Here is a 136728-nt window from a genome sequence, read left to right as displayed (position 1 = left end):
CACCGAAACAGCCAGTGAGGATGAATGGGGGGATCCGTCTTTCCTCCATTCATCCTCATCATCCAGTGACGTGTCTGGAGGTAGTGTAGCGTACGCTGCCCCCCAGACACGTCTTTTCCGCCAGTACCGTCCCAATAAGAGATGACGGTATGGCGTGAAATTCTCCAAACTCTGTGAGAGTACCTCAGGGTACACTTACAGATTTAGGGTACGTGCACACTGCGGAATGGCGAAGGATAACCCTTTGTGCATTCCGCAGCTGGCACCCACCGGCGGACTGATGCAGGCGTGCGTCTCCACCCGTGTCATAGACTCCATTTTATGCATGGGCGGATTCCGTTGTCCGTCCAAAGAATGAACACGTTCATTCTTTGGACAGAGGGCAGAATCGCCCATGCATAGAATGGAGTCTATGACACGGACGGAGACGCGCGCCCGCATCAGTCCGCCGGTGGGTGCCAGCTGCGGAATGAACAAAGGGTTATCCTTCGCCATTCCGCAGTGTGCACGTACCATTACAGTGTATGAAGGAAGGGACACCCAAATCCACCCCCAGATGAACCCCCCCCCCATCCTAGGAGTTAGTGGGGAGATCATTCAGGAACTGATCTTCCCACTGCTGGATAAAGGATACCACCTGTACGGGGATAACTTTTACCAGCACCCCCTCTTCCGGTCCCTCGCTGCCTGAGCTACTGTAGCTTGCGGCACGATCCGAACATATCAGAAGCAGTAATAGAGCCCTAATATTTAGCAGCCATGGAGCGGACCCAGCGCTTCTGGATATGAAGGACCCCGTATCGCACCAGGACAACATTTTCCAGGTGACATCCCCCACACTGGAAAACAGGAGACCCCAGAAGAAGTGCAGAGTGTGGCGTAACAGGGGGATCAGGAAGGACACCATTTTCCAGTGTGACGCCTGTCCTGATCACCCCGGCTCTGCATACTGGATCGCTTCAAGGCGCACCACACGTCATTGGGATTCTACATTATCTAAATTCTGTCCCTTATTACTATTTCAGGGGTCATGTTGATCCAGGGATTATTCTGATTGCCATTATGGAGTCAGGAAGGAATTTTTCCCCTGTGATAAAGCTACTGTTGTCTGCCTCACAAGGGTTTTTTGCCTTCCTCTGGATCAACACAGGTTGAATTTGATGGACACCTGTCATTTTCAACCTTATAAACTAATAATTGGCCTAATACCCCCAAATAAATTAGAATTGTCCCTTTTCCCCAGATAAATAGATATGGCCGCCATTTCCATTTGAGGATACCATAATGCAATTACAAAGCCTCTGTGCTGCCAGGGCAGTAGAAACCCCCCTCAAGTGACCCCATTATGGAAACTACACCCCATAAGGTATCTAACGAGGGGAGCAGTGGGGATATGGCCCCCTGGTGACGGCCACATTTGGGCCGTGAAAATGAAAATATTGTATTTTTTATTTTCACGGCACATGTTCCACATATGTGCCCGTCACCAGTGGGGTCCATATGCTCACTGCACCCCTTGTTAGATTCCTTATGCGGTGTAGTTTCCAGAATGGGGTCACTTGTGGGGGGTTTCTACTGCCCTGGCAGCACAGGAGCTTTTTAATTGCGACATGGTCTCCATCCTCCATTCCAGCCTCTAAATGGCGCTCTGTCCCTTTGGTGGCTTGCCCTGTGCCCATATGGCACATTATATCCACAAGTGGGGTATTTTCGTACTCAGTGGAAATTACCCTACACGTTTTGTGTTCACTTTCTTGTTTAACCCCTTGTGGAAAAGGAAAAAAATCAAGGCTAGACCAACATTTAGTGTAAAAAATGTTTAATTTTTACACTAAATCATTGATCTTTTCTTGATTTTTTCATTTTCACAAGGGGTTAAAAGATTTAAAAAAAACACTAAATGTGTAGAGCAATTTCCCCTGAGTATGGAAATACCCCACATGTGGACATAAAGCACCATGCGGGTGCAGTATAAGCCTCCAAAGGGAAGGAGCGCCATTTGGTTTTTGGAGGCTGGATTTGGCTGGAATGGATTTCGAGGGGCCATGTTGCATTTAAAAGGCCCCTGTGTTGCCAAGACAGTTGAACCCCCCCACAAGTGACCCCATTATGGAAACTACACCCCTGAGGGAATGTAACAAGGGGTGTAGTGAGCATATGGACCCCACTGGTGACAGGCACAAATGTGGAACAATATGGCGTGAAAATGAAATATTACATTTTTTACACTATGATGGTTTAGCCTTAAATTTTTCATTTTCACAAGAGGTTAAATGAGAAAAAAACATACAAAATGTGTTGAGCAATTTCCCCCGAGTCCGTAAATACCCCACAAGTGGACATAAAGCGCCATGTGGGCACAGGGCAAGCCTCCGAACGGAAGGAGCGCCATTTGGATTTTGGAGGCTGGATGTGGCCAGAATGGATGATGAACGCCATGTCGCATTTACAGAGCCCTTGTGCTGCCAAAACACTGGAAACCCCCCACAAGTGACCCCATTCTGGAAACTACACCCCTCAAGGAATCTAACAAGGGGTGCAGTGAGGATATGGACCCCATGATGACGGCCACATTTGTGCCGTGAAAGTGAAAAAATGAAAATTTTCCCTTTCACGTCACATTGTTCCACATTTGTGCCCGTCACCAGTGGGTCCATATGCTCACTGCACCCCTTGTTAGATTCCATGAGGGGTGTAGTTTCCAGAATGGGGTCACTTGTGGGGGGTTTCCAGTGTTTTGGCAGCACGAGGGCTCTGTAAATGCGACATGACCCTTGAAATCCATTCCAGTAAAATCCAGCTTCCAAAAGCCAATTGGCGCTCCTTCCCTTTGGAGGCTCGTCCTGCGCCCGCTTGGCACTTTATGTCCACATGTGGGGTGTTTCTGTACTCGGGAGAAACTGCGCTACACGCTTTGTGTTTTTTTTTTCCTTTTATCCCATTGTGAAAATGAAAAATTGAAGGCTAGAACAACGTTATAGTGTAAAAAATAAATTTTTCTTTTTTCCCGCCACATTGTTCTGAAAATCTGTGAAGCACCTGTGGGGTCCAGATGCTCACCGCACCCCTTGTTACATTCCTTGAGGGGTCTAGTTTTCTAAATGGTGTCCCTTTAGGGGTGTTTTTTAGGTTTTGGCACCCCAGAGCCTCTGCCAACCTGAAGTGGTACAGTCAGAAATGACCAAATATAACGGAGCCATTGAAATTCACTAGGCGCTCCTTTGTATCTGAGGCTTGTGGTTGCGTCAAATAGCGCAATAGGGTCACATATGGGGTATTTCTATAAACTGCAGAAACAGGGCAATCAATATTGGGGTGCATTTCTCTGGTAATAAGTTTATAAATATGAAAAATATTGGATTACAATAAAATCTCTGCACAGAAAATTAAAATTTTCAAATTTCTTACACACAACTTTTATTTCTATGACTCCCCTAAAGGGTTAAAACACTTTCTGGATGTGCTTTTGCAGAGTTTGGGGGGTGCAGTTTCTGAAATGGGGTGCTTTGTGGGGCTTTCTAACATACAGGCCCCTCAAATACACTTTAAACCTGCACAGGTCCCTAAAAATATCTGATTTAGAAATTTTACTGAAAATTTGGAGATTTGCTGCTTATGTTTTAAGCTTTCTATTGTCTAAAAAAAATGAAAGATCGTTTAATAAATGCCTCCAACATAAAGTAGACATGTTGCTAATGCTATTTAATATATAATTTATGTGGTATAACCACTTTCTGTATAAGCAAAAAAGTTTCAAAGTTGGAAAAATGCATTTTTTCACAATTTTTCACGTTATTTGGTTTTTTTTCATAAATACTCGTTATAAATATTGACTCCAATTTTACCAGAAATGCAAAGTACAATATGTCACGAGAAAACATTCTCAAAATCAGCCGGATAGGTAAAAGCATGCCGAAGTTATTAATGACTAAAGTGACACAGGTCATATTCATAAAATTTGTCTCTGTCATTAAGGCCATTTCAGGCTCTGTCCTTAAGGGGTTAAAGTGTCACTGTTTTTTTTGTTGTTGTTGTTGCAGAAATCAATAGTCCAGGCGATTTTAAGACACTTTGTAATCAGGTTTATTAGGCAAATATGCCATTATCTGCATTCAAAAAGACTTTTCTCAGGTCCCACCCTTCCTCCTCTCTCTCATTCACTGCTCGTTATCAGGAAATCTCGACTGGTTTACATCAGTCTTGTGTAAGCTATGGAGAGGGGAGGAGGGAGATTAGTCGCCAGCAGAGAACAAAGAATAACACAGTGGGAGATGTGTGATGTGAAAGCCGCTATTCAGAGGTCAGAGCTGACGTCAGTGGAAATAGCCCTGTGATGTAGCTGTAAATTAACTCTTTGTTGTCCTGTTTTGGTGCCTCGTCTCCCTCAACCCCTCCCCTCCTCATAGAGAACAATGAAGACAGGGGGAAGAGCTTTAAACTGCTTTTTCATGATAAAAATGCATGATTCGGCTAATAAACCCAATTACAAAGTTTCTTAAAATCACCTGTACTATTAATTTCTGCAAAAAAAAAAATGTAAACGACAGTGACACTTTAACATAAAATATGAATTGACAATGAGGCAATTTTGATATCAATTTGCTGGCACTGCATGCAAACTATTCCATAGAACAATACTGCAGTGTTCTAGATTTCAGATCTTTCAATACATGTGTGTGCCATAACTGCACTTGCTATAAACTTGAGATATTTCAATGTTTCTAAATCATGTTGCATGTGAAACTCTCCATCCCCGTCCACAGCTACTTTTTGCCTACATTAAAGGGGCTTTCCCGGCAGAACAGAGTGATGAGTTATCCTCAAGATAGGTTATCAGTCACTAATCTGTAGAGTGCCAACACCCGATACCACTGCCAGTGAGCTGCTCCGTATATACAGTGATTGGGGCTTGAAGCAGTTTGCTCTCTTCACTGTGTAGTGGTAATGATGTGTAACTGCAGCTTAGCTGAACTGCAGTAACCAGGTCCTACCACTACACAGTAATTGGAGCCAGTTGTTTCTGACCCTGTTCACTGCATAGTGCAGGCTGACCAGCTGATCCTGTGGATAACTGATCTGTCAATTTAGGCCAGAAAACCACTTTAATTCCATCCTACTGCAGAGATTTTTGGCGATGGCATTTATTTTTTCCTTCTAATCTTCCAAGGCCCATAACTTTTTTTTTTCAATTTTCCATCAACATAGATGTATGTGAGCTTGTCTGTTTGTAGGACAAGTTGTTTGTATTACCATATAATATAAATTAGTTATGGGGTAAAATGGAAAAAAAAACACTATTCTGCCAATTGTTAAGGGGGGAGGGTAGAAATAAATGACACTGTAAATGGGTCACCCAGGATGAGAAAATCTGTTTTCTTGCAAAAGCAATTCTGCACATGTCCTCAGTTTGTGTGTGTTATTACAGCTCAGCTCTATTCAGATCAATACAACACAAACGGATGATAGGAGTGAAACTGTTTCTGGAAATCTGCAACTATGTTTTTCTAATCCTGAATAGAGATAATCGAACATCGGAAAACCTAGGTAATAGGCTGTCTCCTAGGCTGTCTCCTCCTTCCCCACAGATCGGGAAGGCATCAGGAATCAAATGTGGAAGGTTCAACAAGGTTCGAGTTCTATAGAACCTAAGATTTTCCAATGTTCGATCATCTCTAATCCTGAATAATCTATTTTTCTCTCCATGAAGATGTGTGGGGGCTCATTTTGCAGGTTAAACTGTATGCTGAAATGGGACATCTTGAGATTCAGCTTTTTGATGACTTTTAAATCAATCTATTCTTTGGAGGCAGGGTGACAAGAAATTGTAATTCTAACTCTAGGTTTATGTGATTCTAATTTCATACTTTAGTACAGTGGTGCCTTGGATTATGAGCATAATTGGTTCCGGGACCGTGCTTGTAATCCAAATCCACTCTTAAACCAAAGAAATCATAGAAATGCAGACAATTGGTTCCACACCCTAAAAATAATGATTTATTATTCTGAACAACACATAGAACAGATGAAACAAATACTTAGAAATCGCAGAATATGTGATATTATAAGTTACTGTATAGTAATTGAGAAGATGGGAAACACAAGGGCTGACAGAGACTGCAGGGAGCATGAAGGAAGGAGCAGGGTAGATGTGGGCACAGTATAGCAGCACTCTCTGTCCGGAGAGAGGGGGGTTACAACTATGGAGAGATTACCTCCACAGTCCTGTCCTCTAAAGTAAGCCCCAGCCTGAAGTGGATCTGCTATGATTTGGAAGGTGAGGGAGACTTCCTGGGTCAGAGTACAATGCTGTAGACCCCACTATGCCGACCATGACCCTCCCCCACTCCCGCTCCCACCCAGTACAGGGAGCTCTTAAACCAAAGCAATGCTCTTAAACCAAGTCACAATTTTAAAAAACTGTAAAAAAGTACCACTGTACTTCCCACATCTCTGGATGCATCGATACCAGCTATGTGTATATGTATTTATATTTCATATTAGATGCCATTGGGAATTGATCAGGTGATCAGGTCCCCTCTATCTAAGTACCTAGTGGATATACAACAGTTGGCACCTGCCTTGAATTGAGTGGGCTTAGCTACTGGGTTCACTGCATACTCTCTAATCAACATTATAATTAGAGATGAGCAAGACAGCTGAGGTTTGGGTTTGTACGAACCTGAACTGTCTGTTTCTGATTCCTGCTGTCTACCTGCTCCGTGGAGAGAGTGGATACAGCCCAAAGACCGCCTGGAAACTGGAATACGGCCTATGACCTAAAGCTGTATGCCAGTTTTCCAGGTGGTTATCGGGCTGTATCCACCCTCTCCACAGAGCGGGCAGGCATATCAAATATCCGGAATTACAACAAACATTATATCACATATTTAACCATAGATAGACAAATATATATATATGGTCACATGGAATGCATACGCTGAGGGATCAGGTTACAGCTTCTATTTAGAGAATTGGAGAAAAGAAAGGGAGCAGCTCCAAAAAGTGAGAGACACACACATATACCTGTTGCTAAAGATTCTAGCAAGCATTTTATGATCCCTTAGTGCTGGGCTCACAGCAGCACTGCTCATTACTGCCGTATAATGTCCTCCATGCTGCTGATTCTAAAGTGATTCTGTTGGGGGCGTTAAGGTCCTATTACACAGGCCGATCTGGAGGAGCAAGCAAGTGATGACCTGTCAGATCAGCGCTAGCTTGCTCCTCATTAGAGATGAGCGAACCGTTGGACTTTTGGTCCGACGGCATCTTCGCTCCATTACTATGCCTGCGATCCCGGGTGCATAGTTGCGCTCCCGGGAATCTGCGGGCAGGAAATCCAGGGAATGTATCTTGAATTCCCTGGAAAATCCTGCCCGCAGATTCCCGGGAGTGCAACTACGCTCCCGGGATCGCAGGCATAGTAATGGAGTGAGCGGCTTTCGGACTGAAAGTCCGAAAGTTCAGCTTATCTCTACTCCTCATTCCCCGCTTGCTGCCGCTGCTATTACATGCCCCAACAGCCAGTGAGTAAGAGCTAGAGGGGCCCATAGGAGAAAGCAGCGGGGTGCTGCTGCCACCGCTCCTGTTGCTGTCGTTGAAAGACAAGGATCAGCCGACATCATACATGTTGGTTGATTGTTTGCCTTTTAACAGGAGCTATTACATCAAGCGATTATCGGCCGTAACAACCAATAATAGCTTGGTGTTATAGGGCCTTTAGATCTCTTTTTTTATTGTGTGTTGGTGCATTAAAGACATCATATCAGCTAGTCTCTGCCTACTATAGATCTGAGTTTAGAGAAAGACAATTAGAGATGAGGCCCACAGAATGGGAAAATTGCAGACACATGCAGAAGTCATGTAATGGTCAGATCTGTTGATGTTCCTCATACACATTCATATTACAGAACTTTATTCTGAAAGGCTGATATCAGTTACCACTACACTATGCAGTATGGTATACATAGGAAGCACAGGGGCATTTTTATGTAGCATATAGATAGATAGATAGATAGATAGATAGATAGATAGATAGATAGATAGATAGATAGTTCAAAGATGTTTATTAAGTAGGAACACACCTGCAAACAGAAAAGTTTGGACAGTAGAAGTTTCCAACTAAAGTTTACTTCCCCACTTTCCTTACTTAATGTAGTCATTCACATGAGGCTGCCAGTCTTTCACTCATACAACAGTCTCATTTATAAAGTATCTGACACAGACAGTTTCTGTCTTCATCATAGTAGAAGCGTCTACCTCTTCTTAACAGACAGCGCAGCATATCATAGCGATGCATATCACAGCAGGAGGAAAGCTGGTGAAGTGACAGCACATTAATCACCAGAGCTAAAAGCACATTAGGTATCGATAGAATCTAGAAAGTGTCAAAGGAGATATAGAATGAGTGAGGGGAAAAGACATCAAACTTTACAACATGTAACATAAGGACTAAATCATGATTTCACATCCAGGAGATATCAGATAGCTCCTAAAGTGACTGGTCAACTTCTTAGCAGGGGTTGGAGGCCAGTAAGAACATTTTTCACTATTTTGTATATTAGAAATTCACATACTAGTCCTATGGGTACCAGATGAATAGTGATCTATGAACTCATGCAAGCCAAGTTGAAGTATACAGTATGTCTATCATTAAACTTAATTTTACAGCCTATTTGTAATCTACATTACAAACTTTGTAAATATCTTGTACTACTTACTTTGTACTGATCATGAGTTACAGCCCGTACTTTGTTTTTGAGTTGCATTTATACTTGTTCTTATTAGAAATGCCCAACTTGCTTTTCTACATCCCTTACAGAATAGCTAAGTTTCTTTACTACAGTAAGACAGTTAGGGCTCTATTATACCAAACGATTATCGCCTGTATTTGGCCGATTATCGGCCGTTCTGGCCAATAATCATTTGGCGTAATAGATCACGTTGAAAGACAATGATCGTCTGACATGCACAATGTCGGCTAATCCTTGTATTAAAACATACTGTTGCTGCATGTAATAGGAGCAGAGGTGGCAGACCACCACTAACTTCTATGGGCCATCCATATGGGGTGCTGCAGGAGGGGTTGCCTGGATAATCTTCAGATCATCTGGGTGGCCCATAGAAGTTAGCGGTGGTCTGCCGCCTCTACTCCTATTACACGCAGCGACAGTATGTTTTAACACAACGATTAGCCGACATTGTGCATGTCAGCCAATCACAATGTCTGTGCATGTAATAGCAGACAGTGAGCAGGGAACGAGGAGCAAGCGAGCGCTTATCTGACAGGTTGTTGCTCGCTTGCTCTTTAATATTGGGCTGTGTAGTACGACCCTTACTTTTATTCAGTCCCCTTAAAAGTAGACCACTTGCAACCCACACAGTTCTCCCCGTTTCTGTTATCTCGGTAGTTCTTGGAATCCCCAGATCAGCATCTAATTCTTACACTGTCAGTAAGTAATCTTTATTGATTGCAGCCCATACACATTCTACATTCTTAGGTGACAATGACGTCGTCTTCGGGAGGCCGGCCGAACCGCTCCATCCGTCCCTTATGCCGGCCCCCCTCTGCCGCGTCACCAGCTTCTCAGCCGCGATTGGCTGAGCACAGTTATGCTCAGCCAATCGTGGATGAGCAGCTGATGACGCGGCATAGGGGGGCCGGCGTAAGGGACGGATGGAGCGGTTTGGCCGTCCTTCCGAAGACTACGCCATTGTCACAAGATGGCGGACAGGGGTTGACACAAATGCGGTAAGTATAATGCACCAACACTTCCGGGTCTAGCGTGGGTGGGGGGAAACACGGGGAAGGGGGCCTATCACATACATAACACACATTACAAAGTTGTATAACTTTGTAATGTGTGTTATTTTGTGAATGTATAGTGCCGCACTACCCCTTAAAAATTGCTATTAAAGAAATAGAAAAAAATGGTTCTTGGCATACCATTTGATCAATCTGAGAGACAAGTCAAATCTTTTTTTTTTTTTTTATCAATTAGGGTGTGAGTGTTCACACCCTGACCGATCAATAGAATGAGCAGGGAGAGCACTCCCTGCTTTGTGTCAGTGAGGGAAGCCGTGCCCCATAGACTTCTATGTCCGATATCGCAGAGACACAGTGCAACTATTAGACATGGCAAGTAGGTTGTGCTTCACCCAAACACAATGACCACAACTTAGCCCTGCCTCCTCCCCACAACTCAGAAGGGAGGGGGAAGAAAAAAGTTTCAGTGCCAGTGAGCAGAAGACTATAGCAATCTTCTGCTTGCCGGACAACCCTTTAATACATTTATCAATGATCTCGTAGAGGGATTGTATAGTAAAGTATGAATTTTTGCATGTGATGCTAAACTGTGTAAAGTGGTTAACGTACTAGAATAACACGTTATTTACAAATCCCATTATCCTCTACTTTTCCACAGTATTTGTTTTCTCACCTTTTTACATTTCTGAGCCCAGAAGCCATGTTTTCTCTATTAGGAAGTTAAAGTTTACATGCTCTGAGTATCAATAGGACAGACAGCCAAATTCACTCCAAAGACAGACAGGGGGACAATATTGTTCAGTAGTTATTTCAACTAAATATTTGCTTTAAAAAAAGAGGATTAATAGCAAGGATTTTTCTTTCCAGTCTTCTCGGAAAATGCCTGCTATTTCCAGTAAAAAGCTGTATCTAATTTGACTGTGCATTATATTGGCCATAAATCAGGGATAAATATTCATTCAATATGCTTAAATACAAGGCTTTAGTTGCCATATATAAGTTGGTATGTTTCATTACCCCTACAGTGGGCACTGCAACACTATTTGGTCCATAATTTCTGAAAGACTAATCAATGGTTTTATGACTTCTTAAAGTGTCACTGCCGTCATGACTTTCAAAATTTAAATCAACAGTAGATGTGAAATAAACCAAGTTTTCAATATACATTCATTATTTATTTTGTTTTTATCATGCTGTAAAACAAAGGTGAACTTACCAGAAATCCAGGTCTCCTGAAGCCAGATTTTCTGACTTGTGCTGGTTGAAAAAAACAGACTAAACACAGAAATTCCAGCCAGAACAGACAGCCCCGGTTTAATGTGTCCATCAATCACATAATTGCCTTCTCTGTGAGTGAAGATGATCAGGAAACACAGGACTTCCTGTTTTTACACTCTTTAAAGGAAAAAAAAAGAAAGAAAAAAAAAAAACACACAGGAAGTGCTGTTTTCCATGATAAAGAAAAATGAATGTAAATTACAAACTTGCTTTATATCACATCTAATGTTGATTTAGATTTTGAAAGTTATAACGACAGGGACACTTTAATTTCTGACCTTATTCTTAAGAGAAAAAAAAAAAACTAGTTTTCTTGAGGACTACATTGTAACAGGAATGTGTTCATTCCTGTCACTCGGGGAAAGTCCTACTGATGAGCACATTTTTACAAATCAAGGTTAATGCCATTCACATAGCAAAAGATTAGATTACGAGAACCCCTACCTCAGGGCTAACTAACACAGGAAACAAGAACCATACCTGCCCAGTCCTATAAAAAGAGGATGGGTCTGAAGGCCCCTCTACCAGATAAGGCGGCACCAGTATTACACATAGACCATTAGTGGCATATAGAATTGTGGGACCAAGGGGCTTAACATTACATCTCTATTATGAGGAGTATAACATATGCTGTATATGTATTAAAATATATTATGGTATTTTATAATAGAGAAGGACATATAGAGTATATAAACCACAGTGTACTTGCTAATTCTCCCAGATTATCTCAGAACCCAAAGGCAGAGCAGATTGTCGACTGCTCCTACACAGAATGTAAAAAAAAACTGGAGCCAGGATCAGGGTGTTACCAAATAAGAGACACCCCCCCCCCCCCAACTGGTAACACCACATTTCGAGTAAGAACAACAGAGAAACAGCACAACACAGAGCTATAAGAAAAGATGTTCCAGAATTGTTATTCTATGGGGAATACAAGAATTTATAACAACAGGTATGTCAGGAGAGGTCACAGGGTTTGGACATTATGTATATGATCCTTGCAGGGGATATTATTAAGGTAGGATTGTTTCTTTGCTTCGCCAAAGTACATTTGAACATAGCATAGTATCCTAAGCAGTGTATTGTGTGGATCTTTATGGGGACAGGGGGTCTTCAGTAGGCAGGATCTACAACAGAAGTAAATATTTATGGAGTAATAGATCACTTTGATTTACATAAACCGTTTTATGTAAAAGTGAATAATAGTAGCTGAGACTGAAGTACCCTGGTGCTGCCACTATACAGGGAGCAAAGCCAACTGCTTCTGGCTTCATTCTCAGTGCATTGTGGGTGCTGAGCAGCTGATCGGTGGGTAGGCTATCAATCATTCTCTCTCTTTTTACCCTTTCAATAAAAGTGTTTACTTTGAACCCATCGGGCCCCCTGTTATAAGCTGTGAGACCTATAGGCACATTTCATCCCAGTAATCAAATGCTGTCTTATGGTGTGTTTACACAGGCATATTTATCTGACAGATGTTTGAAGCCAAAGCCAGAAAAGAGACAAGTGGCTTTCTAGTTCTGTAAGCTCTTACTTTTTAAGCTTACTATTATTATTAGCATAATCCAATAAAATGAGCTATGCAGATTTAAAGGGGAACTCCAGCAATTCCATAAAAAAATGAAATGCACAAAAAGCATATAGTTGCACTCACAGAATCCACAATGATTGTTTGACACTTTTCCTACTTTCTATGCTGCTCCTAGCCCCAAATACAAATTTACATTTAAAAATTATCACAGATTTACATCATTGCAGCCAGCCAGGAAACTACATCTCTCAAAATGCATTGCATCTCATAACCAACTGCCGGGCACCCGCCCACCACTGGCTCCTTCTATTGGGTGATCACCCAGGTTAGACCCAGAAGACGTGTTACAGCTTGTCTGGCCCAGAGATAAGACAGAGATCACATGTCCTCTGTCTCAGAAGGGATGGGGGAGGGGTGGAGACAGAGTGGACCAGGTAGTGAGGATTTTTAGCAGCTTCAGTGTGTAAGTCTGGATGTGATACAAACATCCCAAGTCAAGAAATAGAAGCCCATTACAAACAAGCTTAGATTATGGGAGTTGGGGGTGGGAATTAAATGCAGTTAACTCTTTCCTAACCGGAGTACCCCTTTGACCCAGTAATAAAAGTTGTTTTCGAATACACGTTGGGATTTGTAATAGAACCTTTCTGTTTTGATTTAAATTCATTCCTTATGTTTTCTTAACCTATTATATCCTAAGCTTCCATTTCAGTCTAGGATAGAGTGGTAGACACTGAACTTTTAGATATTGTTTCATATGATTTTATATGCTTCCCCACCTGTCCATACTGCATATTCCCTTGCTTAGTGTCTCCATTCTATGGTGCTCTTGGATCTGTTAACTCAGAACCTCATAAGGCACAGTTTCTAAACCAGGACTTTAAAACATATCCCTTATAAGACCAACATAACTTCTTCATATGTGCAGTTAGAAAACAGTTGGATCACCAGGCACTCGTGCTTTGGATTGTGGACACTATTATTGCTCAATAATCTATACCGTTATAGCCTATACTCACTGAACATTACTCTATTCTTTTACGTTTGTTTACCATGAAAGGTATATATCTGCATTCCTTGCTAATATTTGCTTTTATTGCACTATGCCACCACAACGAACCTAGAAAATATAAATTACCCTAACACAGGTCTGAACTGGGCATCTGGCATTTTTGGCAATTGCCAGACAGACCAGCCCCGTCCGTGGGATAGTCTTGTTTGAGTCCTAGTAATGTGCCATTTCTCTGCACATCACCAGGCAAACACAGGCAAGTCCTGGCACTTATGCCTTTAAATTTGCTTCTTCTTTATACCAGTTTCAGTTGTGACATTTAGTTTGTACTTCACCTATTGAGTGGGGAGGACTTGCACATACATTTAGCGGTTTTGTAAAACATGGCACATAATAAATGTGTTTAAACACACGTTACAGTTAAACCACTCCCCATTCATACTGAAGCCGGGCCCCTTTCAGACATGGTATACAAATATCTAAAACACAGAAATGTTTTTAGAAAAATAAAGCTTGGGCAAAGATTTAATTTTTTTAGTCCTTTAAACTGGCATGGAAGCCTTGATATATTTTGAATTCCTCAAAACAAAGCATGCTTTGTAAAATGGATATATACAAACAAAAAATGGCATTAAAAAAAACATTTAAAATTTATTGTCAGTGCTGCGGAATCTGTTGCCGCTAGTCAAATAAATATTATTGTCATCCCTGGTGCTCTGCGGTGTGTGGACTTGCACTGCATTACAGACACACCTCTAATCTCTCCTTCATCTCTAAACTCCTGGAACGTCTTGTCTATTCTCGCCTAACCCGCTATCTCTCCGATAACTCTCTTCTTGACCCTCTACAGTCTGGCTTCCCATCCCTTTACTCCACTGAAACTGCTCTCACCAAGGTGTCAAACAATCTCCTGAAGGCCAAGTCACAAGGAAACTACTTGCTGATTCTCCTGGATCTCTCAGCAGCGTTTGACACTGTGGACCACCAGCTCCTCCTCTCCATGCTCAGCTCTCTTGGTCTTAAGGACTCTGTTCACTCCTGGTTTTCTTCCTACCTCACTGACCAAAAAGTTATTTAAACCTCAGACCACTGCCAAACACATGGAATCCCATATCCCCTTATGATACGACCCCTGCACCTCACCGCGTTTCGTAGACCTTTCTCAAGGAGTGGTGAGATGTGCAGAGTTGGGCACACTTATATATCTGGTGCAGTAGTGTGTGAGCCAATAACATGCCATGATTATAATTACCGGGCGCTCCGACGCCATGCCGCCCCCTTCCACCGAGACCACGCCTGCCACGAGGCCGCATCACCGAGGACGCACGTAGTGCGCCATCAGCGGTGCGAGCGTCGGACCGGAAGCCGTAACGGAGGAGGGGGCGCATGCGCACCGGAACGCTCAATCACGGCGGCCATATTAGATAAGGGAAAAAACTCCAGATATGCCCATGAAATGTCACTGTGGATTACCACAATCCTGTTCTGGATATATAATTAGACAATATCCAATTCTAAAGGTGCAATTGCCTAAATAGAATGACAAACAGCCATTGTTTTAAAACAAACCAAATAGAATCAGTGATAAATAATAAAATGTGAAGTGTGGGATAGGAATAAACATGATTATAAACTAAGAGTGATGTGAAGAGTGATACACATGAATATACAATTGACATGATTGGACATCTGAGTGACTACTAATACTGTAACAATTGAACTATAAATTGTGTAAATGATTAATAAGTATAATGAGTATATAATATATAACACAAAAAAGTATACAGTACTCAATACTCAACATACCGTATATAAATGATTCGTAAATATACCATACTAAAAAGCTCAATGTCATTTGAATTAAACTAATATCTATGTGCATACTTGTATCAATGTGAATTAATTTGTGCACTGAAAAGTAAAAAAATTTTATTTTCCAAACATGATAATAGTGGTCATGATATTAAAATATATGAAATAAATAAAATATGAGTAAAAAAATATTAATTAAAGTGAATAATTGTGTGCATGTAAGTGTATGGGTGCCATAAAGTGCATATGTGCATATGTGTGATGACATGGAAAAATGAAATCATGATGTAAAAAATGAATGATATGTAGAAACTATAATGAAATGGAATGAAGTGAAAGACACGGGGCCCCAAGTGGGGATCATTCCCTTGTGGTAGATACTCCGTTTGTCCACATGTGATCAGAACAGACCGGTTTCTTGATTCCACGAAAGAACGAGAATTTCACATAGTGCACCACATTGATTGCCGAACTACTGGTGTTATATACTATGCCACTTGTCCGTGTGATTTGATATATATTGGACTGACAACTAGAGATCTGAGAGTTAGAACACAAGAACATATCCGTGACATCAAGGCAGCTATGAACACCCCATTGGAGGATAGTTTTGCCATTCGACAACTCAAGCCACTGGCCCGTCACTTCCGTGTGAAACATAAAGGACAATGGAAAGAATTGAGAGTACGAGGAATAGACCATGTACGTCTCGGATCCAGAGGGGGAGATATGGCAAAACTGTTGGCACAGCGAGAATGTAAATGGATTACGAAGCTGAAAACAATTTCTCCGGATGGTCTGAATGAACAATGGACATTTTCAAGTTTTCTGTGAAGCTAACACGTATGGAGTTATACACTCAAATACATTTCAGGGTCTTTTTCTAGTATTGGTTTTTATCGGGTAGGTTTTATTTTACGGTGCAGGTGATATTGGTTGGGTACATAGGATCTTATGGAGGTTTATTAGGGCTACTTACCTCTATTAGTAGGTGGCTGTAATTGTGCAGCGAGTATAGGGAGACTCCGGCTATGTTCTCCCAATATTATACAACCTTTGTTGCTCTTTAATTTTTTTTTTTTTTTTTACTACATATTGTCATTTTGCACCTTGCACCTTGCTCTTGTGTATCCTTTTTTCACGGCACTTTTTTTGACTACATATTGTCATTTTGCACCTTGCTATGGTATTGTACACTCTTTCACTTCATTCCATTTCATTATAGTTTCTACATATCATCCATTTTTTACATCATGATTTCATTTTTCCACGTCATCACACATATGCACTTTATGGCACCCATACACTTACATGCACACAATTATTCACTTTAATATTTTTTTACTCATATTTTATTTCATATATTTTAATATCATGACCACTATTATCATGTTTGGAAAATAAAAATTTTTTACTTTTCAGTGCACAAATTAATTCACATTGATACAAGTATGCCCATAGATATTAGTTTAATTCAAATGACATTGAGCTTTTTAGTATGGTATATTTACCAATCATTTATACACAGTATGTTGAGTATTGAGTACTGTATACTTTTTTGTGTTATATATTATATACTCATTATACTTATTAATCATTTACACAATTTATAGTTCAATTGTTACAGTATTAGTAAGTAGTCACTCAGATGTCCAATCATGTCAATTGTATATTCATGTGTATCACTCTTCACATCACTCTTAGTTTATAATCATGTTTATTCCTATCCCACACTTCACATTTTATTATTTATCACTGATTCTATTTGGTTTGTTTTAAAACAATGGCTGTTTGTCATTCTATTTAGGCAATTGCACCTTTAGAATTGGATATTGTCTAATTATATATCCAGAACAGGATTGTGGTAATCCACAGTGACATTTCATGGGCATATCTGGAGTTTTTTCCCTTATCTAATATGGCCACCGTGATTGAGCGCTCCGGTGCGCATGCGCCCCCTCCTCCGTTACGGCTTCCGGTCCGACGCTCGCACCGCTGATGGCGCACTACGTGCGTCCTCGGTGATGCGGCCTCGTGGCAGGCGTGGTCTCGGCGGAAGGGGGCGGCATGGCGTCGGAGCGCCCGGTAATTATAATCATGGCATGTTATTGGCTCACACACTACTGCACCAGATATATAAGTGTGCCCAACTCTGCACATCTCACCACTCCTTGAGAAAGGTCTACGAAACGCGTTGAAGGGTGAGGTGCAGGGGTCGTATCATAAGGGGATATGGGATTCCATGTGTTTGGCAGTGGTCTGAGGTTTAAATAACTTTTTGGTGGCAATATCAGCCATAGGATGTATACTGTTTCTATACTCAGTACCAGTTAGTTCATATGGTTTGCACATTGCACTTTAAAGCATAGGAATTAAGCCATTTGGAATCCCATTATTTATGTAATCCAATATATTTTTTCCCCTTTTTTGTTGTGTAATGTAATGTGATGGATATTTGTATGGTCCCCTGCACCCTGTTTTTAAGTGTCTCATGTGTATATGTAGTTTTTATGGGATAGGTTTGGGATTTATACATTAATAAAGGATTGTAATTTTTGAACATAGTTTTGGTATGTGATTTATGTATTTTGACTTTTTAGGGTTTTTTTTTGGTTTTTGGTTGTATATGAAGTGAACCCTTATCAGTTACCATTGGTCAGAGACCCTAATATAGGTTTTTGTTTCAGCAGGTTTGGTCTGCAAACTCAGACTCTGTCGCCGTGATCCACTCCAGTCTTGACTACTGTAACTCCCTACTAATCGGTCTTCCTTTCTCTAAGCTCTCCCCCCCCTCCAGTCTATCCTGAACGCAGCAGCCAGACTATCTTCCTCTCCAGCAGTTATACTGACGTCTTCCCCCTGTGCCAGTCACTGCACTGGTTACCTCTTAAACACAGAATACAGTTCAAACTCCTCACCCATAAAGCTCTCCACAACTCTGCCCTTCCATACATCTCCTCCCCGTGCTCTACGTTCTGCTAATGATCTCACACTAACACGTTCCATAATCAGAACCTCTCACTTCCGTCTCCAAGACTTCTCTCGTGCTGCACCAGTTCGCTGGAACTCCCTACCTAAAGAGCTCAGACTAATTTCCAATACCCCCAGTTTTAAGCGTGCCCTGAAGACTCATCTCTTCAGGTGCGCTTATAACATTTGCTAATCTCCTAATCTCGTCTCCCTCTATCCCTTCTCCATCCTCTCTATAACCTCTTCGGTGCTATTTACACTGTCCTGGTTATCTGAGCTCAGAAAATGGCTAGTGACTGGCTTGCCTAATCACCTATAGGCACTTTGAGATTTTATGTACAATGACTGGAACATCGACAAATAAAGTACTTGTTGCCTCTCGTGTCACCCCCAGTCTGTACGTTCTCAAAAGCAGGCCTCTAATTCTGTCATTTTAACTTTATTTTAATTTAATCATTGTATAAATATAAATATAACCTGTAATGTATTTATATATTTAAATCTTAAGGTAAACAGCTGCAACTGAAAAAATGAAGCATACAGCATTATATATATATATATATATATATATATTTACTCTTTTGAACTATTTGTGATACATGTGAAAACTTCACCATGCATGAAAAAAAATTCTTACACAAAAAAACAAAACAAAAAACCTAGGCAAACATAGGACAATAGTGCCCTCTACTGGCTTAAACTATTAACAAATTTTCTAAATTTAATTCTAAATTACAGCCATGTTTTTTAAGGCTACCTTTACATATCATAGGCAGTTTGGCTCCCTTGATGCATCAGAAACTGATGACAACTGATGCCAGAAAAGTATCAGTTGTCATCAGGCATTCTATTCTTTTTTCATAAGCCATCAGTTTTTCAGGGCAGGAAAAAGTTTTACACAGTACCAAATAAATGACAGCTTAGGGTATGTTCACATCTCGTTTTTCTCCACGTCGGGCTACACGTCAGGAATCTGCGAAAAAAGGATGCGGACGTGCAGCCTGACGGCCACATTGACTTTAATGAGCAGGACGGAGTCATTAGGTGACTGTTCGGCTCATTTGCGGGACGTACACTGCTTTTGTGCAGGACTCAAAAGCGTGGTCGACTACGCTTTTGAGTCCTGCACAAAAGCAGTGTACGTCCCGCAAATGAGCAGAACACAGTCACATAATGACTCCGTCCTGCTCATTAAAGTCAATGTGGCCTTCGGCCGCACGTCGGGCTGCATGTCTGCATCCTTTTTTCTGATTCCTGACGTGTAGCCCGACGTGTGGAGAAAAATGAAATGTGAACATACCCTTACGCTACTTTTGAAAGTCAAACTGCCGGGAACAGCAAATTACACGAACAGGCTTTACTGGACCTTTATTTTATTCCCCCATAGTTTAAATCTACCAAGGTTATAAAAGCATTATGTACACATCCTGTAAGCTTGCACACGGCCCCATTTGGATGCAATTTGATGTCCCCTTGAGATACTGCATTTTGCTGTATAAAAAAGGGGTGTAACTATCACAGGAGCATTCATAGCTGCTACTAGGGGACCCAGGTTGCATTAAGCAGCTGACTCGCCTAGTGTGCCTTGTGACCTGGGAAAACGTTAGTGTCAACTGTATCTGCAGCCTCAGGATTTAGGATCAAAACACCCCAATGTGCTGGCTATCTTTCATGACATTTTAGAACCCCACACAGATAATGCCCATAATGCCTGAAATACACATTTAAACTTTTATTATATTGGGCGTTCTGGGAAAGTCTCCAGTTATATATTGTTTCTTTGTCACAAGATGATAAATATTATTTCATTATTGTAATAGGTGAAAAGGGGGGGGGGGGTTGCATAAGTTACTGGCTTGGCCTCCACTATAGGTTGAGCACTGGGGGTTAGGTGGGGTGGGGGGGTAATATATGTTTAGCATAAAAACTTTAAATTTAAACAGTAGCTCATTTTTTGAAGACACATTCCTTTAATTCCATATCATACTGCAAAATTACATAAAAAAGACAAACACACAAAGGAAGACGTTGAAGGAACAAAGACAGTTTAATTCATAGTTCATAATTTAGTACGGTTGACTTCTTCCAAAGACACTGCTGATAGCAAAATATTCTGAGCATTACATTTTATATACAACATTAAAGAGGATCACTATGAATCAAGGAACAGTCCAAAATTTTACAGCACCCCATGTAAGACTGATGCAATTTTGCACTAAATTTAAGCAAAATCCCCACATGGGACCCTAGGGATGATTACAAACCTTTAAACCAAATTGTGCATATGACAGTAGTCCTGAAATGGCAAAGAAATGGAAATACATAAATCATTACAATACATATTTATATTAGACAAAGTCCTCCATTGCTTTGTGAAATGGATTTTCCTTTAGGGTGTGAAAGTAAGACCAGATATTCCAGTCTTCGGTATAGTAGACCTGCCAGTTCGGTCATTCACAAGAAAGAATAAAGAAGCCACATGGATGAAACAGCCCGGGTTCAAGCAGCAATGCTTTCTTTTGCAGCACACATCTGAACTTGGTACGAGACAGCACAGAGACTTGTGGGTTCAGTTTTTTAAATCTCAACCAACATATAATTTACCTTTGTTACCTGACTGCATTTACACCGTCAAACAACTGCAGTTATTCAGTCTACACAAAATAAGTTGAGGCAAAATAATGGTCACATAAGCAACTAAATGTAACACTCCTGGCAGGAACAGGTGTGTAATACAGGTCATTCCTCAGACAATATATGGATGCCACCTTCATCTGGACCTGGACGAATACACCGAATCGCGGCCACCTAGATGGTTACTCGACCAACAGCTGTCCTCCTCCAGCCCTAAAAAGGCTCTAAAAGCGTGGCTAAAGAGACATGCTGTTTACAATAGGGGTAAAAATAAAAGTCTAAAAAATAGTTTTGTTAGAAAGGTCACAATGCTGCATAAAAAAAAGTTATTTTGATGGCTTCCTATGCTCTCTACTTCTTTCCGATTCCAATAATATGCCAACTCTATGTGAAATGCCTACTCGGCCAATCACCGTTCACAGCAGTGACTGACATTAGCCAGCAATGGCGGAGTGAGCATTTCCTACAGGATGAACATATCATCGGAAGCAGGAAGTATTAGGGAACACTACAAACCAGGAGCCCTCCGAAGAACTGTGGCAGGATATTGGAACAGGTGAATATGCTTGATTCTTTTTTCAGCACCCAGGGTCCCTTTTAGAAAACAAACCTTTATTATGCTGGGGAAAAAGAAGCATTAAATAAAAAATTAGACATTAGCACATATGTTTTTGACATTATTTTGTCAATGTTTTTTCAACACAAGATATCTAAGGAGTGAGGCCAACCTTTCAGCTATTGAAAGACTATAAAAGTCTGCCATTCACATCATTAGAGTTAGCAAATATCACCCCAGTCGGCCCTTGTAACAGGCTCGACCAACTTGGGACTAGTTATTATTAAAGGGGAGAGGGTGGTGAAAAGATATAATAGGCCCAAAAAAGATAACTTCACAAGGGAGGCAGGCTATAACATCCAATTATTTGTGCAAAAAATGGTAGCTTTATGTAGACCATTTTGAGACAAAAACAAAAAACTGTTAAAATACCTGCTGTCCAGGTACCTTGACAACTCTCTTTAAGCTATATAAAATGGGTTAAACAGATGTGTTGTTGCGTGGAGTGATTTTTTTGGTTACTGATGCCAACACTACTAACAGGAAAAAAAATACCTTTGACTATAGGGTGCTTACTTGATATAACAGGCAGACAAGAGTTGCTAAAGGTACAGCAGTACATTGTGAGGATCCACCAAACAAGTCCCCACTCTTAGCTTCCTAGTGCCTTGTGGAGGATAATAGGGTCAATGGCATACAGCTGAGTTTAGAAAGGCAATTTTGATTCATGCTGCAAATAAAACCAGTGATGAAACATAGCTCAGTCATAAGACAATTCAATATTTCTATGAATCCATACGTGGAACTGTGCATCAAGAATTATGTAAGGAGTCCTTATGCAACTCCCTAATCTTTTCCTACCAGACACTGACTTTGGAGATCAATTGGAAATACTTCATTAGCATTTTAAGTTTCCAATATCCCAAAACTACAAGACTAAATTATGAACAAAATTGTCAAAGAAATCACTGAATAAAATTATTCTGCAAATTGTGCATAAACAGGTAACTGTACAGCAGATTACTAAACCACCAGCTTTACTTTGAGGCAAAAATCAATTGAAAAGACGATAAAACAGAACAGATGCAGAACGAGGTATATTCAGGTTGATGTACTAGAACATCTGTGAGGGGGTGGGACAAAAAAAAAAAAAATGAAAAGTTGCGTAATAAATCTTCCGAACAAAAAAAAAAAATCAAATAATTGCTTACTCATTTGGAAGACTACTATGTGCATGCTTGCCAGGAAAGACAGCAGATTATAGATATTGCCAATACCAAAGTTGGTTACAGTAATATATAGATGTCTCTGTGGAAGGAGGAGGAGGAATATATATATAAAAAAAGTCCCAGAGCACAGATTAAAGTGAATGGACCAATCACATGGACCAATGGTTCACTGGGGAGTAGGCTATATAAAAGTGGTCAGTTTCCATCACAATCTATGGGAGGTATGGATGGCATCCCATTTTTCAACTGTCTGGTCCAGGCTGAGCAGTGCTTCCTGCTTTTGTCTTGACGCTGAAAAATGCGTCTGTGGATAGAAATCGGGAGCAGTATAACTTTGCCGACCTGAGCCCGTACATAAGAATTTTGTGGGGCTCAACAACGCCTGCCATATTACTGACACATTTGTATATGTTCTGTCACACAGAAGTTTTTGTGGGACACAGGGCACAGAAAGTTCAACAGGTCAGAAGAGTGCTACTACATAGCTAAACAATGAAAACCAGGGGCTGCATGTGTCCCCCAGGTGTGCCAGTTACCGGCTACTAGCCAAATATAAGACAATTATGTTACCAAGAATAGACTTGCCTAGCTGGATCTTAGCTCACCAGCATATTTATAACAGTCAAAAAGATATAGTAGGCAGACTCACAAATGTGAAGGACATCAAAGCAAAGTCTGAAATTCTGTATCAAACTTATTAAATAGCTGCAAACATTTAGATTTTTGTTCTGCTAAAGTACAATGCAGCAGCAGAAGACAGGATAATAGCATGAGGACCAGGTCAGCTGACAATGTAGCTGTCAAAAAAGCACAGCTAGCTAGGAGGTAACACCATCTACTGAAATGAGATGGTTCATAAGTAAATCTGCATGTAAAAAGGGGCAAAAATAAAAAAGCTCGACAGCTTGAAGCAATGTTCCCATTTGTGGATGACTCACTGCATTCCCCAGCAGACAGTTTTACTACACAATATTTCTAAATATGAAACACAAGGGTAAACAGCCGGACAAAAAGGGGGAAAGGCACATAACCCACACAATAATAGAATCCGGCCAGGTTATTTATCAATAAGAAGCAGAATGTATAGTGAGAAAAATGAAAATAAACACTGGATTAGACAGAGGTTAGAACAAGTTGTAGTGTTTCTATTCGGTGATGTCCTTATTCTTTCTTCATGTAACGTGTGCACTGATAACACATACAAAATCAGTGAGAACAGAACTATTCCACTGTACAAAAATATTGCAGCCATTTTCAGAATATAGAAAAAAAAAATTTAAACATCACACAATTTTGTTTAAAGTACATCTGATAAGATGGATGCTCAGCAGGGAGATTCTGAAAAAAATAGACCACGAAGTGTCTAGTGAAAGAGGTCTGTCCATTATTAAGTGCCAATGGAGGCTTCAGAAACTTTTTGTGCGCTATATGAATATTGTGTGTTGCCTCTCAGTCAGAATAACCATACATGTATCCCCTTTGGCATCTGAAACAAGTTCTACTCTATCGCAGGAAAGTGCTTATATACGGGCTGTCATGTTGCCTCAGACTGTGACAGTAAGAGAAGGGGGTCTAGTGTTTATCAAGGCAACCAAAGCTTAAAAGGAACCTGCCACCCCGGGAGAGCAGACCAAACCCACTCCACCCCTGGATAGGGCCCCTAATATTTTGGCCCACTCCCAGAATGACAGGTTCCCTTTAAAAAGATGTCCTATATCAAATGGGGTTTTCCACCATATCAAGAAGTCAATGCATGCTAGAACGATGGAGACACCCACCAATACTTATCCCATATTTGCCATAAGAAAATAGCTCTGCAAGCATATGGTAAGTCTGATATATTGTATGAGAGCTAAAGAAACTAAGCTTTCTGAGTGTAATGCAGAAAGTCTGTGCAGACAGTCCTCCTCTACAAAGATGGGACCCTATAATGATGATCAAGCACTTACGGCATATCATAGCCACGTGCCATTGTTTTGTTTTTAACAAACTAAAAGATGGGTGGCCCCTACAATCCATGTAACTATGCAAATAGCTGTTAGACCAAAACCATGTTTAATAGGTTCCTGTAGTGGCGTGTAAAGGGGTGGGAACAGCGTACCTTACTTAATACTGATCGGCTCTCTACAAGCTTTCATTGCACCTATAGAAGTGACTATCAGACACAAAGAAAACCAGTTGTTACAAGTACCACAATCAGCGCAATACACTGAAGAACGTTTTCTATTATACAGACATGTAAATGCTATCCAGCAGAAAAGGGATTTATCATTTCTGATGTTTTTATTCCGTTCAGTGAGTAAGATGGGAAATAATAGAGACAAAAAGAACTCTGCCTCACAGAATTTGAACAGCCATCACATATACATTGCAAAATAAAGGATTTAGCATTTACATTGAAAAACACACTATCCCAGGATACCTCGATCTTTTACCTGAATGAAATTAGCAATCTAAGGAAACCATGTTGCAAAAGTGAACAGATAAAATTTAAAACAATTAAAATAACATACAAAACTTATTAAAACCACAAAGATTGTTTGATTACAGTTTTCTTCCCCATAAAGGACTGAATGTGTGACAAGAGTCTCGATGCGGACATATGAACACACTTTTGTCCCATCGCCAGTTTCTCGTTTTGTTTTTAAATTTCTTTATTATTAATTTTTTTCCCATTTGAACTGTAAGACAGGCGATGCCCATATGCTGCTGTATGTAAACTGACATGGCAGCTTAAATAACTTTCTGGCTGGGAAGGGAGAAAAAGAAGAGAAAAAAAAGAAAAGAAAAAAAAACACTTCATGCCTTAATTTACAAGATAAATTTTCCTAAAAAGAAACCAATGAAAATTGCTGCAATAACGACAAGAAGTGATGGGATGGGGTTGCCTTGATCTTTCAGCATTCCTCTGCCCTTCCTCCTGTCCTCCTGAAAAAATAAAATAAAAAAAGATCAGTGAGGTCTATCAGTTTTCACTTTAATCCACTATTACACTATTGTGAACAGAGCAAAAAAAAAAAAAAAAGGCAACAAGACAGTGTCGGGCTGGGCGATATAAACGATATGCCAAAATATCGTCATCAATTCGGTTGACGATATAGATTTTTGGCATATCGTCATATCGCGATATACCACGGAGCGGTAGTGAATAAGCTTCTCACTTACCGCTCCGTGGTACCGCGCTGCAGGGCCTTCCGTTCACGCATCGTCAGCGCGCTAGCGCGCTGATGCGTGTGACGTCAGGTCTCCCAGTGCATGCTGGGAAGAAGACGCGGCCCGTCTCGCCTCGCGGACTCCATCAGCCAGCCCTGCAGGAAAGGTAAGTAGCAGAGGGGTCGGGGGGCGGCAGATGGCTTGGCATGGGGCTGATGATGGCCCTGGCTGGGGGGACATGATGGCTGGCACATGAAATGGCTGGAAAACTGAGAGGGGAGATGACTGGCACTGGGGGGGGGGGGGCTGATGACTGGCAAAGGGGGGCTGATGACTGGCAAAGGGGGGCTGATGACTGGCAAGGGGGGCTGATGACTGGCAAGGGGGGCTGATGACTGGCAAGGGGGGCTGATGACTGGCAAGGGGGGCTGATGACTGGCAAGGGGGGCTGATGACTGGCAAGGGGGGCTGATGACTGGCAAGGAGGATGATGACTGGCAAGGCGGGTGATAACTGGCACAAGGGAGGGCTGATGACTGGCACAGGGTGGGCTGATGGCACAGGGGAAGGCTGATGACTGGCAACGGGGGGCTGATGACTGGCAAGGGGGGCTGATGACTGGCAAGGGGGGCTGATGACTGGCGCAAGGGGGGCTGATGGCACAGGGCAGGGCTGATCACTGGCACAGGGTGGGCTGATGGCACAGGGGAAGGCTGATGACTGGCAAGGGGGGTGATAACTGGCACAAAGGGGGCTGAAGGCATAGGGGAGGGCTGATCACTGGCACAGGGGAAGGCTGATGACTGGCAAGGGGGGGGTGAGTATACACACAAAAAATTTTTTCTATATCGTGATATATCGTTATATCGTGCATGCATCAAATTATATCGTGATATAAATTTTAGGCCATATCGCCCAGCCCTACAAGACACCCTGAGGGACCTCATAGGTCAGTGGGGTCGGGAACACCATAGGCACTGCATCATAGTTTCCGTTATGAATATTGTTTAGAATTGGGACGTGCCCTTGATCAAGCCAGTTCCAGGTGGCAAAATGTGTCTGCACTATGCAATAATTTACCTGCCCCACTGTATCTACGGTAGTACATTAGCTGATACAGTCCAATAAATGTGAGCTACATAATCAGGCAGCGAACAGCAGACTGTAGAGAAGGGAGACACCTAGTGGCCAAGAACGTAGAGACTTTAAACTGGTGTAAGGGGTAATTTTTAGTAAATGGATTTACAAATGTGTTAGGAATCACACGAGGGAAGCCATGTACAATGACTGTGCCTATTTTGTATTTTGTGATAACTTCACACTGTGTTTTTGCTGTTAGTTTAATGTGTAAATTAAAAGGGGGAAAAAACTAATGCAAAAACACAGGGTAAAAATGGATGCTGTCGAACTGTCATACTGCAGAATCTGTTTCCCACTGACTTACATTATAAAAAAAAATGACAGATTGATTTTTCTTCTTTTTTTACACACACACAAAAAACATGACTGAGCCATGGTTCACACTTGATATTGTTATGCTATGCTACAAATCGGATGAGTGGAATTCAATGTCAGGCATAAGAGACAAAACGCGATCCTAACTTTAATGTTTCAGTGCTCCCAGACTCCAGATACTTCTGCTAATAGTAAATGGAATAAACCCCAGGCAGAACAATACAATGAAAGGTAAGGTAATGCTGTATGATTTATAATATTGTACAGATCTCTAACATTATAACAGAAGGTTCCAACTAAATCATGATGAACATTTTAAAAAGGTACTGCATGTTAAGGCCCTATTCCACGGAACGATTATCGTCCGTATTCGGACTATATCTGCCGCTACGGACGATAATGGTCCCGTGGAATAGAGTGCAACGATCAGCCGACATCGTTCATGTCGGCTGATCGTTGCAGTCGCTTGTTTTTCAACATGTTGAAAAACAAGAGACTGATACAGCGACGATCTGCTGCCGTCGCTCCGTTGAATAGGAGCATCGGCAGCAGATGCTGCTGTATCCTATGGGCTGTCCGGACGATCAGCGATCACCCGGGCAGCCTCCCCCACAGCTCCCTGCCGCACTTACCCGCTCGCTGCTGCCGCGTTGAATAGCGGCGGCACGAGGACCAAACGAGCGCTGAGAGTGCTCGTTTGCTCCTCTAAACGATCCGTGAAATAGGGCCATTACACAGAGAGATCTTTAGGGTTCAAACCCACTTGCTGGATCTGCAGCGAGTCTCCTCGCTGCGTTTTTGCAGCGAGACTCGCTGCAAATCCCGGCCCTATACTTTCATTAGCAGAGAAACTCGCAGCAGGGATGTACATCCCTGCTGCGATTTTGTCTGCAGCCCGCCCCATTAACCCCCCAGCCGCCGGACATTATACATTACCGGGTCCCCGCTCCTGCTTGCTTCGGGACCCGGTAATGTATAGTCTGGCCTCCCCCCTGCTGCCCCGATCACCCCCTCAGCAGCACTGATCGCCCCCCGCAAACCCCCGGCCGCACGATCGCCCCCCCGCACCCCCCGGCCGCAGACAAAAATCGCATCCCTGCTGCGAGTTTCTCTGCTAATGAAAGTATAGGGCCGGGATCTGCAGCGAGTCTCGCTGCAAGAACGCAGCAAGGAGACTCGCTGCAGATCCGGCAAGTGGGTTTGAACCCTAAAAGGGAATGTGCCAGCAGATTTTCTTTTCCTAATCTACCATTTTACTCTTTATCCTTTTGCTATCCTGAAATCTTGCAGTTTATATTCTCACCACTAAGCCTAAAACAAAGCTGAGACTTCCTGTACTGTGATGAGGAGGCTAACAGTTTTAAAGTAAAACCTGTATAGCATTACAGTGAAAGGTGACACTAATATATAAACAATAGTTGTTCACCGTTCAGCCTCCCCAACCTTTTCGATGGTCACAGTGAACACCAAAAACTTTTCCCATTCATGTGTATTGTTGTCTTTGTCCACTGGCTCGCAGTAAAGACTCCATAAGAAACGTAAAAAAAAAAAATTAGTCGGCAAACAGATTTAAAGGAAGAAAAAAAAAAAAAAAAAAAAAGGGTTTTTTTAGTATCTGTCTCTAACCAGTGAAAAAGAATTTAAGCGGTACATTCCTTTTAAGATGCCTAAAAGCTCATCAACTGTGTAGAGCAGTTCCTGGCAGTAGTTTAGGCATAATAATTCTGAAAGCTGAAGAGTCTAAGCCCTATCAATACCTTGCATGTGTTCTATAGCTGAATCAACTATGTGGAGCCAAAATGCTCAGTGAATATGTAACCATAAAATAGTTTTTTTTGCCCAGAGAAACCAATGATTATGCAGCTTTTAATTTTTCTAGAGCAATTAAATGAAAGTGTTTGCAGAAAAGAAAACTTTTCTGCTAGCTTTGATAAATGAAATGAGTATTCTATGAACAGGAATAGCTTTGCATTAGTTTCTTTGCTTTTAGTCACATTTTAAAATCTGCTGTTCTACATATGTTTCTTTCAGATTTTGGGTCTGGAGGTTTAAAGTTTTTTTTGTATTAACATTTTGCAGTGTGTTGGCATCTATTGTAGTCTGCTGTAGTATTCTATGGAGAAAAAAAGTATACTGATGGTATAAACATTTCCTTCTGACCTCTTTTGGTGAATGTGGGTCTATGGTTACTTTTACACGTATGCCAAGAGACTCACCAGTGCATAAAGGAACTGTACACTTCAAGCACACTGGAAAAGGATAGGATGACCAAAACATTCAACATTGTATCCCAAGATTACATTTTATTATTCTGCATACAAGTGATCTTACTTATCATACACCTCTTGGAATAATTTTGATTTAAAAAATACATACATAAAAACAAGCATGATGTGGTTGGTAAATCTACAATAAGAGAATTTAAACCTGCCTGGGATAAACATATCTATCCTAAGAAAATAAGGAGGGAAATACTAATAGGGCAGACTAGATGGACCCAGTGGTCTTTTTCTGCCGACAATCTTCTTTGTTTCTATTTTGCTGACATGTTTGGTTGACAGCTATCTCATTATACCCATTTGCTCATGCATGGGTAGGGCTGAACAAGATGGCTAACTGCATGTTTGTTGTCTAACAGTTAAGGGAGCAGGAGAATTATTTTAAAATGATGTATGAATATAGGTAAAGGCACATTAGACACAAGCAGAAACTCAGACTTTACACGTAAGTCCCCCCATAGAGAAGCACAGGCAGAATGATGACTAAGTTTAGAATAGTTTTCTCATTTGAGGTCAAATAACTTTCAGAAAAATCTAAACAGTATCTCACTTTCAGCAGCTGATTCTCATCTGATAGCTTTATCATCTCCGACTGAAGTCTCTTACACTCCTCCATGAGCTTTCGTGTTTCAGTGTCATCCATTGAAGCACTGCCTTTTGTAGGCAGACAAGTAAACAACTTTGTAGCTTCATGTGCCTAGAACACGAAAACACAAGAAAAGGATTTTGTACCGAACACTATGTAATGTCATACAAAACAAGGTAAAAGTACAATACAAGATACAAGTACTTGTGGTTGCAGGCATCTGCAAAAAGAGGTGCTGGGAGAGGGGATTTTAGGTATTCCCCTCAACTCTGCAAATTATTAAAGGAGAGTTGTGGCAGGGGAACTGTACAGAGCTCCCATTCTGCCCAATAAATCTCCAAAGAAGCCATTATTATTTTTAATTTACCAAAGCCAATAAAAAGCATCCTTTGAAGAGTCTGGTGGTTTGGCCACATTGCCAACGTTGGGACTTGGTGCTTTTCAGCACCAGAGACATAAATTCTTATGGCCACCAGCTCCAACTGCTGGTGAGGGTTAGTATACGCTTTAAGACAATCAAGAAGATAGTTTATTAAAATGCTTCTTACCGGCTTCTCATGTTCATGTGGCATATCAAATACACATTTTAATTTAGAATCCATTAGATCATCAGGTTTAGCTTCTTTCCACTGCAATCAAAGATCCGGATTAGAAAAAAAAAAAATGGACAAACATTTTCTTACACTAATAGACACAACAATATCCACCATATTTGATTTTGCTACAGATACTACTGCGGTGATCTTGCTGATCAGTGACTGTTTGCGGCCTCCTCTGCCAACAAGTCACGGCGTGTAAGTGAACCCTGAGGCCAGATTCACATGTCCCTTGAGATGTGGTCCATGCATGGACAATGTGCTACAGACTGAACCTTGGACTGCCTGGCATCTGCATTCATTATGAACACATGAGTTGTGAAACTATTAAATCTCTGCACTACCGTACTGACACAGCCGTTTCTAAGGAATGTATGAATCTGGCCTAACAATCGGCAATCAACTACCAGAAATATACTTGTTAAAGCTACACAAGCTTTATGGCTTCCATCATTGGCAGAGCCATAATGGATGTATTTCAGCTGAGATGATCATGCTTTCAAAAAAAAAAAAAAAAATAGAAATCTAAAAATAAGGAACCTAATTGAAATGCCTCAATTGTAGAAACACTAGATAAAGGTCAGCTGAACCCTTTGATCTCAGAAAGCTAAGCCAGAGTCGATACAATCTTGCGTGTATAGACGCAAGATTGTCCATTGTTCACAATGTGTGCAGCGTCTTTAGGGTATATGCACACGGAGTAATTCTGTCGGAAAACTCTGTGCTAAATCAGTCTCGTTCCGATGCGCTCCTGCTTTCCTCTCTGCCGGCTCCATTATATGCTCCAGCTGAATTTTTTTTTAACTACAGGTGCAGTTTAACCCAACACCTGCACAATTGTGTACCCATAGACACCACCAAGCAGCTGGAAATAAAAAGTGGTGCTCACCACAAATTGTGTCATGAAATTTTATTATTTCATTTTAGGAGAAAAAAAAAAGGTCAACTGTGTTTATGCCTCAGATAAAGTTCTCATTATATATATATATATATATATATATATATATATATATATATATATATATATATATATATATCTCAATGTGAAAATTGTGACTTTTCCCCAATGTCAGAATGGGATTAGGCATAGAAGGAGTTAATATTCCCAGTAAAGACAGGCTGGCCATACACGCCTCAATTTCCCATACATATTTCTTGACTTGTGAAGGGACTTGATTATATTTTAATAGCCAAAAAAAAAAACAACAAAAAAAAAAACAAACAAACAAACAGTATTTCACTTACCACTGTCTCCATGTCTGTTATATTTGAAGGGGCAAAAATGGTCTGCACCATGAACTTGTGCTTACTCTTTTCATTTGGATCATAGTCAAATGGCTGTAGCATTACTGTTTAGAAAAAACACAAAAGAGCACAATGTAACTATACCAAAATGATGACTATTTTTGGAGAAAATTAAAATGCGATAAAAGCCTCTTCTAACCAGTAATCAGGATGACTAATAAGGCTGGGTTCACACTGTTTTTGCAGTTCGCTTATTTCATCAGTTATGCAAAAAAGATGAAAAAACTGATGTACAGTTAGGGCCAGAAATATTTGGACAGTGACAATTTTCGCGAGTTGGGCTCTGCATGCCACCGCATTGGATTTGAAATTAAACCTCTAAAACAGAATTCAAGTGCAGATTGTAAGTTTAATTTGAAGGGTTGAACACAAATATCTGATAGAAAACATAGGAATTGTACACATTTCTTTACAAACACTCCACATTTCAGGAGCTCAAAAGTAAATGGACAAATAAACATAACCCAAACAAAAAAAAAATTTTTCAATATTTTGTTGCGAATCCTTTGGAGGCAATCACTGCCTTAAGTCTGGAACCCATGGACATCACCAAACGCTGGGTTTCCTCCTTCTTAATGCTTTGCCAGGCCTTTACAGCCGCAGCCTTTAGGTCTTGCTTGTTTGTGGGTCTTTCCGTCTTAAGTCTGGATTTGTCTTAAGTCTGGATTTTGGCTGTATGCTTGGGGTCATTGTCCATCTGTACTATGAAGTGCTGTCCGATCAACTTTGCAGCATTTGGCCCGAATCTGGGCTGAAAGTATATCCCGGTACACTTCAGAATTCATCCGGCTACTCTTGTCTGCTGTTATGTCATCAATAAACACAAGTGACCCAGTGCCATTGAAAGCCATGCATGCCCATGCCATCACGTTGCCTCCACCATGTTTTACAGAGGATGTGGTGTTCCTTGGATCATGTGCCGTTCCCTTCTCCAAACTTTTTTCTTTCCACCATTCTGGTACAGGTTGATCTTTGTCTCATCTGTCCATAGAATACTTTTCCAGAACTGAGCTGGCTCCTTGAGGTGTTTTTCGGCAAATTTAACTCTGGCCTGTCTATTTTTGGAATTGATGAATGGTTTGCATCTAGATGTGAACCCTTTGTATTTACTTTCATGGAGTCTTCTCTTTACTGTTGGCTTAGAGACAGATACACCTACTTCCCTGAGAGTGTTCTGGACTTCAGTTGATGTGAACGGGCTCTTCTTCACCAAAGAAAGTGTGCGGCGATCATCCACCACTGTTGTCTTCCGTGGACGCCCAGGCCTTTTTGAGTTCCCAAGCTCACCAGTCAATTCCTTTTTTCTCAGAATGTACCCGACTTTTGATTTTGCTACTCCAAGCATGTCTGCTATCTCTCTGATCAATTTTTTCTTTTTTTTTCAGCCTCAGGATGTTCTGCTTCACCTCAATTGAGAGTTCCTTTGACCGCATGTTGTCTGGTCACAGCAACAGCTTCCAAATGCAAAACCACACACCTGGAATCAACCCCAGACCTTTTAACTACTTCATTGATTACAGGTTAATGAGTGAGACACCTTCAGAGTTAATTGCAGCCCTTAGAGTCCATTGTCCAATTACTTTTGGTCCCTTGAAAAAGAGGAGGCTATGCATTACAGAGCTATGATTCCTAAACCCTTTCTCCGATTTGGATGTGGAAACTCTGATATTGCAGCTGGGAGTGTGCACTTTCAGCTATATATTATATATATATATATATATATATATATATTTGTATTTCTGAACATGTTTTTGTAAACAGCTAAAAGAACAAAACTTGTGTCACTGTCTAAATATTTCTGGCCCTAACTGTATGTGTGTGCATCCTTTTTGATCAGTTTTTCCAATGACTTCCATTATAAAAACGCTCACTTTTGTGAGCTTACTCCAAACCGTAAATGTAAAAAAGGGAATGAAAAAGAAAAAAAAAAAAAAAAAAAAAAGACTGCAAAATTGCAGCATGAGTCCAGAGTCAAAGTCAAAGGGGCACTGCAGCAGAAAATGGATATAAAATAAAGAATACCTTCTCTTTTTGGTTTCACGTCAAAAAAAAAAAAAAAAAAAAATTGAAATAGACCTGGACCGATTAAAACTTCTGACATGTCTTCTGAGAACAAGCAGGGAGAGGACTGTGCTACGGTGCGGCCCGCTAAACATGGACTTCTTGCCACTTGTTCTCACGATTGGTACAGGTCTGACATGTCAAGTTTTTTTGAAATGATAGTAGCACTCTAAATTGGAAATTGGTTCATCTTATGCAGGGATAAGGAACCTTTGGCCCTCCAGCCACTGCAAAACTACTATTCCTATTATGCCTAGACATAGTTTTGCAACTGCTGGAGGGTCAAAGGTTCCCCATCCTTGATCTAATTTTTAGAACATGAGTCTCTAAACTGTGGCCCTGCAGCTGTTTCAATTCCCATCATGCCTGGACAGCTAAAAACTTTCAATTTGGCTTTCCAGGCATGATGGGAAATGTAGTATTGCAACAGCTGGAGGGCCGCAGTTTGGAAACCCATGTTCTAGAAGGACCTTTTAAGAATTGTTTAGAAACAAAAGAATAGATGGCGACCAGTTGTACATCCAAGAGGCTGAATATCAGATCTGTTGTATTCAGAGACCATAAACCCCACAACTACAGGGAGGTAAAACAAGAAAATGTAGGTTAGACTAAAGGTTCCAATTGGACAGACCGATGGCGGCCCGATCAATAATATAAACGAGTACCAATCTGCTAGACTGGCACTCGTTTATGGTCCTTTTACACAGAGCGATAATTCGCCCGATCGATCGTTTAACGATTTTGAAGTAACAATGTGTTTTTTATAACGATTAGCGTTCAGACGAAACGATAGATCGTTTGAAAAAATTTTTTAGAGATTGTTTTAAGGTCGCTTAAGCCCATCTCACACATAGGGTAAATCATTGAAAGACTGCTTACACTAAGCGATCTGCGAATTTTTTGCCAACGACGATTTGAGAATTTGTTGAAAGATCAAAATGAACGATTTCTCGCTCGTCGCTTGATCGTTTCATGTGTTTACACGAGCCGATTATCGCTCAAATGCGATAGTTATCGCGAAAATTCGAACGATAATCGTTCCGTGTAAAAGCACCATTACTGAGCCTATTACACGGCTTGATTATCGTTTAGCAAGGGCTGCATAGACATCATTAGTGAGATCCATGCAAGCCTTGCCCTAAACTGTTCATACATTACCGCACCACGCTCCCGGCCGGTTATTGGCTGAGCGGCCTGTTAGCCCAAAAAAGCTGCAGTGTGCGTTGCTGGGAAGACTGCAGAAGGAGACCAGGAGCGTGGATAGGTAATGTATGAACAGTTTATTTATTAGTTAGCCATGGACCACAGCACATCAATATTACACGTAGCTATGCACAGCCGGCGTCCGATGATTTAAGGTCTGGACCTAAAGAAACGATCAGCCGATGATTTCATTGGCTGATCGCTATCCCTATTACACAGAGCGATGACCGGCCAAACTGGCCTGATTTGGCTAATTATCACGCTGTGTAATAGGGCCCTTAGAACATATGCAAGAAAGTTTAATATTTTGCTTTTCTCTGTAGCCACATTTCTAGGTTCACATATCAAGCACTATGAGCTCTTGATCCCTTTGTTGCATGGATTCTACAAGGTGTTAAAACAAGGCAACATTCCTTACTGCTTCCAGTCCATGTCAGCATGACAGCATTGTGTAGTTGCAATTATGCTGATGACACTTCACTCACACTGAAGATTCCCAAATTCCCTTTTCCACCACACCTCAAAAGGTCTGAGTATGTGCCCACTGTATCCTTGGTAGTCTGTTCTTGGCTACAGTCCCAGTTTGACTATATAGTCTTAGAAAACGTTCAGGGTGCATAACTAGGGTACAAAAAGGTTTTTGAGATGCTCATGCAATCCTTTGCATTTTATTTGCTCGGACCTTATTTTCTTTCCATTGTACTGGCTGCTATTTGTCCTGATTACCAACAGATATTTATACACCTAACACAGTCAGTGTAATTCCAGTAGGCATTACATTTCAAAGTATACATTTTTGCACATATTTGACATAGGTGGATTGTTTTATCAAACATCTTGACAAAAATAATGGGACTATGGATTCTTATAAACCCTAATCCTCTAAAAATCCTTGTATCCAGCTTTTAGAGGACAGACCCCATAAGACAGTTTCCATTGGATCACTTATTGTTGGCCATCAGATCACTAAAGGCAATTGTGTGTACCAAATAATAACCAGAAAATCCTGCTTTCTCCAAGCAAGACAATGATTGCAGCACTAGGAGCTAACCGCCTCATCTTAATGTCAAAAGCATGTCCATGTATGCAAAGTCTGCAATCTCTGGCAATAGCTAGTATAGCGAAACTGGCCTGCTACCTTAACAGGTTCCTGAACAACAGGGAATGACAACAGTGAAATCTAAAGCCTTTCGTCCAAGCTTTTTTTTTTTTTTTAAGAATGTATAAAGGCAGTCTTCTCATGCCGAGGGCTTGTTGTCACAACAAAATTAAGAGACTGGAAATATACCCTCAAAATCCATGTCTTTGATGCGAGTTTACATGTGTCATTATTTACAATGGGAATAAAATTGCAGTGCTTCAATGAGGAAACACGCAGAAAAGTGACACAGTTCTTTATTTTCAGTGCTGAAAATAAATCTAAAATCAAAGTAAACGTCCCCAAGATGATAATAGCTATTGGTGTGGCAGGGGAAGATTTTATTATAAGATGATCTGTTTCCCATGACATGCTCTTTAGTGCAGCATGTTATTATATTTCATGGCATTAATAAGGCTTCCTTCTTCCTCGTGAATTTCATGTGACTCAACAAGCCACATTAAAACAGCAAATAGTCTGAAGTTTAATATTTGCCTAGGAGACCTAAAACATTAAAGGGTGGCTGTCATCACAAAGGACATCTTTAACATGCTTTACAGGAAATACACATTGGTGTTTGCTCCTGCATCTGTTGTATAGAGCTCAAGGAGCTGCACACTCTGAGGCACATTATAAGATTTATCCAAGCAAAGGCCATCAGTATAAAATTGGTGGGGCTCTAGTCCTGGAACCCCTGACAACCAGCTATTTGCATGTGCAAGTGCTGCAGCTTACTCCTTGTTTACCGGTGTTCATACCTGCATCAACTTTTGGTAGCGGTGGGTAAGGTACTACAGCTAATAGTACAGGAATACTAATACAGGCACTGGTAAACACCTAGTGCAAGCACTGTGCACCTTCAAAATGTTGATCACCAAGGATACAGTGAGATGGACCCCTGCCAATTTAATATTGCTATAGTGTATATACTAAGAATAGGCTATATATTTTAAATAAGGCTGGATAAATCATTTTATCTACCTATAGCATGCACCTATAATTGACCACATAAATGAAAATACAAGGTGCCGTAGCATTTTTGGTGTTACTAGTACTTATATGGTCTACAGTTAACCAGCATTGTGAATTTTCTTGGGGACTCCTTAAAGGCTTAACCCCTTCACGTCAGTAACATGTATATATACATTCCTGACTTCAGGGGGCTTTGTGATGAGAGCGGGATCGCTGCAGAGATAGCCATCCCGCTCTCATCTGACTGCAGCACCGGCGGTAATGAGAGTCAGCTGCGATCCCGCAGCTGACCCCCATTAACCCCTTAGTGACCGCCTAAACGGGCCGGTGCCGCCGCTGTATTTCATCTCCCCCCACTGTGAATCCACGGTGGGGGAGATGAAATAAGTAAAATCAGACCCCAGATCAGCCCCCCTAGTGCCCTGGTAACTAACCCCCCCCCCCCCCGCAGCGGCCATCAGATCCAAGATGGCCGCCGCCATCACTGTGAACAGACTAATGTCTGTTCACAGTGATCAAACAGTAAAAATGAATGAAAGCCCCATGCTCTCCGCCACCGGAGGTAGCGGAGAGCATGGGGCAGTGACCGGGGGCCCCCCTGTGGGGCCCCGGTACAAGCGAACAGCGGTATATACTATATACCGCTGATCACTTGTGCCATGTGCTCACAGCACTTTTTATCCCCTGTCACCATGAATGATTGGTGACAGGGGATAAAAAGTGATGTGTCCCCACCCCCCAAGTCGCCCCCCACCTCCCCAGTCACCGCCAGTCCCCCAGTCACCCCCCCTTCCCCATATACTCACCTGATCCTGGGAGCTCCTTCCTCCTCGGCGTCCAGGTTGGTTATGAAGTGCGCATGCGCTCTACAACCAGCCAACTCTGAAAATTTTAAGTGACAAAGACCAATTTGGTCTCTGTCACTGAACTATGATTACTGTGATAGAAAATATCACAGTAATCATAGTAATATAGTGAAAATGAATGTATAAAGCACAAAAAGTGAAAAACATACAAAAAAAAATAACACTTTTTATTATAGTAATAATTGCAGTTTACTCCTAAATCACCCCTAACCCCCCCAGATTACCCGTAACCACCGCACTTTGCCAGTGACCCCCTCCAGATTGTCCTTAATCACCCCAGATTACCTGTAACCACCCCAAATTACATGTACCCACCCCAGATTACCTATAAGTACTTCAGTCTATCCGTAACAATTCTAGATTGTCTGTAACCCCTCCAGGTTGCCCGTAACCACCGCAGGGTGCACATAACCACCGCAGGTTGCCCGTAATCATGCCAGATTACATGTAACCCCCCAGATTGCGCGAAACCACCGCACGTCGCCTCTGACCACCCCAAATTGCCAATGACCCCCTCCAGATTGCCCGTAACCACGCCAAATTACAGGTACCCACCTCAGATTACCTATAAGCACTTCAGTTTATCCGTAACCACCCCAGATTGTCCGTAACCACAGCAGGTTGCCTGTCACCACTCTAGATTGTCTGTAACCACCTCCAGATTACCCGGAACCACCCCACATTACCTGTAATCTAATTTTTTTGTTTTATTTTAGTAACTGCGCTATTCTAATAACTATTACTAGCTGCGGTTTTGCTCCAGCAAATTGGCGCTCCTTCCCTTCTGAGCCCTGCTGTGTGCCCATACAGTGGTTTATGCCCACATATGGGGTACGGTTGTACTCAGGAGAACCTGCGTTACAGATTTTGGGGTACATTTTTTCTCCTGTTCCTTGTGAAATTTAGAATTTTCAAACTAAACCAACATATTTTTGGAAAAATTCAAGTTTTTCATTTTTACTGGCCAATTTTGAATACTTTCCTCTAATACCTGTGGGGCCAAAATGCTCATCCTTCCCCAAGATTAATTCTTTGAGGGGTGCACTTTCCAAAATGGGGTGACTTTTGGGGGGGTTCTATTCTGTAGACATTACAGGAGCGCTGCAAACGCACCTGGCGCTCAGAAACTTCTTCAGAAAAATCTGCACGGAAAATGCTAATTGGCGCTCCCTTCCTTCTGAGCCTGGCTGTGTGCCCATGCAGTGGTTTATGCCTACATATGGGGGTTCTACTGAGGAGAACCTGCGTTACAGATGTTGGGGTGAATTTTCTCTCCTGTTCCTCGTGAAATTGAGAAATTTCAAACTAAAGGAACATGTAACTGGGAAAATGCGAGTTTTTCATTTTTACCGTCTACTTTTAAATACTTTCCTGTAATACCTGTGGGGTCAAAATGCTCACCACACACCAAGATGTATTCTTTGAGGGGTGCACTTTCCAAAATAGGGTGACTTATGGCGAGATTTTACTCCGTTGGCACTACTGGGGCACTACAAACGCACCTGGCGCTCAGAAACTTCAGCAAAATCTGCATTAAAAAAGCTAATTGGCGCTCCTTTCCTTCTGAGCCCCGCTGTGTGCCCATGCAGTGGTTTATGCCCACATATGAGGTACCTTTTTACTCAGGAGAACCTGGGTTACAAATTTTAGGGTACTTTTTTCTCTTGTTCCTCGTGAAATTGAGAAATTTCAAACTAAACGAACATATTATTGGAAAAATTCAAGTTTTTCATTTTAACTGTCTAATTTTGAATACTTTCCTCTAACACCTGTGGGGTCAAAATGCTCATCCTACCCCAAGATGAATTCTTTGAGGGGTGACTTATGGGGGGGGGGGGGGGGTTCTCTCTGCTGACACTACAGGGGCTCTGCAAATGCACCTGGCGCTCGGAAACTTCATCAGCAAAATCTGCAATGGAAAAGCTAATTGGCGCTCCTTCCCTTCTGAGCCCTGCTGTGTGCCCATACAGTGGTTTACGCCCACATATGGGGTACCGTAGTACTCAAGAGAACCTGTGTTACAAATTTTGGGGTGCTTTTTATTCTCATGTTCCTTTTGAAAATGAGAAACTTTAATCTAAACGTATATATTATTGGAAAATTTTAATTTTTCATTTTTTTACGACCTAATGGTGAATATTTTCCTCCAGCCCCTGTAGGGTTAAAATGCTCATTATAGATTAATTCTTTAAGGTGTGTAGTTTTCAAAATGGGGTCACTTATGGGGGTTTCCAGTATACAAACCTCCTAAATCAACTTAAAAAAAAAAAAAAAAAACATTTTTGGAAACTTATGTGGTAATTTGCTGATAAATTTCTGTCCTGTAAGACCCTGAAAAAGTAAAATTTGTTTACGAAATGAAGCAAGAATAAAGAGGACATATCGGTAATGTGACTTAGTAACTAATTTATGTGATGCGACTTTTTTTAAGAAGCAGAGAATTTCAAAGTTCATAAAATGCAAATTTTTAAAATTTTTCATGATATTTTGATGTTTTTCACAAAAAAACACACAAAGTAGTGACCAAATTTTGCCACTTATATAAAGTGCCATATGTGCCGAAAAAATAATCTCAGAATCGCTAGCATACGTTAACCTGCAGCAGCCGGAAGTAAACGAGTGCCTATCTCATTGATCTCTGCAGCATATCTATGCTGCAGAGATCTCAATGAGAGTTCAAAGTATATATACTAGAAGTCCCCTAGGGGGGCTTCTAGTATATGTGTATTAAAAAAATAAGTGTTGTTTATAGTAAAAAGCCCCCTCCCCTAATAAAAGTCTGAATCACCCCCCTTTTCCCAGGTTTTAAATAAAAGTAAATAAATAAATAAACAAACAAACAAACATGTTTGGTATTGCCGCGTGCGTAATCGCCCGAACTATTAATCACATTCCTGATCTCGCACGGTAAACTGCGTCAGCGCAAAAAAATCCCAAAGTGCAAAATTGCGCATTTTTGGTCGCATCAAATCCAGAAAAAAAATGTAATAAAAAGCGATCAAAAAGTCATATATGCGCAATCAAGGTACCGATAGAAAGAACACATCATGGCGCAAAAAATGACACCTGACACAGCCCCATAGACCCAAGAATAAAAGCGCTATAAGCCTGGGAATGGAGCGATTTTAAGGAACGTATATTTGTTAACACTGGTTTGAATTTTTTATAGGCCATCAGATACAATATAAGTTATACATGTTATATATCGTTTTAATCGTAACGACTTGTGGAACATGCATAACAAGTCAGTTTTACCCCAGGGCGAATGGCGTAAAAACACATAGTTCCCCCAAATAAAAGAAATGCGTTTTTTTTCAGGTTTCGTAGTGTACCAAATGCAAAAATTCAGCCTGTCATTGCAAAGTACAATTAGTGACGCAAAAAATAAGGGCTCATATGGGTTTCTAGGTGAAAAATGCAAGTGCTATGGCCTTTTAAACAGGAAAAACAGGAAAAAACGAAAACGCAAAAACGAAAATGGGCCCCGTCCTTAAGGGGTTAAAGCATCACTGAGCTATAAGCGCATAAAGTGAGACAGGTCAGATTTTGAAAAATTAGCCAGTCTTTTAGGTGCAAATAGGCTTAGTCTTGAAGGGGTTAATGCCTATATGCCCTGTTTGGGAATATGAGCAGCGGCTTTCACCACGTGACAATCCTTTTAACTATTTTACATGACAATTAACCCCTTAAAGACCGGACAACTTTAGATTTTTGCTTTTCCCTCCTTGTGCTTAAAAGGCCCTAGCAGTTGCATTTTTTCACCTAGAAACCCACATGGGCACTTATTTATTGTGCCACTAATTGTACTTTGCAATGACAGGCTGAATTTTTGCATAAAGTACACTGCAAAACCCGAAAAAAATTAAATGTGTGGTGAAATTGAAAAAAAAACCCACTTTATTTGGTGGGGTATTTTTTACGCCTGGGGTAAAGCGGTCTTGTTTTATTTGAAATATGTTAAAATACACTCCTAAAAACATGGGGGAGGAAAAAACACAATGAGATGCTAGGGTATATATTACATAGTACTAAAGTATGAGAAAATTAATATTATGTTCAAAATATAAACATGATTATAGACAGTAATATAGGCTGAACACTAATACATAGTAGTAAAATAGAAGGTAGGTATGGGGTGCGGGATAGAAATATTACAATAGCAGTGCCTTAAGTAACAGGTTGCTGAAGTGCAAGTGCAGACAATAATACTATGTTATGATAATAAATATATTGCACAATAAATCAACTCAAGGTAGGTAAATAGCCCTGCGAGTCCAACACCACAACCCAAATCACCCGTGCATCAAAATAGAGTCTGCCTCCCCGTTACCATGTGCGCCTCCAAAATTTTAAATTTGATTTTATTTCATGGTGTGAGTTATAGGTGTTCTTTGATTAATTATTCAGCTCCCACTTGGCAATTATTTAGATAAATTGTCTCCTTTTGGAAGTTGTAGGTGTATTAATTGTCTTGTTTTATTTGTTCCTCAAGTCATTACGTTTAATAAAACGATATGTAACTTGTATAACTTATTTTATTTAACGGCTTTAAAAAAAATTAAAACCTTTTTTAAAAAATATATATTCCTTAAAATCGCTCTATTCCCAGGCTTATAGCGCTTTTATCTTTTGGTCTATGGGGCTGTGTGAGGTGTCATTTTTTGCGCCATGATGTGTTCTTTCTATCGGTACCTGGACTGCGCATATGCCAATTTTTCATTGCTTTTTATTACAATTTTTCTGAATTTGATACAAACAAAAATGCGCAATTTTGCACATTGGATTTTTTTGGCGGTTATGCCATTTACCATGCGAGATCAGGAATTAAATAAATTAGTAGTTTAGGCAATTACGCACGCGGCGATACAAAACATGTTTATTTATTTATATTTATAAAATGGGAAAAGGGGGGGGGGTGATTCAAACTTATTAGGGGAGGGGGCTTTTTACTAATAATTAAACATTTTCTTTCTTTTTTTTTCACACATATACTAGAAGCCCCCCTGGGGGACTTCTAGTAAAACTACACTGATCTCTCATTGAGATCTATGAAGTATAGTTATACTGCATAGATCAATGGATCAATGAGATCAATGAGGCACTCTATTGCTTTAGGCTGCTGCAGCCGAAAACAATAGAGTGCCGAGTCAGGATTAGCTCCATTACGGCACAGACCCCCGGCCCAGGTCAGATGCGGGGGATCGCTCCTTTGCGACCACGTCACATGACTGCGGCTGCCTCTCATTACCCTTGGCTCCCTTGCAGCGGTCCTGCACATCAAACCCCTTCAGCGTCATGAACGTATATATACATTCCTACTGCACTGGGTATATGCAGTAGGAACGTATATGTACGTATTACTGACGCTAAAGGGTTAAGCAATTCATTTACTACAGAAGCTTTCTTACTACAGGTCTTTTATTGAGACTGCTGGATATAGCTGTGGCTCTGAAATCTGCAATCTCCTTCTCCATTCCATGTAGCTTTCAGCCAGCCTGCAAAGAGCTGCCAGCAGAGGTGCTCCACTGGATCGGCTAGTCCATGATGCTTCTCTTATATACGGCTGTTTTGGCACTTACATCCAGACAATGTTAAAGAAAGACTTTTCTACTGACATTATCAAATGACAGCGGAGGAATCACAAGACTCTTTGCACTGCCTCCAACTTAAAGCAAGTAATTTCTAAAGTGCAGAAAGACTAAGAGCAAAAAGCACAACAAAAGGTTATTGTAGGGCACAGAATAAGAAAGAATGCCTTAAAAAACGCCTGGAGCCCGCATGTTGTTCTGCAATATCGTATATACTCAATATACATTTTACACGAATGTCACTGGCGGTGTTTCAGCCACCAGTCTAAAGGGTGCAGGGGCCTCAAGCCCCCACTGACAGAATGAGTGGGAGTAGCCCATTTTCCGAATTATAAATATCATGCTAAGGAGGGCTCTATTTTATTTGAAGCAGAGGAAAACAGTACAGGGCAGAGCACAGTGTGCAAGCAGGTCACCATACAGACACAGCTTCATACAGACACAGCTTGATGGATATACCCGATAGCACCCATAAATTTGATTCCATTTGAAGATATGCATACCTGGGGTATAGGGGTGAACAGAATCAGATCCCAACTAAGTGAAACTTTTGACATGACTCTTGCTAATGACAGGTACTCTTTAAAAAGCCTAATCAGATTCTATTGCACAAAATATTTTTGGTAGAAAAGAGAAATCACATCTAAGTTGCACAACCAAACACCTGCACATAATGCATATCTACACCCTCATTATAATGCATACCTGAAACAGTTACCGTGGATCCAGGATCAATAGTGCCACTATTTGGCCTTACACAGTAGCGTCGTGGTGCTGTAGTTTTAACTTTAAAACATACTTTCTTGTCAGATGGATTCCGCAGTTTGAGGTTTGTGGTGACAACATCTGTAAATGGACCTAAAAGTATAAAAACAGTGGTTAAATTCACATGCATGACATCCTCACATGTCATTTTTTTTTTAACATTTTTTCTTTTTTAAAGTGACTACCAATAATAGGCTACCGCATGACTTTGATCACAGTTAATTTAATCAGTCCGAAAAGAAAATAAAGGTTAAATATAGTTTCTGTTTAGTATTCTTGTGGCATAACCAAGTTACTGGGTAAGAGAACAGAGATGCACTTTTTCTTTTCTCCTAGTGATCCGATTGTGGTTATTTTAAGAGAATTCTAAAGGCAAATCTAGAAGTTCAATCTGTAGCATACTGCCCAGGCAAAGAATGTATTTATGGAACATGTGAATATAGCCTGAAAAATCAGACAAACTGAGGAACAGAAATGTGGTGAAAAATGGTCATAATTTATACCGCAGCCACATAAACCACAGGAAACCTATTGTAATCCTGCCTATGATAAGAGGAAGAGGAGAAAATCCTTTGGCAGCATACTCACCCTACGCTGATCCCCCGCCCCCCCCCCCCCCCCCCCCCCCTCCCTACTGCTCTCCTTTTCTTCCTGGATCAATTATTTATTTAAATCCACAGCAAAATTCGCACAAATTGCAGCAGATTTGATTGCCGTAGTAAAGCCACCCTTAGCAGCATCAAGCTTCTGGCCTCATTCAAACGTTCAGTGATTTTTCAGGTACACCATTTGCACTCCGTGATCCATGAAAAATGGTCGGTAATTGCATCGGTAGAGCATCCACAAAAATGTTGAACCAATTTGAAAAAAAAAAAAAACACCTAAATTTGATCCGTAGATCAAATATAACACCTGTGACTTCCGCAAAAAACACAGATCCCATAGACTTCTATTGGTAACGAATACCGCAATCATGATCCGCACTAGGACATGTCCTATTTTTTTGTGGTATGGCTTGTGGATCCACAATAAAACTAAGACTGTGTGAATAGCCCAATAGAAATCAATAGGCTATAAATTAATCCGTGATTGTGGATCCGCAAACATGGACAACTTTGTGGGACATGTAAATAAGGTCTGTCTACAGCAGCTCCTTCCCGATTCCCTTCCACAGCAGCAGCTTTAAATCGATGACAAAGCAGATTTGGCACTAAAGGATGTACTCAGAAAAGTCAGCAATACCAGTAATACCAATAATTGGGCTTCTTTTAAGGTGGTAATTAGGGAATAGAAAAACATGTACTCTCGCAGAAACAGCACTTCCTCCTAAGGTTGTGTATCATAATTCAGCTTCATTCACTTCACTAGAACTGAGCACACCCTAACTGACAACAAGAGTGCTGCTTTTCTGGAAGAAAGTGGCAATTTTTTTCTAAGGGTGCCTTGACACACATCGGATCCGCAGCAGATTTGATGCGGTGTTCAGTTATTTAGATATAATCTGCTGCGGATCTGCAGCAGAAAATATGCTGCGATACGGTGTGTGTGAAGCTACCCTAAGCCTGGATAACCCCTTTAATGGGTGCTGATCAATGCTCCGATCGTTTAAAAGAAACCAACAAAACACAGTAATCACTGAACTCAAGGAGAACAGTGAAAAAAACTCCAATGAAATACTCAAGAGTCTCCGCTAATGCCCCCCCAAAAAATTTAAATATGTAAAACAAGAGTCCGTGGAGTCTCGGTTGCGAGTCTCAAAACACGGGATAGCCAGATATCTCTAGCCTGTTACCACGGGGTGCCTCCATGATGGGGAGAGCACCACACCACCCTGATAAATAGCCCCTAAAGTCCCACTCGGTTGTGAGTATTGGAACACAAACAGGGAAATACCAGGGTGGGCCCTTTAAAAGAACTCTTAAATAGACACAAAGATAGTGAGGGGGAAAAAGCAGGAGTTTCTGCAAGACAATACAAGAAACAAATGGAATGGCAGCACAAATGTTCTGTTACAGTCACAGCAGGTAGTTCCTGCAACAACTTAAAAAGGAAACAAGTTAGTTTTCTTCATATTGTCTCTAAATATAACCTAGCATAACACACCTAGCTTCTTGGCAACCAGATCATAGCTACACTGCAGAAATGCCACATAGAAATCTGTGCTGGTCAGTGTAAGGGTCCTATTAGACAAAATCATTTTTAATTATAAACAGTCGCAAACGAGATCGTTTACTGGTAACCTGAAATCGTTCACCATATTACACAGAACGATAGTCGATATTTAGAATCGTTACTATGATAGTTTACTCCATCTGACCCCAGCAAATGTTTGAACGATGTGAAATTACACTGAACGATTTTGGTGTCAGCACCAAACGAACGATTTCTCCTTGGTTGTTTGATCGTTGCCTGTATTTAGACAATACAGATTATTGTTTATATTCGGATGATATAATGATAATTTGCATGATAATCGTCCCGTGTAATAGGGCCCTAACCTAGTATAACCTAGTATACATTGAAATATACAGGTAGTACTGCAGCAAAGAGCTAGTCTCATTGACTAGAGTGGATGGCTTCTAACACTTCTGTTATTTTGTCCATCCCTGATCCACATAACAGTAACAGAATCTGTCAATTTAATACACTCTACTGCATGTGAAACCCGGCTTCATGTTCAATACTCTGTACCTGTACGAATGGGATGAACACATACCTGAAGGAAGAGGATTCCTACCTAATGTAACAGAATATCCATCTGTGGCTTCAATGTTCTATGATTCAGCACATAGGGACAATGGAAGCTCTGACAGTCGCCTGGTTTTTCACTTTCTCTAATAACAGACATAGTTATTCTGTACACGCAGCATTTATACTAAACACTATTACAGAATGGCCGGTAAAAGTTGATACTTTATGATATAGAGAGAATGGCTTTTTACTCCATAAACATATTCCCCGTTTAATAACAGAGGATGGCTGTGGGTCATCACATGATGTTGTATCTCGCAGCCCTCAACCCATTCTATACTCACAGGATGCATTTATTTGCTATATACATGTGTTTAATCTAGCACATAAAACTGTAGTGCACATTAACCTGATTCAATGCATTAGCTATGGATGTGATGAAATTACAACAATTATCCTAGCATCCAAATATGCAGAAAATCAAAGTACACTTCTAAAAAGGTAGCCTTCACATTACACTCAGTTCTACATAGCGTAAGGACTTTCCTATATACTGCCAATTTGGCACCACCAACTGAGGCATATCCATAGACGAGGCTACACGAGAAAGCGGAAGCAAGCAAAACACTAGGAGGAGAGGCCAGGAGTAAAATCTACATTTTGTATGGGTAAGAAGTTGTTTTTTTATTTGGTAAAATGCTTTTTTGTGTAAAATACTTGTGTAAAGACCCCTTTAGGGTGGGTTCACAAGTACCAGATTGCAGCAGATTTCACGGTGCAAGTTCTGCAGCAATTCCCAGTATTGTCATTTTGTAACAGTTTACAATCTTGTAGCGGATCTTTCATCCCGCTGCGAGTATGTAAAGCCCTGGTTCCCCTTAACCCCCCGCTGCCTGTTTAATACTTTACCAGTCTGCGCTCCGGCCTGCTTCTGTGGCTCCTGGATCCCTGACATCCTGCTTAGGCAATCAGTGGCTGCAGAGGGACAGTGCACTGATTGGCTGAGCGGGACATTAGGAGCCGGGAGCCTCACATGCAGCCGCGTCACTGAGCAGGTAATGTATGCTCTCTGGAGCAAGCTGCAGGGGGGTTAACGCACATACAGCGGGATGTCAATCCCGCAGCGAGTATGTGCTCTCATAGGGATGAATGGCACTGAATCCGCAGCGGATTTCGCTGCAAATCTGCAGCGTGATTCGGTACGTGTGAAGGCACCCTTAACCCCTTAACGACATAGGGCGTATATTTACGCCCTGATGGCGTTAAGGACGTTCAGAGCAGGGCCGCGCGGCGCGGCTTATAGCCCGGGACCGCCGGTATTAGCGGGCACGGTCCGATCGCCGTGCCCGCTAATACAGTAATCAAACATGACAGCTGCATCCGATTACCGGACGCAGCACTTCCCTGGTGTCTAGTGGAGGAGATCGCTCCTCCGGGATGTTATCCCGGAGGAGCGATCTCCATTTCTGAAGCCGGCCGGGGACCGCTCCAAGATGGCGCCGTCCCCGGCTCGGCACTCGTTTACTTCCGGCTGCAGCAGCCAGAAGTAAACGAGTGCCTCTCTCATGGATCTCTGCAGCATATCTATGCTGCAGAGATCTCTATGAGAGATCAAAGCACTTATACTAGAAGTCCCCTAGGGGGGCTTCTAGTATAAGTGTAAAAGTTAAAAAAAAAATGTTGTTAATAGTAAAAAGCCCCCTCCCCTAATAAAAGTCTAAATCACCCCCCTTTTCCCAGGTTATAAATAAAAGTAAATAAATAAATAAACAAACATATTTGCTATCGCCACGTGCGTAATCGCCTGAACTATTAATCACATTCCTGATCTCGCACGGTAAATGGCGTCAGCGCAACAAAATCTCAAAGTGCAAAATTGCACATTTTTGGTCGCATCAAATCCAGAAAAATTAAAATAATAATAAAAAGTGATCAAAAAGTCGTATATGCGCAATCAAGGTACCGATAGAAAGAACACATCATGGCGCAAAAAATAACACTTCACACAGCCCCATTGACCAAAGGATAAAAGCGCTATAAGCCTGGGAAGGGAGCGGTTTTAAGTGACGTATATTTGTTGACAATGGTTTGAATTTTTTACAGGCCATCAGATACAATATAAGTTATACATGTTACATATCGTTTTAATCGTAACGACTTGAGGAACATATATAACAAGTCAGTTTTACCCCAGGGCAAATAGCGTAAAAACACATTTCCCCCAAATAAACAAAATACGTGTTTATTTTCAATTTCACCATACATTTATTTTTTTACTGGATTCACAGTGTATTTTATGCAAAAATTCAGCCTGTCATTGCAAAGTACAATTAGTGACGCAAAAAATAAGGGGTCATGTGGGTTTCTAGGTGGAAAAATGCAAGTGCTATGGCCTTTTAAGCACAAGGAGGAAAAAACGAAAATGCAAAAATCGAAATTGGCTCTGTCCTTAAGGGGTTAAGGAACAGACAGACTTAAGTAATGTCTGGTTTGTAGGTTTTTTTTATTCTGATTTCATTAAGGCAATTTCTGGAAGAACTTACACACAAACATAATACTGTTCAAGTTAAGCAGGATGTACATATTGATGTAGCTAGAAAGTGGAAAGTACATTTCTATGACAAGACTGCACCTGAAATCAAATAGATCAATAGACCCAGTGAAAGGGGGGTTCCGACAAGTTTGATACACCGTTTGATTTAAAGGGGTTATCCAGCGCTACAAAAACATGGCCACTTTTCCCCCTACTGTTGTCTCCAGTTCAGGTGCGGTTTGCAATTAAGCTCCATTTACTTCAATGGAACTGAGTTTCAAAACCCCACCCAATCTGGAGACAACAGTAGGGGGAAAGTGGCCATGTTTTTGTAGCGCTGGATAACCCTTTAAGGGATACGCCAGTGAAATGTTTTTTTTTTCTTTTTTCTTTTAAATGAAACTGGTGTCAGGACATTATATAGATTTGTAGACTACGTACTTCTTTTTGTAAACCTCATGTCTTCCTGTACTTATCAGCTGCTGTATGTCCTGTTAGAACTCATTCATTCCTCAGTGTGACCATACCCTGACACAGTGCTCTCTGCTGCCACATCAGTCTGTGACAGGAATTGTCCAGAGCAGAAAAGGGTTTTCTAAGGGGATTTGCTGCTCTGGACAGTTCCTGTCAGGGACAGAGGTGGAAGAAGAAAGTACTGTGTCAGGCTGGAATGAACACATCACTTCCTACGGGACATACAGCAGCTGATAAGTACTGGAAGGCTTGAGAAATGGCTGTAGTCTTCTCTTTTGTTCATCAGCTTGTATCCCATGTGATTGAAATATATTATATCCTGTGTGTGCCGCGGTGATTTCATCACTGGGGAGACAGTTTTCTGACATGTGTGACAGTCTGCACCGGTCGAGCACAACGTGGACCAGCCATTATAGTCCTTTGTGAATAAAAATGGAGAAGGAGATTATCTATGTGCCAAACTACGTGAGTAGTGCCAAGATACTGTTTCCTGTTACAGAGAATAAGAGCATTTTTCTAGGTTATGGAGGCACAGACAGATAAATGAAAAGGACCAAGTGCCTTTGTGCCCTAACAGTTATCTGAAGCCCCTTTTACACAGGGGGATGTTGAGAGCAAGCGAGCACCTATCAGGTCAGCGCTCCCTCGCTCCTCGTTTACCGCAGGTAAGAGCTGGCGGGGCTGCCTGTGTGATCTTCAAATAGTCCGGGCAGCCCATAGGAGACAGCGGCGGTCTGCTGCCACTGCTCCTATTACACAGATTGTTAACCGACTGATTGTTGGCGTTTCAGCCTGTTGAAAGACAACGATCAGCTGACATTGTGCACGTTGGCTGATCGTTGTTTCCTATTACACAAATCGATCAGCCATAACAGTTAGTACTGTCCGAATACGGACGATAATCGCTTTGGTGTAATAGGACCTTCACAGTGTCAGCAGTTGGGATCATGAATTGTAGCTAACAGATTCATGCTGAATCGCCACAGCGCCCTAAATCCAGCAGAGTATTTGGGGCCTGTAACATTTGGAAAGCTCCCCGAATAGAAGAAAAAGGTTCACATTCTGTCTGGGCACTAAAGCTCTTTCTCGATGGATCTCCTCTATCTCACAATAATCAGTCCGCATTATCTTTTTTAAAGGAACCAGTCATCACTAGAGATGAGCGAACCTCGAGCATGCTCGAGTCCAACCGAACCCGAACTTTCAGCATTCAGTGGTGGCTGCTGAAGTTGGATAAAGATAGTAATTGGCTGTATCCATGTTTTCCAGACAACCTTAGAGCTTTATCCAAGTTCAGCAGCCCCAGCTAATCAAATGCCGAACGTTCGGATGGACTCGAACCCGTTTCGCTCATCTCTAGTCATCACCATCATGCTGCATGAGCCGGGAATCAGCTCTTAGGCAGCTCTCCATGTTCTTACAGATGGGTTAATCTAGGTCAGCAGGGCAGGCAGAAGTCACTAGAGACTGCCCCAATGACTTGTGACTGACACAGCATGTAGGTGATGACTGGTTCCCTACAAAGTGTACCCGTCATCAGAGCCGCAGCCGGATCAGTGGTGAATTCCACTCTGCCAGGAGAAGTTAGGGTCTTCATGGTTACACCCACACAAGACCATAATGCATGCAGGTACACATTCATTCAAATGACCATTAGTTATCACCATGTAGAATCCTGATGGTCAAGGTAAATTGAGGTTTTATGTGAAAGGTACAGTATGCCTCATTGACCTTGCAGCTAATAGTGTCAGCAGTTTGGAACATGGATTGCAGCTGACACATTTACTTTAATGGTGGCCACACAATTTCAATTAGCGGCTGAGTTCTCTCTTCTGAAATCACACATGGGTTCTCTACAGAGAGGGGAGGGGCCAGCTGCCCGATAGGAGGCCGCTATACACCTAAGGCCTCATGCACACAGCAGGTTTTTTGGCAATCCTCTGAATCACATGAGCTGTTGTCCACAAGCTTTCCACAAAGAAAAAAAAAAAAAAAACAATAGGGCAGGCAGAATAACAAGCAGAATCCACCAGGTAGACTCCGCTCTTAAATTTGGCCTGTTTTACTTTTAAAGTGTATGTCCTATATTTTTACTGATCCAGATCTGGGGGGGGAAATAGGATTCATGCATTGGCTCAGACTACAATGGGTCAGCAAACACGGAGTGAAAAGGCAGATAGGTGCTTGAGGTCTTAGAGCAGGGATGGGGATACTTTGGCCCTCCAACTGTTGCTAAACTACAATTCTCATCATATTTGGGAACTGTAGTTTTGCAACAGCTGAAGGGCCAAAGGTTCCCCATCCCTGTCTTAGAGAGTCGGCAGTGGGTTCAGTCATCCCAAAGACTGGTCTCGGGAGTGAAAGTCCACTCAGCCAATTACGGGACAGCGCCACGGCCAGTGATTGTCTCGGGAGTGACAGCCTGCACGACCAATCTCCGGAAGTAGTGGAGCTGCAGTCAGCAGGGGACAGCAAAGAGGCCACATCGGGACGCCAGGGGAGCGTGGAGAGGTAAGCATAATATGTTTGCCAACAGGCCAGCAATATATAATAACTTTTTAAACACTGGATAACCCCTTTAACTCACAGGTGGGACACAGTTTCCACAGGGGATCCAGGAAACATTAGGAATACACGAAAATGTTATACTGTTATAATAACCTATTCACATATACTTTGTATCCTCACTTCTTATGCAGTATTTACAGATGTAAACCAGCCTAAAGCCATATAGTAAACTTATCTACATGATACAATGCAAACATAAAGCAAAGACTATTTTATGGCTTTTATAGAAGATATACTCTAAGCAGGAACCTAGAACTACTATCCAAGCTGTAGAATAGGATGGATAGGGATGGTAAACAGGCTGTAACGTAAAACTAACCTGACTACCGTACTACTGCAATAGTATCAGCTCTCATATAAGGACTGTTACCCCACACATATAGGGAGGAAAATGTCTCTGCCAATTTTGGCAACAAACTAGGATTGCAAGGAAGCATTTTACAGAGAACTAATTTTAGCCACAAGGCAACCTTCTCAATTTGCAGCAATGCTATGTGTAAGGCTGAGATGCACTGAAGCTATTGCAGGGCTTCTACCAGGCCAGAGTGAATAATACACTGTATGTAAGCTATTACATGTGCCTGGTTGATTATAAGCACTAATAAGACCAGACATCAACACGAATGTCACTTACATAAATCCTGTGACACTTCTGTCACTGCCAGACAGGCAAACACTGTACCAGTGCCACTCTGTATCCTGCCTGCCAATCTAATGGAAGAGAAAAAGGCACACAGAAGAATCACAGCAAGCTGCTGAACAGGAACACAATAAGGATATGTTCACACACAAGGTATTCATTCTTCATTTATATGGTAAATACAAAAAAAATGTCTACAAAGTGACTGCATTTACTAAAGTCCCTATACACACAGGCAGGAGCACGCCATATAATATAAAAAAATATATATATTTATTTTTTTTCCTCTTTAAGGGTGCCTTCACACCTACCGTATCGCAGTAGAAAATCCGCTGCGGATCCGCAGCAGATTTAACTAAATGAATGAACACAGCATTAAATCCGCACTTACAAATCTGCTGCGGATCCGCAGCGGATTTGACAGTGCATATTTAATGCTGTGTTCATTCATTTAGTTAAATCTGCTGCGGATTTGCTGCGGATCCGCAGCGGATTTTCTACTGCGATACGGTAGGTGTGAAGGCACCCTAAAATAAAGTCAATTAAATGAATTCTTTTAAAGTAAGTAACATGCATTTGTTGTATAGTGAAAAGCTCTAATGTCTTTTTAATCTACTGCCTGATTCAATTTCAGGTTCTCAAGACCTCTGCTTGATGTCTGACTAGAAAGACTTGTTATCCTAAGTTACAAAGGCTACACGTCTATTCTGATAATACGCTGTTCACACAGGAGCGCAGTTTATTAAAGGGGCCGCCTGCTGATTTGGACAACTCCTCCATCTGATAAGCTTCTCCAGCATCATTATAACCCTTCGTAGCCAATATCTCGGCCTCCGCAGCTCCAGCTCGTCTTGTAACTTTCTGTGGGCAAGCCCCATAGTGACCAGGACGCAGCTGTAATTCCCAGGAGTGCATTGCAGTCTAGCCCTTAGTAACTACAGCTCTGTTCTACAGTCTCCCTCCACTGACCAGTATAGAAAGCCGTCCCTCCCCCCAGCTACAGAGATCCTACTAATACATAGTACCACGGGATCTGATTTCCCTGAATCTCATTCTCTATTGTCCCCATCATTTTATCCTTCATTTACGAAGGTATCAATCTGACTGGTGAGAAGGAAAGCGAAACAAGAAACAGCAGGGGGCGCTGCAGCTGACATTGAAAGATATAACTAAACCAAGCTGTTTTTTAATCAATTTTTGTGGATAAAAAAATTTAGTATACATACTGTTGAACTACACAATGTTATTTGTGAAAAAAATCCTTTAAAAAACTGCTAGGTGCTCAGGGAATATTCTGACCTACAGCCCCAGTCGTTCTGTACTCCTGTATACAGGCTAATGGCACGTTGCCCACAATGGTCAGTCACTTCCTATAAAGTAATCAGAAAAATATGCAGCTGAACAGAATGAAAATACACACATAAACAGAGTGTATGCATCTCAAACACGTCTGTAATTAGTGTACAGTATGGCAGGCAAACAGCAGCAGCTAGAGATGGACGTTGATCATTAAATGGTTATATGTGTGCCGTCAGGGAACAAAGGGCACGGACACGGCAATACACAGCGGGAAGACGGGCTGTACAGCACACAGATGTAGTACTCTCAGGCTTCTGGAGATTAGGGGTAATAATAGCACCCTCAAGCACTTTCTCTGTATTAAAAAAAGAAAATGCAAATATACACCAACTTTTTGTCGACATTTCCCCCAGGAAAGCTCCTTTATCTGCTAAGAGATGTGAAGTCAAAGCACTGACTTCTTGGATAAACTAATGGGTAGAGAGGCACTGGTCACATGAACCTCATTGTGACATGTGATGTAAATCCTGTAAGCACTTAATGTAGGCAGAGGGTTTTTTTAATATACAAAAGAAATTTTCTGTAGCTTTAGGGCCATTCCATCCAAACTGAACCTTTTCGTAACATCAGTAACACCTAGTTAAACATTTTTTTTTAACAGCTAATTGAAAAAAATGCAATTTAACCACAAAAGTTATAAGTATACGTTAAGACTCTTAATGTATATTTATAACTTTAGTGTTTAAATTGCAGTTTTACTAGGTTTAACTAGGTGTTACAGGTGTTCCGAAAAGGTTCAATTTGGATGGAATGGCCCTTTAATAAACTCTTCTAGGCCTCCTTGTACATTTTACAGTGGCCATGCATTACAGCCACAAATCCTCCGCCCCCGCAGGTCTTATGACCTAAACCAACAGAATCCTAGGAAGAAACCTTATACCTCTATATGTATTACCGTCTCTTATATAGTGCCAACATAGTCTACGTCACTACACACAGATCAGCAGCACTCATATCAGTCTCTGACCCCAATGGGGCTCTCATCCATCCCTCAGATAGGCCAAATTCATAGGAAGACCATTCACCAACCAGTTTTTTTGTCATATGAGAGGAGAATCCACACAAGAAGCACAAGCTCCTGATCAGTGACAGCTTTGCCTGCAGAACACAAGATGAAGCTATGTACAGACTGGCTCCGCAGGTGGAGCTACATTTCAACACATGAAGGTATTCGCAGAATACTCCATAGTACGGCCATTCCAAACCAGCTGGTGTATGCTGCTAGTAGACAGTGTTACATCTGAGTGGTAAGCCGCATTCACACACAGAATTAGATACTAGTATGACGAAAATAAGGACCAGATATTACATGTGAACCTAACCTAAGGGCTCTATCACACCAGCAGATTATCTGACAGATTTTGGCAGCCAAAACCAGGAACAAACTATAAACAGGGAACCGGTCACAGAGAAAAGACTTAGCTGTCTCCTCTCTTCAAATCCATTCCTGGCTTTGGCTGCAGAAATCTGTCAGGTAAATCTGTTGGTGTAATAGGGCCCTAAGGCAATGTGAACAATGGTCTGATATATATATATATATATATATATATATATATATATATATATATATATATATATATAAATAAAACACATACATTGAATAAAGGGATAGAAGTAAACATTCCCTGAGGAAGAACATTATTCAATCACTTTAAGACATGGATTATCCTAAGGGAAGAAAATCATTACCATAAGTTAAGCATAAGGGTAAAGACAAGTAGTGACGCCGCCTGCCGCTGAAGGATGCGCCAACACGCAATTCTGCGGACAGCTGTGTAGTCGTAACATTAAATTACAAAAAACCCATCATCTAGACTTTGGCGCAGTTATAGATGGCCGCTACCTGTGTCCTTACACTATAGATTTTTTTTTCCCGATATAAACCTCTCAAGATAAAAGACTGATAGATTCCAACACAAAAAAGCAAAAAAGACAGAAACAAGTCTACAAGCATATCTCCCAGAATAACCCTGGCTTATAATGGAGCGTTCACAGTGTGGTCATGAGGCACGTCTTGTGCCCACCTCCTCTCACATGGTAGGCCATCACACAAACATAAGTCCTTCAGCCACAGCAACGTGCTAGTACTCAGATACCACAGCGGCTTACTTACATTATACGGGTGTATACACTGCAGATATGGCCCCTATAACATGCTCCTTACATCTGGCAAAGTTAGTAACAATCAAAATTCTAAAGAAACATGAAGAAAGTGTGAAAAAGCCTAAGAAAGCCTGGGTTTATATTATGGTTGTGCTATTGGTGGAGCGTACTCCATTGACTGTTGATGTATTAGTGCCGCACACAGCACAATTGTACCGTGAACATCTCAGAGGTGACACTAAGAAACAAAGTGAAATATACCGGTACGGCATAATGCCACCTGATCTTTACTCAGCAACATATTACTCCATGTCAGCCGAACAAGACTGCTCTATATCTATCCTTCCTCCTGTACCCTGGCACCACATCACCCGCTGGAGAGGTATAAGTGCTCCGGTGATGCCAGGCCATTCATACAACCCACACATCTGACTGCAGTTACTTCATTCCAGATAGAAGCAAAGCGGCAGGAACTTTCATAGACATCAACAAAGAAGGCCAAACCTCAGGTGCCAGAGGCACATAGCTGGGGATTTGTTCAGCCTTGTCAGGTCGCATTGTTTGCGTGGAGGGCGCCCGGCGATGCGCGGAGGGTGGAGGGCGCCCGGCGATGCGCGGAGGGTGGAGGGCGCCCGGAGATGTGCGGAGGGCGCCCGGCGATGCACGGAGGGTGGAGAGCGCCTGGCGATGCGCGGAGGGTGTCCAGCGATGCACGGAGGGTGGAGAGCGCCCGGAGATGCGCGGAGGGCGCCCGGCGATGCACGGAGGGTGGAGAGCGCCTGGCGATGCGCGGAGGGTGTCCGGCGATGCGCAGAGGGTTAAGGGCGCAAGCGATGCGTGGCACCCATCAGCCCTGTCACCTGGGGCACATGCCATGGCTACAATGGCAGCTGGATGAGGTGTCCCTGCAGCTGTGCTGCCAGCAATGACACCAGCACATAGGACAGCTCTGCTGGGGATGTCCCACTTCTTGCAGAACTAGAGCTCCCAGCATGCTGAGCCTTCTCCCCGTGCATGCTGGGAGTAGTTGTGCACAGGTAGAGCAGCAGGGATGTGGGGGTGCAGACATGTGATCCGGCCCCCACCGTGTAATGTATCCGGGCAGCTCCATGCTCCACTACCCCGCGCCTGTCCTCCCCGTACGCCGGCTGCAGTGCGGACTCCCAGCCTCCCCCAGCCTCCGCCAGCCTCACCTTTGAATTTGAGCTCGTGCGGCGGGTCGAGGACCAGGACCTGCTCGTGCTTCGACATGTTGGCCCCTCCGGCTGCACACATCCACCTCACGGCTGGGACACGGGAGACGAGATGCGGGAAGAGGCCTCCGGTTTGGGCTAGTGGAGCGGGGCCCGGCAGAAAGCGCCACCAGGCCGGGTGGGGGACTGAGACACCGAGGAAGGAGGGGGTGCGCTGGGCAGCGAAGGCAGCAGGGTCGGTGCTCGCCGCTCCACCCCCTGCGCTCCAGGTCACCGCTGACTCAACACAGTTGCGGCAACCGCACAATGGTAGCACAGTGCACGTCAGCGCCGGTAGTGACAGGGAGCACGTGACGTCAACACGCAGATCCGAGCCTTACTGCCCACCTGTAGCCACGCCCTCCTTATGAGTAACCACGCCCAGGTGGACACGTCACATATTTTGTCCTCTTTTTTTGTTTTTTTTGTTTAATGAAATATGAAACTTTATTGAATACTATGAATCGCACATCTGGGACTGGTGTGGCGTACGCGACTAGACGCTGCACCGTGCTTATAGCGGCAGATGTGCACGGAGGTTTCCTGCTGCCTGAGGCGACAGAGACACACGCACACACGTCAATGCTTAGGGTTATGCAGGGCCGAACTGGGACTGAAATTCAGCCCTGGTGTTCCAGAGTATACAGGCCCACTGGCTGCTGAAGAAATGACCAGGTGTCAGTTTTTATTTTAACTAGGGATGGTCCAAACCAAACTATCGGCAATGATTCCCGCACAGCGGGAGGACCGCCTGGAAAACTGGGATACAGCCCGGCTGTATCCCAGTTTTCCAGGCGGTCCTCCCTCTGTATCCACCCGCTGCACGGAGCGGGCAGACAGCGGGAATCTGATGCCGAGCGTTCAGGTTCATACGAATCTGAACCTCAGCAGTTTCGGACCATCCCTAATTTTAACCCCTAAAAATGATTGTCCACTAGAGATGAGCGAATATCGAGCATAAACTCGATCATTCGGCATTTGATTAGCGGTGGCTGCTGAAGTTGGATAAAGCCCTAAGGCTATGTGGAAAACTTGGATATAGTCATTGGCTGTATCCATGTTTTCCAGACAACCTTAGAGCTTTAACAGACACCGCTAATCAAATGCCGAACGTTCGGGTTCATGCTCGATATTCGCTCATCTCTACTCCTCTCCTAAAAGCTGTGCTGTCCTGCTCTGTGGTGAGTCTGTCCATAAGAAGGCTGAGATGGAGGAACATGTGACCTTCCCCACCCCCCAGTGTCCACCACTGAGCCTGTATATGTCTATGGAGGACAGTGGAGGCGGGGCATGCTAAGCTCTATTAAGCACACAAGGAGCTGAAGTCAGTATATACAGTGAGTACAGTTACAAATACAGTGGTGCCTTGGATTATGAGCATAATTAGTTCCGGGACCGTGCTTGTAATCCAAATCCACTCTTACTGTAGAGTTACTGTACAGTAATGGAGAGGATGGGAAACACAAGGGCTGATAGAGACTGCAGGGAGCAGGACAAATGTGGGCACATACATGCAGAGCTCTCTGTCTGGGGAAAGAGGGGTTACAGCTAAGGAGAGATTATGTCCAAGGTCCTGTCCCCTGATGTAAGCCCCAGCCTGAAGTGGATCTGCTATGATTTGGAAGGTGAAGGAGACTTCCTGGGTCAGAGTACAGTGCTGTAGACCCCACTATGCAGACCATGCCCCTCCTCCACTCCCGCTCCCACCCAGTACAGGGAGCTCTTAAACCAAGTCACAGTTTTGAAAAACTGAGCTCTTAAATCAAGGTACTCTTAACCCATAGCTGCACCAGGACGTTACTGAACGTCCTCGTGCCGCTATGGGAGTTCAGAGGGGGGTCGTGCGGCGACCCCCCTCTGAACTGCCACGATCCCGGGTGCCGCATGTAGCCCCCGATCGCCGTGCCCGCTAATTAAGTACTTAGAAGCAGCTGTCAAAGTTGACAGCTGCTTCTAGATACTTGCTCATCTCCATCCCTGGTGGTCTAGTGGGGGGGGAAGCAATCGTGCCGCGGGGGGGCGATCCCCGCATCTATCCCGGGCCGGGGTCTGCGCCGTAATGGCGCTGATCCCGGCTCGGCATTCTATTGCTTTCGGCTGCAGCAGCCAAAAGTAATAGAACACCGATCTCATGGATTCATGCAGTATAACTATACTGCATGGATCTCTATGAGAGATCAGAGTGCATATACTAGAAGTCCCCCAGGGGGGCTTCTAGTATATGTGTAAAGTAAAAGAAAAATTTTTTTTTAATAACACAAAATCCCCTCCCCTAATAAAAGTCTGAATCACCCCCCTTTCCCCATTTTATAAATAAAAATAAATAAACATGTTTGCTATTGCAGCGTGCGTAATCGCCCAAACTATTAATTAATCACATTCCTGATCTCACACGGTAAATGGCGTAAGCGCAAAAAAATCCCAAAGTGCAAAATTGCGCATTTTTGGTCGCATCAAATCCAGACAAATTGTAATAAAAAGCAATCAAAAAGTCGTATATGCGCAATCAAGGTACCGATAGAAAGATCACATCATGGCACAAAAAATGACACCTCACACAGACCCATAGACCAAAGGATAAAAGCGCTATAACCCTGGGAATGGAGCGATTTTAAGGAACATATATTTTCTTTAAAAGGTTTTAATTTTTTACAAGCCATCAAATCAAATAAAAGTTATACATGTTACATATCGTTGTAATCGTAACAACTTAAGGAACATATATAACAAGTCAGTTTTACCCCAAAACATTTTTTTTTCTATTTCACCACACATATAATTTTTTTCTGGTTTCCTGGCACATTTTAGGCAAAAATTACATCTGCCATAGCAAAGTTCAATTAGTTGCGCAAAAAATAAGGGCTCATTTGGGTCTCTATGTGGAAAAATGCAGGCGCTATGGCCTTATATACACGAGGAGGAAAAAACGAAAGCGCAAAAAATGAAAACTGGCTGTGTCCCCTAAGGGTTAAACCAAGGTACCACTGTACTGTACACTGAACTTGCTGAATTGCTGTATTCTGATCCTTATAACACTTTTAGTTTTTGGTCTATAGAGCCATTTGAGGCTTATTTGAAATTAGGAATTGGGATATATAAACTTTTTTACTTTTTACATTAATATATAGTCCCCCTTGGGACTGAATTGTGTGTGATGCATCTGCAAAAAATAGTCTAAGTTGGTGAAGTGTAAAGAGAAATATATAAAAAAAAAATAAAAATTAGCATGTACATATGTTTTCACCGCTTTGCTATGAATTTCCTAGTTATGACATTCTGGTGCATCCAATTTCCTTTAGAAGTCACATACTAAGTGAAATAAAGCCCACCTAAGTGCAATCTAAGGGCTTATTCACACGTCCCATAGATTAAGGTCCCAACGGACGGGGAAGCCCTGAAAAGGACTGATTCCTCGCTGCACGGCTTTGTCACTAAAGTGCTGCGGAGATTCAAAGAGTTTCCCCACTCTCGGCATGATATTGAAACATTATGCCAGGAGGCAGGGGCGGTCTTGGCATTTCTGGGGCCCCAAGCGAAGTTATGTCTGGGCCCCCCCCCCCTCAACACGTACTCCACAACAATAGACCTCTATGTGCTGCCCCCAGTAGTATATACCCCTTGTGCGCAGCCACCAGTAGTATATACTCCTTGTGTGCTTCCCCTCATTAGTATATATCCCTTGTGTGCTTCCCCCAGTAGTGTATAGACGCTTGTGTGTTCCCCTACTTATATATAGCCCCCCTGTGTGCTCCCCCAAAAGTATATAGACCCCCTGTGTGCTGTCCCAGTTGTATATAAACCCCCTGTGTGCTGCCCCCAGTCGTATATACCCCGTGTGCTGCCCTCAGTTACATATACCCCCTGTGTGCTCCCCCACTAGTATATAGACCCCTGTGTGCTCCCCCCACTTGTATATAGCTCCCCTGTGTGCTCCCTCAGTGGTATATAGCCCCCTGTGTGCTCCCCCACTTGGATATAGACCTCCTGTGTGTCCCCCCCACTTGGATATAGACCCCTGTGTGCTCCTCCAGTAGTATATAAACCCCCTGTGTGCTCCACCAGTATTATATAGATCCCTGTGTGCTCCCCCAGTAGTATATAGACCACTGTGTGCTCCTCCAGCAGTATATAGACCCCTTGTGTGCTGCCCCCAGTTATATATAGACCCCCTGTGTGCTGCCTCAGCAGTATATAGAGCCCCTGTGTGCCCCACCAGTAGTATATAGACTCCTGTGTGTTCCCTCAGTAGTATATAGACCCCCTGTGTGTCCCACCAGTAGTATATAGACCCCTGTTTGTTCCCATAGTAGTATATAGACCCCCTGTGTGTCCCACCAGTAGTATATAGACCCCTGTGTGCTACCCCAGTAGTTTATAGACCCCTGTGTGCCCCCCAGTTATATATAGACCCCCTGTGTGCTTCCTCAGCAGTATATAGACCCCCTGTGTGCCCCACCAGTAGTATATAGACTCCTGTGTGTTCTCTCATTAGTATATAGACCCCCTGTGTGCCCCACCAGTAGTATAAAGATCCCTGTGTGTTCCCCCAGTAGTATATAGGCCCCCTGTGTGCAACACCAGTAGTATATAGACCCCTGTGTGCTACCCCAATAGTATATAGACCCCCTGTGTGCCACCCCAGTAGTATATAGACCCCCTGTGTGCTCCCCCAAAAGTATATAGCCCCCCTATGTGCTCCCCCACTTGGATATAGACCTCCTGTGTGCTTCCCCAGTCTTATATAGACCCCATTCTGCTGTATTATATAGACCACTGTGTGCTCCTCCAGCAGTATATAGATCCCTCGTGTGCTGCCCCTTGTTATATATAGACCCCCTGTGTGCTCCCCCAGTTATATATAGACCCCCTGTGTGCTCTCCGTTATATTTAGGCCCCCTGGGTGCTGCCCCCAGTAGTATATAGACCCCCTGTGTGCCCCACCAATAGTATATAGACCCTCTGTGTGTTCCCCCAGTAGTATATAGACCCCCTGTGTGCCCCACCATTAGTATATAGACCTCTGTGTGCTCCTCCAGTAGTATATAGACCCAGTGTGCTGCCCCAGTAGTATATAGACCCCTGTGTGCCCCCCAGTTATATATAGCCCCCCTGTGTGCTGCCTCAGCAGTATATAGACCCCCTGTGCGCCCCACTAGTAGTATATAGACTCCTGTGTGTTCCCTCAGTAGTATATAGACCCCCTGTGTGTCCCACCAGTAGTATATAGACCCGTGTGTTCCCATAGTAGTATATAGACCCCCTGTGTGCCCCACCAGTAGTATATAGACCCCTGTGTGCTACCCCAGTAGTATATAGACCCCCTGTGTGCTGCCCCAGTAGTTTATAGACCCCCTGTGTGCTGCCTCAGCAGTATATAGACCCCCTGTGTGCCGCACCAGTAGTATATAGACTCCTATGTGTTCTCTCAGTAGTATATAGACCCCCTGTGTGCCCCACCAGTAGTATATAGACCCCTGTGTGTTCCCCCAGTAGTATATAGGACCCCTGTGTGCCCCACCAGTAGTATATAGACCCCTGTGTGCTACCCCAGTAGTATATAGACCCCCTGTGTGCCACCCCAGTAGTATATAGACCCCCTGTGTGCTTCCCCAGTAGTATATAGCCCCCCTATGTGCTCCCCCACTTGGATATAGACCTCCTGTGTGCTTCCCCAGTTTTATATAGACCCCATTCTGCTGACCCAAGTAGTATATAGACCCCCTGTGTGCTGACCCAAGTAGTATATAGAACCCTCTGTAAAGCCCCAGTAGTCTATAGCCCCCTGTGTGCTCCCCCAGTTATATATAGCCCCCCTGTGTCTTCCCCGTTATATAGCCCCACTGTGTGCTCCCCCCATTTATATAGACCCCCGCTGTGCGCTCCCCCAGTTACACAGGCCCTTGTGTGCTTCCCCTCCCATATAGTATATAACACAATAAAACAAACACTTATATTCACCTGGGTCCGGGCGTCTCCTCTTCTCTTCACTCTTGTGGCTGCAAGGGTTTTCCCTGCAGTCACAAGAGGCCGCGCTCCCCTTGTCCTGGCGCCGATGCTCCAGTGATGTCACTGGAGCACCGACACCACAAGGATAGAGCGGACACTTGTGACCGCAGGGAAAACACTTCCTGCGGCCACAAGAGTGACTGACAGGAAGGGAGCCAATGGCTCCCACCCTGTCAGTGCTGCTGCTGCATGTAACTGTGAGCGCTCATTACGAGTGCTCATAGTTACAGTTCAGATCACAGCAGCGAGCGGGGCAGCGGCCCTTTCTAGCGGTCTTGAGCACAAGAGAAGAGCGGGACGTGGAGGCCCTCCTGGATGTTGGGGGCCCCAAGCGATTGCTTGGGGTGCTTGGTGCCAAAGACCGCTACTGCCAGGAGGGAGGGGAAACAGTCAATTACAGGGCTTCCCTGTCTGTAGGGCCTGTAATAAGCCATGTGGTCTGTCAGTATTATCACCCTTTCTGAAAGGCCTCAGAGTCTGTACCATTACACAAGAGGCCCCACTAGCCAAACAACAACATGAAGACTAAGGGTACTATTACATGGCCCGATAATATCTGTAAACGAGCGCAGATCTACTAGATCGGCGCTTGTTTACTGGGCCTATTACACGGCCCGATTATCGTTTAACAAGGGTTGCATGGACATTGTTACCAATGTCCTTGCAGCCCTTGCTTAAACTGCATACATTACCTATGCATGGTCCAGGGCTCGTCTTGCGGTCTGCTTCTCTCCGGGTCCTACGTGCTGCAGCTTCAAAGCGGCCTGTCTTAGCTGACAGGCTGCTCAGCCAAACACTGGCCGCGGCGGTCCCGGACAGTGATTGGCTGAGCGGCCTGTCAGCTAAGACAGGCCGCTCTGAAGCTGCTGCGCCGTGACCAGGAGTGCAGCAGGAGCCCTGGACCATGGATAGGTAATGTATGCAGTTTGCAAATCACCAGCTGCGCACCGCTATTACACGTAGCAATGCACAGTCGGTGCCCGACAATTATAGGTCCAAACCTATATCAACGATCAGCCGATGATCGTTATGTTTATTACGCGGAACAATAATAGTCCGGATAGAGCCGATTGTCGTTCCGTGTAATAGGGCCCTAAGGAGATGACCAAACAGGTCAGATACAAAGTTATTGAGAAGTACAAGTCAGGGTTGGGTTAAAAAAAAAAAATCCAAATCTCTGATGAGCGCTCAGAGCACCATCAAGTCCATTATAATCAAATGGAAAGAACATGGTACCACAACAAACCTGTCAAGAGTGGTCCGCCAACAAAAACTTTAAGGCTGCCCAGACTGCCAGTCCGTATGGGCTGTCTGGGCTGTAAAATTAAATGCCGCATTATTAAAAACTAACAGGCAGCGCCACAGCCGCCCACCGCCTTGCTGCTTAATCATCTGCTGAAGGCTGCTGCTAGGCACTTCGCTGTCACAAAAGTCATTCAGTGATCACACATCATAGCACTGACTGTGCACAGCTCATGTAATGCTGTGCTGCGACGGCCAACAGCCCAATCCCATTAAATCACTCCAGGAAGAGGAGATCTGCTGCACAGCGTCTTCTTGATCAGGGCCGGCCCCCCAGCTATTTATGCAACTACTACTTGCCCCTCCAGCCATACACACAACTACTACTCACCCCAGCTATACACACAACTACTACTCCCCAGCCATACACACAACTACTACTCCCCCCAGCCATACACACAGCTACTACTACCCTCAGTCATACACACAACTACTACTACCCGCCAGCCGTACACACAATTACTACTCCCCCAGCCATACACACAACTACAGTCCCCCTGACAAGTACAGCCTCCCCAGCCCCTAGACAACTACAGCCCTCCAGACAACTACAGCCCCTCAGACAACTGCAGCTTTTACAGCCCCCAACACAACTACAACCCCCCTAGATAACTACAGCCTCCCCAGCGCCTCACGCAACTACAGTCTTCCCAGCCCCCATACAACTACAGCCTCCCCATCCCCCCACACAACTACAGGCCCCCCAGACAACTACAGACCCTCAGACAACTACAGCCCCACCCCAGCCCCTCTGACAACTACAGCCTCTGCAGCCCCCACACAACTACAGCCTCCCCAGCCCCACAGACAACTATACCCCCAGACAATTACAGCCCCCCAGACAACTACAGCCTCTGCAGACCTCCATACAACCACAGCCTCCCCAGCCCCCCAGACACCAACCCCCCCCCAAACAATTACAGCCCCCCAGACAACTACAGCCTCTGCAGCCCCCCATACAAACACAGCCTTCCCAGACCCTCAGACAAAAACAGCCCCGCTCCAGCCCCTCTGACAAGTACAGCCTCCCCAGCCCCTTAGACAGCTACAGCCTCCCCAGCCCCCCAGACAACTACAGCCCCCCAGCCCCTCAGACAACTACAGCCACCCCAGACAACTACAGTCTCCCCATACCCTCACACAACTACAGCCTCCACCCAGCCCCCCACACAACTATAGACCCCCAGACAACAACAGCCTCCCCAGCCCCCCAGACAACTACAGCCCCACCAGACTAGACTTCCCAGCCCCCAGACAACTACAGCCCCGCCCCCCACCCAACTACAGCCTCCCTAGCCCCCCAGACAACTACAGACCCTCAGACAACTACAACCCCTCAGGCAACTACAGCCTCCCCAGCCCCCCAAACAACTACAGCCCCTCAGACAACTGCAGTCCCCGCCAGAGTGTTGGTCGTGGCATGACATCACCCGGACCACATATCCCCTTACCGATTGGCTGGACTTGTGGTCCGGTTGATGTCTGCTACTGCGCCGCACAGGAGAATGGAGGAGAGCGGCCAGGGGCGCCCCGGCATACAGTTGCACACCTAACTTATTAATAGAAGTTAGATGTGCTGTCTGTCTGCAGGAGCCCCCCACCATGGTAGGAGGGCGGGTGGCCAGCTAGGGGGGACATTATATATTTGCCTGTGTATATGTGACGGTATGTATATACTTTTGTGTACAGCATGTGTGTGTGTCTCTGTATGGGTATGTGACTTATGGTATGTATATATGTGTCTTTATGTCTCTAGATATGAAACTAAATGTATGTGTACTTGTGTGTATATATTGTGTATATATTTATAGTGCTCTGGAATTAAGGGTGCTTTATAAATAAATAATAATAATTTACATCTCTATGTGAATATGTGTCTGTATATAGGAGACCCCCGGACGAAGGCTGCCTATGAGAGTTACTAATATGCTGGATCCCAAAATTGTGTGGGGTATTGGATGTTTATGGACAGTTTAACCCCTTCGTGCTGCAGCTAGTTTGGGCCTTAATGACCAGGCTAATTTTTCAAAATCTGACCTGTCTCACTTTATGCTCTTATAGCTCAGTGATGCTTTAACGTATGCTAGCGATTCTGAGATTGTTTTTTCGTGACATATGGCACTTTATGTTAGTGGCAAAATTTGGTCACTATTTTGTGTGTTTTTTGTGAAAAACATCAAAATATCATGAAAAATTGAAAAAATTTGCATTTTATGAACTTTGAAATTCTCTGCTTCTAAAAAAAGAAAGTCGTAGCACATAAATTAGTTACTAAGTCACATTACCAATATGTCTTCTTTATTCTGGCATAATTTGGTAAACATATTTTACTTTTTTAGGGTGTTATGGGGCTTAGAAATTTATCAGCAAATTATCACATTTTCGTGAAACTGATTTTTTTAGGGACCAGTTCTTTTTTTAAATGGATTTAGAAGTCTGGTATCCTGAAAACCCCCATAAGTGACCCCATTTTGGAAACTACACACCTTAAAGAATTAATCTAGGGGTATAATGAGCATTTTAACCCTACAGGGGCTGGAGGAAAGTATTCACAATTAGGCAGTAAAAAAATTGAAAATTTTAATTTTCCAATAATATATACGTTTAGATTAAAGTTTCTCATTTTCAAAAGGAATATGAGACAAAAAGCACCCCAAAATTTGTAAAGCAGGTTCTCTTGAGTACAACGGTACCCCATATGTGGGCGTAAACCACTGTATGGGCACACAGCGGGGCTCAGAAGGAAGGGAGCGCCAATTAGCTTTTCCAATGCAGATTTTGCTGAAGAAGTTTCTGAGCGCCAGGTGCGTTTGTAGTGCCCCTGTAGTGTCAGCAGAGAGAAAACCCCCCATAAGTCACCGCATTTTGGAAAGTACACCCCTCAAAGAATTCATCTTGGTGTGTGGTAACCATTTTGACCCCACAGGTATTACAGGAAAGTATTCAAAAGAAGACAGTAAAAATGAAAAACTTGAATTCTTCCAATAATATGTTCGTTTAGTTTGAAATTTCTCAATTTCACGAGGAACAAGAGGAAAAAAGTACCCCAAAATTTGTAACGCAGGTTCTCCTGAGTACAATGGTACCCCATATGTGGGCATAAACCACTGCATGGGCACACAGGAGGGCTCAGAAGGGAAGGAGCGCCAATTAGCTTTTTCAATGCAGATTTTGCTGCAGAAGTTTCCGAGCGCCAGGTGCGTTTGCAGAGCCCCTGTAGTGTCCGTAGAAGAGAACCCCCCCAAAAGTCACTCCATTTTGGAAAGTGCACCCCTCAAAGTATTCATCTTGGTGTGTGGTGACCATTTTGATCCCACAGGTATTAGAGGAAAGTATTCAAAAGTAGACAGTAAAAATGAAAAACTCAAATTTTTCCAATATTATGTTCTTTTAGTTTGAAATTTCTCAATTTCACGAGGAACAAGAGGAAAAAAGTACCACAAAATTTGTAACGCAGGTTCTCCTGAGTACAATGGTACCCCATATGTGGGCGTAAACCACTGTATGGGCACACAGGAGGGCTCAAAAGGGAAGGAGCGCCAATTAGCTTTTTCAATGCAGATTTTGCTGAAGAAGTTTCTGAGCGCCAGGTGCGTTTGCAGCGCCCCTGTAGTGCTAGCGGAGTAAAATCTCGCCATAAGTCACTCCATTTTGGAAAGTGCACCCCTCATAGAATTTATTTTGGGGTGTGGTGAGCATTTTGACCCCACAGGTATTTGAGGAAAGTATTCAAAAGTAGACAGTAAAAATGAAAAACTCGAATTTTTCCAATATTATGTTCCTTTAGTTTGAAATTTCTCAATTTCACGAGGAACAGGAGAGAAATGTCACCCCAATATATGTAAAGCAGGTTCTCCTGAGTAGAACGGTACCCCATATGTGGGCATAAACCACTGCATGGGCACACAGCCGGGCTCAGAAGGGAAGGAGCGCCAATTAGCATTTTCAGTGCAGATTTTTCTGAAGAAGTTTCTGAGCGCCAGGTGCGTTTGCTGAGCCCCTGTAGTGTCAGCAGAATAGATTCCCCCCAAAAGTCACCACATCTTGGAAAGAGCACCCCTCAAAGAATTCATCTTGGGGTGTGGTGACCATTTTTACCCCACAGGTATTAGAGGAAAGTATTCAAAATTGGCCAGTAAAAATGAAAAACTCGAATTTTTCCAATAATATGTTGGTTTAGTTTGAAATTTCTCAATTTGACGAGGAACAGGAGAGAAAACGTACCCCAAAATCTGTAACGCAGGTTCTCCTGAGTAAAACGGGACCTCATATGTGGGCATAAAACACTGTATGGGCACACAGCAGGGCTCAGAAGGGAAGGAGCGCCAATTTACAGGAGCAAAACCGCAGCTAGTAATGGTTATTAGAATAGCACAGTTACTAAAATAAAATAAAAAAAATTAGATTACAGGTAATGTGGGGTGGTTACGGGCAACCAGGGGTGGTTATGGGCAACCTGAGGTGGTTACAGGTAACCTGGGGTGGTTACGGACAACATGGGGTGGTCACGGGCAACCTGCTGTGGTTACAGGCAACGTGGGGTGGTTACAGGCAACGCGGGGTGGTTACGGGCAACGTGTGGTGGTTATGGGCAACGTGTGGTGGTCACGGGCAACCTGCTGTGGTTACGGCAACGTGGGGTGGTTACAGGCAACGTGGGCTGGTTACAGGCAACGTGGGCTGGTTACAGGCAACGTGGGCTGGTTACAGGCAACGTGGGCTGGTAACGGGCAACGTGGGCTGGTTACGGGCAACCTGCTGTGCTTACAGACAATCTGGGATGGTTACGGGAAACGTGGGGTGGTTACGGGCAACCTGCAGTGCTTACAGACAATCTGGGGTGGATACGGGCAACGTGGGGTGGTTACGGGCAACCTGCAATGCTTACAGACAATCTGGGGTGGTTACAGGCAACGTTGGCTGGTTACGGCAACCTGCAGTGCTTACAGACAATCTGAGGTGGATACGGGCAACGTGGGGTGGTTACGCGCAACCTGCAGTGCTTACTGACAATCTGGGGTGGTTACGGGCAACGTGGGGTGGTTACGGGCAACGTGGGGTGGTTACGGATAAACTGAAGTTCTTATAGGCAATCTGGGGTGGGTACCTGTAATCTGACATGGGCACCGCAATCTGGAGGGGGTCATTGGCAATTTGGGGTGGTCAGAGGCAAGGTGCGGTGGTCAGAGGCAAGGTGCGGTGGTCAGAGGCAACGTGCGGTGGTCAGAGGCGACGTGCGGTGGTCAGAGGCGACGTGCGGTGGTCAGAGGCGACGTGCGGTGGTCAGAGGCGACGTGCGGTGGTCAGAGGCATTGTGGCGTGGTCAGAGGCATCGTGGCGTGGTCAGAGGCATCGTGGCGTGGTCAGAGGCAACGCGCAGTGGTTACGTGCAATCTGGGGGGGTTACATGTAATCTGGCATGATTACGGGGAACCTGGGGGGGTTATGTGCAACCTGGAAGGGTTACAGACAATCTGGGATTGTTACTGATAAACTGAAGTGCTTATAGGTAATCTGGGGTGGGTACATGTAATTTGGGGTGGTTACGGGCAATCTGGAGGGGGTCACTGGCAATTTGCGGTGGTTACGGCCAACGTGCGGTGGTTACGGGCAACGTGCGGTGGTTACGGGCAACGTGCGGTGGTTACGGACAACGTGCGGTGGTTACGGGCAACGTGCGGTGGTTACGGGCAACGTGCGGTGGTTACGGACAACGTGCGGTGGTTACGGGCAACGTGCGGTGGTTACGGGTAATCTGGGGAGGGGTTAGGGGTAATTTGGGAGTAAACTGCAATTATTACTATAATAAAAAGTGTGTGTTATTTTTTTGTATGTTTGTCACTTTTTGTACTTTACATATTGATTTTCACTGTATTACTATGATTACTGTGATATTTTCTATCTCATTAATCATAGTTCAGTGACAGAGACCAAATTGGTCTCTGTCACTTTAAATTTTCAGAGTTGGCTGGTTGTGAAGCGCATGCGCACTTCATAACCAGCCAGGACGTCGAGGAGGAAGGAGCTCCGTGGATCCGGTGAGTATATGGGGAAGGGGGGGTGACTGGGGGACGGGGGTGACAGGGGGGGTGGGGGGCGACTTGGGGGGTGGGGGGACATCACTTTTTATCCCCTGTCACCAATCATTTATGGTGACAGGGGATAAAAAGTGCCGGGAGCACATGGTACAAGCGATCAGCGGTATATAGTATATACCGCTGATCGCTTGTACCGGGACCCCACAGGGGGGTCCCCGATGACTGCCCCATGCTCTCTGCTACCTCCGGTGGCGGAGAGCATGGGGCTTTCATTCATGTTAACTTTCTAATCGCTGTGAACCGACGTTAGTCGGTTCACAGCGATGGCGGCAGCCATCTTGGAAATGATGGCCGCCGGGGGAGGGGGGTTAGTTATCGGGGCACTAGGGGGGTCTGATCTGGGGTCTGATATACACTTATTTCATCTCCCCCCGCCGTAGATTCACGGCGGGGGGAGATGAAAGGCGGCGGCGGCACCGGTAATCCCCTTTACCGACCGCCGCCGTTAATAGCTGCGATCGTCGGTAAGGGGGGGGGGGCCGGGACGGACCTCACACACTGCCCCAACCCCTCAGCTACCTCCGGTAGCCGGGGGGATGGGGTGGGGGCCGTCCCGGCCCCGCAGCCTTATTCTCTGCCATCGCCGTAAAAAGCTGATGGCAGCAGAATAAGGACCATTAGTGACCGCCGTAGAAAGCCGTATCGGCGGTCACTAAGGGGTTAAGGCAGTGCTTCTCAAACTTTTTCTACTAGAGCCTCACCCAACAGACCAAGGTGAGGCCTGGTCCTCACCAGACTGACCAAGAGGGTGCCTGGGCCTCACCTTCCGTGGTGAAAGTCCATTTACAAGCTGGAAATAAAGCTAGAGCTACATTTCACCCATGTCCCAAGCTCTATATACTAATAAAGCAAGTACAAAATAAATTAATAATGTTGCTAAAATGGTGATTTTTGCAAACAGCTAAAGGACTGTGCAGATCATAGTTACTTTTGTTAAAGCTGGCTCCTCAGTTGGGCCTCACCAACAACAAGGGGGCGCCTCACTGGTGAGGCCCGCCTCACAGTTTGAGAAGCACTGGTTTAAGGTGACTTACGCTAGATATAAAATGTATAGTTAGCATTTATTTGATGCATTGGCACTTTATAATACAAATATGTACTGAGTCCGTCATATACTTGCTATTATATTTGGTCTATCCACCTATATTGTTTGATTCTGGACCACAGCTTGCATAATTATGTATTACTAGTTTTCCCTATCGACATGACAGCACCACCAGAGAGAGGGACTCCGCCCCCAGGAACAGGAAACCTGGAGAGATAAAAGAAAAAGGCCCTCCTCTTCCTCCTCAGTGGTTTCCTGTTCCTGTGGGAAGCCTGGAGCGAGCAAGCCTAAAGTTGCTGGAGATCTCCCTATTCCCTGGGGCACTGTCAGGCCGAGGGGGAGCTCAGACGGACCGTAGTTCGGTCTAAGACCCTTTCCCTGCAAACGGCTCACCAGGCAGGATATTCGGTGAGTCGGCCAGGCCGGAATCTACTCACGCAGCGTACGACAAACACCCGCAGGGCGAGCGGCGGTCTTCCGGTCTGGCGGCGGGTCGTCCGGATGTGACGTGCAGTGACGTGTCAGCGGCGACCCGGAAGCGACGCCGCACGCCGGAATCAACGTCACACGCTGAGCGCTCTTCAGTGAGGAGTCGCAGGCGTGCTCTGACTGTGCGGTGGACAGCAGGCGGGGAGAGGGCCGGCACCGTCCGAGAGCGCAAGGCACCATGAGCGGCAGCAAGAGGAAGGACGCAGGCTCTTCGGGCAAATCCAGGGTAACCGGCGGCATCGACAGGCTGGGTGATATGCTCCATGTATAGTCTGTTACTGATGCAATGTATACTTTGTATAGGAGGAGGAGAGCAGAAAGTCTGTAAAGAAAGCCAAAAGAGAATGCAGGATTTGCAGGGGGAAACTTCCTTCAGAGTCTGAGCAGCCCACATGTGAAGCTTGTATTGCCAAGTTGGTAGCAGCTGAAACTCAAAATATGTCCTCTTTCCTATCATCTATGAAGTGAGCAATGGTGTTGGTGTTCTGTTTTATGCCGATTTATGTGTTCAACTCGGTAATGGGGAAATATTTTCCTCTTTAGAGATTTAATTAAGGAAGAGCTTAACAAATCCCTTAAGAATCTACCTCCCGCATTCTCCTCTGCTTCTACTTCTGTGGCTGAGTCACCGAGTGAGCCACAACCATTAGTGCTTGATTCTCAACAAGATCCAGAGGAGGAAGTAGTGAATAGAGATGGATCTGATGCTTCTGAGGCTTCAGAAGATGAGTCCACGGGGAGATCATTATTTGCCCTGGAAGATGTGGACACTCTGGTAAAAGATGTTCGCTCAACCATGAAGTTAGAAGAACAAAAAGAGCAAAGATCAGTGCAGGATATAATGTTCAGCGGCTTGGACTGTAAGAAAAGGAGGGTATTCCCAGTCCATAAAAGTATATCCGCGCTCATTAAGAGGGAATGGGCTAAGCCGGATCGTAAGGGATTTATCCCAAGAGCCGTTAAAAGGAAATATCCTTTTGAGGATACAAAGAACCCGGGTTGGGACCACCCTCCTAAAATAGACGTTGCAATAGCAAAAGTATCTAAAAAAGCCTCACTCCCTTTTGAGGATCTAGGGGCCTTGAAGGATACTATGGATAAAAAGGCTGATGGATATTTAAAAAAGTCTTGGGAGGCAGCAGCAGGATCATTTAAACCAAGTATAGCGAGCACATGCGTTGCCAGGTCCATGATGGTTTGGCTGGACCAGTTGGAGGAAGGCATTAAAACGGGACAGTCGGTGGAAAGTTCACTAAGTTCGCTATCTCGCCTAAAGAAATCTGCTGCCTTCATAGCAGATGCCTCAGCAGATTCATTAAGATTTTCAGCCAGATCTGCGGCTCTGTCAAACTCGGCCAGAAGGGCAATCTGGCTAAAAAACTGGTCTGGGGATGCAACATGTAATGGCCCTATTCCACGGAACGATTATCGTTCGTTTTCGGACGATATCGACCGCTACGGAGAGTGCAACGATCAGCCGACATCGTTCATGTCGGCTAATCGTTGCAGTCGCTTGTTTTTCAACATGTTGAAAAACAAGCGACTGATATAGCAGCGATCTGCTGCCGTCGCTCCGTTGAATAGGAGCGACGGCAGCAGACACTGCTATATCCTATGGGCTGCCCGGACGATCAGCGATCCTCCGAGCAGCCCCCCCGCAGCTCCCCGCCGCCCCTCCCGCACTCACCCGCTCGCTGCTGCCGCGTTGAATAGCGGCGGCAGCGAGCGGCGAACGAGGAGCAAACGAGCGCTAATAGCGCTCGTTTGCTCCTCTAAAACGACCCGTGGAATAGGGCCATTAGGCAAAACTCTGTAATATCCCCTGTGAGGGTAGCTATCTATTTGGTTCAGTCCTGGAAGACCTAGAAAAGGCAGGAGACAAGAAAAAGGGGTTTCCCTCCACTTTCCAATCAGGACACTATAGGTCCTTTCGTCCCCAATCAAGGGGTGGATTTCGTGGCAGGGGATCTAACGCCAGAGGAAAAGGAAGAGGTGGGTGAAAAACCTGTGGATTTATGTTTAATCAGAAATCAGAACCAAATAAAAAAACACCTCCTAATAGGTGTGGGGAGCAAGTAGGGGGTAGGCTTCCATTTTTTTTTTCAGGAATGGAGTAAAATTTCTGGAAGTTCCCGAGTCCTGAAATATATTAAGGACGGGTTAGATTTTGAGTTTACTTCCCTCCCCCCTAATCGTTTTGTAGTCACCAGAAGCTATATGGATGACATAGGGCAAAGGACATTGGAGAAAGAGGTAATTTCTCTAATAACCAAAAAGGTGTTAGTCCCGGTTCCGGTGGATGAAGAAGGACAGGGGTTTTATTCCACGCTTTTTTTGGTGCAAAAACCAGATTGCTCGTATAGAGTGATAATTAATTTGAAGCCCTTGAATAAGTTTTTAAAATACTATAGGTTTAAAATGGAAACAATAAAATCCACAATAAATTTGTTAACCAAAGACTGCTTCATGGCGTCAATTGATTTAAAAGACGCTTATTTGCACGTACCCATACATAAAGACTAATAAAAATATTTAAGACTGGCGATTTTTTTGAATGGCTCACCTTGTCACCTTCAGTTTCAGGCATTGCCATTCGGCATAGCGATTGCGCCCAGAATTTTTACAAAAGTCGTGGCGGAAATGGCAGCGCACATCAGGGAGGGTCCAGGTTTGTTTGTTCCCTATCTGGACGATTTTTTGTTAGTAGCCGATACGGAAGAAAATCTGCAGTCCCAAATATCTAGGACTTTAGGTATTATAAAACAGCTAGGGTGGATAGTTAATGTGGAGAAATCTTCTTTATCCCCAGCTCAAAAGAAGAAATTTCTAGGAATCGTCTTAGATTCCTCTTCACAAAAGTCGTTTCTTTCAGAAGAAAAAGTGCAGAAAATAGAGGCTACAATTTCTTCAATCCTAAGGAATCCTTTAACTACAATCAGAATGGGTATGTCCCTGTTATGGTTGTTTACAGCCGCCATACCAGCTGTGCCTTGGGCCCAAATACACTCTAGGCCCCTACAGTTATATCTTCTGGGGTTATGGGATGGTTCCCCGAGCGGGTTGGATAGGAGGGTAACTCTTTCTCAAGAAGTATTGCAGAGTCTCCACTGGTGGTTAGACAGAGAGCATACTACGGGTGGTCTTAGTTGGGTAAATCCATGTCCCATAATTGTTACCACGGATGCCAGCCCCAGGGGGTGGGGAGCCCATCTAGGGGAGTTAAATTTTCAGGGGTCCTGGGATAGATCCTTCAGGGATTCAGGGATAGATCCTCTAACTTTAGAGAAGTAGCGGCCATTCTAGAGACCCTTAAGGTTGCAAAAGATTACATCCAAAATTCTAGTGTCCGTGTTTTATAAGATAATTTTACAGCAGTAGCAATAATAAATAGGCAAGGAACAACAAGAAGCCAGTCTCTGTTAAGTCTTTCATACCAGATTTTTTCGTTTGCTGAAACAAATCTCTTAAGTCTGTCAGCAGTCCACTTAAAGGGTTCCCTCAATGTGCGAGCAGACTATCTAAGCCGCAACCAGCTTCGCCAGGGAGAGTGGCAGTTAAACCCGGAGGTGTTTCAAAAGATTACACAATTATGGGGGGGTGCCAGAAATAGATTTATTTGCCACCCGAAGGAATCGACAAGTAAGAAAATTCTTCTCACTGTCCCCGGAAGATCACCCCTTAGCGGTGGATGCTCTGTCTCAGAGCTGGAGGTGGGACCTGATGTACGCCTTTCCCCCGGCAGCTCTTCTTCCAAGGGTGCTAAAAAAGATAAGCCAAGAGAGAGCCAGAGTGATCTTAATTGCACCATTCTGGCCCCGAAGAACCTGGTTCTCTTGCCTGAAAGACTGGGCCGTGACAGATCCATGGGTGCTGCCGGATCAGCCAGACCTACTACTTCAAGGGCCAGTACAACACCCGCAGGTCAAGCAGCTGCATTTGACGGCCTGGCTTTTGAAAGGTTAATCCTTAGGGGGAAAGGTCTGTCAGATGCAGTTATCACTACATTGCAAAAGAGTAGGAAGCCTATAACATGCAAAATTTACTTTAGGATTTGGCAAACCTTTTTTAATTTTGTTGGGCAGAGTACACTGGATTTTGATAAACCTAATCTGGTGCAGATTTGGGATTTTTTTGCAAAGGGGTTTGGAAAAAGGGCTCAAAACTGCGACATTGAAGGTTCAGGTCTCAGCTCTAGGGGCTCTGTATAACCAACCTCTAGCCAGACATCCATGGGTTATAAGATTTTTTACTGCTATGTCTAAACTTTATCCTAAGATTATAAAAACAGTTCCCCCTTGGGACTTAAATATAGTTCTGAATGCACTTATGAAGGCACCATTTGAACCAATCATTGATGCATCTGTTAAGTTATAAGAGAAACAGATTGCTGAACTCAGGGAGCCAAATGACAACACTGCCGGCTGCTAATGAAAGCGCTCAATGCAGTGAAGTCCTAGGTGCATTGCCCCCTGGGAAACATGAGTATGCAAAAGAGGAGTCCGTGGAGCCTCATTGAAGAGTCTCAAAACACAGGACTAGCCAGATATCCCTCCGGGAAGGACCCAGCCAAGTGGCAGCTCCTGTTAGGAAACCACCAAATCCACCATATTAAGTGGCCCTATAAGTCAGTGTAATGACAAGGGATAAACCAAGGCTAGGTAACCATCCACAGACAGCTGTTTCGGGGTGTTGCCCCTCATCAGTGTGGAGCAGGATTCTGGCTAGGTGGGAGCAATGCCTAGTAGAGCCATAAGAGAAACAGATTGCTGAACTCAGGGAGAACAGCCAAATGACAACACTGCCGGCTGCTAATGAAAGCGCTCAATGCAGTGAAGTCCTAGGTGCATTGCCCCCTGGGAAACATGAGTATGCAAAAGAGGAGTCCGTGGAGCCTCATTGAAGAGTCTCAAAACACAGGACTAGCCAGATATCCCTCCGGGAAGGACCCAGCCAAGTGGCAGCTCCTGTTAGGAAACCACAAAATCCACCATATTAAGTGGCCCTATAAGTCAGTGTAATGACAAGGGATAAACCAAGGCTAGGTAACCATCCACAGACAGCTGTTTCGGGGTGTTGCCCCTCATCAGTGTGGAGCAGGATTCTGGCTAGGTGGGAGCAATGCCTAGTAGAGCCATAAGAGAAACAGATTGCTGAACTCAGGGAGAACAGCCAAATGACAACACTGCCGGCTGCTAATGAAAGCGCTCAATGCAGTGAAGTCCTAGGTGCATTGCCCCCTGGGAAACATGAGTATGCAAAAGAGGAGTCCGTGGAGCCTCATTGAAGAGTCTCAAAACACAGGACTAGCCAGATATCCCTCCGGGAAGGACCCAGCCAAGTGGCAGCTCCTGTTAGGAGGGATATCTGGCTAGTCCTGTGTTTTGAGACTCTTCAATGAGGCTCCACGGACTCCTCTTTTGCATACATCTGTTAAGTTAGTTACGCTCAAGACAGCTCTATTAGTGGCAGTAACATCAGCCAGGAGGGTAAGCGAAATGATTCATTTCTCCAGCACAGAACCTTACACTAAGATCTTATCTGACAGGATTGTGTTTAGATCGGATCCCTCCTTTCTGCTGAAAGTTACATCGGACTTCCATAGGTCCCAGGAGGTGGTTCTACCGTCATTCTGTGATGACCCTAAAAATGATAGGGAGAGAGAGTTCAACCATCTAGATGTCAGGAGAGCAGTGCTACATTATTTAGACATAACCAGTACATTCAGGAAGTCTACGTCTCTGTTTATCCAGTATGCAGAGCCCAATAAAGGAAGTAAGATAACCAGGGGTACCTTAGCTAGATGGATTAGACAGGCCATTTGCATGTGTTATGTGTCTGCTGGTCTTTCTCCTCCTATCTCTCTCAAGGCTCACTCTACGCGGGCGGTGGCGGCTTCTTGGGCTGAAAAAGGGGATGCTACGTTAGAGCAGATCTGTAAAGCGGCTGTTTGGTCTTCACCCCACACTTTTTTTCGACATTATAGGTTGGATCTTTCCTCTTCTTCAGATATTGCTTTTGGGAGGAAAGTGTTGCAAGCTGTTGTCCCACCCTAAAGGCCCTATTCCACGGAACGATTATCGTTCATATTCGGCCGATATCGGCCGCTACGGACGATAATCGTCCCATGGAATAGAGTGCAACGATCAGCCGACATCGTTCATGTCGGCTGATCGTTGCAGTCGCTTGTTTTTCAACATGTTGAATAGGAGCGACGGCAGCAGACGCTGCTATATCCTATGGGCTGCCCGGACGATCAGCGATCCCCCGGGCAGCCCCCCCGCAGGTCCCCGCCGCCCCCTCCCGCTCGCTGCAGCCGCGCTGAATAGCGGTGGCAGCGAGCGGGGAACGACCGGTGTAATAGGCCCATAAGTTCTCTTCTCTGGTATTCTCTCTGGTGGTGCTGTCATGTCGATAGGGAAAACAGGAGTTACTCACCGGGTAATGATGTTTCCCAGAGTACATGACAGCACCATCACATTCCCACCCTTTATTTTCCTTCTTTTCTGCATACATAAATATGTCTTTTTCTTTGGTTTTGTTGTAGTGTATGAAGCTGTTTATGGTTGGCTTTTCATACATATAGAGCAAACTTGTCAGGTGGAAAATGCAAAAAAAAAAAAAAACTAGTATAGCACACATGTGATTTTTATTTATTAACAATACGGTAAAATCATTAGATGTGGTCAGGATTTGGCGATCGGATATGTCCATTGTAGAGTATTTTTATTGGCCTTCATATACAAGGGCTGGAAGGGTGCTTTGTATGCCAAGGTTGCTTTTAGTCCCAGTTCTGCCCTGGTTGAAGCATCATTTATCACAAGGCAGCATACTGTAAAAACCCCTCTCTTGTCTATAAATGTGTCAAGGAGTATATGTATCTATATGACTGGAAGATGGTGATGTAGGCTGTAGAGACTGGTCTGACATGGAGAAATCACTCAGAGGGCCTTTGCCTCAGAGACAAGATCCAGCAAAGCCTACTAAGAAAGTGGAGCATGGTGCATTGCTGTTTGGGAGGGAGGAGCAGGGGGGGGGGCTGCTGAGACCTTACCACATTGAAAATTAACTGACTGCACAACTTTTTGTAAGGGGTAATTCAAGCAAACACATGCTAAAGCTAATAGTGGTAACACTTTATTTGTAAGTTATGTATCTTGGCGTAATGGTGAGTTTTATGTAAATACAATTTTCTGATACTGAAGTAACTTTTTACATTCTAGATTTAAAGAAGCAGTTCACGAAAAAATATTATTGCGCCCCCCCCCCCCCCCCCCCCGGTAGGCGCTGGCACGTATACTCATCGCAGCTGATCAATGTCCAGCAGAGCAGCTTCGTTACGGTCTTGCAACGCCGTTCAAATCCGGCGCGCGCTCACTTCCACCGCTGATGTGACTCCTCTTCTGTCTCCTGCGATTGTGTGAAGGAACTCACACGCTTCAATGCATTCTTTATAGAAACGCGTGAGTTCCGGCATACAATCACAGTAGACAAAAAAGGAGTCACAGCAGAAGTGAGTACGCGACGGATTTAAACGGTGCTGCGGGACCGGAACAAAGCCGTGGGACACAGAATAGCTGCGGTTAGTATACGTGCCAGCGCCTATTTTTTTGTGAACTGCTTCTTTAACCTTTTGTGAAATTCCAAGTACAGCAATATAGCCAGGACTTAATCCCAAATATGCTAGATTGGAACAGAGTCAACATAAGCTTAATATAATTGAAGTAATAAAAAATGTACAACCACTATGCAAAGCAATACCCAAAAATCAATACTCATATATCAATTTAATACATACATTGCAAATGACATAAAAATATGGAGAGATGTAAGAAACACTGGAGGAAATTTATCAACAGGGGATTTTTCTGTGTGTTGGTTAGTCTATTGAAAGTGCAGTTTATTATCAGAGATAAGCCTGGTCTATTTTCTTTAGTGGTGATTTGTTTATCTCAGAATTGTCACAGTGTCTGTTTTTCCCACAGCAATCAATCACAGCTCGGGTTTAATATATTATTGAGCTGTTCTAAAATGAAACCTGAGTTGTGATTGGTTGCTGTTATGGTGCATTTACACGTAACGATTATCGTGCGAATTTGAGCGATAACGATCGAATTCGAACAATAATCGTACGTGTAAACGCAGCGAACGATCAAACAACGAACGAGAAATCGTTCATTTTGATCTTTCAACATGTTCTCAAATCGTGGTTGATCGTTCGCAAAAAATTCGCAGATCGTTCCGTGTAAACAGTCGTCGCGAAAGTCCGGCTGCCCGCAGCCCGGCCGCCCTCAGCCCGGCCCCCTGCTCATCCACAGCCCCCTGCGCCGGCTCGATCGCCACCCCCGCCAGCCGATCAGCACCCCCGCTGCCCCGATCGCCAACCCCGTCGCCCCGATCGCCGCCGCCCCGATCGCCATCCCCACCGCTCGGATAGCACCCGCCGCCAAGGCCACGAGCATACCTTATCTGCTTGGCGTAGCGGGTGTTCGAAATTCCCGGCTCCCCTCTTCAGTGTATTGATTGGCTGAAGAGGGGAGTCGGGAATTTCAAACAGCTCCTCTTCAGCCAATCAGTGCTGAAGAGGAGCACTGATTGGCTGAAGAGGAGCTGTTTGAAATTCCCAGGGGGGGGGGGAGCTGTAGGATGCTTGGCCGGGCTGCGGATGAGCAGGGGCCGGGCTGCAGGCGGGCCGGGGGCTGGGCTGCAGGCGGGCCGGGCTGCGGGCGGGCGATCTTAAAATGATTGCAAAACGATTTTTCAGTACGATATATATTGTACCGTCTAAACGCTGATCGTTATTTAAAAAAAAACGTTACTCCGACATCGTTAATCGTGCGATTGGGCCAATTATCGTCCCGTGTAAACATAGCATTTTACCACATAATGTGAGTTTCAGGCCACTTGATAAATACAGACTGCTGCATTTTAATGTCTTCTGTGCCCCTATCCCTGGTGTCTAGTGGGTGGATCTTCCCCCCATGATGCGATTGCGGAGGGGAGATCCCTTCTGCGTACCCCACTGATGCTGATCCCGGCTTGCCAAACAATGTATCTGGTCTGCAGCACTGTAGAGTCATACAGCACTGATCTAATCGATCAGTACTGTATTAAGTTTACTGCATTGATCTCTATGAGAGATAACAGCAGTAATAATAAAAGTCCCCTAGGGGGACAAAAAGTGAATGTGTACAGTAAAAAAAAAAAGTCATTTTATTAATAAAAAAAATAAAAAATCCCCTCCCCAATAAAAGTTCCCATTTTATAAATAAAAATATAAAACATATTTGGTATCGCTATGTGTGTAATCGCCTGAACTATAAAATTATCACATTTGTACGGTAAGCAGCGTAAGCTAGGTGTCCTCCATCATACTGAGTATAAGATGCTGGAAAGCTGTGTGACCATCATACTGAGTACAATATGCTGGGAAAGCTGGGGGACCCAATAATACTGAATACAAGATGCTGGGAAAGCGGGGTGACCACCATCATACTTAGAAAAGGATGCTGGGAAAGCTGTTGACAATCATACTTACTACAAGATGCTGGGAAAGCTGGGTGATGTCTATCATATTAAGTATAAGATGCAGGGAAAGCTGGGTGTCCTCCATCATACCGAGAAAAAGATGCTGGGAATGCTGGGTGACCCAATCATACTAAATACAAGATGCTGGAAAAGCTGGGTGACCACCATCATACTTACAAAAAGATGCTGGGAAAGCTAGGTGACCATCATACTGACTACAAGATGCTGGGAAAGCTGGGTTATATCTATCATATTAAGTATAAGATGCAGGGAAAGCTGGGTGTCCTCCATCATACAGAGAAAAAGATGCTGGGTGACCCAATCATACTGAATACAAGATGCTGGGAAAGCTGGGTGACCCTTTTCTACTGAGTACAGGATACTTGGTGACCTCTAACTGGCAATGAGTTAAAAGAGAAGTCCAGCGAAAATTTTTATTTAAGTATTGTAATGCACCCAAAAGTTATACAACTCCCCAATATAGACTTATTACGGGAAATGCACATAAAGCGCTTTTTCCCTGCACTCACTACTGCTTCAAAGCTTCAATCCCTGGATAAAATGGTGATGTCACGACCCGACTCCCGACGACCAGAGCTGTGCGGGCTGTGGCTGCTGGAGAGGATGATAGCAGGGGGATGCTCAGTGTCCCCCCAGTGTCCTGTGTCCCTCAGTTTCCCCTTGCCATCATCCTCTCCAGCAGCCACAGCCCGCACAGCTTTGGGAGTCAGTTTGTGACATCACCATTTTATCCAGGAAGTGAAGCCTTGATGCAGTAGTAAGTGCAGGGAAAAAAATACTTTATGTGCATTTCCCATAATAGGTGTATATTGGTAATTTGTATAACTTTTGAGGGGCAATATAATACTTAAATAAAAATTTTCGCCAGACTTTTCTTTTAATATCCCACACATGGTTTTGCCCAGGACGGGGCTTATCATAATGGGGACGGGACTTGCCATAACATACACGGGACAATAACATTTACCGGGACTGTTGGAAACTATGCACATGACAGAGCACAGTGTAGCTCCTATCACACATCAGCCAGCCCAGCTGGCAACACTTGTCACTGCTCGGCTCTTGCACATCCCATAGCTTGACCTCTGTCTGTAATTACCTGGCCCACTCACTGACCTCTTAGTGCTGCAAGTCAAAGAGCCACACCGTTGTCCTCTAGTGCTGAGAGACGTCCCCTTCTTCATCATTGGTCCCTGGGCTGGGGCCCCATGCAAACTTCCACTCTCCTGGTGCAGCCCTAGATAGCAGCAGCCGCCACAACTCTTGGGACTACTGCATCCTAAGTGTTATAGAGAGGAGTCTGGGGACAGGGAGGAGTCCACTCTATGCAGCTCAGTCAGACTCTGGGGTGCCATGCTTTTCAGGGGCAGTGGGCAGTCACCATGGCTCCAGCACATGTTTCCCCAAAAGAGTTAAGTGTCAATGTTCAGCATTGCCACTTAACTCTTTCTTGGCAGACTGGAGAAGATGCATACCACATATACCTCTTGTTCAGTGCCCTGCCATTTCAGACAGCCTGCTCAAAAGCAGATGCTTTCTGCTCTTGGGAGGGAAACCCAGTGCAGGGAATCTCAGCACTAGTTTCCCTGCTCCTGTACAGTAGGGAGCGTGTGCCGCCGCAGTCTGTGGCCATCAAGGTTGCAGACCTACAACTTCTATCATGCCGTCAGCAGGGAGTTGTAGTTTTGCCATCGGCGAACATCCAGTGTGCAGAATTACTACTCTCATCATGCCATGCTGATAATTCATGATGGGAGTTGTAGTTTTGCAACCTGTGGCCATCCAGGTTGCAGAACTACATCTCCCATAGTGTCCTATTGGCAGTTTATAATGCAATTTGTAGTTCTGCAACAGATTAGAGTTTGACACATGGTAAGAGGGAGACAGGGTGGCACGGTACATGAGTGGGACGGGGTGGCACGGCACATGAGGGGGAGATAATGGCATGGCACATGAGGGGTAGAGGATGGCACAGCACATAAGGGGAACAGGGTGGCACAGCACATGAAGGGAACACGGTGGCACAGTACACTAGGTGCTATGTGAGTACTTGGCATACTAGACCATATTGAAAAGACTTTTTTTTCTGATCAGGAAAGGCATTTCCTGATGGTTTCCTGAAGGTAAAAACAGATTACTGTCAGGAAATCCTAATGCCATTTGAGGCCTCCTGATCGGGATTTCCTGACAGTAAAAACTGGACGTGTGAATGGGGCCTAAGATGGGATGGAATGGATTTTCTGTAACAAATATGCCACCTGTAAACATAACCTTCTGGTGTTTTTGTAGGTCCACCTTAAAGTGTCACTGTCGTTAATTTTTTTTTTGCAGAAATCAATAGTCCAGGCGATTTTAAGATACTTTGTAACTGGGTTTATTAACCAAATATGCCATTATCTGCATGTAAAAAGACTTTTCCCAGGTCCCCCCCTCCTCTCCTTTCTGTCATCCACTCCTCAGAATCAGGAAATCTCGACTGTTTTTTCATCAGTCGGATCTGTCTGGACTATGAAGAGGGGAGGGGGGAGGGGGAAGGATCGAGATTAGCCGGCAGCTGAGAGCCGAGAACAAAGGATTGCTCAGCAGGGGAGCTATTCAGAGCCCTAATTAGTGGTCAGATAGCTCAGTGGTGACTGTCAGAGGAGAGAGCCTGTGATGTGAGTGTAAATTAACTCTTTGTTGTCCTGTTTTTGCTGCCTTTACTTTCTCTCTCCATAGGAAAACCATGAAGACAGGGGGGAGAGCTTCGAACTGCTTTTTCATGATAAAAATGCATTTTCCGGCTAATAAACCCAATTACAAAGTTTCTTAAAATCGCATGGACTATTGATTTCTGCAATAAAAATTTTAACGACAGTAACACTTTAACACACAACACAACACTTTAATACACAAAGATTTCACACTTCCAATAACAACCCTTAAAAAAAGTTTATTTGCTTTTTATATTGTAGAATAAAGTCAGAAGCACATAACAAGAATAATAAAATGATAATGAACATATTTTCTGTGTGTTATACATTAAGGTAAAAATTCGGGAACCAGCCCAGTCTTAGTTTTACAGAACAACACAAACCATGGAATCATCCAACATAGCAACTCTAATGTTTAATAAACTGAAAAAACAAAGTTTAAATAAATGAGGTTAAAGTAGTATATTGCATCTATACATAAAAATAGGTCAGACCATTCTGTATTCACTGCTTCAGTAAACTCAGTATTGTGTTGTGCCATGGCTTTTGTTAGAGTGTATTCAATAAACTCCTGTTGATGTATGTTACATGCAACATTTGTCCTTCTACTGGCACAAATAGGTGACTTTACTTCTATTATACCAAAATAGCCATATTACAAGCATTACTCTGTAATAGTGCTAAAGGGTGTTAAATGGTTTAAAAAGTGAGAGAGGTTTATCCAACTTTGGACAAAATCTGCCTCCCAACGGGGCAAAAAAAGGATATACACTTATCTGCTCAATTATAGTAAAGACTCAATACTGTAGCATTTAGCAGGGCCAAAGTGTTCAGAATGTGTTAGGTTAACATCTATTAAAATGAGCTAGATCGACAAATTGATCCCACGTTATGGATTACAATAACACTCTGTAAATATGGATACATCAAACAATTTTAAAACATTAGGTTCCTATATTATCCCACCCCCTCCCCTCACTTCCCAATAGTACTAATAAAAAAAATTGGGTCCATGTATGAAACTGGGGCACAAAAAGTGCACTTGTTAGGTATTGCAAACATTGTTTCGCTAGAAGATGAGACCTGTGATTGGGTTGGTAGCTATGGACATTAATTCCTTTAGTTAAATAAATTTAACATGAAAGATGAAAGCAAAACAGTTGTATCTCCACAGGATAGCTAACTGTTCACTGATCATCAGGGTGCCGACACCCATCACCCATGTCAATCAGCCGTTCGGTGCCCCAACTACACAGTGAACAGGGCCGGAAGCAGCTTGTCTCCCTGCACTGTGTATCGTTGATGACTTGTAACTGCAGTGCTGATCAGTGACCGCTGAGCTATCCTGTGGACAGCTCATCAGTCCATTTTGCCCCAGAAAACCCCTTAACTTTGCTAGTAGATTACTTCTCTTGTACTCGTCATGATCCTGAGTAGGGATGGTACGAACCGAGTTTGGTTTGGGTTCGTACTGACCTGAACCCTCGGTAACGACTCCTGCTGTCTGCCCGCTCTGTGCAGCGGGCGGATCCAGCGGGAGGACCGCCTGTAAAACTGGGATACAGCCATAGTCATAGGCTGTATCCCAGTTTTCAGGGCATTACTCCCGCTGAATCCGCCCGCTCCACGGAGCGGGCAGACAGCGGGAATCTGCTGCCGAGCGTTCGGGTTCATACGAATCCGAACCTCGGCAGGTTCGGACCATCCCTAATCCTGAGTAACAGCCTGTATTACTGTTCAGAAATACATTCTCAATTTCTTTCATTGTCATTGGAAACGGTGAATAAGAGCGTTGATAGACATTTCTCAAACAGCCTCCTGTAGCAGAGTTTTACTTCCATTAGATTATACTTCAGCAGCTGGTGATAAAAGCATATTGAGCCCTGTAGAGGCCCTGAGCCAGCAAGCAATGGGTTCTGATGCTTATAAAAGTGTGACTACAACTCTGGGCAATAACAGAGGCTGTAACTTAGGATCAATAAAAGATAAGTAATACGAATTAATGAATGAACAGTGTTTAAAGAGGGAGGGGGGCATTTTGATCATAAAAATTTACCTTAAGAGTAATATAATTTTTAGGTATTCCAAACAACAAGGACATAATAGATCAGAGATTCCCTTTTTTGTACTCTTACAGATACTAGTCTAAAAATTAACAGTAATTAAATTAAATTGCTACAAGAAGCTGGTATTTATGTAAATTCACTTTGTCAAGACAATGTGAAGGCTCCCTGGACTGAACTAAATGTAGAAGTCTAAATAAATTTATTCTACACAACTACTGCTGTAACATCGGATGTCCTATTTCTAGGTTTATTTGTTACTCTTGCTACAAAAACATGTTAAAAACTTTATTTTTAACTTTTAATCTAGGTGTAAAATGTTGGCATACAAGTGCGAATGATAGTAAGCAATTATGTTAACTCTTTGAGGAGGTTGGCTGTATAACCCCTGATTCTCCAGATAAGCAGCAGGGCAACCACTGCAGGGGGAAAGCAGTATTACGTAGCACCTACTGAAATTTATAGGTGAACATAACTATGTCATGACTGCCAAAGAAGGAGACAATCTTTTTTAGGGCCATATTAGATGTTTCCAGCTGGCACCGATCTTGGCAATCAACACATTTTTGTGGATTGTTCACGCCCATATAGCAGCCTCTACATGGCTGGGATGTAGCTTGCGCGTCATACGGTTATGTATGTTTGCACAGTTTTCAAATGATGTATTTAGGACAGTTGGAATTGATATGAAAGTTGCAACAATTCTTTTTTAAGAGTCATTTTAAAAATCTCACATATACCACCAAGCCGGCACCACTAAAGAGAAGCAATCTCATAGATCGGCACTTGTTTAACACTACTCAGCCATCAGGCAGGGCACACTAATGTTGGGCGGATCATTCTTTCATTCTTTTGTCCATCGGCTATACATCTCCTATTACACGTGGAGATGTGCAATCGAATAACAACAATTTTGTAGAGCACTAAAACAAAGTGATTGGCCAATGATTATCTACTTGGCCAGTAATTGTCCTGTGTAATAGGGTCCTAAAGCTACATACAACTTAGTACATAACTGTGGCCTGTGTCTCTTTATAGTTATGATTCCTAAGTCCCAATGGATTCCTAATTTTCAATATCTGAATAATGATGTATAAGCAGCAGTGAATTCAAAAGTAAAAGGTGTGCCCATGACAGGGTCCCATCTAACTAACCCCCTGGTATTATAAAGAAGGTTCATTAGTTTTAGTTTAGGTCCAAACTCTTTTAGTAATGTTCTTTACTGATTACTGAACAGAACACACCATCTGCACTGTATTATAGTTGATGTGTTTTTTGGATGTAAAGTGAGGCAACTTTCCAGTTGACATAATTCCTACCATTTAACTGCTACTTAGCGAAATGACGTGCAGACTTTCTGCTCTCTCCATGTTAGGGACAGCAGGGAAGGTTAGGGTTTAGACACTGAGTTACACATCAGATCAAAGAGTGAACAGAAACCTTGGAGGGCAGCTCACACACACTGGAGAAAGAAGAAGGCATACAAAAGGGATGGAAATCAAGGTTAGATCAGCAGCATCTGGTTGCGGGTTGTAAGGATTGCCTTCCAAGTTTCATTGCACCGTTAGAACCATTCTGTTGCGGATCCAGTGGTGGGATTCTCCGACCTGTAAAACACATGCATGTGTTAAATAATGCTCACTTTATTGTGGACTATTCTATCATCACAACATCTGTAGATGGTCTGTCTTGCCCGACCAACTGTCAGAAGCAATATTAACCCCTTAAGGACCCATGATGTCACTTAAAGTGACACTGCCACACCCTTTTTGCATTCTGACATCATACCTTATTTTATATCATACGTCAAGTAAAAAATGATCTCTTATCAACTGCAGATTGTTCTAAGAGGGCAGGGTTTCACGGCAACAGCACCACCATTGGCCCCGCCCTTACGAGACGTCATTGACGCATAGGCCTTGCCCCCTCGACGCTCATTGGTATGGGCTGACCTAGAGGGGGTGGGCCCTAGACCTTTAGGCAGCCTGTTTCAATGGTCGGTGACAGGGCGGGGCCTATGTGCCTATAACGTCATGGAGGGGCTGTACTCCTGTCACTATCCAATCAGAATCTGAAGTTACACTGCGGGGGCCCCGATCATTGTAACTGAGTGCCGGAGGTCTCTTACCTTCCTCCCGGCAGTCAGATCTGCGATCAGTGTATAGGGTTTGCACAGGCAGGCTCTATGCAATGATCGCAGATAATACTTATGAATGCTATGCTATGCTGATCCAATGCAAAAATGTAAAAGTCCCCTAGGGGTACGTAAAAAGTGTAAAATAAAATAAAAAATTACAGGTTTTTTTAAAAAAATGCCACAGCCCCTCCCCCCAAATCACCCAACTTATAAAACATATAGAAATTAAAAAATAAACATATTATATTCCGTAGTGTGCATAATTGTCCAATTTATTAAAATAAAGCGACATTTTCCCGCACAGTGAACGCGTAAACAAAAAGCGGTAAAAAACAAAGGCTTGGATTGATCATTTCTTAAAATTTCATTTTATTTTAAAAAACTCTTTTAAAGACTACTGGGTGTAGACCCTAGGTTATCCACCTGTGGTACTTATTGTACTGTGTTTAAGCAGGTGGTACTTGGCTTACAGAAACACTGATTAATACATCACAGTGTTGGCAAGGAAGCATTCTCTCAATCATTACTGAAGTGAAAAAAGCTTTATAAATACAGAGTACAATTATGGATTGAAATATTTACTTATGCCTTGGAAGAGCTCTTCAATATTGATGGCATTCTTTGCACTAGTTTCAACAACAATTGCTCCAATAGACTCAGCGTATTCCTTGGCATCTTTCATTGATACCTCCCTGAAAGAAATGCAGGATATCATGGTTGTCAATTCTGAAAGCAGACTATGCTTGTAGGTTTATATATATATATATATATATATATATATATATATATCTTTTTATCACATCACAGTATAAACCAATTACTATGTGCGCATACACTACAAACATATGCCTTTATCTAATGCATATCATTTTACATTTCATATGCAACTGATACACACCTAGTAAGAAGGTAGTCACTAATAAAATGAGACTTTTTAGACATCACATCATGAATATATCAATGTTTAATTTCTTTCACATCCTGCCTCAGCAGGAGTCAGGACCACTGATTGACTGTAGTGTGTTTGGTCACATCATTACTGCAAGTAGCCCAGGGCAGCTGGTGAGTATAGCGTATTTTATTTTATGATCCTAGCAAGGTGTACAGTTTTTTATATGACTTGAATTACGCCTTTAAGTTTGCAATTACATTAAAAAAAGATTTATTCCCAATATCCACTTCATGTAAAAGGATCACTGATTAGCCACATATTGATTATGTAGGCCTAAAAAAAAATCACTGTTAGTCGGTTGTACATTGCCTTGTGTAAACAAGGCATAAGAGACTGATGATGAGAATAAAGAGTGATCGTTCCTGGGGACATGTTTGCACAATAATGTTAGTGTAATACATATATCAAGAGCTGGTGAACTTGACAGTATCACTGTGTGACTCAATGTATTATCAGAGATGGAGGTTCCGTATACAATACATACAGTAATGAATGGTAAGTGTATTCTGTGTGACATCTGTCCTGATTATAGCCATGTTCATAAGATTCTACGAGATATAAAACTGGGTAGTCAAGAGGTCACAGCAGAAAATATGGATATTATCTAGTGTTATAATATGCATTAGGATTGCCTAAAAGGTGACAAGTGTGGGGCCCTTGTTTTTATACTTATTATGTGAGCAAAGGGATTTACCATTGCAAAATGTCATTTAAGTTTGCTAGTACAGTATATGCCATAATTTTCTGACTGCTGGGACCATTAGTAACTGGCAATAAAGGGGCGCAGAACTCTTTTACTACTGCTTTAGCATTGTAGTACCTTAAAAGTTTTACCCTGCACAGTTGTGTTCTTGCATACCAGATACTGTATACAGGGAACAGCAGCACAGTCCCATTTAGTGTAATAGTTTGTAGCAAATTTAGTTCACAATATTTATATCATAATGGCTTAGGGGCCAACAGAGCAGTCTCAAAGTTGGAGTCTTGAGTTTATGGTTGGCATTATGCTATAGCATATACACTCACCGGCCACTTTATTAGGTACACCATGCTAGTAACGGTTTGGACCCCCTTTTGCCTTCAGAACTGCCTCAATTCTTCGTGGCGTAGATTCAGGTGCTGGAAGCATTCCTCAGAGATTTTGGTCCATATTGACATGATGGCATCACACAGTTGCCGCAGATTTGTCGGCTGCACATCCATGATGCGAATCTCCCGTTCCACCACATCCCAAAGATGCTCTATTGGATTGAGATCTGGTGACTGTGGAGGCCATTTGAGTACAGTGAACTCATTGTCATGTTCAAGCAGAAATCGAGACTCATCAGACCAGGCAACGTTTTTCCAATCTTCTACTGTCCAATTTCGATGAGCTTGTGCAAATTGTAGCCTCAGTTTCCTGTTCTTAGCTGAAAGGAGTGGCACCCGGTGTGGTCTTCTGCTGCTGTAGCCCATCTGCCTCAAAGTTCGAGGTACTGTGCGTTCAGAGATGCTCTAGTGCCTACCTTGGTTGTAACGGTTGGCTATTTGAGTCACTGTTGCCTTTCTATCAGCTCAAACCAGTCTGCCCATTCTCCTCTGACCTCTGGCATCAAAAAGGCATTTCCGCCCACAGAACTGCCGCTCACTGGATGTTTTTTCTTTTTCGGACCATTCTCTGTAAACCCTAGAGATGGTTGTGCGTGAAAATCCCAGTAGATCAGCAGTTTCTGAAATACTCAGACCAGCCCTTCTGGCACCAACAACCATGCCACGTTCAAAGGCCCTCAGATCACCTTTCTTCCCCATACTGATGCTCGGTTTGAACTGCAAGAGATTGTCTTGACCATGTCTAAATGCCTAAATGCACTGAGTTGCCGCCATGTGATTGGCTGATTAGAAATTAAGTGGTAACGTGCAGTTGGACAGGTGTACCTAATAAAGTGGCCGGCGAGTGTATATGGCTCCATAGTAGCTGTAGTTAACCCCCCCCCCGGTGCCCTGGTAAGTGTAGTTAACCCCCCAACGCCCAGTGCTGCCCTGGTAGCTGTAGTTAACTTCCCCCCTTACACACACACACACACACACAATTAGTTTTCTTTTGACTTATATTATAAAAAAAAAATTGATCCTTTTTAAAAATGGGGTTGTCCACATTTTTCTATACATTAAAATTAAACATGCAAAAACTGAACCAGTGAAACAGATGGCGAAACGCAATGTGAACCCAGCCTAGCCCATACACAATAATGATTGATTATTTTCAATATTTTCTTTGCTACATACAACTCAAAATTTTACTTTCTACACTTTCTATACTTCATCTAATCAGCACTGCATTCTCTATAAGGACCACAAGAGGTCTCTGATACACTATAGATCGCCTACCCGTGGCTATTGCATAACACTATTTTATGTTAAAAGAATCAATATGCTGCAAAATTCCAGAGGCTTGAGGTTACCAAAAGTTTGAAGCTTAAGGCCGTGGCTCACTTCCTGTGCAAAATACTGGGTTTATTATTAACATTTTTAACTTAAAGCTGAAAACTTAAATTCAATATCAGGTCCTAATGTAGATGGCCATATTGTATCTATGTTTAATATCTCATATTCCACGTGTAACACCCATATTAAAAATTCCTATGGTGCTATAAGTTTGTTTCAGTAGGACAATGAGGGATCCAGGTATTACCTTTCAAATACAGACTGTTATTTAAAATAAAAAGTGTTACTCTAGGGGTTATCCCAAAAGTATAAGTTAGGTACCTAGTCTGAACCTAGTCCAACTGTTAGGAACCCGACAACAGATGGACTGAGAGACAGCGCACATGCTCAGTCTTTGCTCCATTCACCCTCTATGGAACTTAGCCGAAAATGCAGTGTTTTTTTGCTGAAACTGGCGTTTGTTGTGAAATAATTGCAGGTTGTTAATACATCCTGATTTTTTTTGAGTGTTTAAACTATCATCAACACTAAATGAGACTAGTAGGTAGACTTAAAGGGGTATTCTGCTCAAATACAAATTTTAGGCTATGTTTACACTATGTAAAAACAATGGCCATATTTCATAACAACGGCCATTGTTTCAAAAATAACGTCCGTTGTTTGCATAACAGCCATTATTTTTACATAGTGTAAACATAGCCTTAATATGATGCCTATTCTTACCTTTCTACGTTCCCCTGGTGTCCTCCTATGTCATCTTTGGCTGAACCATCCAGCTTTCTAGACTGACTTGTCATGGCAGTGACAGCCTACTCAACCAATCAGTGACTGAGATGTGACAGCGCTACAGCCAGTGATTGGTTGAGCAGGCTGTCACTGCCAAGAGGAATCCGTCCCGGAAGTGGTGGTGGCATCGTTCAGCCAGGGTCCTGAAGATGACTTAGGAGGACACCTGGGGAGCGCTGAGCTGTAAGAATATCTTGTTTGTTATGTTCTTCACCAGGGCAGCAACATATTGTCACAACCGCGGCCGCGGCACATACCTCTCGTCGCGTCGCTGCTGCCCAATCTCCTGCTCTGTGCCGGGGTTCCTCCTCCTCCAGCTCCCTGTCAGCTCGACGGGCGCGTCCCTGTCTCCTAGGGAGCGCGCGCACGGGCTCTGCTGTAACTTAAAGGGTCACTGTGCCTTTAATTGACTGCTGCTCTGCTCTGAGACTCTCCTATAAATTGCAGCCCTGCCCCACCACAGGTGTTGGAGCCTCTGCATGCTTTCCTTAGTGTGTAGTCCCAGCTCTCCTGTATCCAGCCAGTGTATCCTGCCCCTGTATCCTGCCTGTATACTCCTCTCCGTGTATCCTGCCTAGTGTTTCCAGTATACTGCCATCTGCCTACTAGTCTCCAGCTGCACCTCGCCACCACCACTAGCAGCCAAGCCAGGGGTAGCGACCTGGGGGTCGCCTGCCGCAGCAAATCCATCATGCCTTGCGGCGGGCTCTGGTGAAGACCAGCGGCCCCTTAGACTCTGCTCCCTGGTGCGGCTAACGTCATCGCTAGTGGTGGAACAGGGGAACCACAACCCCCAGCGCTACACATATTAAGAGTTTGACTTGAGGGGACCTTGAAGAAAGCTTTACAAGTTTACTGTTTGATAAGCGTCACATTTTTTTTTCTTCCCTTCATAATTGTTATCACATGCACAGACACCAGTCTGCTCGCCATTCTGAGCTGTACATCTGGAACTTATCAGCACTTTTATTTCACTTCAAGAATATACTACAGGGTTGTTTCTTATCACACAAAGCACAACTTATTCTATTTTTGGAGCTTTTTAAAAAATCACATAAATGACACATTTTATGGTTTGTCAATATGCAAAATTAATTAGATGTCCAGTACACGATGGGGGAGATTATCAAACTACATAAAAGAAGCACTCATTCTCATCATGCCTGGACAGCCAAAGCTAAACAGCTGAAGGACTGAAAGTTTTCCATCCCTGTTTTAGACAGTTTTCTCAGTGGGCACTAAATGGCCACATCATTAAAGTGAATGTATCCCTAGTACATTGTTTTTTTTTTACATAAATAGACCAGCCCGGGCCTAGGAAAACCGGTGCTGCAGTCCGGCCCCCACAAAGAGAGCACAGGTATGTCCAGAACCACCCAAAGTTCCTATGTATGGGGAGGACTGGATCGCCAATGGTCATTGAAGGTGTAAAAGCACCTTAAGATCTACAAAGGCCAGGGGAACAAAGAAAAGCCAGAGCATCACCTGTTTGTCAGAATGATTCCAGACATCCTCTCGATCCCTTTGATATTTGTTTGTTTATTTATTTAGTTTTTTAACCCTTTGAGGTCTGAGCCAATTTTTATTTTTACGCTTTAGTTTTTCCCCCTCATGTTTAAAAGGCCCACAGACAGGGCCGTATTAACAGCTGCTGCCCTAGGCACTAAACCTCAAGACATCCCATCTTGGGGTGCGTGGGGGAGAGTGGTTTCGGCCACATGCATTTCTCTACATGTAGAAACATTTAACTGCTTAAAACATAAACAAATTTCCACATTAAATCAGTGATTAGAGCCATCTGCATATTGGCTAAAGGAATTCTCACCACAGGATTAGTAGGGCGTCACATTTACCACCACCACACCAGAGCTGAACAACACCGCCATACTATGACTGGATAAAACCGCCATACCAGACCTGATTAATACCGCCATACTGTAACTGGATAACACAGCCACACCAGACCTGACCAATACCACCATACTGTGACTGGATAACACCACCTTACCAGACCTGACCAATGCCACCATACTGTGACAGGGTAATACCCCTATACCAGACCTGACCAATACCACCATACTGTGACTGGATAACACCACCTTACCAGACCTGACCAATACCACCATACTGTGACTGGATAACACCACCTTACCAGACCTGACCAATACAACCATACTGTGACAGGGTAATACCCCTATACCAGACCTGACCAATACCACCATACTGTGACTGGGTAATACCCCTATACCAGACCTGACCAATACCAACATACTGTGACTGGATAGCACCGCCTTACCAGACCTGACCAATAACAACATACTGTGACTGGATAACACAGCCACACCAGACCTGACCAATACCACCACACTGTAGCTAGATAACACCGCCATATCAGACCTGACCAATACCACCATACTGTGAATGGATAACACCACCTTACCAGACCTGACCAATGCCACCATACTGTGACAGGGTAATACCCCTATACCAGACCTGACCAATACCACCATACTGTGACTGGATAACACCACCTTACCAGACCTGACCAATACCACCATACTGTGACAGGGTAATACCCCGATACCAGACCTGACCAATACCACCATACTGTTACTGGGTAATACCCCTATACCAGACCTGACCAATACCACCATACTGTGACTGGATAACACCACCATACCAGACCTGATTAATACCGCCATACTGTGACTGGATAACACAGCCACACCACACCAGACCTGACCAATATCACCATACTGTGACTGGATAACACCACCTTACCAGACCTGACCAATACCACCATACTGTGACTGGATAACACCACCTTACCAGACCTGACCAATATAACCATACTGTGACAGGGTAATACCCCTATACCAGACCTGACCAATACCACTATACTGTGACTGGGTAATTCCCCTATACCAGACCAGACCAATACCACCATACTGTGACTGGATAGCACCGCCTTACCAGACCTGACCAATACCAACATACTGTGACTCGATAACCATTGCCATACCAGACATGAACAATACCACCATATTGTGGCTGGATAACACCACCATACCCCCCCCCCCCCTCCTTGAAAAGACACCAGATTTTGTGGCAACGGGAGGTGGAAGGCTAAATAGAAAAAGAAAGTTGTTTCTTTCCCCCTGCTCCATGGTGCTGCCCCCTGTAAGGTGCTGCCCTAGGCACTGGACTAGGTGCCTAGTGGTAAATACGGCCCTGCCTACAGACCCACATGAGCCCTTATTTTTTGCGCCACTAAATATACTTTGCAATGACAGACATAATGTTTGCAAAAAATGTGCTGCTAAACAAAAAAAAATGTATCTGCACAGTGAAATTTAAAAATAAAGCACAATTTTATTTTATTTGGGGGGTTTTGTGTTTATGCCGTTCACCCTATGGTAGAACTGACATGTTATATATGTTCCTCAAGTCAGTATTATTACAAAGCTTTGCAACTTATATAACTTTTATGTTATTTGACAGCTTTTAAAAAAATAAAATCTTTTTTTTTTTTTTAAACTAAATGTTCCTTAAAATTGCTCTATGACCATGTTTATAACGCTTTTATCCTTTGGTCTAGGGGGCTGTGTAAGTTGTCATATTTTTGCGCCATGATCTGTTCTTTCTATCGGTACCTTGTTTGCATATATACGACTTTTTGATCACTTTTTATTACTATTTTTCTGGATTTGATGCAACCAAAAAAGTACAATTTTGCACTTTTTGCAATTTTGAATTTTCTGGCGCTTACGCCGTTTACCATGCGAGATCAGGAATGTGATAATTTAATAGTTTGCACGATAACGCACGCAGCAATACCAAATATGTTTATTTTTTTATTATTTATTTTTGTTAATTAAATGGGAAAAGGGGAAGATTCAACTTTTATTAGGGGAGGGAATGTTTTTATTAATATTACTCTCTAGAGTAGGAGAGGCTTTCTATGGGAATCCCCATAGGAAACCTCTACTGCTCTGTACAGTTCCTGTCTTGGCCAGAGATGTCAGCAGAGAACACTGTCTCAGACTGAAAATAAGAAAACACTTTCTGCATGATATATAGTAGCTAATAAGTAGGGGAAAACTTGAGATTTTTAAATAGAAGTAAATTACAAATTTATATAACTTTCTGACACCAGTTGATTTGAAAGAAAAAGATTTTCACTGGACAACCCCTTTGAGCACTGATCCATTAGATCAGTGCTGTATTACTCTGGTCTGCTGCAGACCAGATACACCAATTGCCGAGCCAGGATCAGCGTCATTCCGATGCTGAGGCGCAGATGGGTAAGGAGAAGGGATCCCCCATTAGACCACCACGGAGGGGAACCCCAGGGAGTTTAAATGCAGCTGTCATGTTTGACAGCAGCATTTAAATGTTCTAATTAGTGGGCATGGCGATCGTCCTCGCCCCCTAATAGCCACTGTCCCGGGCTGCACAAATCAGCCAGGATCGCAGCGGTTCAGAGTGGGGTCGCAGCACAACCCCTCTCTGAACTCCCCTAATAGCGCCATGGCGTACAAGGTACATCATGGGTCATTAAGGGGTTAAAGATAGAAAAAAAAACAGGATGTTCTTTGGCTAAAAAAATTTACAAAAACAGCTGCATTTGTCCAAAAAATGGTAAGTATGAAACCACACTTAGGTCTCATTCATATGTTATTCAAGGATTTCTCTATGTTCTATATGTTCTATACGCTATGTTCACATATTATAAAAATGACGTCTATTTTTATTGTACAAGTAATGGCTGGTAATTTATAACAAAGGCCATTATTCCTAAAATATTAGCCATTGTTATAAAATAACAAACGTTATTTAACCCCTAGACGACCCTGGGCGTACAGACGACCTGTCACCAGACGACCCAGGGCGTAACTCTACGTCCTGGGTGTTTATCCCGCTATGAAGCACGCTCCGGAGTGGATAACAATTGTCATTGCGAACGACGTAAACAAAAAGAGGGGGAAAAAGCACCAGGATTGCCGATTTTTTGTTACATTATATATAAAAAAAAAGTTAATATAAAGTGATCAAAACCTCCGAGCTACACAAATATGGTATTAATAAAAATTAGAGATCAGATTAGAAAAATGACACCCCATACAGCCCTTTAGGTGAAAAACTTAAACCGTTATAAGAGTCACAATAGGGCCAATTTATTAATAATTTATTGCAAAAAAAAAAAAAAAAAGGATTTCATTAAAAAAATATATATAACATTAGAGAATCTGTGTAAACCTGCATATGGTTGTGTTCGGTTCGGACTGACCTATAGAATAATTGTATCATGTCACTTTTACCATATAGTGCATTACACAGGAACCCCCCAAAAGTTACCATATTGCATTCTTTTTTACGATTTCACCAATTTATATCTATATAAATAATATTTTTGGGATTCCATCATACATGTTATGGTAGAATGAAAGGCGCCATTACAAAGTACACCTGTTCCTAAAAAAAAAAGCTCATTTATTTTATTAGGCTGTTCACACTGTCCATAGTTTTACACATGTGTAATCCACAAAAATTGATAGTGTAAAAACTACTGAAAACCCCTAGTGCAGACTATAATTGCTACACAGATTGTTCCATAGAAATCTATAGGAGCATCTGTAATTTTTGTGGATTCATAATTGCTATAGAAGAAACATTCCTAACATCTGCAAATCTGTAGAAAATACAAATGAGTTAGCCATTTGTATTTTAAACCATTCCCACTTTTTATAGTGCCTTGAAAAGCACTATATATTGTAATCCCTTTTCTTTATTTTTACAGTTTCTCACAATTTTCTGCAATTAATACTGTACAGCCTGAACTGCTTTGCACACAGACTCCGTTGATACTGCGTTTCGAAGCCCTGACAGGCGGTGACAGGTGAGCTTTTTTTTGTATTTTTGGTTTTGATTGGATTTGTCTTTTTTTTTAATTACGTTTAAAGATTAATAACTCCCCATAGAAATTAATTTCATAATGATCAGGAATTCAATTATTACACAGCACAGCACTAACCAGCCAAGCACAACACATATGCAAATAGCTGAAATGTAGCAGTTAATAGCAGGTACTTCACTCAATGCCTGACAACATCCACGCAGTCACATGCCCCCTATTGGACAATAGAAGATGGCAGGTCCTTATGGTTTTGCCTCACTGACATAAATACATATTTCCACTATTAGAGCAATTTCTTTACCAAGGCTTTATAAGGCTGCTGTGGATGTCACTGTTAAGGGGTCGGTATTAAAGTCACTCTTATAGGGATGGCACCAAAGTTGCTCTTGAAGAGGCGGTACCAAAGTTGCTCTGAAAGGGACAGTATCAAACTTGCTTTTAATGGGCAAGTACCACATTCACTCTTAAATGGCCAGTAATGAATTTCTTCTTTAAGTGTTGGTACTGGTGTTGGTAGTGTTGGTTATTTATGTAGCAACAATTGACTGCCACAAAATGATTGCTACCTGATGTCGGAGAGATCACATTTATTTCCAGCAATGGCCATAACAATGTTTTCAGGGCCATGTTCTTTAAGTTCCTTTACCCATTTCTTCAGTGTATGGAATGAGTCCTGTACAAATCAGATCATACATTTAGTTCAATCTTTATTAGTAAACTCGCTCAGTTAAAACGTCACTATGAGCAGGTTCTCCCCAAAGAACTTGCTGATATGCCACAGAAGCTCTTTACCTGATGACTGCAGAGCTGTTAACGATTCTCCTCTTCTCCCCCGCATTCTTTAGTTATTCGCTAATTGCCCCTATGCTAATCAGGGGCTTAGGAGCATTTGGGGTGTCACTCAACGGCCCTGAGCACCAGCTTGGCCTTTCCAGTCCGTCCCCTCCCGTGCCGCTCACTATGCATATATGAATATGCATAGTGGGCGGCCCGGAGCAACTCCTCCTCCCGTGCATAGTGACCGTGCGGGCTGCCCACTATGCATATTCCTATATGTTTAGTATGCGGCATGCGAGTTGGGGGGTACAGGAGGGGGTGGACTGGGCAGGCCAAGCTGGTGCTCCGGGCCGTGGGGTGACGTCGTAAGCACCAGATTAGCATAAGGGCAATTAGCGAATAACAAAAGAATGCGGGGGAGAAGAGGAGAATCATTAACAGCCCTGCAGTCATCAGGTAAAGAATGTCTGCGGCATATCAGCAGGTTCACTGGGGAGAACCTGCTGGCTGTGCCACTTTAAATGACTACATCTATTTCATTATTAATAAACAGTAGTTATTTCATATTAAAGCCAGCACATACATCCTCATATTTCTAGTTAAACGAATACAATAACTTGAGGATGTTTTTCTTTTGTTATCTTGAAACCACAGTCCAATATCATTTTGTATTGAATTATAACCTATAAAAGACAATAGGACATCTGTTTGTTCTTATATCTGATTGTTTATTATAAATGAAAAAAAATGATACAGGTGTAATATATCAACAAAACACTAAAATATATTAACATATACCAAACTCTGCCACAAGGTTGGAATCACATAATTGAGATGAAGCACAGAGTTGGATGAAACTGCCATCCTAGACTGTCAGTGACCTACCCAAACTTGTCCCATCTCAAAATATGTTCATATGCCAGTCATTTTTGGCTCTGGTCTGATACATGAGTCACCAAGTGCTAACTATATTAATAATAAATACTGGTGTAATGTCTCGATAGAAGGCACAGTGGAATTCTGCCATTGATTTACCATATGTATGTATCTCTGTTTTAGTAGTTATTTTATATTAAGTATAGGCAGTGAACTACCAGATGCGTAAAATATGAGGTGATATTCCTTACCTGCTTTGTTATGTCATATACAATAACTGCAGCTGCTGAGCCTCTGTAGTACATTGGTGCCAAGGAATGGAACTGCAAAATTTTTTTAAAATGTTTAGTAAAATTTTTTGTGTCTTTAAAAGCAGCAAATAAACATGCCTCAGTGGTGTGCTGGAGGAATTGCGGTGAAGAGGGCAATCTGCTGCACACATTCTGGAGCTGTCCCTAAGGCTACGTTCACACAGAGCAAAAGGGGCGGATTACGCGAGGAAATATTTCCGCCTGTAATCAACTGACGCTGAATTCCGAGCAGAATCTAAGCAGAAGGCAAGCAGAATCCCTGCGTATTCAGCTAGGAAAGTGTTCAGCTCGTAATCAGCTCTTGACAAATTCAGCGCGGAATACTCGAGGAATCCGCGCTGAATCCGCATGCATTCAGCGCTGAAATTCAGCGAGTATTGGGAGAGTAAACTAGACTATACCAGAACATATACTAGAATCCTCCTCCCCCCCTTTTTTCCCCATTTCCGGGCTGATTCAGCGCGTAATTTCAGCTTGTATTACGTTTGTATTCCGCGCTGAAACAGAAAATGAGAGCCCCATTGATTTGTATAGGCTTCCGCTAGCAGAAGAATGAACATGTTCATTCTTCTGGCGGAAAGCGGATTAGTTCAGTGCGGAAATTCCACTGTGTGAACTGCAGAGCAGAATTTCCATTCAACACAATGGAAATTAGCTCTGCACCTATTTTAACGGCTGAAATTTCAGCACTGATTCAGCGCAGAAATTCAGCTGCTTTTGCTCTGTGTGAACGAGCCCTAACTGTCTCACTGCTGTAAGGAGGTGTGGTGCTTAGGCTCTACCTTCACAGACTCCATCAGATTCCATTCACCCCAGAACACTTCCTCTTGCACATCTCACAGATCCCCTCAAAGGAGAAGCCTGGCGCCGCATGTATAGGATAGGCAGAAACCAAACGGCTCTGACCCCAATTAATTGATAATATCTGCTGAGAAGCACATGACCAAAACACCCCAAAGGTGTTCATCGCCTTTAAAGGGTTATTCCAGACCCAAAAACGTATAGCACTCTCATATCTCAGCACTTCCAAAGACATGCATGGAGCGTGTGCTAACCCACCACAAGGAAAATCAGGAAGCCATATTGGCCAAAAGAAGCAAAAAGCATTGGTAGGCATAGGAATATTTTTGCCATAGCACTATAATTTGGCAAGAAGGACATAATTAATCTTACATCAGTACATTTGTATATTTCTTCTGTTTACTGCTGCCCAATATGCAGCACCCAGTGCCTACAGCAGAATCTGCCTAATGTTCAGAAATTAGCGCCATTGTAGAGGTCACTGGGTGTCCTGGAAGAGATGGTGCTGTGAACCAACGTGGCAAAATGCTGAAGAAATATGTAAAGATTACTTATTGATCTGTATAACTATTATTAATATTGTCGATGAATCTGTTCCATGTACAGAATATGTTTGATACTCACTCTTTCCTGACCAGCAGTGTCCCATATTAAAAATTTATGCAGCTCATTTCCACAAGGAACTGTTTTAGTCATAAATGAAGCTCTGCAAAAGACATACAGTTCTGTAATTAGGATAAAATTTCTAATAATAAATCTTAAAAAATCTAATGGCACTTTAGCAGTCGATGCAAAAGGGTTACCAGCAGTTGAGGATGTTGATTCCTAAATCAAAGTAAAGGTAAGCAGCACTCTAATTCCAAAAAGAAAAACACAGTTGATTTATTCATTCTTAAAAAGCTGCATAAAAATGTGAAATGAAGTTTCAGTCTTTACTCAAGATAGTCTGAAACGTTGCACCACATTTTGATGCAACTTGTTATATATTAACAAATCAACAGTTTTTTTGTTTTTAAGTTGGAGTGTTGTATTCCTTTCCTTTAACTAATAATAAATCTGGTAATGCCATGTCTCCATAAATGTACAAAATGAGGTTCAATGTAACCATAGTGAACTCTATTTCTGCCCTCATGGATTATATTGACATATACAGTATATAGCTATGTTCACACTACGTAAGTATTGTAATCCCGGCCAGAGTGTATACACAAAGTATATATCTTCTCTGACACCAGCCATTCCGTGACCCTGCTGGGTCACGGAACGGCTGGTGACTTACTACGTGGGAACATGGCCTATATATCTACATATATATCTATATATATATATATATATATCTATAATAAAAATTATCTTCTCATAGTTCACTTACCCAATAGTAGGGCTGATATTATGATCAAAATGGTCTTGGACAAATCTGCAAACTATGCTAGATTTACCAACTCCTGTGTCCTGGAAAAACAGAAAATAATTCAATTGCTCTGTATCATTAAATCTTAGGTAAAATCAAGAAATATCATTTATTTTTAAAGCGCTCTTTATTCCAGAGTGCTGGACAAATGGTTAGTGTTAACATACAGAACATAACATAAAATCAAGAAAAAACTACATGCATAAAATAAATGGCAGACTGGTACATAGGGAGAGAGGACCCTGCCAGTGAGGGCTTACATTCTACAAGGTAAGGGGGGGGGCAGAGGGTAAATAGAAATAATCCAAATGTCCCCAGTTCTGTTATGGTAAAGGTTTAAACTTTTATTGGCACATCACATTAAAAAAAAACATCCACATAAGCGTGTATAAGCCAACATGTTTCAAAGAATCATGGCACAAGTGTGGGTGGGTTTTCAAGTTGTTCTTGAGGTTCTTGATTGTGGGTGAGAGCTGCATGGGGTAGTGAGTTTCTGAGTATGGGGAAAGCTCAGACAAAATCCCGGAGGCAGTTGTGTGAGGTGCGGACAAGGGGGAGCAGAAACAGAGGTCTTGTAAGGATAGGAGATTTTGTAAGGTATGGTAGGGGGATATCAAGTCAGAGATGGATGGAGGGGACAGGTTGTGGACAGCCTAGTATGTCATTGTTACTAAATTAAAATTAATTAGTCAGGCATTGGGAGGCCAGTGAAGGGACTAGCTCAGAAAGAGCAAGAGGAGAGGTGGACTAGTTGAGCAGCAGGGTTGCGGATGGATTGGAAGGAAACAAGAAAGTTGAATGGAAAACCAGAGAAAGGGATGGTGCAGTAGTCCTAGCAGGAGATAATGAGGGCATGTACAGTACCAGCAGTTTTGTTGAAGTGAGAAAATAATTTTCTAAAAATCTAAAATTCATTGGCTACGTATTGATGACAAAGGTCAAAACCAGTACAAGTAAATGATCACTACAGGTAATCAATTATTCAATTGTTACAGAGGAGACTGAAAGGAAAAAAGTTTTCTGAGAGGATGATGGGAAGTTGTATTTTTGTTATTTTAACCTCTTAAGGACATATGACGTACCCGTACGTCCTATGTCCTCATTAGCACTTCAAAGCAGGGCCACGCGGCGACCCCGCTTTGAAGCGCCACAGTCCCCTAGGGGGGCTTCTAGTATAAGTGTAAAAAAAAAAAAAGTGTTGTTTATAGTAAAAAGCCCCCTCCCCTAATAAAAGTTAGAATCACCCCCCTTTTCCCAGGTTTTAAATAAAAGTAAACAAATAAATAAATAAATAAACATGTTTGGTATCGCCGCGTGCGTAATCGCCCGAACTATTAATTAATCACATTCCTGATCTCGCACGGTAAACGGCGTCAGCGCAAAAAAATCCCAAAGTGCAAAATTGCGCATTTTTGGTCGCATCAAATCCAGAAATTTTTTTAAAAAAAGCGATCAAAAAGTCGTATATGCGGAATCAAGGTACCGATAGAAAGAACACATCATGGCGCAAAAAAATGACACCTGACACAGCCCCATAGACCAAAGGATAAAAGCGTTATAAGCCTGGGAATGGAGCGAATTTAAGGAACGTATATTTGTTAACAATGGTTTGAATTTTTTATAGGCCATCAGATACAATATAAGTTATACATGTTATATGTCGTTTTAATCATAACGACTTGAGGAACATGCATAACAAGTCAGTTTTACCCCAGGGCGAATGGCGGAAAAAAAAAATGTTCCCCCAAATAAAAGAAATGCGTTTTTTTTTTTTTATTTCACCACACTTTGAATTTTTTTCTGGTTTCGTAGTGTACCAAATGCAAAAATTCAGCCTGTCATTGCAAAGTACAATTAGTGACGCAAAAAATAAGGGCTCATATGGGTTTCTAGGTGGAAAAATACAAGTGCTATGGCCTTTTAAACACAAGGAGGAAAAACCGAAAACGCAAAAACGAAAATGGGCCCCGTCTTTAAGGGGTTAAAGGAGAAGTCTGGCAAAATTTTTATTGAAGTATTGTATTGCCCCCCAAAAGTTATACAAATTACCAATATACACTTATTACGGGAAATGCTTATAAAATGCTTTTTCACTGCACCTACTACTGCATCAAGGCTTCACTTCCTGGATAAAATGGTGATGTCACGACCCGACTCCCAGAGCTGTGCGGGCTGTGGCTGCTGGAGAGGATGATGGCAGAGGGATGCTCAGTGTCCCTCCAGTGCTCTAAGTCCCTAAGTGTCCCTCTGCCATCATCCTCTCCAGCAACCACAGCCCGCACAGCTCTGGGAGTCGGGTCGTGACATCACCATTTTATCCAGGAAGTGAAGCCTTGATGCAGTAGTAAGTGCAGGAGAAAAAGCACTTTATAAGCATTTCCCGTAATAAGTGTATATTGGTGATTTGTATAACTTATACAAGGGGCAATACAATACTTTAATACGAATTTTTACTTTGCCTTTGCACATTTTGCTTTGCCTGCCAAGTTTGATCAACTATTTTCTGGAAGTTGAAGGTAACACCAGCATATTAGTTACCAAACCACAACCTAGTTTCTAGACACACAAAAAAGAAACCTAGAATCACATGCTAATACCCAACAAAACGGAGCATAATGCAAAAAAAGTTCTAGTTAAGTAACCAAACATTTACATCTGATCATAACGTACATTAAAACAAATGGGTATAGAACTATTTTACTAATACTGTACAAACTGAGGAAATATATGTTCACATTCAAACATCACTGTAGCCTTGCAGCTTTGTTCTATAAGGGTATAAACCCACACACCGTATATGCAGCATATTTACTGCTGCGATACGCAGCAAACTCGCAGCAAACTCGCAGCAAAATCGCAGCAGATTAGATCTAAATAACTGAACACAGCATCAAATCTGTACCAACAAATCTGCTGCGTATTTGTTGCATATCTGCTGCATATACGGTGTGTGGGTTTATACCCTAATAGATGCTGTAATTCAGGATCAGTACAATATGACTGAGGCAATATATCTGCAGTTACTAATTCATTGTAGATGTATTCTGCATGTAGACTACACCAAGGTGCTCAAGATTGGACAGAAGCCTTAATGCTCTATGCACAACAAAGAGGAGCTTGCATCATGTTTCCTGCTAAATTCATATGGAATTTGAGAGAAACAAGACCTTCTGTATGATATCAGAGCCATATGGAGCTATAGTAAAGCTCTATATGTTAGAATTATACAAATATTAAAATACTGTACCTGTAGTCTACCCTACAAGAATTCTGGTTACTTGTAACTTATATCCTTGTTCCCATTCAGAATTCAAATAATCTCATGCAACTATGAGTGACATGCTTGTCACTTTCAAATTTAAAAAAAATATTCAAATAAGAAAAATTGTACATTGATTCTTGACGCTGGCTATTTAAAATTATCCCTGACATCTGCCAAAACTTTTCACATGTCACAGAGACAGGCTGAAGGTTTATACAAATGACAGAGCATGAAGCATAACATTATGGCAAACAACTAATTTGATGTTGAAACAATTACTTTTTCCATTTAATTCTAATTTTATAAAAAAAATTTGATACAAGCAATAACAGGCGTCCATGGTAGCGCCAATAATAACAAAGATAGTATAACTTATGGTAACAGAACCAAAGTAATGAACATAAACAGTATTTCGGCCTGAGCCAAGGTAGTGCACCTAGTCGGGGGCAGAAAGCCCACCACAGACAAAGGAGAGAAGAGCAGAAAGAAGAATAAGAAAAAGCAGGAAAAAAGAAAGTCAGAAGAGTCTTTAATTTATCAGTTTCCATGAATTGATCCCAGTAGTGCCAGGTTCAGTAGAAACAGAGCATCAGTCTTGTAGTTGAGCCATAAGATTGGGAATTTATTTCTTTTTTATTTTTTTAAACTTTTTTACCTAAAGTGATTTCATTGATCATGAACATATAAAATGCGTTATTTCAGCCTGTCAATTTTAAAACCAGATACAGATCAGTAAGGGTTAATGTAAACAGGCTCGGCGATCAGCATTTTATTTGCACACTCTAGTTTTCCTAGAGATAAAGTACTGCATATACATATTTCTCTGTGCAACACCCAGTGTTCTGATTTGAGTTCCCGTTAAGGTTGTATTAGCTGCAGTTTTTACGTCTATGACAATATTCTGCTGACTAAATAACTTATTCGGAATTTCCACTCCATTACTTCCTAGTACATTGTATTTCATTATGAAAAAGTCACTTCTCTTTTTTTTCCAAGTTTTACAAGGCACCACTTTTTGTTTGGTCTGAGAAGGTCATCTGAAAAAACTTATACAGTATGGGACAATTTTTATAGGAACGAATATTCAGATTTTTAAATAACACAAGCGTCTATTTGTAATGATGTGAGATTCCTATTGGCCCTTTCACAAACAGTTTCACTTTATAATGTGGAACATAGCACTTACACACCACACACAAGTGTAGCTGAGAACCTCTATACTCCATGAGCAAATTGTGGGAAATTGCACAATGCACCTTTAATATAATGACATTAGTATTGGAATCTATGTAACACAAGATTTTGGTTGCTGTCAAACACCTAAGTTTTAAAAACTACCACTGCAGATTTTGAGTCACAATAAGTTAGATTAAAAAGAATGGGAAATATAAAGGAAGGACTTCTGCTTCCTCCAGGATCCACTTCTGGCTTTGGCTCAAAAATTAATATGCCAGTGTGTGTGTGTCGGAGCAGTTTTTTTACATGTTGACAATTAGTTGCACTGATTTCTAAAGCATATGTATGAATTTCTGCAAACCCCATTTAGATATAAGGGACAATCTTAGAAAACAAATCAACCATGTGTAAATGCACCTGTAATTTTCTAGGTTAAAAAGGATTGGCCAGCTTTACAAATCATATAACATACTGTATTATATACAGTACAATCCATTTTTTGTGTACTTTCTCTTTCCCCTCTCAATCAGTTGCTATCAGAGAAAGCCACGTGTCACAGGTAGGTAGGGATAGTGCAGCCCAGCTTTTACCCACAGCCTCTGTTCCTACCTACTTTGATGATATGGCAGTCCCCAACTGGGCTATGGTCTCTATAGATAGCTAGATGCTGGGGAGACAAACAGACACAGGTCAGAACAGAAAGACAAAAACAAAGAACACAATAAAGCATAACCAGACTAGCCAAGGATCATAACTAGAGATGAGCGAACCATGAGCATGCTCGAGTCCATCCAAACCCAATTGTTCGCCATTTGATTAGCGGTGGCTGCTGAAGTTGGATAAAGCTCTAAGGTTGTCTGGAAAACATGGATACAGCCAATGACTATATCCATGTTTTCTTCATAGCCTTAGGGCTTTATCCAACTTCAGCAGCCACCGCTAATCAAATGCCGAACGATCGGGTTCGGATGGACTCGAGCTTGCTCGAGGTTCGCTCATCTCTAATCATAACCTAGATAGCACACAGTAGACAAAACAAACAAGGGTCAAACCAGGATAACACGTCAAATCCAAAAAATAGGGCAGAAATTAGGCCAGAAAACAAGGTGGACAATCAGAATATGGAGAAAGCTAAATACACAGAAGAAACGCTATTGAGGTTATTAAGACTAATCACAGGAAACACAGAGAAGACCCAGGGGACTTAAATAGAGCACTGTGTGGCAGCGACGTGTCCGAAGGGCTGTAGTAACTATGAGGACGTTAAGATGCTCCCCCAGGATGGGTGCCGCACTGGAGCGCAGTAAGGTAAGTTTGTGACACAAAGTCTTGTCTAGGTTTCCAACAGCATTACAAATAGCTTTACAGAGAAAGCCACAAAGAGAGATCAAGAAGTGGGACCACCCCCTCCCCGATAGAATGTCCATATGCTATCTGCCAACCTGTTTTATCTCTTCCTGCATTATCACATACATGTATATCGTCAATATGGTGGGGACATATGGGTCAGACTCAGTAGCTGTGGATGCTGGCTGTATATAGCCTCCGACACTCACTGGTAGGTACCAGGAATAGACTTATGGCCAATCCTAGTAGTTTAACTCCACAGACCACAGTTAATAGTGACTGCAGATATCCAACCAATGCCAATAACTATCAGTTATCCAACCGATGCCAATTACTGATTAGTTGGCATGGCTGCCATGGTAGTTTTGCTATTACAACCATAAGCAGGCTAAACTAGTAGATTACCAATCTGACATTACACTACAATACAACTGAATTTAGCTCTAAAGCCATGCCCCAAATGAGATATATGATCTTATATATAAGTAGTAAAATATGACCATCTATCTATACCATGAAGAAATTAGGGATACATAATCAGTTTAAAAGCCATGAGCTTGAGAACACTTAAAGTTAATTTAATTTTGATGAAAACACTGTAAATGATTAGTATTCACATAAAACCTTACTAAATGGCTCTTCAATTAGGATACAGAATGTATTTGGCAGTAAAATATACTTTTGTTCTGGCTGCTTACTATAGGCACACAGGAGCCAGCTGTTAAAGTGATGGATGATGTCACTTTTACAGCCATAAAGCAATAGAGGGTCTGATACATTGATCAAAATATGGACCATCTCAGTGCCAACATTTCTGTTTTTATACACAGACAACTATTTTCTCTTACATTTAGCTAAAAATATAAATGCACCACCTGTTATTTTAATGGTAAACTGTGAAAAGCAAAGGCCCACTAGTTTTCTAATATACTACTGTGGAAATGGTTTTGTACGGTAGAGATTTTGTACAGGGAATCTGTCAGGTCTCTACCAGGTAGAGCTGCAGACAGGTGTGGCAGTTCAGCTTCCAAGGAAAATGCTAGAAGAAGATAGCTGTGGCACTTCAGCTTCTGAGGGAAAATGCCATCAGCAAAGACAAAAGCATCACTTGTTTTATCCCCCTACCATCTATCTGCCTGTGCCTGCAGCTCTGTAGCTGGTACGGACCTGACAGATTCCCTTTAAGGGCCCTATTCCACCGGACGATTATCGTTCAGATTATCGTTAAATCGTGTAAATCTAAACGATAATCGTTCGGTTGAAATGCAGTTAACGATTAACGACCGAACGAGATATCGTTGATCGTTTTATAAGACCTGGACCTATTTTAATCGTTGCTCGTTCGCAAATCGTTCGCATTGAATAAGACATCGTTCGGTCGTTCGCAATAGATACGAACGCAATAGCGAATAAATAGCGAAGAAAAACAATCGCAATTACGATCATAAGTAACAATTATCTTTCCATGGAAATGAGTGAACATTTTCAGGTCTTTCGCAATAGCAGTCGTTTGAGATCGTTAATCGTTAACGATTATGCAAACGATAATTGTCCGGTGGAATAGGGCCCTAAGCGTTGCGGTAGCAGAACAACTCGTATCAAGGAAAAATGTATCTGTGTGAACGACGTTCACAATCACATGTATATCTCTCTCACTGGTATATATGTGAAACAATGTGCTCCCAGTAATTCAGGCTGCCACTTGCCTGTTAGTATACGTCTATGTCAATGTTTTCTGGTGCACGGTACTCAACGATTGTCTGTCTTGTAACTTCTGATATATCCAATAAAGAAAAGCTTTTCACTCACATTTTGTCATTCTGTTTTCTATTTATTCTTGGACATTTTCAGTTGTTTTATTTCACAATGGTAGCGTGGGCTCTCTCAGGCGTGCATAAACCGGAGTGGGCGTTCCTTGCAGCTGTGACGCGACGTTTCGGGGTCGCCCCCGTACTCAAGACAGACAATCATTGAGTACCGAGGTAGCAGAACAACGTCATATACAGTGGCCACTCAAGTTACAATAAAACTTTCCTCTGAGACAACCATTGTAAGAAGAAAACATAATTATTTGAGACCAAAGACAGATGGAAATTAAAAATTTGTTGAACTTTTCAGAATGTCATCCCATAATAAGCAAGAGAAAACTGGAGTGATGCTCAATGCCATCCTTCTGCCCTTATGTGTGTTAACTCATTCTGTTTCTGGCCACTATAGCAAGGCAGCATGCTGTAGGCTCCGTTCACACAGAGTAAAACTGGGCGCCTCCTCTCTGTGCGCTGAAGAATGGACATGTCCATTCTTTAGCGCAGAGAGACGCCGAGAGAGGAGGCGCGCGAGCCTCCCATAGACTGTCATTATGACACGGAGGCTGGCGGGATTTCCGCCGGTTTTACTCCGTGTGAATGGAGCCTTATTCTGGGCTGCTCCTGATTAGCTTATTGAGGTCTTATATTTAACCCCAGCATGGTTTCTCACTTATTGATTTGTCAGCACACAGTTCATAGTGCAGTTGCTCATCCAGTTCTGTTCCTGTGAACATTGTCACAAGTTACCTAGTTCCCAGTGTTACTGGTTCTGACCTCCTTCTTGTTTCTTCACTGTGCATGTGCTTTGACCCTTAAATACCATAACTGATACTTGTGGTACAACTCCGGGTCTAGAATCCTAGCTATCCTTTACTACAATCTTGCCTTGACCCTTGGATACTATGCCTGATACATGTGGTACTGCTTCTCGTCCTGGATACTTCTGACTATGTTCCTGCCAAGACCCTTGGATACTACCTGGTACCTGCAGTTTGGCTGTCAGTTATCTACCTCGGTCCTCCCCATGAACGTTCAGCATGGCCGGGCATTCCTTTGTTCTCTATGGGGAGGGGTAGGCCACAGCACCTATTTAGCAAAATATAGGGGGTCCAGTGGTCATTTTCCATCACACCCGACCCCTATCTCCACCAACATCTTCTGTATGTGGATGGTCGGGAGAGTCTCATACACTGTATATTGATGACCCAACCCGCTGCAAATTCATGGTCTAGGTTCCTGGTCTTTTCCTTTGTTCCTAATACTTCTTGGGGAAAATAAGCAAAGTACAACAAAGTAACCAAGAAGAAGAGTCATTGTATATAGTAGAGAAAGATCTCCTGCAGACATGTTTGTTTTTCAGGCCTTATGTTGTAACTGTTGGCTGGAGTCCCAAACAGTCTTGTCTGCTGCATTTTGCTGGTGACTAAAGCCTGAAAAACATCTGAGAGCTAGAAATTGTACAGACAAGTTGACGTGCATGTTAGCTAAATATGCAAATGAATAACAGGTAAACATTTACTAGCAAATTCAAGAACTAAGGGTTGCATTTCACTACATAACAATAATAGGTACCGTACTTTCCTGTGTAAAAGACGACTTTTTAACCCCGAAAAAGTCGGGGGTCGTCTTATACGCCGGGTATGGTCGCCCCATACAGTGGGGGGGGGGGGGGGCACTGGCTGCGGAGGAGAAGACGCGCGGAGGCCGGGAACGGGCCCGGGCGAGTTAACTGTTTGTTTTTTTCATTAGTTTAGCTGCAGTTAACCCCTGCCTGACCGCAGCGGTCAGGCAGGGGTTAACATTTTCCAGCAAATCCAGCATTTTCCAGCAAATCCCTGACAATCTGATTACAAGTCAGGGGTCGTCTTATACGCCCAGTCGCCTTATAAGCCCGAAAATACGGTAACTGGACTTTGAGGCATTTTTCCAATATTGTTTGTGATGTTGCCTTCCATAGAAAAGGACAACACCTGCATACAGTCTGTATACTCCCAAAGTGCCTACACAATTTCCAAAAATATACTGGTAGGTCAAGCAGATTATAAGACCCACCCCATAACAACTGATGTTAGAGAATACATAGTGGCCTGAATGAAAGTATATTCCTTCAGGTCATTTAAAATTCATAACTTTATTATAGCATTCTTAAAAGTAACCGACGCGTTTCAAACCAAACTGGTTCTTATTCCTGGTATATCTGAATCTGGGATAATAAAGGATAGACATTCATCTTAGGTCGCCATAGAGTAGATAGAGTCTTAAGGGACATCTCTGTGAAAGAAGAAGAGATGGAAGACACTGTGCGCGTAAGCGGTGTCTTCCTTTTGCTTCTTCTACAGAGATGTCCCTTAAGAGTCTATCTACTCAATGGCGACCTAAGATGAAGGTCTATCCCTTATTAGCCCAGATTCAGAGATACCATGAATAAGAACCAGTTTGGTTCAAAACATGTCAATTACTTTTATGAATGCTACAATAAAGTTATGAATTTTGGCTGAGCTGAAGGAATCTGTTTTTACTTCTGTGTGAATACCCCAGTATCTGGTGGTTTTGCCGTCTTGCTCAACAATTGCTGAAATTTTAATGTTTTTAATGCTTTAATGTTTTTGAACCTGAGACACACTGGAGGATCCTCTGGTGGATCCCCCTTAGGCCCTTGCTTAAAAGAGGAGCTATTCTGAGAATGACTTTAAGGAGCTGCTGTACGTACAATTTTCTAATATGTAAGTATAATTTGCCTTTGGCTTGGAAGTTTTGGAAACATTGTAGAAGTTGTATCACAGGGTGCCGAGGATAAAGGCAAGTTTTTTAACTTTATCCTCCGCTCTGTTTTGATGAACTTTGTAGTTTAATCCATATGCTTATGAGATGGTTTGGTGCACTGGGGTGGGACGATCCGGCACTCTGCAGTAATGGACACTGGAGTGACGTCACTGCAGAGCGCCAAATGAATATTCATTATCAGTACACTGAATGCAACCAAACCTCTTCATAAGCATATGGATTAAATGACAAAGTTCCCGAAAATGTTAAAAGTTAGAAGCATACCTTCATCCACAGCGCACCATGGGCTATAGGGACAGTTTTAGCAGGTTAGAGGCTTCTAATCTGCTCATAGTTTCCCTTATTTTTCCCGTAAAATAATGATATTATGTAGTTTTATTTATAATGTTCAATAAAGGAAGATTTTCTTCTAAAGACATTGTTCTGTATATCTATATATATCTGTAACTCTGTAAACCAATGTTGCAATCAGCTACTACCCAGCACTCAGGTTATAGCAAATTTCTTTATGGTACAATGATTTTCCCTGAACTTCTAAAAAATCCTACATAGCACGTCACACAGAGAAGCATCGGCTTTACCCAGGCTTTTGTTTATTTGAGTTCAGTTGAAGAAAAGAAAAACTGGAATCTGCAGCATTTCAACTTGCTGTAAGAAGCTATGTCCCAGATGGAAATGTTATCTGGAAGAATTTCCAGGAAACTCATCATTTGCCTGCCTCTTCTGATTGAAACAAGAAGGACAGAGGTTAACAAGTGGAGAGGGGGTGGTGAAACTTGCCGGCTGGCAGTTAAAGTATTCATGACTTCAGGACCTATTCCCATAGTGCAGTCATAGCACAGGCATATACTGCAATTATCATGGAAAAATTGTGCTCTTTTGGTGCAGTTTCACCAAACACTTAAAGCTTCCCTACAGTGGCAGAAAACGCCTTTTAAATGTTGCAAAATTTCCTCCGATCTTAGTTTTCCTTAAAGAAATCTGTATGTGTCATACAAGATGAATAGCACTGCCACTCATACATAAACAGGATCTGCTATTTCCTAATTCTTTGCTAACTGAAGTGACAAGATTGTTCTCAGCAAAACTCTGGTCATGTGAGAAGCTGGCAGATTTTTCAGTTGCAAAACCATTAACCAGTAATAGGCTGAAATCAGACCTGAATACATACACAAAGAATGTAAAGATCACTGAAAGGATAGAGCTAGAAAACATCTGATACATATTTTAAACAGCAGGAACCATGAAGTGACGTCACTTTCCACAGGATTGCCTTGTGTTACCCAACATGTGCTATCCTTCGCATACGTAAAAACTGCAATGTTTTGAACCTTTTTGTGTAATATTGTAACATTGCAGTAACAGCTACAAACCCTATACATAAGTGTGCTGGACATCTACCAAAATAAATGCAAGATAAATGTGAAGTACTTGTCCTCAGAAACTGGTTGGATTTCGCAGATGCTTTGGCGAAAACTCACATAGTTTGGTTACATTAACCATTCAGAGTGGTGACATGGTGATTTTAGTGCTGTTACTGCTGTTCTCGAGCCCCTGATAGCCCCCTCCATGTGCACAGCTTTTTCTCCTTCTCTCCATTTCAAGGGGCCAGACCAGAGCTAGACTGTTTGCTAGAAGTGCGCATACAGGCACTACCTTTCCCTTAGTTGCCTGGCCGATAACCGGAGAACCAATCTCTCTCTCTGTTCTGCCATGATATAGCGCTAATGGAAGTATGCAGGCTGTCACTGTACTGGGCAATAATTTTCACAGTACAGTACTACAGATGGCATGTGAAAGGAGAAGGTGGTAGTTGCACTGGGTTTGCAAGGTCCTGTAAGAACAGAAAGGAAATAAATAAAAGGAGGAAGGAACATCTAGGAAAGGATTACACTAAGTACTGAATTGCTACCAATGATAATAATTATGATAACATTGCAGACTAAAGGGAAGTAGGAGGGGAACATTACATTCAGGAGGTAGCACTGTGTATATGCAGTAGAAGGAACACAAATGTCAACACAAGGGACTTTGACCAAGCAAAGATAAGAATCCAGAGGTCAAGACTTTAGGGCTTTTTCTAGGGTAAAAGTAGTCATTTATGTTAAATAAAGTGATTCACAAATATATTAGAAGTCACATGGTTATTGCATGGAAGGAAGTTGTTTGAAATGACACAGACCATTTAAATTACCTAATGTGAATGTAAATGATGTATCTGGTTGAGGTATAATAGAATCTTAATAAGAACTCATTATAAGTAACCCTCATTACATATATGACCATGGTCACTTTGAAGACACCCATATTAAATACTCTTAAATACATGCAAGCATGTTGAAATGTAGAGGTACTGTAGATACACATATAAAAATGAACTTTCCTTTTTTGTTTATGGCTAGGTGCCACAAGCATAGTAGGAGGGCATTCCTGCATCCATACTAAGGCCATGTTCAGACACTGTAAAACAGCACCAGCAGCCGTTGTTTGTGAAGTTTACATCACTTCTTTTGAATTGGAATGCGGGCACATTCTGGTGTGCCACCGTTCCCATTAACTATAGCAGACAATGTAAAGTATGGCCGGAGACGTAATTTACCTCTTCTGCAGTCAGTTTTGTGCGGCCGTTATTCACTGAATAGTGGCCGCACAACATTGACATGTCAGTTTTCTTTATGGCCGCATGGAATCCCGGCCAGTGTGTATACACTCCGGCTTGCATTTCATAGGAAACAATGTGAATTCGCCATTTTAAAATATACAGCATGTGAGCAAGGCCTAATACCATAGGGCCGCATTTAAACATTCGGTTGGGTCATTAAACTTAAGGTTGGGAAAAGACTTAGGCCGCGTTCACACGTTCCTTCCCTCTCACCCCCCAGGCAGCGGGGCGGAATCCGTTACAGGCATTCCACGTCCGTGTTCCATGCGGAACATGGAACGTGTGAATGCAGCCTAAGTCTTTTCCCAACCATGAGTTTAATGACCCAAACTTACAATAGCATAGATCCTTATGAACCTGTTAGTTAAGGTCATTAGACCTCAGAACTATGTTAACTATTTCTCAGAACTATGTGAAAGTGGCCATACTCTGTATTACTTTCTTATTTATTTAAAAGGTCAGAGTTGTCAGGATTCATCCTCTCAAAAGAAAAAAAGCATATGCACAAAAAATGGAATGCATTGGTTTAGCACTCTATGATTATTAGTGGTGCCCACTAGCTTTATATATATATAACAGTTGTCAGGATTCTGCCTGTGCATTTTTATAAAACGGTAGTATTTTCTCACATTAGCCCACCAAAATAACAGACTATTGCACATGTAAATTCGTACTTGAATAATATTAACCCCTAAAACTCTGCGCTGTACATGTGGGGTAGTATGCGCTGAGCTGGCATCATATCAACAGCCAGCACTCAGTGTTAATAACTACTTAAATCAATAGCCATCAAAGTATCTAAAGCCTTACTGACCTGTCATGTATATCCAATAACTGAACAGCACTTCTGCACCATGATCACAGAGTGACAATTGTTTACTATGGCAGACAGAGGCCTTTACTAGGCCTCCATGCTAACATTAGTGACTCTGTAGATAGAGTCTGTCTCAGAAAGGCTTTACCAGCAGAACACTGATCAATGCTGTACAGAAGCATAGCATTGTTCAGTATAAGAAATCTAAAGATGGCTTTTAAACGTCCCCTAGACAACTTACAATTTTTCTTAAAGTATTGTATTGCCTCCCAAAAGTTATACAAATCCCCAATATACACTTATTACGGGAAATGCATATAAAGTGCTTTTTTCCCTGCACTTACTACTACAGTACATCAAGGCTTCACTTCCTGGATAAAATGGTGATGTCATGACCCGACTCCCAGAGCACTCCCACAGGGCACTGGAGGGACACTGAGCATCCCTCTGCCATCATCCTCTCCAGCAGCCACAGCCGCACAGCTCTGGGAGTCGGGTCGTGAAATCACCATTTTATCCAGGAAGTGAAGCCTTGATGCATTAGTAAGTGCAGGGAAAAAGCACTCTGTATGCATTTCCTGTAATAAGTGTATAGTGGTGATTTGTATAACTTTTGGGCTGGAGTTCTCCTTTAAGAAATTTGATAAATATAAAAGTTCAAATCACCCATTTTTTATAAAGTAGTAAAATTAAACAAAAGTTTTATAAATAGTGTATTATTGTAATCATACTGAGCCACGTAATACAGATAACTTCATTTTACACTGCGTAACAATATAGGCACCCAAAGTTGCTATCGAACATATTGTTCCAGCTATCAAACATATACTGACATGTAATATATAATATAATGTAATATATATATAATATACATGTAATATATAATATAATTACGGATGACTACATTACAAAAAATAACTATATATTCCAGGCCTTCCAAATAAAATATGTTTGTATGGATGAGGCCTACGTGTCATTTCTTTCATTTATCACTGAACGACAGCTCATCAGTAGCATGGTACGGACACTAATAACAGAGCCCAAGTCCTTATATTTCCTCATTAATGGTATTTATTATTCCAAGTATTCACAGAGATGTAATGATTGGCATTGATTGGCATTAGCTCTGTACCACAGTAGAGTCAGAACTTTCCACAATCCAGAACATATGCTAAGAATGCAACAGGATTTAGCTCCCTTTGTTTGAAACCTGTAGTGTCATCCTTCTCTAGATCCCTCCTCGCCCTGGTCAACATCCCAGTTTCACCACTGTTAACAACATTTACAGTTAACCACAGATGAATTCTAGACAATTGCATATATATATATATATATATATATATATAATTTTCAACAAAAAATAAAATGGAAGCATAACAAAGCATGCACCTATACAATATACAATACAGGCTGTTGTGTAGCCTTTAGTTGTTAATCAGCTGAGAATAACAGTTTTTCATATGTCACAGTTTGTAAGCATCAAATCTGGAAAGATACCAACACTAGTTTTTTTTTGTAGGATTTTTGAACAAATACATCTTATTGTAACTATATCTTAAAGATAATAGTAAGATTTTGTTTTGTGAAGTCCAGAAACTCATTCACAAATCTAAAGAACTCTTTCTTTGTAAAGTCATCTTATAACAGCGCTTTCCTAGATGTTTCTTTTGTGCAAAAAAAAGCTCTTCCTTTGCCATCTGCAGTCACACGCTATACAAGTACATAACTATGGATAAAAGAAAAAAAATAACCTTGAGACTAATTTTCAGGATTAAAACCACAATGAGACCCAGCACGGTATGTAGGAGTGTAATTTACCATCTTTTTCCATTGTATAACAGATTCTCCGCTGCATCCTTTTATTGAGAAAACACAAGCAGCACTTACCCCCAGAAGGCAAACTTTCAGCTCTCTGATAGCCATCCTCTAAAAGGAGTTTTGTTTCCTATAACACATCATCAGGAGACAAAAACTTCAACACACAGTCATCTCCCAGGCTCAGCTTGTATGCTCATGTGGATCGCATGCAAATAATTTCCTGACCTAACAAAAAGAAGGGGAGAGAGAGAGAGAGAGAGAGAGAGGGAGAAAGAGGAGGTTTTAATTCCTACAAAACAAACGGAAACCAGTCTGGGCTATTTATGGGCAGTCCTGTCACATGGCCTGCAGACAACTACTCATTTGCTGCTTTCGTAATCTCCCAAAAATGCAACATTTTATACAAAAAGAAGTACAGGGGCACACAGTGTGTACAGCGGATAGTTATGCATTAAACAGATACTGAAATAACACATGGAAGACCGTAATGATTGTCCTTTATTAGAGCAACTTTCCTACTTTTTCTCACTTTAAGATTTAGTAAGAGCTGCAGTGAGTGGAAAGTGACTGTCCTTCTGGATAAGGGTGGAGAAAGTTCAGTACAGCATATCTCTGGAAAACTTTGCACATTCATAGACTTCCTTTCCCTTTTTTCAATTACTGACGAAATGTTAGTAAAATACAGTATGTTGTTAAGGTTATGTTTATATATTTAGTGGTTATCACAGATAAGTAATAAGAAACGTAATGTATAATCATCATATTAGACATTCATTTATGTTTTTGCACATTAGGGAAAATGTATTAAAGGGAACCAGTCACATTAAAAATCCAGTCCAAACAGTGGGGATCATGTTATAGAGCAGGAGGAGCTGAGCAGCCTGTCACGTGTTTTGTGGCAAAAGTTGTCTTGTCATGTTTTCATGTAAATCTCTGCTCATTCTGGACTAAGTAGTCGTGAACGGTTCTACCCAGTGATTAAAGGTTCTCATTATATGCACATATACACAGATAGCTGTCAGTGAGGGTATGTGCACACTACAGAATCCCAACGGATCACCTGCCGCGGATTCCGCGGCTCGCGGACGCTGGTGAGTGCGCAAATCTCCGTTGCTCTCATAGGCTTTATTCTATGGTTTGCCAGATTCTGCGGTCCGCCCAAAGAATGAACCCGCTCATTCTTTGGGCAGAAAGCAAAATCTGGAAAATCATAGAATGAAGCCTAAGGGACTAGCGGAGATGTGCGCGTTCGCCAGCGTCCACGAGCGGGGGCGAGCTGCAGAATCTGCATTGGGTGATCCACCGGGATTCCATAGTGTGCACATGCCCTCACTGAGTAGAACCACTGACGTGACTATTTAGACTAGAAAGTTTCAACAACGCCTTGTGTATTGTATAGGCATAAGAAAACATAGTATGCATGAATAATAAATAGTATAATTAAGTCTTTGGAAACCAAATGATTAGTTGCAGCAATTTTATAAAGACAGGGATTGTTGTGATGTGTATATAATGTCCTGCCAACACATTATATAGCCACTAAGTTTGAGGCTATGTTCACACAACGTAAAAGTACGGCGCAACAACGGCCGTGCTTTGGATGGTGTGTAACATAGCCTATCTTCTAGGGGATCCTGGCCGGAGCGTATACACATCGTATACGCTCCGGCCGGGATCCTGTACTTGGCCGCAAATAAATGACATGTCAGTTTTCTGCGGCCGCAATTCAGTGAACGGCCGGTCTCTTCACGTAGTGTGAACATAGCCTAAACATCTATTGTGAGTAAAAGAATTGTCTAAGAGCTGCTGTACTGGAGTATGTTAATGAAAATAACCTTATTGCACAGCACCAGCATGGGTTTATGAAGAATCGGTCCTTGAGGAGGTCAGTTATAGACTGGACCTGGGTGAGGCTGTGGATATTTTGTTTCAAGAAGGATCAACACTTTGCCCGAAAGGTAAATCATGGCTTCCTTCTCATCTCTGAGCAACCATAAAGTTCTGTACAGCTGTCCCTTGTAAATTGTGCTTTTACCACTGTATGTATACAGTGCTTTCCCTAATCTCCCTCTTCCCTTTAGCCCATGAAGTCATCATCATCATTATTATCATCTGCAGTTCAGGACTTTGTCCTGCAGTGTAATCTCTTCCTTGTTGTGCTGAAGTGGTTTACAAAGCCACAAGCCACTTATAGTAGTGTACTGTGAATTTCCCCCCGCAAAGTGCCAGCCTGTTCAATCCAGTGCACTCTCACTAGCAATATGTCATGGCAAAGCAGAGAAGAGTAGGTACTGTCCTGTGACTGGCCAGTAAGTAAGACACAGAAAATGACTGTATCAGTACTACTGGCAAATAGTCCATCTCTGGTCCTACCCCCTGAAATAAGAATGATAAATAGCTGTGCATCATGGAGGGAATTTTCGTGGGCTTAATATTAGCAGTATAAACCAAATCATGCAGGTAAAAATCTTTTAAATGTGTCAAAGAAGTTGTCCAGGATAAGAAAAAGTTCTACTTTTCCAAAAACAGTATCATAAGCCACGTCCGCTATTGCATTTCATTTCTCATTGCTCTCATTGAGCTTCTGTTCCAAACATATGCCATGGATAATAGTGGTGGCTGTTTCTAGTTCAAAAGCACATAATTTTTACAAATACTGGACAAATATTTAAATGTCAAAGGCAAAGTTGGTGTCTCTTCTATGAACTGTCTTGTAATCACCCGTAGAGATGAGCGAATTTACAGTAGGAAGGGAGCAAAGCAATTCACTCCTATCTGCATTCTGCTCATCAGATTGCGGGCTTTGAATATTGCTCCACTACATGCCGCTCCTTCCCGAGTGCTGGGAAGAGATGGACCCAGACCTGGGAAACTGCAGAAGCCTGACACTATCAAGCTGGCAACAGCCAAAATAAATGGCCCTTGCCACCCTGATAGTGTTAGGCTGCTGCTGCTTTGTTTTGTATCTGGCTGGTAATGGAAAATAGGGGGGACCCCATGCAATTTTAAAAAAATATTTATTTATTAAACTATTGCATAAGGGTCCCCCTTTTTTCCATAACTAGCCAGATAAAAAACCAAACAGCAGCCTGACACTATCAAGCTGACAACAGCCAAATGAATGGCCATTGCCACCCTGATAGTGTCAGGCTGCTGCTTGGTTTTGTATCTGGCTAGTTATGGAAAATAGGGGGGACTCCACACATTTATGTTTAAATTATGTATTTATTAAACTAATGCATGGGGTCCCCCCTATTTTCCATAAGCAGCAAGATACAAAACAAAGAAGCAGCAGCCTGACACTATCAGGGTGGCAAGGGCCATTTATTTTGGCCATTGCCAGCCTAACATTACCAGCCTGCTGACACCCATTCCTGGATCATCAATTTCTGACACTGCAGGGTTGACGGTATCTGGCTCTTCCCGGTACCTCTGGTGGCGGTGGGTACCAGGGTAATAAGTGGGGGTTAGTGTTAGCCATTCTACTTAGTAGAATGGCTTAGTAATGGACCACTACTAAGCCAAAAATAAGAAAAAAACACAACTTTCAAAAGCTCTTTATTGAAATAAAACTTCCCAGAGAACCCTTGTTAACCTTTTTATTATATAAAAAAAGCAAAAATCTTCTCTCCATAGCAGTCCCATCTTCTTTATTTCAACCTGTAAAGTAAAATAAATAAATAAATACTTTTACTGAGTAACAAGCAGGTGTCTACTGTCACTATTAGGAGATCTTAGAAGAGGCTCTTGCCCCCCCCCCCCAGTCTGTACTGAGACCCCATAATAATACCAGTAGACTTAAAGAGGTACTCCGGGCCAGGATTATTTTTCGTGTATCTCAAGCAGGGGTGGATATAGAAGCCGCAGGTCACTTACCTCCCCGGTTCCAGCGATGGGTCCCGGATTGCGCCGCCCCGTTCTCCCATCCCACTGCCGCTTCCTGGTCTGAGCTGGAGGGGTGGTAGCATTTGTTTAATACTAAAAATGTATACTGATGTCATGGGTAACATTGGTCTTAGTATACAGGTATTTGAACAGTAACAAGGGTGGACTAGTAATATGCATGGTGATGATATTCCCTCTATACTGGTATTATTGGTAATTATTGGTATAGGTTTTGGTATACTGGATTTGGTCAGTTTCAGCTGATGGTGATTTGTATAGTAATTATATTACTCTTTTCATACTTTTATAACTAATATTGGTCATAGTATCTGGCATTTTGTCACTACTGGTATGATGGAAATAATATTTGCATGAGGAGCTAAATAAAATATTTGGGTCTCTGTGGTACCTGCTGTTTTACTGTCGCCACATGATTTGCTCCACAAGGGGGCCCACTGAGTCTCTGTTGCCCAAGGGCCCATAAAAACCTGGAGCCGGCCCTGGCTGCAGCAATTGGAGCTAATGCAGCAGAGGAGGAGGGATGTTCCACTTTCTTGCCTCCTGCACCAGACAGGAGGAAGGGGCGGGGCTCAGTACAGGAGGAGGCAATGGCTGGGAGAGCTACACAGGCACAATTGGAAGGCACCATTTTAGACTGGGACTGATAAGTATGAAGTGTCAGTGAAGCAGGCTGGGGATCAGATTGGTTGTGTGAGAGAATCTAAAGTTAAAAAAAATAATCATTATTTTTCGGCCATATCGATCAGCAGGGCAGCAGAATAGCACAGTTTTGTCAGAAGAAACTGCAGCATAGCACAGTGTTGTCAGAAGAAACTGCAGCATAGCACAGTGTTGTCAGAAGAAACTGCAGAATAGCACAGTGTTGTCAGAAGAAACTGTAGAATAGCACAGTGTTGTCAGAAGAAACTGCAACATAGCACAGTGTTGTCAGAAGAAACTGCAGAATAGCACAGTGTTGTCAGAAGAAACTGCAGAATAGCAGTGTTGTCAGAAGAAACTGCAACATAGCACAGTGTTGTCAGAAGAAACTGCAGCATAGCACAGTGTTGTCAGAAGAAACTGTAGTATAGCACAGTGTTGTCAGAAGAAACTGCAGAACAGCACCATTTTCGAATGCAGAGGTAGTTAAAGTGTCACTGTCGTGAATTTTTTTTGCAGAAATCAATAGTCCAGGCGATTTTAAGAAACTTTGTAATTAGGTTTATTAGCCAAAAAATGCATTTTTATCATGAAAAATCAGTTTGAAGCTCTCCCCCCTGTCTTCATTGTTCTCCTATGGAGAGAGCTAAAGAAAAGACCAAAACAGGACAACAAAGAGTTAATCTACAAATCCCTCACCCGTTATCGGCTAACTGCCTCCTCCCCCCTCCCCTCTCGTTAGAGCAGAATGGGTACGTCTGATGCAACAAGTCACAATTTTCAGATTTTTTTTTGCAGTGGATGGAAAAGAGGAAGGAGGGGGGGACCTGGGAAAATGGCAGATAATGCAGATAATGGCATATTTGGCTAATAAACCCAATTACAAAGTTTCTTAAAATCGCCTGGACTATTGATTTCTGCAAAAAAAATAAAAAATACGACAGTGACTCTTTAAGGAATGTATGGTCGAAGTTGTAGGTACCATGTTTGAAGGCAAACAGAGAGAAGATATTCAGGGGAAAATTCAACAAATTTCCTGATTCTACGGCAGCACGCCAAACTGAAATAATTTCAGAAGATCTGCCCTCGCAGCTTTAGCTTAAAGTTAAAATGGCAGACTGTATTTCCTTAGCTGTGAATGAATCCTGTGATGCCACTGATAATGCCCAGCTCATGGGGTTTGTAAGGTTTTATAAGACACAAAATTTTTTTTGTAAGGATCTGCTTGGCATGACTGCACTTCACACCCATACAAGAGGGAAGATATCTTTGATGCTATAGCAAAAATCCTGAAGGACAGTGACATCAACTTGGATTCTGTGATTTCAGTTATAGTTGATGGAGCTCCAGCTATGATAGGAAAAGAGAAAGGGCTGATGGCCCGCCTCAAAGTACTCAATCCTAGCGTGATCTCCTATCACTGTATTATACACCAGTCTATCTTGTGTGCCAATTTGGGGGAAAAATATGCAAATATTATGGAAAATGTTATGAAATTGATTAATTTTCTCCTGGCTTCTTCAACACTTCAGCATCGTCTGCTTAAAGATTTTCTCTCTGAGGTCAATGTTGCATTTAGTGATCTACTTGTCCACAACAATGTGTGATGGCTTAGTAAGGGAAAAATCTTCGAACCCTTCTGGAGCATTCGGAATGAGCTGGAGACATTTTTAGCTAAACAGAAGACAGAAAAAGCAAAAGAATTTTTGACATTTGTCCATAACAAAGACAACATGGAAATTGTTGCTTTTCTAGTTGATATTATGGGCCATTTAAATGACTGAAATGTAAAATTGCAGGGCAATCAAACTATAGTAAACCTGATGGAAGCAGTGAGGGCTTTTCAGAGGAAATTACAGCTTTTCTATTGCGATTTCCAAAGGGTTGCTTCATTTTCCGAAGTTTAAGAAACATATCCAAAAAACACCAAAGAAAGTGTTTCTGTAACTATGGGGGCTTCATGAAGAATCTTATTGACAATTTTAAAACTAAATTCCAAGATTTCACAATTAGACAGGAAATATTGCTATGCATTAAAAATCCTTATCTGGTAAAAAATGTTGGCCAGTTTGCTGCTGAGGCCCATAGTGCTTTTACATGGGCAAGTTCTGCTACTCTACAGATAGAAATAATTGATCTGCAAGAAGATGCATCTCTGAAAGCTCAGTTTAATGACTGTGACTCAATTACATTCTGGACATAACTTGTTATCCCAGCTTAATATCCCCTGCTACAAAAAATTGCAGTCAGTGTTCTTACGATGTTTGGTTCTACATATACTTGTAAATCTTCATTCTGCACAATGAATCTGGTGAAGAACAGGTACCACTCTCAGATTACAGATGAGCATTTGCATCAGTCTGTTAGAATGGCAGTCACCCTCTTTGTACCTAATTTCAAAGGGCTGGTGAGAGAAAAAATGCCAGTTTTCCCACTAATAAGCATCGATTCTGCATGTAAATAGTTCAACAACGTTTGTAAAAAGTTAACAAAACACGTTTACTACTGTAAATGTTCAGCTCGGACCTTCACCTGACAATAGACCCGGTAAGTGGACCTTCACTAAAAGTTGTTGAGTACCCCTGTTATAAGGCATACTATTGAAAATTTGATTGGTCTACTTGGCAGGTCCAAATAGATTTGTCTCATTTAAAACAGAAAATATTGGCAGCAAAGGTTGCACTTTTGGCACTTTTGTATATTTTTACTATACACTTTTTATTTAAAGCGACTCTGTACCCACAGTCTGACCCCCCCAAACCACTTGTACCTTCGGATAGCTGCTTTTAATCCAAGATCTGTCCTGGGGTCCGTTCGGCAGGTGATGCACTTATTGTTTTAAAAACGACTTAAACTTGCAGCGCTGTGTCTAACGGCCGGGGCTTACATTAGTATATGCATTAGGCTGGCACAACCTCTCTGTCCCTCCTCCCCACCCTCCTCATCATTAGGAATACTCCAGGCAGATTGCTTCCTATTCCCCACCTGTGGCAGCCCGGCACATGGGCTGGTTCGTTAATACACCTGTGCAAAGCTGAAACAGCAGTAAATGTTCCTGGATCATTCCTAATGATGAGGAGGGTGGGGAGGAAGAACAGAGAGGTGGTGCCAGCCTAATGTATATACAAATGTAAGCCCCGGCCGTTAGACACAGCGCTGTAGGATTAAAAGTTTTTTTTAAAACAATAACTGCATCACCTGCCGAACGGACCCCGGGATCTTGGATTAAAAGCAGCTATCCGAAGGTACAAGTGGTTTGGGGGGTCAGATTGTGGGTACAGAGTCGCTTTAAAATATGTTGGAAGACCTAGAGAGCAGTACCTTCCTGGAATGCTAGTACTGCACGGTAAGTTATGATATAAGTGTTACATATTCAGATTCCATGTCTGACTTTTTATATAAACTGTATTACCACTTGTTGCTTTGCAACAGCTCTTTGCCTTTACCATAGCTATCAGTCTAACCAGCTCTGTTTGTCCTGTAAACCACCACTGAGATGTTTCCATTGGACTGCAAAGAATTATTCGCGGGTCTCTTTTTTTCTAGTTTTTTTTATGTGCTCAGTTTTGTGTTCAGAGAATTAGGAATATCAGTCAGTGTAAAAGGGCCAGTGATTAGCCGATGAACTAGAAATTTAATATTCATTGGCTGATCTCATCTTTTGTGTTGGCATGTAATGCTTCCAGTAGGGGAAGAGGTGGACATGGGGGCTATACTGCTTCCAGTGTTATCCTATTTCCGTATCATACTTAAATTGTTACTCTCGTTATAACTTAAAATCTAAACAGTAGAAGTGAAATTAGCAAGTTTGCATTTTACATTCATTATTACTTTTTTTTTTAGTTATCATGCTCTAAAACAAAGCTTTACTTATCAGAAATCCAGGTACAGTCTCCTGAAGGCAGATTTTTAGTATATTGCTGTTTGAAAAAAACAGACTCAACACATGAAGTTCCATCTAGTACAGAGTTTCATGGCTCAATGTGTCCATCATTTACATGAAGTCCTGGACAGTACAGAGAGTCAAGGTTCAATGTGTCCATTAATCAAATGACTGCCCTCTCTGTGAGCGTGCAGATGACATGGGAAACATGGGAAACACAGGAGTCTAAACAAGTGCCGTGTTTTCCATGATACCTAAAAAAAAATAATTAATGTAAATTGAAAATGTGCTTTATATAACATCTATTGTTGATTTAGATTCTGAAAGTTATAACAAAGGGGACACTTTAAATTCAGTGAGTTCTTTAGAGTTACTCATTCTTTCACAAATGTTTTTAAAGGCAGGCTTACATTTATACACCTGTGATTATGGGTCTGCATGAAACACTTGAATATATTAACCCCTATATTAGGATATATAGGACTGACATACAGGTGTGTTCCACACACCTTGAGCAATGGTTGTTTCACGTCATCACGATTCTTCTGGCTCACAGACATCACATGACTGATGTAACTTTTGTAGCACACAAGTCCTGCCCACTTAAAAACATTACATTGTTGCAAGTATGTAACCACTGCATGCCACTGGACTTTAAACAAGAAATGTGGATGCAAAAGATTATGGAATGTACAGGTACTCTATAAGTTGTCAGTCAGACCTAGGTGTCCCATTGCGTTAGTCTACTTAATCCAGCTAGGAGAGCACCACGTTAAGGCTATGTTCAAATATCGCACTTTTTATTAAGAACGTCCGTTGTTTTCAATTAAAACAATGACCATTTATAGACACGTTAGAGATTGGATACTTTTGTACAACATTTTAGAAATACTATATGGTATACTAAGGCTGAATTACTAGGTACACCAGGAGTGCATCTGACTGATCAATCTATAGCAGTGATTGGGTTTCTTTCTCTCTTTTCATTCTTTCTTAAGATCATTTAGAGAAACAAATGTTTTTGTCAATTCTACATATTCTTTAAAAAAAAAAAAAAAGACCATTCTTTTTATAGTGCAATGATTTGCACTAAAGTCAATACAAACAACGGCCGTTGTTTCAGACAATGTATTGAACAGCGGCTGTTGTTTGGCTATGGCTGTCAAAAAAATGTTCATGTCATTTATTTTTGGCCGTTGTCCATAAACTTCAATGACCATTAGGCTTTGAGTGCCAAATAATGTCTGTTGTTCATAGGTAGTGAGAACGTAGCCTAAGGCCATGTTCACGTGCCGTATGAGACCGGCCAATCCGTGACCCGTCCGGGTCACGGAATGGCCAGTCTCTGCAAAGATCATCCAGGCCAGTACTGCAGTACCAACCGGATGATCTTCCCGGCCGCAGTGTTCTGATGTGGGCGCATCAGCGCGCGCCCGCATAAGAGCTCCTCATAGCACACAATGAAGCACGCGGCCGGAGCCGGTCGCTTTATTGTGTGAACTGACAGGGTTTCCTCCGGTCGCAATTCAATTAATTGACATGTCAGTTCTTTGCAGCACCGCTTGGGATCCCGGTCGGAGCGTATACTATGTGTATACGCTCCGACCGGGATCCCATAAAAGAACATGCAAGGTGTTTTGGCGTACAAAGTACGGCCATTGTTGCCTATGGCAACAACGGCCGAACTTTTACACTGTTTAAACATAGCTTAAGAGTGTAATACCATGCAGTCGCAAACCACACTGACTTCCCCAAGAGAGTAAGGCTAGCTCATACTGTACATTTCTATGGTTAAAAATCACGTAGAAACGCATAATTGAACGTACCCATTGATTTACATTATCAAAACATATGCAATAAATGTCTCAGTTTCGATCTGCATACATTTTGATAAGATTTTTAATCGAATCCAAAATCGTAGTCAACCACGCTTTTTTGGTCCGATTTTACAAACGGATAAAATCGTATATGCTTTTAAAATACATTAAAGTCTGGAATCGTATGAAAACGTTCAGGAATCAGTTTTAATGTTATGATTTAAATGCCCATGCGTAGTAGGAATGTTCTAGAATTGTCATGACTGTTCTGGTACATTCTAGCAACTTCTTGCAATTTCCAGTAACTTTCAGCATGTTCTACCAAGTTACTTCTGGCCTATAAAAAGATACTCCTCAGCACCATGTTTCCATTCAGACCCTGATGCTGTTGCTGACCCTGCTGCTGATCTTGTTGCACTCTTGGACCTTGCTGCTGCTGATTTCCTGCCACCGCATTTTTGTTTTCCTGTGTTCTTGTGTAATGTGAACTGTTTCTTATTTCTATTTGCATGCTGTACCAGACTATGACCATGTTTTCCTGTGCTGTTGTGCAATGCTTTAACATCCTTGCTTTTTGTGGGCCTGATTCTTTACACTGTTTTATATTTCCCTTTTGTAGATGTCCGGTGAGGATGACAACCGCTGCGTGGTTTCAAATTTTGCAGTTTTTTTTAGGTTTCAAATGTATTTACACACATATTTTGTAAAATATTGTGCATACATGGAGTTTTTTGGTAATTATACTTCATTTATTTCCAGAGTGAAAGTCCTACGCAAGCTGATAATGTAAGTATAGAATCCCATTTTCCTCAATTTTTTTTTTATCTCAAAAATATACCTTTTTTGAATAGTATTGACATTATATTATCTTCACAGCCAGAAGCAGATTTTAGTCCAGACCTTTATGAAGGTTCACAGTCTCCACAATGTCCAACTGCTAGTAAGGTATGAAATAATAAATCTTTTAAACCTTTTTTGACTAAAAAAAATATTTGTTTTATTATATATTATTTTTGTAGTTATCAACACAAATGCAACAAAAGTCAAAAAATGTTTAGAAGCGATCCAATGTGGTTAAGCGCAAAGTGGTTGTGAGTACTTGATGTATTCCTATTTATATAAAATGTTTTACATGGAGTTGTGAGATTATGTATTGCATAGCACCTACTAAAAATTCTTTTTGTTTTCTTTGCTTTTAGAAAAACATCAAAACAACTTGGCACTTAGATTTTACATTTCAGTACAGAAGACCTCATCTTATTGGTGCAAGACCGACCAACCCCTCTGGGATAAAAGTCACCAAAAACATTCTGATATCTGGTTCACACGCAAGATGTGGGATGAAATTGCAGACTGCTTGTTTCCTAACTACAGTGATTTAAGCCCAGATTTAAAAGTGTTATATAGTATGTAATTATTAGTAATAAAAGTATAATGTTTAGATACTGTTTAAGGCTATGTTCACACTACGTAAAATTACGGCCGTAGTTCTAGCCGCAGAACTACGGGCGTAGTTGTGCGGTGTGGACAATGCCTTGTGTGCAATGGGATCCCCGCTGGAGCGTACACACATCGTATGCTCTACGGCCGGGATCTATGCGGCGCCAGAAAAAACTGACAGGTCAGTTTTCTGCGGCCGGAATTCAGTAAATTCCGGCCGCAGAAAGACCTGTCAGTTCACACAATGAAGCGAGCGGCTGCAGCTGCAAGCTTCATTGTGTGCTGTGGGAGGTTCTGATGCGGGCGCGCTGATGCGCCCGCATCAGAACCCTGCAGCCAAAAGATCATCCGGGATGATCCGTGCAGAGATCGGCCGTTCCGTGACCCGGCCGGGGTCATGGAATGGTCGGTCTAATACGTAGTGTGAACATAGCCTAAAAAAAACAATTCTAAATAATGTGTCTCCTTTTCAGATGACAAAGTGCAGCTGAGGTGGCGATCAGTCCAGAATAGTTTTATCTGTGATTGTGAAAAGGATGACAAGATGCCTAGTGGCTCAGGAAGTAAAAGACGAAACGCATACAAATACGCAAATCACCTTCAATTTCTGAGAAAATGTATTAAAATGCATTGGTGAGTAATATTTTCTATAGATATATTTTAACATATTGCTGTAATGTTTGTGCTTAAAAAAATAATTACATAATACTTTCCTCATAGGACCTCATCAAGGGCCCAAGCACCTTAAGAACTAGACCCTAAAAATTAGAGAAAATTACGAGCATCTCATGATACCTGAGACCTGAGGCTTTTTCTCAGCCAATAATCATGCAGGAGAGTCTTTGGGAGCTTGTAGCATCACCTGGGAACCCTACATGTGGATAGCAGCGATTGGCTGGCCAGATTGGATGACCTGGGCATATAAGAATCAGGTCCCATGGTGCTCGCATCAGACGCATGCTAGAAGAGATTAGGGAGAGAGCTGCTGTCTGTCAGGGAGAGTGTTAGGCAGGGAATTAGTGTACGGTTAGGCAGGAATCCGACACGAAGAACCCAACAGTCCTTCAAAGGGCTTAAAAATTTTTAAACTTTTTTTTTTTGCTACTCTTGGCTGCTGGCTTGGACTTTTAGTGCAGCTGTCAGTAGTCAATCTGTCCTGTTGCTGACATTCTCTTGGCTGGCGGGGATCTATAGTTCAGCTATACATAGTAACATAGTAAATAAGGTTGAAAGAAGACAAGAGTCCATCAGGTTCAACCTAGGAAAACCCTACTGTGTTGATTCAGGGAAGGAAAAAAACCCCACGAGGCAGACGACAACCACCCCACCACAGGGAGAAAACTCCCCCCGACTCCAATGGCAACCAGAACAATCCCTGGATCAACGTATCACCGGAAATGTAATGCCCATAACTTGTAATTATATTGTTCAAGAAAAGCATCCAGGCCTCCCTTGAACTTATTTAATGAATCGGCTATGACAACATCATGTGGCAGAGAGTTCCACAGTCTTACCGCTCGTACAGTAAAGAACCCGCTTCAGTGCTGATGATAAAATCTTCTTTCTTCTAGACGTAGAGGATGCCCCCTTGTCATTGTTACAGACTTAGGAGTAAAAAGACCACTACAAAGATCTCTGTACTGTCCATTCATATATTTGTACATTGTGATCAGATCGCCCCTAAGACGTCTTTTTTTCTAGCGTAAATAACCCCAAGCGTGATAACCTGTCCTGGTACTGTAACCCACCCATTCCCTTAATGACCTTTGTTGCCCTCCTCTGCACCCGCTCCAGTTCAGCTGTGTCCTTCTTATATACCGGTGCCCAAAACTGTACACAGTATTCCATGTGTGGTCTGACCAGTGATTTATAAAGAGGCAAAACTATGTTCTCCTCTTTAGCATCTATACCTCTTTTGATGCATCCCATTATTTTATTAGCCTTGGCAGCTGCTGCCTTGCACTGATCACTAAAGTTGAGTTTACTGTCCACCAATACCCCCAGGTCCTTTTCGGAAGTAGTTTTACCCAGTGTTTTATTATTTAGCACATAACTGTATTTATTATTTCTATGGCCCAAGTGCATAACCTTTCATTTATCCACATTAAACTTCATTTGCCATTTCACCGCCCAAGCCTCTAGCTTCTCCAAATCCCTCTGTAATATGATATTATCCTCCTCTGTACTGATTACTTTACCCAGTTTAGTATCATCTGCAAAAATGGAGATTCTGCTCTGTAACCCCTCAACAAGATCATTAATAAAAATATTAAAAATAAGTGGACCCAACACTGACCCCTGTGGTACCCCACTAGTAACTAAAACCCAATCTGAATATGTTCCATCAATGACCACCCTCTGTTTTCTATCACACAACCAGTTACTTACCCATTTGCATACGTTTTTCCCGAGTCCCAGCATCCTCATTTTGTAGACCAACCTTTCATGCGGCACACTATCAAATGCCTTTGAAAAGTCCAGATACACAACATCCACAGCCTCCCCCAGGTCCAGTCTATAACTTACCTCTTCATAGAAGCCGATCAGATTAGTCTGACAGGATCGATCCCTCATAAATCCATGCTGGTGCTGCGTCATAAGATTATTTTCATTAAGATACTCCAGTATAGCATCTCTTACAAACCCCTCAAATACTTTACCTACTATAGATGTTAGACTTACGGGCCTGTAGTTTCCAGGATCACTCTTTGACCCCTTCTTGAATATTGGTACCACATTAGCTATGCGCCAGTCCTGTGGAACAATCCCTGTCGTAATAGAATCTTTAAATATTAGGAATAACGGTCTGTCTAACACAGTATTTAATTCTTGCAAAACTCTAGGATGGATACCTTCTGGGCCCGGTGACTTATGGATTTTAATGTTTTTAAGACGTTTCCCCACTTCTTGTTATGTTAGGCAGGTGAGATTTATGGGAGGATTTATATTATCCCTAGTCATGTCGTCTGTTATAGGATTCTCCTCTGTGAATACAGTAGAGAAGAATGTATTTAGTAGATTGGCCTTTTCCTCTTCCCCCTCCACCATTACACCCAGATTATTTTTGAGGGGACCAACATTTTCAGTTTTAAGTCCTTTGTTGTTTATATAAGTGAAGAACATTTTGGGATTTGTTTTACTTTCTGTGGCTATCCTTCTTTCTGTTGCTATTTTTGCTTCTTTTATTTGCTTTTTACACATTCTATTCTTCTGTCTATAGTTGCTCAATGCTTCCCCACTACCTTCTTGTTTTAGTAGTCTGAATGCTTGTTTCTTATCATTTATTGCACCCCTTACAGCTGAAGTTAATTGGATTTCTCTTATTTCTACTACTTTTAATCCCATATGGTATGTGTCGTTCACATGATTTACCCAGGATGCTCTTAAATATGTCCCATTTCTCTTGTGTACTTTTATTTCTGAAGGCATTGTCCCAGTCTATGTTCCCAAGGTCCTCTCTTAGTTTTTGGAAATTAGCCTTCCTGAAATTTAATGTTTTTGTAGCCCCTCTGCTAATTATTTTATTGAAGGATAATTTAAAACTTACTATATTATGGTCACTATTACCTAGGTGACCCCCCACCTCTATTTTTGATATTCTGTCTGGCCTATTGGTTAAGATCAGGTCCAGGAGTGCCCCCCCCCTCTTGTTGGTTCCTGTACTAGTTGGGAAAGGTAATTATCTTTTACTATTTCCAAAAACACGCTTCCCTTCCTGGAGCTGCAGGTTTCTGCTTTACAGTTTATATTTGGGTAGTTAAAGTCCCCCATAATAATGACTTCCCCCTGCTTCGCTGCCGCATCTATTTGTCTTATAAGAAGATTTTCTGACTCTTCCACTATACTTGGAGGTTTATAACTCACTCCTATAAGAATTTTATTATTCTTCGTCCCTCCCCTTATTTCTACCCAAAGAGATTCCACATTATCATCACTTATATTCTCCCGCAGAATGGGCTTAAGGCATGATTTAACATATATGCAGACCCCTCCCCCTTTCTTATTTTTACGGTCATTTCTGAATAGACTATAACCCTGGATATTAACAGCCCAGTCATAACTCTCATCCAGCCATGTCTCGCTTATCCCCACTATATTATATTTCTCTTCAACCATTATGAGTTCTAATTCCTCAGCCTTATTAGTGAGGCTTCGAGCATTAGTATACATACATTTAATATGTTTGTCCATATTCCCTTTCCTCTTGTCACTAGTGACTGTTCTAACCCCTCCCGCCGCTCCACCCCCAGTTCCATAATCTAGGCCCAGCTCTCCATCTACTCTGTCTTCACTTACTATAATGTAGTTGCCCTCCCCCCGATCCCTAGTTTAAACACTCCTCCAACCTCTTAGCCATCTTCTCCCCCAGCACGGCTGCACCCTCCCCATTGAGATGCAGCCCATCCCTACCGTACAGCCTGTAACCGACCGAGAAGTCAGCCCAGTTCTCCATGAACCCAAACCCCTCTATCCTACACCAGCTCTTGAGCCACTTATTTACCTCCCTAATCTCCTATCCTCACTGTGCAGTGTCCTGTGCAACAGCACCAGTTACACAAATACTCTATACGACTTCCACCAAAATTGCTATCAGTAGTCAATTTGTCCAGCCACCACCCGGCTGTTACCCATAATTTGGCGTAATGTTGAGATTAGCCAGCCCCAGAGGCGTCCATGCATGCTCCCTCTGCTGTTTCCTGTCCATTTTCGTGTTGTTTCCATAATTTTCTAAGGTTTCCAGGTTTTCACGCAACCTTCCCTGTGCAGAGCTTTGGTCCCCTGCAAAAATGCTCGCGTTTCCCATTGATTTCAATGGAGCTCCTTACTCGAAACGAGCACTCGAGCATTGGGAAATATTTGTCTCGAGTATCGAGCACCTGAGCATTTTAGTACTCGCTCATCACTACTGAAAATATCACCCAAGAAGACATTTCTCAGCCCCATCCCCAAGATGCAAAAGGAAAGCCAGACAACTTCACAGGTAAAGCCCACGGCCTCACAAAGACTAAGAACCCAGCTCCATCAGGCTATGAAATGTCAAAAAGGCCTGGACTATCGTGACAACATAGTGTTGGATGGAATGTAGAAATAAGATCAAACCAATGCCAATAAAAACTTTTAATGTCCCTACTTCTCGGAATGGAACTCATGACATACATTGAAATCAAAGGTTATTTCTGTGATGACAGAGATGAATAGAGCAAAACAATCTTCTGTTCAAGGACAGTCTTTTCTTCCAGCCAAACATCCCATTAGACTACCTCCACAAACACCTATGAGATATCAGTATAGCCTATATAAGTATAGGCTCCACCTTCATTCTTGACGGCCTTTAAATAGAAGAAAATAATGTTTATCCATTGTATGTTATTTCATTTCTTGTTTT

General features: G+C 42.5%; 2 protein-coding genes across 2 annotated transcripts; both read right to left on the bottom strand.

Annotated features, from left to right (window-relative positions):
• Positions 1 to 20390: 20390 nt before the first annotated feature.
• Positions 20391 to 58681, bottom strand: VAPA (VAMP associated protein A). The gene is made up of 6 exons (XM_069957781.1): positions 58314 to 58681; positions 44693 to 44845; positions 32100 to 32203; positions 30807 to 30887; positions 30223 to 30369; positions 20391 to 25713 (listed from the first exon to the last, which is right to left on the bottom strand). Exons 1-6 carry the CDS (start codon positions 58393 to 58395, stop codon positions 25597 to 25599), a joined length of 684 nt encoding a protein of 227 aa, XP_069813882.1. The 5' UTR covers positions 58396 to 58681; the 3' UTR covers positions 20391 to 25596.
• Positions 58682 to 85754: 27073 nt separating this feature from the next.
• On the bottom strand, positions 85755 to 119925 carry RAB31 (RAB31, member RAS oncogene family). The gene is made up of 7 exons (XM_069957780.1): positions 119727 to 119925; positions 103948 to 104027; positions 103200 to 103281; positions 101715 to 101786; positions 100377 to 100483; positions 90314 to 90423; positions 85755 to 89201 (listed from the first exon to the last, which is right to left on the bottom strand). The coding sequence occupies exons 1-7, from the start codon at positions 119760 to 119762 to the stop codon at positions 89104 to 89106; spliced, it is 585 nt and encodes a 194-aa protein (XP_069813881.1). The 5' UTR covers positions 119763 to 119925; the 3' UTR covers positions 85755 to 89103.
• Positions 119926 to 136728: the final 16803 nt, after the last annotated feature.

This window comes from Dendropsophus ebraccatus, chromosome 2 (assembly GCF_027789765.1).
Source record: "Dendropsophus ebraccatus isolate aDenEbr1 chromosome 2, aDenEbr1.pat, whole genome shotgun sequence".
NCBI lineage: Eukaryota > Metazoa > Chordata > Amphibia > Anura > Hylidae > Dendropsophus > Dendropsophus ebraccatus.
This window is presented reverse-complemented; position numbering and strand designations above follow the sequence as displayed.

Bases quoted from the DNA above. Each gene is read 5' to 3' on its own strand.
- RAB31 (XM_069957780.1), bottom strand. From the start codon at position 119,762: ATGGCTATCAGAGAGCTGAAAGTTTGCCTTCTGGGG. The intron at 103,282-103,947 runs GTAAGTGAACTA...TGTCTTTTGCAG, and splicing joins AATATCAGCCCTACTATTGG to AGCTTCATTTATGACTAAAA. The intron at 89,202-90,313 runs GTAAATATTTCA...TGTGTTTTACAG, and splicing joins AGAGCTCTTCCAAGGCATAA to GTCGGAGAATCCCACCACTG.
- VAPA (XM_069957781.1), bottom strand. From the start codon at position 58,395: ATGTGTGCAGCCGGAGGGGCCAACATGTCGAAGCACGAGCAGGTCCTG. The intron at 44,846-58,313 runs GTGAGGCTGGCG...TTATACTTTTAG, and splicing joins GCACGAGCTCAAATTCAAAG to GTCCATTTACAGATGTTGTC. The intron at 25,714-30,222 runs GTGAGATACTGT...TTATTTTTTCAG, and splicing joins ATGAGAATCAGCTGCTGAAA to GAGGACAGGAGGAAGGGCAG.